Source organism: Arachis stenosperma, chromosome 1, assembly GCF_014773155.1.
Source record: "Arachis stenosperma cultivar V10309 chromosome 1, arast.V10309.gnm1.PFL2, whole genome shotgun sequence".
NCBI classification, from domain to species: Eukaryota; Viridiplantae; Streptophyta; class Magnoliopsida; order Fabales; family Fabaceae; genus Arachis; species Arachis stenosperma.
This window is the reverse complement of record NC_080377.1, coordinates 126,962,473-127,103,924: the sequence shown is the minus strand read 5'-3', so window position 1 is coordinate 127,103,924 and position 141,452 is coordinate 126,962,473. Positions and strand designations below refer to the sequence as shown.

The following is a 141,452-nucleotide window of genomic DNA, read 5'->3' as shown; positions in this document are numbered from 1 at the left end:
ACCGTCTTCATATATCTTGACTTTGAATTGACTGTGCAATTTTTGTTGGGAAGCAATTATTAATTAATTGAGAATTCCATTCTCTTGTGTCTGTCATCAATTGAGAAATCCAAATGAGGTTTGGCTGAATTCGAATGTGTGGTTTGGCTAGTAAGGTCCTTCGTTGTTAACCCAGTTTGCTTCCCAAATGTTTATTGAGCTCTGTCTCCCTACTTTCTAAATTGCTCCTTGTTCAATAATTTTTCTCCCTTACAGTAGACTTATCCACGCCAATGAAGGATTATTCCCAACACCAGCTTTCAAGAAATCACAGTGTCTGAAATACTTACTTTTAAAAACTCTTGTAACCAGTGAATAAGGTTTTATAAGAAATCGCCACCCTTGTTTTTCCAACATCGCAAGATTGAAAGCTTTGAGATCTTTAAAACTCATACCTCCTTAACATTTTGGTCTACACAATGTGTCCCAACTGATCCACTATAATTTTCGTTCATCAAGTTTTTGACCCCACCAAAACTACATTAATGGTCTTTGAATGTCTTCTATGAGTTTTTCACCCAATTGAAATAAAAGAATTCTTTTACCTTGTCTTTTCAAAATTTTAATCATTCTCAAAACTCTAGTATTATTGTTGTCCCACCAGCCTCCCACTAAATTTGCAACTAGAACAATCATTTTTTTGTAAGTAAAATGAACATTCATTTCTTTTATATGTAAAATAAAATATAATAATGAATTTGCAATAAGAATAAGCATCTCTTTTATATGTAACTAGAACAACCATCTCTTTTATATGTAAAATGAACATTCTTTTTATATGTAAAAATATAATAATGAATTTGCAATGAGAATAACCAGTCTTTTTTTTATGTAAAATGAACATCTGCATGCGAGGAATTAGGGAGTTATAGAGATAGATTTGTAAAGTATAATGGTTTTTGAAATTATTTGAATTGTAATAAATATAAAATTTTCAATAGAAAAGGAAGTTATAGAGATAAATTAAATAAGCTTCATAAAAAATTACTTTCTTTAAATTGGCTATGAGTAGTAATATGTTGTATAAGTTTGATAAAAAAATTCTCTGTTAATTTCATTATCTAGATATTGTAGGAAGAAGTGCAAAAAAGGAAAATATGATAACTTATAGTTACTCTTATCCAATTAGACGAGATTGATTCTCTTCACGGCTGCGTCTGCATGGGCTGCGGAGAGACAGCGGTGCGCGGTCAAGTTGCAGTGGTATTGGGGTGGGGTGCATCAGCTCGACAGGCTATAGGGGTTACAGTGGCGCAGGATGAGATTATTGCGGCGGCGTGCACAGGGTAGCGGCTGAACAGCATTAGGAAAAATGACAGTATTTGATGCATCGGAATGGCTGTCTCCGGTACCGACGACGAATTTTGGGAGTGGACCGAAGATTGACGACGACAAATTTTGAGCATGAACAAGAAATTGAAAGATTATGGTAAAATTGAAAGTAACCGTATGTAGTGCAAATGTGTATAATTATTAATTCTAATTTTCTAAATTTTAAAATTTATAATTAAATAATTAATTAAGAATCTAAATTTTAATTTTTAATTTATTATTTTAAATTTATTGTTCACATTATTTACTATCATTATTATTTTCTTATACTTTCACATATACTTTTAATAATTAATTTTTTAAAAATATAAAATTTATTTAATAATAATTATATAAGAACAACTTTTAACTTTTAACATAAATAAATTAAATATAATTGTTGTGCATGGATTAATATAAAATTTTAAAAAAATTTAACTATATGAGAATATATTTATTATAAAAAAATTAAACAAAATTATTAAAATAAAATTAAAACAAATAAATTTTAAAAATATTTTTAAAATTTTTGTCAAATTTTAGCGGCAACAAAGGGAACCATTTAGATAAAAATACTTAAAACGCCTTTTTTTTAAAGATATTTTTTATTAATTAAAATTTAATACTGTTATTTTTGTCAAAATTAGATCAGATAAATTAATTTGGCCGAAAAATCGATAAACCAAACCTTGAACTGATCTTAATTATTATTCTTTTTTATAGAAAATGACTAAAATAATTCTATTATAAAAAATGACTAAAATATTTTTATTATATATATAAATAAATATTAATTTTAAAAATTCTAAATCTTAACTCTATAACGACATAGAGAAAAAAAAAGAGGTTAAAATTTAGGGGTTTTCAAATTATATATATATATATATATATAAAAAATAATAATAATAATAGTATTTTAGTTTTTTTTATAATAGGAATATTGTAGTTATTTTTTATAAAAAAAATTTAATTTAGACCAATTTAAAATATAATTTATTAATTTTTTGGCCAAATCAATTTATTTAATCTAATTTTGATAAAAATAACATAATTTTATTAATTATAATATTAAATTTTAATTATTTAAAAATATTCGTTTTAAACGTATTTGAGTGACTTTCGCAACAAATATATTTTATCATTTTTTTTAATTCCTTTTTGCATGGAGCAAGAAGCTCCTATCCTCATGTGCAGGCATTTCACAGCCCTTAACTTTCCAGTGCTTTCCTAGCATTTTGCTGCCGCAGCACCACCGATCTCGTTAGATCGGAGAGAGGGATGGCGGAATTGGATGTTGCTGAGTCAAAAAAACGACAAACGGAGCAGGTTGAAATGGCGAAGGAAGCGTGCCTTTGCCTTGTGTCGTATGAAAAGTTGTTCGTGATCAAACTAAGCAATCTAAAGAAACAAGAAGTTGATGTCAAAGATTGGAATTGTTTGCCTCCACCAGAGTTCGATTTAGATTTGAAACTTCCAAATCCTTTGTCGTATCTTTTCGAGTTCGACTCCAAGATCTATATGGTGTCCGGGACGCCGGGTAGAATCGGGAGTGCGAGTGAGTCCTGGCCTATCTACGAATTCAAATTTGGGGAGGGCAGTTTTGAGCGTGCGGAATCACTGGATGATGCACCGCTCCCTTTTGACAAAGCATTCATGGCAAACACGCCAGGCTCAGGCGATGTTTATTACTTCTATATGGGATCACCGGTCAAAGGTTCACCTGACTGTTACGTTCTTTGTTCTGGATCTAGAACTTGGAAACCCTTAATCGCTCCTCCGACCGTCAGCGACCCACCTTTCCGATTTAACATGTTCCTCCTGGACAACAACATCTTTCTTTCATCGAGGAGAAATAGAGACACCTGTTTGGCCCGCTTCGACCCCATAAAAGAGAATTGGACGACTGAGCCCGCCTCTGAGAACAATCTTTCGAACTTCATAGACACCTTTGCGGGTGGTAACTACAGTAGTTTTATTTATCACCCGTACATTTCTGTGTCCCTTCCGGGTCTTGGCAGCAGCAACTACACCGTTTGCCTCACAAATGAATATGTGGTGGAACCTCCTCCTAAGACACCTTTGAACAAGGTCCTTGCCATTCTCGTTAACCACCGGAATAGCCGTGTTGCATTATATCAATACCTTGATGAGTGTTTTGAGGGTATTCAACCCAGTGTGGGAGAAGATTCCAGGTTAAATTTTGTTGACCTTGGCAACGGCAAGCTGTGTGCAATACTCTCTGGAAGTCTATATGATTTCGAATCTAATTCATTGGCGCTATGCTTCTCAGTTTTCACACTGTCAGTGGACTTTGCAGCATTGCAACTTGAGGGTGGGGCTCCTCCCATGGAGCGAGATTTCTTACAAGTGACTGTCCATAAGAAGAGTGCCTACACCATGGAGATCTCCAAGTTTGGTCATCATATGCACCACGCGTTTGTTTGGCCACCTAGTAAGGGAAGAAGATAGTAACGTTTCTTGTTATTTCTTGTGGCTTGTTATCATCCTTAGTCGTTTTCAATAAGATTATGAATGAACAATGAATTAAATATTAATGTCTTTCAGAAATATGACCTTGCTTGAATTGTGTCTATATTCTCTTTAGCCCATCATACAAAATTATCTCTTCTTTCTGTTTCAACTTTCAAAATACATGATGCATTTTAAATAATTAATTGAAGTTTCACAAAGTTAGAATGACTCTTGTTTGAAAAATTTAGTTTAAAAATTTGATTTGAGTCATATTTATAATATTATCGATTGAATACATTATTGATTTGATTAAGAAAACAAGAAAATAATAAGAATGATGATAAAGCAAAAATAATCTTCCATCCCGGTTATAAAAATTTAAATCAAGTTTTTAAGTGATTGAAGGAAAATAATGATGTTATTTTTAATTTTTTTAATGTCATTCCTGACATGATTTTTTTAACATTATCAAAATAGGTCATGTTCCTAAACAAAATAAGCTAATGTAGCGGTCAGTTTTTATCTTGGCAGAATACTTTTTTAACTTAGAAAATACTGGCCAAAATTGATGAACTATTCATAGAAAAATTTTTCAAAACAAACTCAAAATTAAGTTCACTCTCCTTGTCTTCAGAAAGATGAAGATTTTTATTTTTGTATCTCTTTCTTAGATAATGTATTGATCTCTTCTGAGTCAACTCTTCGAGCTATATACTTCTTAGACTTGTCATTTCACTTTCTTCAATTAACTCCCGAATTAAGGATTTTAAAGCTGGTCATTTTGCTTGACCGAAAACCTCAGATCAGCAAAGAGAAATGTTTCAATGGTAATCTCAAATCTGAACCCTTGAGCACGTGCTTTGTCCTCAAAAAATAATTTTAGCCTTTGATTCACAACAATAATTATCATAGAACACTTTCTCCATTTATCCCTTTCTTTCTTCTGTGGTGAGATGAAGAAGAACGAAAATCATTTGGGCCTGTATTACTTAGATTAAAACAATTAGAATTTAATTGGGTGTTTAACCCAATAACACAATATTTGTCATCATCAAATTTTGTTAGTTAATTTTTTAATCCAACAAATACGAATGTGTATAATTATCAATTCTAATTTTTTAAATTTTAAAATTTATAATTAAATAATTAATTAAAAATCTGATTTTTAATTTTTATATTTATCTTTCTTTTTAAATTCATTATTCACATTATTTGCCATCATTATTATTTTCTTATACTTTTTCATATACTTTTAATAATTAATTTTTTAACAATTTAGAATCAATTTAATAATAATTACATAAGAACAATTTTTAACATAAATAAATTAAATATAATTGTTGTGCATGGATTAATCTAAATTTTTTTAAAAATTTAATTATTTAAGAATATATTTAATACAAAAAAATTTAAAAATAAAATTAAAATAAATAAAATTAAAAAATATTTTTAAATTTTTTATCAAATTTTAGCTGAACAAATATATTTTATCCTTTTTTATAAAAAAGTATAAGTTGACAATAAGAAAATTAAACAATGTGAATAAATTTAATAGATATACAGATGATTTAGATGATTTTTTTTTATTCGATTTACTCATGCACAGTTAACAATTGCTGAATATTCAATTAAGTATATGTGCATATAATTATCCATAAAATTTAGGAAGGAATTTGAGATGGAGTAACTTTTTACTTTATTGGTCCATTCAAAAGCCCATTATTTTAAAAAAATATTGTCTCCTAGCAAAACCGTGTTTTTATTCTTTTTGCATGGATCAAGAAGCCGCCATCCTTATGTGGCAGGCATTTCACTGAGGGACCTCACAGCCTTTAACTTTCCAGTGCTTTCCTAGCTTTTTGCTGCCGCAGCACTACCGATCTCGTTCGATTGGAGAGAGTGATGGCGGAATTGGATGCTGCTGTGTCAAAAAAACGAAAAACGGAGCAGGTTAAAATGGCGAAGGAAGCGTGCATTTGCCTCATGTCGTATAAAAAGTTGTTCGTGATCAAATTAAGCAATTTAAAGAAACAAGAAGTTGATGTCAAAGATTGGACTTTTTTGCCTCCACCAGAGTTCGAGTTCGATTTGGATTTGAAACTTCCAGAGCGTGATTTGTGTCCTTTCGAGTTCGACTCCAAGATCTATATGGCGGTGTCCGGGGACCCGGGTAAAAAGGGTAGAAAGGGGATTGCGAAGGACTCCTGGCCTATCTACGAATTCAAATTTGGGGAGGGCAGTTTTGAGCGTGCGGAACCACTGGATGATGCACCGCTCCCTTTTGACGAAACATTCATCGCAAACACGCCAGGCTCCGGCGATGTTTACTTCTGTATGAAATCACAGGTCAAGGTCAAATATTCACCTGACTGTTACGTTCTTTGTTCTGGATCTAGAACTTGGAAACCCTTAATCACTCCTCCGACCGTCAGCGACCCACCTTTCCGATATAACATGTTCGTCCTCGACAACAACCTCTTTCTTTCATCGAGGAGAAATAGAGACACCTGTTTGGCCCGCTTCGACCCCATAAAAGAGAATTGGACGACTGAGCCGGCTGAGAACAATCTTTCGAATTTTATAAAGGATAGGATCATTACCGGTGATAACTACGGTCGTTTTATTTGTCACCCGTACATTTCTGTGTCCCTTCCGGGTCTTGGCAGCCGCAACTATACCGTTTGCATCACAAATGAGTATGTGGATGAATGTCCTCCTGAGGCACCTTTGCACAAGGTCTTGGCCATTCTCGTTAACCCCCAGAATGGCCGTGTTGCATTATATCAATACCTTGATGAGTGTTTTGAGGGTATTCATCCCAGTGTGGGAGAAGATTTCAGGTTCAATTTTGTTGACCTTGGCAACGGGAAGCTGTGTGCAATACTCTTTGGAGGTCTACATGGTTCCATATCTAATTTATCGGCGCTATGCTTCTCAGTTTTCACACTGTCAGTGGACTTTGCAGCATTGCAACTTGAGGGTGGGGCTCCTCCCATGGAGCGAGATTTCTTACAAGTGACTGTCCATAAGAAGAGTGCCTACACCATGAAGAGCTCCAAGCTTTCTGATCGTATACGCCACGCGTTTGTTTGGCCACCTACTAAGGGAGGAAGATTTCAGCACAGGACAACTTTGTCATAGTAACATTTCTTGTTGTTTCTTGTGGCTTGTTATCATCCTTAGTCGTTTTCAATAAGATTATGAATGAACAATGAATTAAATATTAATGTCTTTCAGAAATATGACCTTGCTTGAATTGTGTCTATATTCTCTTTAGCTCATCATACAAAATTACCTCTGCGTTCTGTTTCAACTTTCAAAATACATGATGCATTTTAAATAATTAATTGAAGTTTCACAAAGTTAGAATGACTCTTGTTTGAAAAATTTAGTTTAAAAATTTGATTTGAGTCATATTTATAATATCAATTGATTACATTATTGATTTGACTAAGAAAACAAGAAAATAATAAGAATGATGATAAAGGAAAAATAATCTTCCGTGTGGGTTATAAAAATTCAAATCAAGTTTCTAAATGATTGAAGGAAAATAATGATGTTATTTTTAATTTTTTTTAATGTCATTCCTGACATGATTTTTTAGCATCAAAATAGGTCATGTTCCTAAACAAAATAAGCTAATGTAGTGGTCAGTTTTAAACAAAGTGCTATAGAGGGGTTCTATGAGTCTATTCTTTCAAAGATGATCATTGCTACAAAATATAATGATACATACATATGGAGTAAAGAAATTTACAAGTCTCATTCATATATGATAATGTATTACTCTGTACAGAGCCCCAAACTAAAACAAAAGATAGGGAAGCAAAAAGTTAAGAACAATAAGTGGAAACCTAAAATATGATGGGTGACTTTATCAACATTTTCTTCCAACACATATTTCACATAACCAAACCATTATCTCCAGCACAAGCAACATAGTTTAGTGTAATCAGTTCTATTCAAAATCTATTATTTGTTGTACAACGGATTTCAGCTTCAAAAGGCATTTGAGTAGTCAAAGGTGAATTCCCCATGTAAGCACATCTGGTTCTGCATGTAGACATAAACATTTAAGTTCCGATTCACTTGCCCCTGGCCACGTATCTGCGAAAATGGAAATCCATTTTGCATATCTTGCTAGTCATGACTGACAGGGCCGTTTCGGTTCAGGCTGATGTTCCGACTTCTGACCTATCCACGTTATCACATCTTCTGATAAACTGGTCAAGAGTTCTCTGCCTTGAAGGGCTATGCTCAATAGTAGTATGCTTTGCAGGGCTACTCAATGGCTGATTATTTGGCACAACTAAGGTGTTCTCATGGCCATCTAACATCTGATTTTTCAATAACTAAAATTCAGAATGGTTTCTCAAAAACATCAAAAAGTAACTCTCAAATACTACTTGAGTATAAATCTTGACAAAATATGAATATAAACCAGAATGGAAACCTTGAAGCTAAGCATTATGTACATTTTGCATTACATGTGATAGTTCAAGAAGATGTAGAAATGTACCTGCCCCAAATTATCCAGTTTGAATTGCACCACATCCCTATGATGTAAAAATTTATATCATCAATGCATAATAAATGTTAAGTCAATGCTATACCAAAACCTACCATATGATGTCGTGAACAGTATCATTTGCCAACAACTAGTATATATTTACTGATGAGACCTGCAAACAAGAACTAACTAGTAAAAAAAACAGAAGAGCACATGTTGTCTTTGCTACTCAAAAATTTAGATGTGAGAGTTCTTTTCATTTGAGATTATCTGTTTTCTTAATGTTGTCATGCAACTAGTAACAACTCTCTCCTTTCTACTTAATGAGTGTGAGAATACCAGGCCAATTCTATGAGCACGATCTTTGACCTGAATCAGGTCACCTGGAGTCCAGGATTGTTCTGCAAAGCTTGCAGCAGTTAAAGTTAATCCAACTCCCCCAGCTTTAATGGATAGCTGCATGATAACGTGTCACATGAAATCATTATCTCAAGCACAAATACTAACCCATACAATAGAAAAGATGCTTATAACGGAAACACATGTAAGAAATGCACAACGAAAAATACCACCATACCACAGCCGCTTTGATATAATCCTTTTCCTAAAAATCTAACCAATTGTTGCCTTCATGCACCGGGTGTACCTCCATCAATCCGGATGCAACCCACTTTTTTCTTCTGGAAAATTTCAACAGTTTTTTAAGTGTCTATAATTTCCAATATAAAAAAAAAATGAGTAAAATTGAAATGGTCTTACAATAAGGCACTCATGTATCGCATCTATCATTGGCTGATGGTGCGCAAATATAAGAAACTTGCAACCTGCCTGCAGTGATCACAACATATTACACGTGATAACCACCACTAGCCCATATGAAATAGAAAGATGGAAGCAAGAGACAGAAAAAATTGAAGCAATCAAACTTTCAAATTAAGCATACACAATGATTTGGGGCGACAGGAAGATGGATGAAATATAAGAATTAACATATAGTCTAGTTTACAGTTCGTGTTTGTTTTGGTCACCACTCAGACCAGCCAACGTTGACACCAATAATAATTTAAGAGATTCAGACTCATCTTTTGATTTGGGAGACTTAATATTGGCTTAGAAACCAATATTGATTAGATTTTACCACCTCAGATGCAAACCAAATATGGAGAGCACATATTACCATTTCCAAGTCAAATAACTTAATTTTAGAAAGAAAACTTACCACAATCTTACCAATAAAAATTGGTGAGCAAATTTTTTAATCATTCTCAAAGTTCTAGTAGACACTTCAGCTCACTTACAACTTCCGTCTCAGCGTTTTCGATACTGGATTCTTCCAAAATCTAAGGAGACACCTCTTACATTAGAAACTATTTAACAAATCAAGAAATTAACAAATCCAGAAATTGTTTGTTGCGATTTCTATTTATGAAAGGTGCATGCTTTGTTATGATGATAAATTTAAATGTATGAATATTTTTAAAATATAGACAAATAATAATTAGCTATGTACAAATTTTTTATATAAGTATTTAATTTTTTTGTTTAAAATATATATTATATCATCATTTTTATTAAAATATTTTTTTAATTAAATAAAAATAAAAAATATTTTTTAATTCTATAAAAAAATTTAAATATTTTTTTTATGTTGGACAAAATCTATCTCTTTAAATTAATTAAATTTTAAAATTGAGATAACTTATATTTATAAATTTAAATAATTTAAAAATAAAACAACATCGGATTGATTATTCATGTATAGTCAATCATACTTATACTCCTCCATAAATCCTAATTTTTTATGTTCATTCGTACAAAAAAAAGAACACATCTAAAAAACAAAAAAAATTCAAAAGAATTGTTCTAGTTTTCTTCATCTTTCTTGGGTTTTCTTACATCTCTCTCAAAGAACGTCTCTCTCAATTCTCAGACTGAAACTCTCTCTTCTCTCTCACACAAGCCCACTATAGTCTCTTTCAGTCTCACTCGAATCTCGTCTCAGTCACACTCGCCGGCATCTCCATGTGTCGCGGCCTTCTCTGGAAACGTCATTGTTCGTAGTCTTCTGGTTTCGAGACGTCGCCGTAGACCGTAGTCCGTAGACCGTAGTCCGTTGGTGAGTCTCTGCATCGTCAGTTCTCCTGTTTTGTCTTTTTCATATTTCCTTCTCCTTGTATTTTGAGATGATGCTGAATTGTTAACTAATTCATTTATTTTGTTTCTGATCTAAATATTGCTATAAATCATTGTAATAATTCTCTTAAAATTGTTCATTTTATAATAATTGATTTAAAGAAGTTGTACCAACTTGATCTTGAAGAAGAAACAAATTATCTTTTGGAAAAGAGGAAGAAGAAGAAGAAGCCCTTTCCCAGTGTAGCTTCCACGGCACCTGCCAAATTTTTTTATGCTTTCACATAATTCAATTGTAATATCGTACCTAATGCATTTGTTTGTTGTGTTTTAGATATTTCTAGAAATTCTTTGCACAAGAGGCGCACCATTGGTAGAAAGAAGAAGGTTTGAGGTTGGGAGGAAGAAGAGAAAGTATGCTTTCACTCTCTTTTTCAATTCTCTGTTTTTCTTATTTTTTTTCGAAGTGCCTTAGTTTCAAAACCAAATTCTCCCAAATTTCAACCCAAATCCTTTGTCCATATTCAATAGTAAGATGATGGCACAGAACTTTGTAGTTGATTTAAATAAGCCCCTTATTGATCGATGATTCTAATATTTACTTGGATCACTGATTTTACGTTATTGCTTTTGTATCATATTTACAGCTGTAGTAATTTTTGGAGACTGATTTTGAATATTTTTCCCAAATTAACGTTATTGCTTGAGATCTTATATGTGTGGACATGCAGATGGCCTTCGATTTTTGTTGTGGTCAATGAGACTAAAAATTATAACAAACAAATTAATAAAATTGTGTCACTGCACGTATGTAAGAAATCATTGAAAATTTCCAAGTGCATATGCTCTATTTCCATGTGTCGGAGGTGGGTGGACGGTGTATCTAAATCTATGCCATTTAAGCAAATTACTTTGATGCTGCCCTAGACTGGCATCTTAACTTATTCTCAGTTGCTATTGTCTGGTTGTTGGTTGAATAGTGCATGTTTCATTCTCTCCCCTTGATCATCCTTTATTTCTTTCGCTTTCTTTTTGTATGATTGAAATTTTGGATTTTTTTAGAGCAGTTGTTAAGATTTGGTTCGTGGTTGCTGAATTGTACTAGCGTGTGAACATTTCAAGATTTATGGCCATCTAAACTAGGATTACCTAACAATAAACATATATAGAACTTTCTTTTGTCTAGGATGTCACATAAAATAGGGTAAAAGATTTAGGAAAAAAAGGAGTGAATCATCTCTAAACAATTTTGCAAACTTCAGCAGAATTAAATGACATTCTCTCATTTGACATGATGGAAATAAGATTGCTGGATGATTAGCATTTAGCATTATTGAGTGGATTTGTTTTGCAAATGTGATTTCCCAAGCTTATTTCTTGTTGGATTTTCCATCATAGTTGGAATTGAAGCTGCCAAGTGGTTCAAGTGGCTTCTAAACAAGCTGAATATGTGTTCAGGAAGTGGTAATAACTCTGAGAATTGTAGAGTAGATAGACCCCAACGCCAGGAAGGGCAGGGTTGATACCTTTCGTATTCCTCGAAACTAATAGCACAGTTGAGCATGTTGACAACTTTGGCGTTGAATTCTATCTTCTTTTTATCTTCATAATTTCATTTGGCCTCAGTCTTAGAAATGACTATACTATCTGCTCCTGTTTTGGTTGGGACTTGGGGACAATTCAAGATTATCTTCTAAATGTTGTAATATACTAACTAAACAAATATCTTCATTCTCTCCTTCCAATAGCTGTAGTTCTTTCCATTGAAGAACGGAGGTCTGTTGTTGGATTGCCCTTCTATCAGAGTGTATGTCACCACATTGGAACCGTTGTTGTTCGCCATCAGGATCTTTCCTCAAAACTACAAAGCTTGATCTCTTTGAGACCATGCTCTGATACCAATTGATGGTTATTAGCAGCTGAGAGAATAGGGGGTTGAATCTTAGCCTTATTTTCTGCTGAATATTACTTTTTACTTTTTCAAGGAAACTTAAGAGATGTTTTTACTTTTGTCTCATATCGAGTTGAGAGACATTTTTATTTTGTCTCTTGAGTAACAGAAACAGAAGTGAAGTAGAGAAGAAGAAGTAACACCCAGATATATCTTGGTTCAACTACTTAGTGCAATGTAGCCTACATCCAGTCTCCATCACAATTATGATGGAATTTCACTAGCCTTTTCAACACATTACATACATCAATGTCTTTCCTAGGATCTACCCAATCCTATATGGGACAAATCTAGATTCTAACTCAATCTGAATTTGACTAAGACTCAACCTAACTTTCAACAGCCAAATGCTAACCCAACTTGCAAAGAAATCACCACAGGATCATGAAACAAAATAGAAAGATGTACAAAGAAACTCTGAAATATCTTATGATTTTTTCTCCTAATTTAACTCACTGCCTTTTACCTCTCATTGGCTTTTTCTTACAAACCTCACCATATTTTCTCCTAGTTTCTTTTCTTTCTTTCTTTCTTTCTTGCTAAATGATGTGACCGAAGTGAAAAGAGAGAAGAGAGAGAAGAGACGACTTTTGGCTTTCAGTGGAAGCTTCAAGGAAATTAATTGAAATAAATTTGGGGTTCAAGTATCTGAAAGTGGGAGTAGATAACCGTATGAGGCTTGAAGGATTTTGGCCTCATTTCTTTATTTCCACATATTTGGTTCATGGACTTGTGATAGACTTTGGTTTAGTTATGATAGACCACAATGTGTGGACTTAATTATTTGTTCCTTGGGTCAAGATGTTTGATTTATTTTTTCTGCACACCAAACCAAATAAATTAAATTAACAATTTATAATTACCCTAATTCTGTAGTATGACTATTATCGCTGTTCGAATTATGGGTAACAGATATGGCAGTATAAGTAGTTTCTGAAGGGTTACTTAAAGAAGATCATTGAGATGATTGAGATATATCTGGTTCCGCAATTTGATTATAGTTTTGATATCACTATTAAAAAATAGGAAGTGTAGTGTAGGGCTTTCCACATGTGCTAACCCAGTTAGCCAAAGCATGAACAACATTAATAAATATAACAATAATTGTAATAAACCAACAAAAGAAAACATGACATTCACCTGATAGCTCCAGCTGCTGCTTTCTCAAAATAAACACGTGAGTGCAACCGGTCTTGAAATTTAAGCATTTTCACATAAGTATGCAAAGTCATTTTCCTCAAACAGTATAAGTGAAAATCAAATTGGTCTTCAGTAATATCTGCATAATGTTTTTCATTGGTATCTAATGTATCTAGACACAATTGTAACAATTTTTCATTGGTATCTAATTTAATTGTAATCCTATTATTATTATTAGGTTAGAGATTAGCAAATGCAGCAAATATTGGAGCACTGGGAGACAGAGTAGCAAAATTGAAACTTACTACTTCCTTTACGGTGGAAAGGGCAACCATCACACAAGTAGCTCATACATTGGCAATGAGAGTTCCAAATGGCATCCATTTAAGCAACCCTGCCTTTCCTGGCGTTGGGGGCTATCTACTCTATCCATTTAAACAATCCTGCCCTTCCTAGCATTCGGGGCTATCTATTCTACAGTTTTCAGAGTTATTACCTCTTTCTAAACACATATTCAACTTGTTTAGAAGCCACTTGAACCCCTTGGCAGCTTAAATTCCAACTATGATGAAAAATCCAACAAGAAATAAGCCTGGGAAACCTCATTTGCAAAACAAACCCACTCAGTGATGCTAAATGCTAATCATTCTACAATCTTATATCCATCATGTCAAATGAGAGAATGTCATTTAATTCTACTGAAGTTTGCAAAATTGTTTAGAGATATTCACTCATTTTTTTTCCTAAATCTTTACCCTATTTAATGTGACATCCTAGACAAAAGAAAGTTCTATATATGTTTATTGTTATGTAATCCTAATTCAGATGGCCATAATTTCACACGCTAGTACAATTCAGCAACCACGAACTAAATCTTAACAAATGCTCTCAAAAAATCCAAAATTTCAACCATACAAACACTACAACAAATAAGGGTTTTCGCAACGGTAAAAAACCGTTGCCATAGATCGAAAAACCATTCCTAAAACCTAGGCAACGCTAGGGGTGTACATGGGCCGGGTGAAGCCGGGTTTGATGTAACCCAGACCCGGCCCGAAATATACACCGGGTCTATTTATTAGACCCGAATCCAGCCCTAGACCCGATGAAACCAATACACTTTCAGGCCACAATTATACCGGGTGAAAACCGGGTGAAAACCGGGCCGTTAACATTACATTACGTTGATACCTTCTTGTAAACTAGCATGTAAAAATATCCAAATTTCCAAGGCTCCAACCATTAGTTAACATGGTAAAATTCACTTAGAAAAATATAACAAGAACCAACCATTCTTCAAAATTAAAGCATAACCACAATCAATACTAATATTGTCTAATAATACCAAATATTTAAATCAATACAAATAACACAATCTTATGTATTAGTCTAAAATCTAAACATAAAACATTAACTTATAGTCTTATAATGACTAATAACACAAAATATTAAAGTTTACAATACTTAAATTCCACGTAAGAATAGTCATGATCCATCACTAATAACACAAAATATTAATTGTGTATGATGACCGGGCCACCGGGCCGACTTTGGGTGACCCGAACTATGGCCCGGACCCGACCCAAAATAATGACCGGGTCTATTTTTGAGACCCGTACCCGACCTTAAACCCGATGAAATCACTCCAAATTAGTTCCTAAAGTGTTCGGGACCGGGCCGGGCCGGGTCTATGCACCCCTAGGCAACGCTTTGGCAACGATTTTTCACATGTGGTATATGCGGCCGTTACCAATGCTCAAAGGCAACGATTTTTTATCTAAGGCAACGACAACTAAAAAACCGTTGCCATAGTTACTAGCATAGAGAACGGTTTTGACAACAATTTTTAAAGAACGGTTTAGAACCGTTACTGAATAGGCAATAGTTTAAAACCGTTGTCTTTTATGATGTAACGGTTTAAAACCATAACTGAATAGTCAATGGTTTTAAGCTGTTGTAGTTTCGTTAGTCACAAAGACAATGGTTTAAAAGCGTTGCCTTTGGTGTTTCTTTTTGCAACAGTTTTAATTGCATGCCATTTTGTAGTTGTCTTTGACAACGGTTTTAACACCATTGTCTTTTGTGACTTTTCACAACAGTTTTTTGTAATTATATAAATCTTTATTTATAATAGTTTTCTCATGTTTCATTGAAATTAGTTCCAACTATTTTAATTTAGTGTCGATAAATAAGTTTTACTATTTGAATCAAATCACTAAAAAAACTAATTGAACATTTACCATTAAGTGCATGTTTGGGCGCCATTATTTTGTTAAAAAAAAGATCTTTTTTCAATGAAAAAAGATCTTTTTTATTTTTTAACGTGTTTGACAAATTTCTAGTAGTAAAAGTAAAAGCACTAGTAAAATAAAAAAAAAGATCTTTTTTGAGAAGCTATAATTTATATCTTTTTTTAAAAGATCTTTTTTCCTTAAAAAAAAGATGTTTTTCATGTAATAAATAAACAAAAAAGTACTTTTATATTGTTATACCCAAACATAATTGATAGATAAAAAGACATTTTTACATGAGATATCCAAACATAAAATTACTTTTACTTCTCTATAAGATCTTTTAAAAAAAATAACTCAAAAAAAGATCTTTTCTTAGAAGCTCACCCAAACAAGCCCTAAATTTGATTTACAGACAAATTTTTGTGTCACTGAAGTTTGATTAAAGAAAAATATACATAATAAAGAAAAGTAATATTCATTGCTTTGCATCATTTTACAACTTAAAATGCACCAAACTAAATTCAAATCCAAATTAGAATCAATTAATTCATTGTTTGCACACTCAAAAAACTTAAAAGTTTAAAATCTATACACGTTGACACTAGCTAAGCCATTACCGACTAAGAACCTGCTGCAGCAAGTAGCATTCTCAATCAACATGTAACTGTGAAAGTAATTAAAAGAACATTGATTAGCATCAAACAAAATGCAAACTACAAGAAGCAAAGAAGAGAAACATGCAACACAAAGCATACCACAACTTTGATCTTCAGCAACATCGTTTGCTCTCTCTTTATCTATTGAGGAACTCCTAAGGACTTGGCTCTTAGAAGAGTCGCAGAATTTGTTTCCAAGTCTGCTGCCACTGAGAATGTCCTCAGCCAAGTCATCAAACAAATTTTGTCCCTAAATATTTACCATGATTTAAATACTCATTTTGTGAAACACTAAGACATCCATTGAGATAATCAACCAACTAGAAATTAAACCAACTAGCAATTAAGAAACAAAATACACCAACTAGCAATTAAGAAACAACCGTTAACATTAACATTATGCTCAATAAAACAACTTAGCTTAATTTCAAACTAAATTGAATTAAAACAAAACTTCTAGCTTAACTTTTTACACAGAGAGAACATGTTCAACTAAATGACTCTTTTAATTTCAAACTAAATTGAATTAAAACAAAAGTTCTATGCTTAAATTTTTACACAGAGAACATATTCAGCTAAATGACTCTTTGATTTATAATAGAAAATAAGCTTAATCCAAACACATACCGTAACCAAACCTCAGCAGACCAAGTGGGGGGCATCGTAGCGGACGCAAGTGGAGAGGAGAGCACGGAACAGCAATGGATTACAGAGCAGTAACCAATGACGACACATAACTATTTTCTCCAAACATTGCTTAGAACAAAATCTCATTAAAGAGAAAAAATCAATCAACAAAGTAACTAATGACAAACAAGGTCTACCTGTTTTGTTCTCAATTGCAAATGACAGGATTTAACATACCTAACCTAACCCAACCCTGTTTCCATGAATTGAAAGAGATGTTGGAGACTTGGGAGTACATAATGGTTTTAATATCACATCAAGATGATTAGGTACATAGGAATTCTATAGCCACTGTAGTTCATACCAAAGACATAGGCAAACTAAAGCGAACCATCGCACAGACCAAGTTGCAAATCATAATGGTAGGAAATGTATAAAATATCCAAAATAAAATAAAGTGAACCATCAATACCAACTGCATTTTGTTTTTGGGGATAAAATAACTGGATTTTTTTGTTAACATGCTATATTCATGTATCTTATTTTCATGTAGCCATCAACATTTGACTAGAGCAGAGAAAGCATCACCTCAGCTACAAGAGTAACTTTTGTCACAGGTGAGCATAACTCCAAAGGGTCATCTTTTGATGCACAGGCCTTTGCTTTTTGAACATCAATTAATCTCTGTAAGACCTATCAGTACACGCAAATCCATATCAAAATGCCATATATCTACATGAAAGATTTAACATGATTGACTATTAAATTATCAAGTAAATGTTTCTAATTTATAACCTTTACTATGTACTTGGAAGTATCATAACAATACCTGCTCTAATTTGAAGTTTGAAACAATAGCACAGTCAAAAAATTCTCAAAGTAATTCCTTTGTAATCAGTTAAGCTAAAATCAAATAACTAGAAAAAGCTAAATGATATCCTTAAAAAGAATTGTGCATTTGGTTTCAAACAGCAGTAAAAAGCTTTTAAGAGTAAACTACAAACCAGCTTAACTTTATCAAGATGAAGCGCAGCCCTTTCATACTCTTTCATCAATGTCCTAAAAGGAGAAGATCAATTGAATATGTTCATCAATTGAATATCACGCTCCTATAATCATATTAACCAAGAGAAAAATTTGAGAAAGAACTCCATGATATTAAAATAACAGCACATTATATGCTTTGCTCAGTAGTGTGACAAACTTGTCTCTCATTGGAAATCTCGTCACATGTACGGTATGTGCTGCCAGGATCAGACATAGAGTGCCCGTGGTATCTATAGGTGTCCATTTCAAGAATCTTTACAAAATAATCAAGAATACAAGAAAGCAATCAGAGTAAAGCAAATACCAAACTTTGATAATTTAATCAAAACTACACAAATGCTAGAAAGTATTAAAGTTAATGCAATCCTATATGCAGCACTTGGGTTGAGAAAGCCCAATCTTACCTTATATACACAAGTAAGCTTTAACTAAGAGATCTATACGTACATCCATGTCTAATGGCTACAAAATTTTCATGGTTAATTCGATACCACTTATAAGTTCTTTCAGAGATCTAGTTAGCAAATCAAAATCATAACAGTATTATAACAATTTAATATTAAAATCAAAACAAAATCAAAGCAGCATTGCCAGAGAACCAGTTACATACTAAATCAATATTAAAATCAAAATAAAATCACGACAGCATTTCCAAATTACCAGTTACCAAATCAACATCAGAACAACATTATACCAAATCAACATTAAAATCAATATTAGGCGACAGCAAAGTAACTCACAGAAACAGCTTCAGTTAACATAAACACTTTAACAATAACCCTCACAGCAACAACGGGATAACTTAGGCGAGCAAAGAGATATCAGAAACAGGGTAAAGCTCACCAGTACAGTGGCGAGCTGCAGCTGAAACAGAGTGGCGATCCAAATACTAACGGCGGCGCACAGCTCAACAGCGACGGCGAACCCAACCCCGCCAGCGACGGCTTGGCAGCAACAGAGGCAACCTCCTCCTCTCTCATCGTGTTTCTCTCTCCGTGCGAACCCTTTCTTTCTCTTCGAGCTCTTTAGTGGCAGCAGTGATGGGAGGTGCGACGGCGACGACAAGCTCGACGGTCAAGACCTTCAGCGGCGGTGATGGAGTCCTCAACGATGGTGTCTACTCCTCTCTCGCGCACACTCTTCTCCATCTCCACACCCTCCGGTTCGCGCGACAATGGCGGCGGCTCCATGGAACGGTGGCGGCAGGCGGGCAGGGTGCAGTGACGGCACGCTCTTCTCCCTTTCCTTCCCTTCCTCTTCCCCGATTCCCCCTTCTCTCTTTTTCCTTTCTTTCTTTTCCCATTTTCCTTCTGTTTCCTTTTCTGTATGTGTGTCTAGGGATTTAAGATAACAAAGTTAGGAATCTTGTGAAATTGGGACTTTATTTGATAATTTTAGAATTAGGGAAAAATATATATTAGTAATATAAGAATTTTAGAAAATATTTAAAATAAAATAATAATATAGAATTTAAATTTAATATTGTAAAGATTACTTTAAAATGTATAAAATTTTATTCATTAATTTATCAATGAGCTAAAATTAATTATTTATAATTTAAATTATAAATAAATATATTAATCACATTTTATAAAATACAATTTTAAACTCAAAAATATTAATTATTTAAATTAAATGATATAACTTTTTATCATTTTCTGTCACCAAAACTTTAATTTCAAATTATATGAAATAATCAATTATAAAAATTACACAAGAATATTAATTAAATAAACTCCAAATATTAATAAAACTAATTTAATTACTCTTAATAGATTAGTTTATAAAATAAAGAGTTCAAATTAATAATAAGTCATCACTTTTTCAAAATAAAAGTTACTTAAATTAAATTGTACAATTCTTTCTTATTTTTCAATTACTAAAATTATACAAAATATTCCATTATAATAAAATTACTTAAGAATATTAATTTATTCAAAATGAATTTATCTCCGAATCTCTTTAATTATTTTCTAATAGAATAATTTTTTAAATTATAAAGTTTAAATTTAATAAGATAAAATCACAATTTATTCATATTTTAGATTTAAAAAAATATATATATTTATTATAAATTTATTTTAATTTTATTTTTTCTAAAAATAATATTTGTTATATATTTATAACAATAGTTTTTTATTATTTTATAAATTTAGTATTTATAGAAAAAATTATTTGAATTTGTATGATTATTTATAATTATTTTTATATGTATCTTTTAATTTGTATAATTATTTAAATAATATTAGAAAATTGTTGTTTCATAAACAATTGTTGTAATGGTTATAAAATTGTTCTTTAAAATAGTCAAAGAGAACGGTTTTATTTTGTTGCTATAACGTAATGAAAAATTGAACTTCAACAGCAACACTGTAAAAGCCGTTGTCTAAGACCATCTAATAGAATGGTTTTAAAGTATAGCATTTTAGCAACAGTTTTTATGCGTTCTTTTTGTACAATTATTTAAACAATAATAAAAAACCGTTGCTTAAAAATAAATCATGGTAACGGTTATAAAATTGTTCTTTAAAATAGTCAAAGATAACGGTTTTAATTTGTTGCTATAAAATAATGAAAAATTGAATTTAATAGTAACACTATAAAAAACCGTTGTCTAAAACTATTTAAGAGAACGGTTTTAAGGCGTTGCAAAATTTGGCGTTGCTAAAGGCCATATTTGTTGTAGTGAAAAAGAAAGGCAAAAGAAATAAAGGATGATCAAGGGGAGAGAATGAAACATGCACTATTCAACCAACAACCAGACAATAGCAACTGAGAATAAGTTACATGGCTAGAAAAGTAAATACCAAATGCAATTGAAGATGCCAGTCTAGGGCAGTATCAAAGCAATTTGCTTAAATAGCATAGATTTAGATACGCCATCCAACCTCCAGCACATGGAAATAGAGCATATGCACTTGAAAATTTTTTATGATTTCTTACATATGTGCAGTGACACAATTTTATTAATTTGTTTGTTATAGCCTTTAGTCTCATTGACCACAACCGAAATAGAAGGCCATCTGCATGTCCACACACATAAAATCTCAAGCAATAACGTCAATTTGAGAAAAATATTCAAAATCAGTCTCCAAAAATTACTACAGTTATAAATATGATCCAAAAGTAATAACGTGAAATCAGTGATCCAAGTAAATATTAGAATCATCCATCAACAAGGGGATTTTTCAAATCAACTACAAATTTCTATGCCATCATCTTGGTATTGAATATGGACAGAGGATTTGGGTTGAAATTCAGACGAGGGTTGAAGTTTGGGAGGATTTGGTTTTGAAACTAAGAAAAACTAAGGCACTTCGAAAAAAAATTAAGAAAAATAGAGAATTGAAAAAGATAGTGAAAGCATACTTTCTCTTCTTTCTCCAAACCTCAAACCTTCTTCTTTCCACCAGTGGTGCGCCTCTTGTGCAAAGAATTCCTAGAAATACCTGAAACACAACAAACAAACGCATTAGGTACAGTATTGCAATTGAATTCTGTGAAAGCATAAAAAAATTTGGCAAGTGCCGTGGAAGCTCCACTGGGAAAGGGCTTCTTCTTCTTTTTCCCCTTTCCCAAAAGATAATTTGTTTCTTCTTCAAGATCAAGTTGGTACAACTTCTTTGAATCAATTATTATGAAATGAACAATTTTAAGAGAATTATTACAATGATTTTATAGACAATGATTTACAACAACATTTAGATCAGAAACAAAGTGAATAATTAATTGGTTAGCAATTCAACATCATCTAAAAATCACTACAACAAATAAGAGTTTTTGCAACGGTCAAAAACCGTTACCGTAGATTAAAAAACCGTTCCTAAAACTTTAGGCAACACTTTGACAACGGTTTTTGACCTGTGGTATATGCGGCCGTTGCCAATGCTCATAGGCAACGGTTTTTTACCTAAGGCAACGACAACTAAAAAACCGTTGCCATAGTTACTGGCATAGACAACGGTTTTGAAAAAAAATTTTAAACAACGGTTTTGAACCGTTACTCGATAAGCAATGGTTTTAAACTGTTCTCTTTCATGATCCAACAATTTAAAACCATAACTAAATAGGCAACGATTTTAAACTGTTGTAGTTTTATTATTCACAAAGCCAACGGTTTTAAAGCGTTATCGTTGGTATCATTTTTTGGCAACAGTTTTAATACCATTGTCATTTTATAGTCCTCTAAGACAACAGTTTTAACACCGTTGTCTTTTGTAACTTTTAACAACGGGTTTTTATAATGATATAATTCTTTATTTACAATAGTTTTCTCATGTTGCTTTGAAATTAGTTCCAACTGTTTTTTTAATTTAGTGTCAATCAATAAGCTTAACTATTTAAATCAAATCACTAAAGAAAAATATACATAATAAAGAAAAGTAGTACTCATTGCTTTGAATCATTTTACAACTTAAAATACACCAAACAAAATTCAAATCCAAATTGGAATCAATTAATTCATTGTTTGCACACTAAAAAAACTTCAAAGTTTAAAATCTATACATGTTGACACTAGCCAAGCCATTATCGACTAAGAACCTGATGTAGCAAGTAGCATTTTCAATCAACATGTAAATGCTAAAGTAACTAAAAGAACATTGATTAGCATCTAACATAATGCAAACTACAAGAAGCATAGAAGAGAAACATGCAACACAAAGCATATCACAACTTTGATCTTAGCAACATTGTTTGCTCTCTCTTTATCGGATGAGGAACTCCTAAGGACTTGGATCTTAGACAAGCCGTGGAATTTGTTTCCAAGTCGAGAATGTCCTCAGCTGAGTCATCAAACAAATTTAATCCCTGAAAATTACCATAATTTAAACACTCATTTTGTGAAACACTAAGACATCCATTGAGAGAATAAACTTGGAATTCTCAGCCACTTTACATGCTAACAAGATAAACCAACCAGCAATTAAAAAAAACCATTAATAATAGAAAATAAGTTTAATCCAAAACTAAATTGAATTCAAACAAAACTTCTATACTTAACTTTTTACATAGAGAGAACATAATCAGCTAAATGACTCTTTGATTTATAATAGAAAATAAGTTTAATCCAAACACACACCGAACCTCAGCGGACCAAGTGGGGGACAGCGCAGTGGATGCAAGTAGAGAGGAGAGCACGGAATAGCAGTGGATGACAAAGTAGGAACCGATGATGATGCAGAACTATTTTCTCCTAACATTGCTCAGAACAAAATCTCATTAAAGAAAAAAATTCAATCAACAAAGTAACTAATGGCAGAATAAACCAACATCATCATAGCAACAATCAACAAAATTTATAATAAGCGAAACCAATTCATAAACCAAACAAAATGAAATCATGGGGTTTTTCCCAAAAGATTTTACCATAATAGAAGAATAGTCTTTATAGTTTATACCTCAAAGCAAACAGGGCAATTGTGATGCATTGTTCTTTTCAAACAGTAATGACCAGCTTCCAATAATTTAGAGTAGCAGCACCCTAAAACATATAATGATTAATTTACAAGATCAAGAAAAAAAGATATTACTATGCAGAGAAAATAGGAAAAAAAAAAGGAACAATGAATAAAAGTCACCATATTTCTCACATCAATTCACCATTCACAGCAGTATCATTAATCAATTACTCACTTAATCAAATTATAACTCAATAGCTGAATAACTAAAAAAAACTATACCTGATGTTTATTGATGTAAGCAGGCAACCCACAATCAATTTTATTTGTATTGAATAGTTCCAACCAAAACAGAATTAATATTTTTCTATTTTAAATCAATGACCAAAATAGAAAATGTATTTTCAGCCAGAGAATTAGTGACCAAAACAGAAAATGCACTTCTAGCTAGAGAACAAGTGACCAAAATAGGCAATATTATACCAAATCAATATTCAAATAAAAAGAGAAACTAAATTAAAATCATAGAACAAGAGATACTTGAGTTACTTAAACAGAGGTTGAGCCGCAATGAAGAGGCAAGGAACAAGTTAATAGATATACAGATGATTATATTTATTATTTTTAATTAGATAATTTTTTTATTCGATTTACTCATACACAATTAATAATTGCAGAATATTAAATTCAGTATATGTGCAGAATAATTATCCGATGTTAAGATTTAGTATGTAATTTGAGATGGAGTAACTTTTTACTTTATTGGTCCATTCAAAAGCCCATTATTTTAAAAAAAATATTGTCTCCTAGCAAAACCGTGTTTTTATTCTTCTTGCATGGATCAAGAAGCCGCTATCCTCATGTGCAGGCATTTCACTGAGGACCTCACAGCCTTTAACATTCCAGTGCTTTCCTAGCTTTTTGCTGCCGCAGCACTACCGATCTCGTTCGATCGGAGAGAGTGATGGCGGAATTGGATGCTGCTGTGTCAAAAAAAGGAAAAACGGAGCAGGTTAAAATGGCGAAGGAAGCGTGCATTTGCCTCGTGTCGTATAAAAAGTTGTTCGTGATCAAACTAAGCAATTTAAAGAAACAAGAAGTTGATGTCAAAGATTGGAATTGTTTGCCTCCACCAGAGTTCGAGTTCGATTTCCATTTCAAACTTCCAAAGCTTGATTTGTGTCCTTTCGAGTTCGACTCCAAGATCTATATGGCGGTGTCCGAGGACCCGGGTAGAATCGGGAGTGCGAGTGTCTCCTGGCCTATCTACGAATTCAAATTTGGGGATGGGGAGGGCAGTTTTGAGCGTGCGGAATCACTGGATGATGCACCGCTCCCTTTTGTCAAAGCATTCATCGCAAACACGCCAGGCTCCGGCGATGTTTACTTCTGTATGAAATCACAGGGCAAAGCTTCACCTGACTGTTACGTTCTTTGTTCTGGATCTAGAACTTGGAAACCCTTAATCGCTCCTCCGACCGTCAGCAACCCACCTTTCCGATATAACATGTTCGTCCTCGACAACAACCTCTTTCTTTCATCGAGGGGAAATAGAGACACCTGTTTGGCCCGCTTCGACCCCATAAAAGAGAATTGGACGACTGAGCCCGCCTCTGAGAACAATCTTTCGAACTTCATAGAGGATAGGCTCATTACCGGTGATAACTACTGTCGTTTTATTTATCTCCCGTACATTTCTGTGTCCCTTCCGGGTCTTGGCAGCCGCAACTACACCGTTTGCCTCACAAATGAGTATGTGAATGAATGTCCTCCTGAGGCACCTTTGCACAAGGTCTTGGCCATTCTCGTTAACCCCCAGAATGGCCGTGTTGCATTATATCAATACCTTGATGAGTGTTTTGAGGGTATTGATCCCAGTGTGGGAGAAGAGGCCAGGTTCAATTTTGTTGACCTTGGCAACGGGAAGCTGTGTGCAATACTCTCTGGAGGTCTATATGGTTCCAAATCTAATACATTGGCGCTATGCTTCTCAGTTTTCACACTGTCAGTGGACTTTGCAGCATTGCAACTTGAGGTTGGGGCTCCTCCCATGGAGCGAGATTTCTTACAAGTGACTGTCCATAAGAAGAGTGCCTACACCATGGGGATCTCCATGCTTTCTGATCGTATACGCCACGCGTTTGTTTGGCCACCTAGTAAGGGAAGAAGATTTTACCATAAGACAACTATGACATAGTAACATTTCTTGTTGTTTCTTGTGGCTTGTTATCATCTTTAGTCGTTTTCAATAAGATTATGAATGAACAATGAATTAAATATTAATGTCTTTCAGAAATATGACCTTGCTTGAATTGTGTCTATATTCTCTTTAGCTCATCATACAAAATTATCTCTGCATTCTGTTTCAACTTTCAAAATACACGATGCATTTTAAATAATTAATTGAAGTTTCACAAAGTTAGAATGACTCTTGTTTGAAAAATTTAGTTTAAAAATTTGATTTGAGTCATATTTATAATATTATCGATTGAATACATTATTGATTTTATTAAGAAAACAAGAAAATAATAAGAATGATGATAAAGTTAAAATAATCTTCCGTCCGGGTTATAAAAATTCAAATCAAGTTTCTAAATGATTGAAGGAAAATAATGATGTTATTTTTAATTTTTTTAATGTCATCCCTGACATGATTTTTTTAACATTATCAAAATAGGTCATGTTCCTAAACAAAATAAGCTAATGTAGTGGTCAGTTTTAAACAAAGTACTATAGAGGGGTTCTATGAGTCTATTCTTTCAAAGATGATCATTGCTACAAAATATAATGATACATACATATGGAGTAAAGAAATTTACAAGTCTCATTCATATATGATAATGTACTACTCTGTACAGAGCCCCAAACTAAAACAAACGATAGGGAAGCAAAAAGTTAAGAACAATAAGTGGAAACCTAAAATATGATGGGTGACTTTATCAACATTTTCTTCTAACACATATTTCACATAACCAAACCATTATCTCCAGCACAAGCAACATAGTTTAGTGTAGTCAGTTCTATTCAAAATCTATTATTTGTTGTACAACGGATTTCAGCTTCAAAAGGCATTTGAGTAGTCAAAGGTGAATTCCCCATGTAAGCACATCTGGTTCTGCATGTAGACATAAACATTTAAGTTCCGATTCACTTGCCCCTGGCCACGTATCTGCGAAAATGGAAATCCATTTTGCATATCTTGCAAGTCATGACTGACAGGGCCGTTTCGGTTCAGGCTGATGTTCCGACTTCTGACCTATCCACGTTATCACATCTTCTAACAAACTGGTCAAGAGTTCTCTGCCTTGAAGGGCTATGCTCAATAGTAGTATGCTTTGCAGGGCTACTCAATGGCTGATTATTTGGCACAACTAAGGTGTTCTCATGGCCATCTAACATCTGATTTTTCAATAACTAAAATTCAGAATGGTTTCTCAAAAACATCAAAAAGTAGCTCTCAAATGCTACTTGAGTATAAATCTTGACAAAATATGAATATAAACCAGAATGGAAACCTTGAAGCTAAGCATTAGTACATTTTGCATTACATATGATAGTTCAAGAAGATGTAGAAATGTACCTGCCCCAAATTATCCAGTTTGAATTGCACCACATCCGTATGATGTAAAAATTTATATCATCAATGCATAATAAATGTTATCAATGCTATACCAAACAGCGAAAGACTGCAGAAATAACAGAACCTACCATATGATGTCGTGAACCGTATCATTTGCCAACAATTAGTATATATTTACTGATGAGACCTGGAAACAAGAACTAACTAGTAAAAAAAATAGCAGAGCACATGTTGTCTTTGCTACTCAAAAATTTAGATGTGAGAGTTCTTTTCATTTGAGATTATCTGTTTTCTTAATGTTGTCATGCAACTAGTAACAACTCTCTCCTTTCTACTTAGTGAGTGTGAGAATACCAGGCCAATTCTATGAGCACAATCTTTGACCTGAATCAGGTCACCTGGAGTCCAGGATTGTTCTGCAAAGCTTGCAGCAGTTAAAGTTAATCCAACTCCCCCAGCTTTAATGGATGGCTGCATGATAACGTGTCACATGAAATCATTATCTCAAGCACAAATACTAACCCATACAACAGAAAAGATGCTTATAACGGAAACACATGGAAGAAATGCACAACGAAAAATACCACCATACCACAGCCGCTTTGATATAATCCTTTTCCTAAAAATCTAACCAATTGTTGCCTTCAAGCACCGGGTGTACCTCCATCAATTCGGATGCAACCCCCTTTTTTCTTCTGGAAAATTTCAACAGTTTTTTAAGTGTCTATAATTTCCAATATAAAAAAAAATGAGTAAAATTGAAATGGTCTTACAAGAAGGCACTCATGTATCGCATCTATCATTGGCTGATGGTGCGCAAATATAAGAAACTTGCAACCAGCCTGCAGTGATCACAACATATTACACGTGATAACCACCACTAGCCCATATGAAATAGAAAGATTCAAATTAAGCATACACAATGTAAGAATTAATATAGTCTAGTTAACAGTTCGTGTTTGTTTTGGTCACCACTCAGACCAGCCAACGTTGACACCAATAATAATTGTGGCATACGTATTAAAATGTCATATGCTGACATTTTCACTACACTGTTCGGCCAATTTAATTCATTCAACTTATGATCCTACATTAAGGGGCACCGACTGCAATAAAAGCAATAAGAAAAGACCAATTTAACCAACATTGAACATATTTTAAACTATTGGATGACAGAAAACCATGCATCATGCAAGCACACCAATCAAAGGAGATGGGTGAGAAACTAGAGAAGTTGAGACCCTAACTTGACTTTCTTATAGTACATACAGCTGCAGTCACTAATTCTTTATTGACATTTTATTGCTTTGAAGCAGTGGAGGGGAGCAATACCTCAATGACAGCTCTGAGATATTCAAGAACAGCAGGAATCTTGTCATCTGCGGAATTAGTATATATCTAGAATCGAATATATCATGATTTAGTTTTGATCATATACCAGTCAAAATGATTTAAACTACTCCAATATTGGCCAAGGCCTGAGAAAATGTTGCAGTAAAAACTATAGACCTATCATAGTTCTAGGTAATAAGAAAATCTTCCAAACAAATTGTACAAGTCAAGATTATGTTCAGGGCTTCTTCCATGCAAACCTTGCTAATCAGATTCTTTTGAGTAAATTTAAGAGATTCAGACTCATCTTTTGATTTGGAAGACTTACTTTTGGCTTTTACCACTTCCAACTGCAGTATAAAAAAAAGAAACCAATATTGATTAGATTTTATCACCTCAACGCAACCAAAGATGGAGAGCACATATTACCATTTCCAAGTCAAATAACCTAATTTTAGAAGGAAAACTTACCACAATCTTACCAATAAAAATTGGTGAGCAAATTTTCGAACCATTTTCAAAGTGAAAGTTTTCGTAAAATACTCATAATCTAAACAACAATCACATAGTTCAAATAAATGAAATCCACAATTCACTTTCTTGAATATCAATAGCCGTTAAAATGTAAATAGAAAATAATTTTATATGCCCAAAATAAGCATGTTGTCAAGACATACAAGAATTCTGTTCCATAACTAGCTCAAACATAAATAACCAGAATTGCATGATGCTATACTAGTCTCGAGATATAGATGCAAAACAAAAATATGGATGGAATAATGCCAAAGTGACAAAGCACAAGGACCATCAACATGGAAAAATATGTACTGCGAAACAAAAATTTACTTTGCTATAACAGCTACTATATGGATGGAATCCCAAACTCTTGACCAGCTTCCCCCCAAAGAAATTATATAAGCCAAGCTCAATTCTCATTAAGATATAAAATAATAACATCAGTTTCCCAATTAAAAAGAAAATGAAAATACAAGAATTATTACCTAAACTTTATAATTAGATATTTTTCCTAGAACCTTCTCTGCTTCTGACAAGGAAGAAAGCAGGAACATCCATAACCTACAGACTCAAAAATTTTCAAATAACTAAGCCCTCAAAACAGCCAATCCAGAAAACCGTGCTAGGATGAACACACGCACTTATTGCTGGAGGAGAGACAGAGATACCTTTCTTTTGCATTCCAAGAAGATCTAGGGATTCTCCGAAAAGCAGAAATTATTACCTGCCATGTGAAACATAGCCTATAAAGCATGAGTATGCAGGAACTTGTTCAAGTCCAAAGACATAGCCCCTAATTGTGGAAAATTCAAAATTTTCAATAGAAATATAATACTCTTGATGAAGTTAGCATGTGAATCCTGGTCATATTGGAATTTCGCTGCAACATGCCCGATGGAATGAAGAAAAAGTTTGACAGAAAACTTCGGCAGTTCTTTAGAAGGCTCATCTGGTTACATATAAAGCCAAAATCAAAGCAAGTGTTAATAGATCAACTAGTGATATTTCAAAAACCAGAAGAAATTACATCTAAGTTTATAACCTTTTTTTTTTCTTTGTGATGGAAGATAAATAGAATTAGAGACAAGTAATACAGCCATAAACAATTGTTCGTTCCGATTTTTATTTATGAAAACTTTTTTTTTAAAAAAAATTAGGGGTGAGCACAGATCTGTTTGGTTTGGGTTTATGGTAAAATTAGAATCGAACTGATCAAAATGTAATTGAATCGGTTTGGATTGAATTTGTATATTTTTTGTACATGTATTCGAATCAAATCAAATCGATTAAGAACGGATTGGTTCGATTCGGATAATTGGGTATTCGGTGACTTTAAAATTCATAAAAAAATCAACAAGTATAATAAGCATGTAACATCAATAGAAATAATCCAAATATGTTAAACACCAAATATATTAAAAACTAAACTTATTAAAATCCAAACATATTAATAATGAATAATCAATATCTAATGAAAAAGTCATATATATTTTTTTATTTTTTTATTTAATTAATATATGATCGGGTTCGCAGATTGGTTCGGGTTTCGCACCCCCAAAATCGATATCCGAATCAATCACTAACAAAAGTCATCAATTTAGTTTGGATTGGACTTGATTACTCGTTAATTACAGAACCAATTTAATCAGTTCAATCAGACGGATAATTAAGTACCCGCTACCATGCTCGCCCTAGAAAAGATGGTGAATCCGATTTTATATTTTCAATTTTTTTTACTTTTTAAAAGTAGAAATTAGCGTATTCGATTTGATCAAATTAAAAAATTTAGACGTCTGATTTGTTCCTTTCTTCAAATTACCAACATAAAAATTACTTTCCGCCTAATTCAACACAAGAAACCAACTTGGACCAAATTGATCCTACCATAATTGACTTGTACAGGTAATATGGGTCCCACAGTGCACCAATCAGCTTCATCCAACTCAGTTCATCGCCTATGAAAAATAAAGTTTCTTTGGCCAAAAATGAAATTACCAAAAAAAAATCCACCGTGTTACTAGTAGTCGTCTACTCTGCATCCTGTCTGAGTCTCTCGGTCTCTCCGCTGTCTTCTGCTGTCGCCGGAGCTCATCGGTGCGGCTCGCTGCTGTTCTGGTTCTGCCATTGCGTCATTTCAGGTAGGCCTCCTCTCAACTTCAATTCATTGCTATTCAACTTGAATTGCTCATGGTTGTTCTGCTTTTGCTATGATATCATATATATATACTGTTAAGTATTAAGTATTGAATTGTTTGTGGACCAGGCGAGGCAGTTATTGTTTTGAGAATTGAGATGGCGGTGGTTCAGTTTCAAGCTACTATGTGTCTGAATCGTCCCCTTGGCTGTTCTGATGGGCGTCTATGTTTTGCAAGACCTCGTCATTTCCTTCCCCAGAGGTCCTCCTTCCCAAATGCAGGCAAGTAAAAAGTCAACGCCTTTTCAATTTTCTTTCCTTGCCATTTGCCAATCAACTCATTGTTTCTTTGTGTTGTCAGCGCTTCAAATTTCCACTTCAAGGATAAATGCTTCCATTGCTAAATCAACCGTTACTCTCTGCTCTACCCAATCCCAATCCCAAACTTCCCAAGTAAGCTACTTACAAATCCTTACAATTTCATATCATATCATATCAATCCTTCAAATTCTCTCTGTCTGTTGTTGTGCAGGAGTCGTCTATTGTTAAAGAAAAAAGTGTCTCTGTTGTCCTACTCGCTGGAGGCCAGGGGAAGAGGATGGGTGTCAGTTTTCTTTCCTCTTGTTATGTATTTCAAACAATTTCCTCTCACACTCACCCATTCATCTTTCTTATGGATCCAAATAGGCTAGCATGCCCAAGCAGTATCTTCCACTTCTAGGTCAACCAATTGCACTCTATAGGTAACATCTCAGTTATAATATAGTATCGAAACTTATCCTAATCTTAATGTTGGACCACCTATTGATGTTCAGTATGATATTATTGATGCTAAGACCATGATTTCAAGAGACATAATTGGCACTCTGTTGATTTTGTTTGGCCTTTGTATCCTCTTATGCTTTATAGTCTGTTTCATTCATTCATTTATTCATTTACAATATGACTTGATATATATATGTCAATCCTTTGTAGTTTCTACACTTTCTCACGCATGGTTGAAGTGAAAGAAATCATTGTCGTTTGTGATCCTTCATACAAGGACATTTTTGAAGGTTTCTTCCCTTCCTCCTTAGCTTAAGTTCTGTAAACCATATATTTGTGTCTTGGTTACTAATAATTCTTTTCTTTTCCCTCAGATGCGAAAGTGAATGACAAAGTAGAACTTAAATTTGCACTTCCTGGAAAAGAAAGACAGGATTCTGTCTACAATGGGCTGCAGGAATGTGCAGTTTATTTTTCATTCTTCTGTTTTATTTATTTAAGGGGGGAGAGTGGGTTTAAATATTAATGATTATAATTTTCACCCTATCATGGTTTATTTCTTAGCTTTTCTTTCCAAAGAATGATAAGTAGGTCGGAGTGGAATACTAAAATTCTTAATATCTAGATATCCTTTTCCTTTTGCAGGCTGTTGATTCAAACTCGCAGCTTGTTTGCATTCATGATTCTGCAAGACCTCTGGTGTTATCAGAAGATGTGAAAAAGGTTTAGGCTGAATAAGTGTCTCTTGCACAAGATACTGCGTAAATTGCTTTTGATTTCTCTTAAAAGTATCAATTCATATAGTTAGATTAGTCTTATGAGAGTGAGATAATGAAAGAATCCCTCTCTAATAGACAACAGTAATACAGTCTGGAAAAAAGTCGACCATATTTTTATATTAATTGTTACTGTCAGAGGTTGACATGAAATAGAGCTAGAAAGCTGTGTGCTTTACTGTTTTCACTGTTAAGGCTCTTCTTCTGTAAAAATTAAATGACCTTGTTATGGGAGAGTTCTACTAAAAATGCTTGTGTTACATGGTGACATGTCTCTGCTGAGTTTGGTGCTATGTCTGTTTACAATTTAACTTAAAGGAATGCATAGACTACTCAGTACTCACTTGTAATGTGTTTTTTAGGTCCTTAAAGATGGATTGTTGAATGGGGCTGCCGTTCTTGGTGTCCCTGTGAAGGCCACAATCAAAGAGGTATTTTTTGTTGTTATTTTTTAGCAACTCAGTTTCCACAGTCATGTTTCATGTTACTTTTTGGGTCCATTTTTTTTTTATTTTCTTTTTAATTTTTTTTTAAAAAGCAAATCCTGATGGATAATTCACAAGCTTAATATTTAGTTTGCTACATTAAAATAAATTTGGTGCAAGTTGAAGTTAAGTTATTAGTGAGAGATTGAATTCAGTTATTTGTTCCCCTCAGTATTTTTTAAATGCTGCACTACTATGACATGTTTTTAGCCTCAGCTAACTGTTTATTTATACTTAATAGAAGCAGCATTATCTACAAGAAAGTGTGCATAACCGAATTTCTTCCAATTTATATTAATTTGTTTCATTATGTGATTAGGTACATAGTGCATCTATTATATTTCCTCCTCTAAAATGAATTTGGAAATACTGACGTTTGTCTGTGAATCCTTGTGCAGGCAAACAATGAATCATTTGTAATTCGAACACTGGACAGAAAAACGCTATGGGAGATGCAGACCCCTCAGGTAAAAATTGTAAACAATAATATACTGTACTTCTATTTGGAAAAAAAGTTAAGAATTGGGTAGTAGTTAATTGGTTTGATTGTTATCCATTTTTACAGATAATCAAGCCCGAGTTACTAAAGAAAGGATTTGAGCTTGTAAATAGGTAGTTTTTCATTCTTGTGCTTTATATAGTTAGTTAGTACTTGCAAACATCAGGATATGTTTGGTATGGGAGTACAACTAGGGGTAAAACTTGCTTAATGAAATGCATTTGTAAAATTAGTAAATTATAGGAGAAGATTCATGAAATTCTACCCCTTATCTATACCCACACCAAATACACCCTAAAATGTACAGTTATTAAGAAAGGAAAAGGAAAATATACTGTCATCCTATAACATGGTTTGGTAGTTGATAAGAATCATGGCTGTATATAATAGAATCTTCTAACTGGTATGATTGTGCACCACGCCACCTTGTCTACAGGGAAGGTCTTGAGGTAACAGATGATGTATCCATTGTAGAACACTTGAAACATCCTGTTTATATCACCCAAGGATCTTATACCAATATCAAGGTAGGCATTCAGTCAAACTTGTCTCGTAATTTTATGACGTTGTTAGCATTGAAGAATGAACTACAAAATGCATGAACTAATATGTAATTGGGAACTGTTGTTTTACAGGTGACAACGCCTGACGATTTGATATTAGCTGAGAGAATATTGAATTTACACTCTGCAGAAAAGTCCTCTTAAAAAGTTTTTGCCATCTGAGGAAAAATCATTCTCAAATGTATGTTGCTGAATTAGAATGCTTTTGGTCCTCCTGCAAGCAAAGAGAAATGTTGAACCGGCTTTGATTAGGCAAATTCTTTTTTAATCTGATACCAACTTCATCGTCACCCAATTAATAAAGCACTCATGAGGGCATGACTCATGATCCAAAATGCAAAGGATTAAAGTTTATTTGTTTATTTATATTTTTATCTTCCAATAAATTGCTTGATTAAATAAAATCAATTTCCCAAGTTTTAGAAGCTTTTCATTACAAGAGGATGATAATTAACATTTCTCTAACTGTTAGTGTAGTTGTTGTATTATGACTTGGAGATATCAATATTCATATATCATTTCATTCTTAGCTAAGTGGGAATACCACTGTACTAGCTTCCTAGTTCCTATTACTCTACACAATAAATTAGGCACCAGTGATGGTGACAGCTTGACAAAAGTCTTGTATACCCTCATTGGCCTCATATCTGTGTCTATCTAGTGAGATTGTAAATTAAGCATGTGATTTAGATACCCTCCTAACTAACTTTATTACTAATAGTATGGTATCCTACCAATAACGAGGATGGTTAGTGAGTTTAATTTCGACATTGGAAACATGGAGGAGTTGCAATTGGCATGTAGCATTTATATAACTGAATTAATTGTTTTACAATGGCAGATAAGATCAGATCAGATTCACATACCGGGTAGAAATGGAAGTGGTTGGTTTGTATTTGCCATATATTCCTTGAACAGTCAGTAACAATAGATGCCAGAATTTCGTGCTTATTATACATGTGAGTATAAAATCAATGAGCAAGGTTAAATTTCTTTGTTGCTAGCCTTGAAGTTGTTTATATTTGTAACAATACCTGCAAGGATCATTACACTTAAGTCTCTTAGAATGTCAGGGAAGCAGGGATTCAACTCTAAATTACTTGGTCCAATAGGCCATTGACATTTAGTATTGATACAAGTCAAAAGCTAAAATCCTTAGGTAAAGTGGTGTCTTATGATATCACCAAACTTGTTCAAAGGTACAATCATATCAGCTGAATAGAACTAATAAGTAATAACCACTAACATAAGAGTATTTTAAATAATGCTGGAAAAAGTTTAAATCGTCTCTCAAAACTTTGTTTCTTATATTTTGTGTATTAGACTTTATAGAGGGAAAAGTAATTTATGAAAGGGAGAACATTGAAAGGAAAAAAAAAAAAAAAGAAACAACTATGTAGTGAATTGACATTTGGATTAGAATGCATGGAAGCACCTTGAATCCAAGTAGAGTGCTATATGCTATTATAATTATTAATTGGTTATTGGTGGTTGTGACATCCTTGCCAAGCCAAAACAATTTCATCAAGGAAAGGCTTAAGATGGTGCTCCAAGAATGTGGTGTATTCCAATGTGTCCCCAAGTACCTTGTTGATCTCAACAACATGAAAGGAGTCTGTAACTTGAAAAATTTCTGTATCTATGCTGAGTTGGCTGGTTCCCTTTGTGTTTCTTTTTTCCAACCTAACAACTCCATTATTCCTCATCACCTTAAAACTATTATCCATCTGTCCTATCTCCTCCAGCTTTGATGCAATCACTGCCGGTGGCATTCTTGTTATAAACATTGCATGTTGTTTCTGAGTGTTATCTTTCTCAAACAAGCCAGAGAGATCAAACCCTGAGGAAAGTGCTATGATATCAAACGCATTGAAGCGATACAGCTTCATGGGAACTACTACGTCTTCATCGTCTTCTCCTGAGTAGGAGAAGGAGGAGGAGGAGGAGTAGGTAAATGCAAATGCAGCCTCAACATCGGAGCTACAGTCATCACCACCCCATCTTGGGGACAAAGGTGGGAGATGGGATAATGCATTGTGCTCATACCCCTTTTGGAACCATCTACTCTCCATGATTCTGGGAATAGTAACTCTGGTTATTGGATTAGGATCAAGAATCCTGTAGAGAAGCCTTTTAGCATCAACAGGGAACCATTGAGGGCACTTGAAATCTGCTTTGGCAATCTTTCTATACATTTCAATGAGATTCTTATCCCGGAAAGGAAGATATCCAGCCAACAGAACATAAAGAATCACGCCACAAGACCAAATATCTGCCTTGGCTCCGTCGTAGCCTTTCTTCCTAATCACCTCTGGAGCCACATAGGCCGGAGTTCCACAAGTTGTGTGAAGAAGGCCGTCACTCTTTCTGCTCTCCGTCAAGGCGCTCAAGCCGAAGTCTGTGACCTTGAGGTTCCCATTTTCGTCCAAGAGAAGGTTCTCCGGCTTGAGGTCGCGGTGATACACTCCTCTGCTGTGGCAAAGATCAATGGCATCCATCAATTGCTGGAAATATTTTCTGGCTAGGTCTTCTTTCAACCTCCCTAGGGACACCTTGTCAAAAAGCTCACCACCTTTGACATATTCCATCACAAAGTATATCTTGGTCTTGCTTGCCATCACCTCGTAGAGATGCACAATGTTGGGGTGCCTCACGAGCCGCATCACCGAGATTTCACGCTTGATTTGCTCAGCCATGCCAAACTTCATCACCATATCCTTGTTAAGGACTTTGATGGCAACACTCTGCCCGGTCTTGAGGTTCCTTGCATGGTAAACTTTTGCAAAGTTTCCTTGCCCAAGCATACGCCCCACCTCATACCTTTTCATCAGAATGGTTCCTCCTCTGTCCTCCATTTTCTATTGGACAAAAGGAACCATGCATAAGAGAAAAGGAAATTGTTCAAGGAGGGATAACATGACATGCCCGCATGCCATTTGGAATTGGCAAGGGTTGGGGTTGAGGTTCAGATTGAGCCTCGTAACGCATATAAATTTCCCCCTTTTTGCGGAGGAATCAAGATTCCAATGAGTGGAGATCTTGTGTAAAAATAGTGATGCTAAGATTGACATGATTAAGCATCTCGAAATCGGATACCCTTCACTTCTTTCTTATCCCTTTTGTTGACTCCGTCTCTAAATATAGCAAAATAAATTAGGATACGGCTATTATAGTTTATTGCTTGTCATATGATGCTGCCATCCTATGCATGCAGTTTTGAGACATGACACAATTTATTAATTTAGTAAAAGAGATCTCAGACTTGACTTTAGCATAGTTGCTCAATCAGCATAACGTATTAAGAGGGAGTTTGGAACAAAAGCTACTCACAGCACATTGGTTTCAGATTGATTGCACCTCTATGCGAAACTGTTTCTTACTGGCGTTCATCGCAGCCTATGGATCCATGTTAATAGGCGAATGGTCAGAGATTCAAAAACCAACCCACCTCCGTTTATCATATTAAACAAAGTGGCCTCCTAACTCAACCTCTCTCTCTATTAGTCTATTCCATGTCCTTTATATAATAAGCTCTAAATTAATAAAAAAGAAAAAAAAACGAAATTATTAATGTGCTCTTTGATTCATCCATCTGTTTCATTTCTATCTTTTTCCTCCCATCCCAAGTGCATCTCCTAAAGGCTGTTAAGAGCATAGTGGAGTTCTCCTTTAGATAAATAAATTATAATATATATATTTTTTTTAATGGAAAGGAAAAGAAGGCTGCCACAGAAAGAGTTAACAAGCATATACGTCCTCAAGTAAACAGACTCTGATCACAATTTCCACCAATATTTTGTCTAAACTAGAAAACTAAAGTACTAAAACGGGGGTGAAGGGTAACTGAACAATTTCCCCATCATGCCAACGCAAAAGAACACTCTAGAAATGGTTCCCCATAACTAGTTGAATCAAAGCATGCCAAATGCAAGTGCAGGTGCCACCAGTTGGAATCTCCATGCTTCAGTTCCCGAAGGACTTCTTCAAGATCCTGCTAGAAAGAACCCTCACTTTTGGGGAAGAAAAGTGTTACGAAGGTGAAAAAAAAATGGTTAGTACGCTACCTTGTTTTTCCCTTCTAAACCATGCTAGACTAGCAATAAATACTCAAATGGAGTGCACCTTGGATCCCATATACAGGGATAGCTTGGCCAAGAGCCTGTTCGAGTAGCACAGTCATTTTGGGGACTACTTATCCTGGGATCCAATCCCACTTTGGTTGCTTTACCACTTCGGCACCCACAAATATAAATGAAATATTCATTAAAATAAAAACAAGAAACTGCAGAACATATATAATATAACATCTTCTGTTGTCAATGACTACTAAAAGCCACAATTCCGAAGTAGATTAGACAGTAGGAATGAACACTAGCAAAACTTCAAATTCTGTCTGCTTAGTAATTCAAGTGCATGAACTAGAAAAGGCAACAATATTTTCACTTTCTAAACACTGGTCCAAATTTTGTGAATTCTCAAACTCTAGCCCTCTTGTTACTGCAACTTGGGCACTTGTATTGCTTGATGTGCTCAGCCTTGGCGGGAGTAATTTTAACACATTTGCCATGGAACCATCTCTCGCACATATCACAACAAATCCAGAATTCATCATTCCCATAATTATCGCCACAGGCACCACATGTCGCACCTTGTTCATCGTCATCTTCTTCCTCTTCTCCACTATCATCCTCTTCTTTCGGTGGTGCAGACATCTTCACTCCTTTGGCCTGATTCTCAGATTGACGGGACTGTTAGAAAAGCATCATTCAACAGGAAGACCTTAGTGACTTTTTCAGGCGGGCAGTGAAAAAAAATATTTAGAACACTAAATTGAAATTTACATACCATCTTTCCACTTGATTTGCTTTTGTTACCATTGTTGTGAGCAGCTGGTTGATCCTTTGATTGCTTGGCACTTCCTGTAACAATTTCAAAGATAGTTGGCAGATCATTGATCATCTGGAAAAGCCTTTTCCTGAAAATATCCATTTGAACCACAATTATAAGAGAATATCCTCCTATCTGTAATATTATTTTCAAATGTCGGAACAACATTTAGTGAACTCTACAAAACTGTATGGAAATAGCCATTTTTACATTCTCTTAACCAAAATTATCAGCATACTTTACCACCTAATCCTTCAGTATTGTATTTGATCAGACTAATGTTTTTCTACTCATTTTAGATATTCAGTTGACTCATCATCAGTTACACAGTAAAAACTAAAAAGGGATTCAATGGGTGTGATTCAGATATACCCAAGATAAATGAACTGCAACCTAACTTTCCAAGACACATATAAATAAGATTGCAAGCATAAAAGATGAGTTTCACTGGCTAATGAACAATAGTATTCATTTGATTCCTCATTTTATAAGGGTCAGAACATATATACAGAGATTCATATTCAAACAAGAAAATAATGAAAGTTAGTTCTCAGGAAATAACCAATTGTATGAGACCAAACTCCAAAGCTTTCAAGCTTCATGATGAATGAGTTCAGAAGCTCATAAAATTCCGAGTTCCATGACATGACACAGAAAAACATAAAACAGTAAGTGGAAGAAAATTAGAGCATAAGAGCAGCAAGACCAACTCGGACAAAAACATAAAAGAAATTGTTTCAGATCCATTACAAATTATACAAGTCACTGTTATGTGTTATAAACGAAGAATTACCACCACCACCACCAAACCATACACCACAAAATTTTTAAAATCCCTATAGTATGAGGAAAGAAAATAAATTAGCAAAACAGGGCACACAACATAGATATTATTTGATCATATAATTCCTCAAAGTAAACTCAATAAAAGGGATATTATCCCTAATTGATTCTTTTCATATCAATTTGGTCCGTAAAAGGACTTCAGGATGTCTAAGTTGCAGAATGATGTAACCACCCAGTGTAAATAGCTAAAATTACATGAACAAGAACACAAATTTAATGTTACACAGACACACACAAAATGTAGATTAGCTCATATTATATATTCTAAAATATTGCATTTGCAGTATGTTCTTCCTGCAGAGGTTGAAGACTAATTAATCAAAATACACATAAATATGGGCACAGGGAAACTTCACTTCTCATATGGTTCAGTTTTCAAGTAAAACAGCAGAATTACAACTGTACCATCTGTGAGCACACTGTGAACTGCTTACCTTTCATTCTTGCCAAATCCAAAGCGAGCACCAAAATAGAAAGCAACAGCAAGCAGCCATGAGTCACTGTGAACTGCAACTAGTGATAACCAATCCTTCTCTTGCATGCCATCTCTGGCAAAGTTGATACCTAATGCTGGCTCAGGAAGTTCAGGAGGCACTTCCTCAACAGGCAAATTCACTTCCCACGTTTCATTCGGAAATCCATATAGACACAAATTCTCCTTGTCTATAACAAAGCAACATAATGTTAAGAAAAACACACATTGCATATAATAAATATTTTTTGGTACATATGTAATGTTAATGTAATCGTTATTCTAGGTTCTACCTTCCTAATTGAGAAAATTGGACAACATATAGAACAGATTTATCTTTTTAACATTAGAAAATTTTAGTTTGCATTGTATGTATGCCATTTTGACATGGTTTCAAAGATCTGTTAAAATTAATGACTTTGTTCTCAAACTTGCAGTACCCTGTTCTTATTTTCAATCTTTAGTTGGTTCCCTACTAACGTCCAACATATAAGAGTCATAAAAAACTGACAATGGGGACCCTGTCAAGTTTCATGGGACAGATATCCAATCATTTGACATGAAAAGTGAATTAGTGATTACTTAAACACCATTGGACGCATCAAAATTTACTCATCATTGATTGGACATTCATGCATGAGTGTCAACACTTATGAGATTTAATGGCCCATTATATATCTGATCTGCGAGGATGAAGATTAATAGGTGTGCATAGACACACAAAAATAAAAAAGAGAACAGGTCCCTCTCTCCTTCACATTCATGCATAAACCATTCAATGCATGCATAGTCCAGTGTGTTCATACAACATGCACAAGATGAACAAGCATTCAGGCAGAATGATCAAGGTAATCTAATTCTCAAATTTGTTTGAAACATAGTACTTTTTTTACTTTTAACTTTCCCGACAAGTTTTTTTACCCCCTCCTCTTTGGCCCCTTAAGAGAAATTACCTAGCCCTACTATTTCATGAAGTGCACATGAATACGCAGTTCTTCATGGATAATAAACAGGAATATAAACAGTGCACATAAATATGCAATGCACAAGCGGCTAGCACATATGCAGTATAAGACAGGAAAATACCCCTATTCAGCTCTACCAGCAACAATCCTGAATGGTTTGAAAACGAATTATGGGTAGAGGGGGGAATCAAAAAGCGAAAACAAAGCACAGAATGCAACATAAACAAAGCGAGTAACGGTTCTTAAAACAACAAAATACAGTAGTTACAAGCCAGAAACCACAGAAGACGGCCTTCACTTGTGCTGTTCAAAGAACACTAAAAGTTGGCAAATTGAGAGGTGAAACTAGACAAAGTGTAGGAACTTATCAACATGAGAAAAAGAAAATAAGAAGGCATGAAAACAACCCACCAGGATCGCACTGCTGGTAGAACTTATCAACATCTGCAACAACAAAACAGAAAACCCCAAATTAACAATACAGTGAAACACACAATTCAATTATTTGAAAGAAGAGGAAGAAGAAGCACCAGTGGTTAGGGCTTTGATCAATCCAGCTCGCCTGCCCTTAAAGTCGCTGAAAACCTCCTCAACAGTTCTGGGTAGTGGGTGCGGTATCCCTTCCATTTTCTTCACAGCTCAACAAAAAACTAGGGATTATAATTGAATTATGTGGTACCAATTCACAAATACGGAGCTCCACCTCGATAATCCGAAATAGAGGAGAGCACGATTGCGGATTAAATAGGGTTTTTGTTGTTTAGGGTTGGGTTGGAGAGTGCGTGGCAAGGCTAGGGTTTTGTGCTTCTTTTGTCTTTGTGTGTGGTGTTTTCCCCCCTTTTTGCTAATGCTACCCTTACCCTCTCCTCTTCAATCTTCTTAAAACAGATTAAATTTAGAAATAAAAAGAGGTCGTGATTATCCAAATTAATTATTAGGGGGAAGCATAGATAGAACAATAGTGACTGAAATGGAAGAAAAGCATAAACATTGCAGACGCTGAGCCTTATATAATCTATGTGCACTTTTTTTTTTCAATTTTTATTATTACTTATTTAGACTTAGAGAGAGAGAGGAGATTAAAAAGATGGGGTTGACAAGAAAAGGAAACCCGGGTCAGGTCAGGCTTCTGTGATGATATTACCTTTCCTTCCTCCTCTTCGTAATTTATTTCAATGGATTTTAAATTCGCCATTTTCCATCTACATAAAGAAGAAAATCTTTTGTCATTTTCATTTATTAGTTTTATCAATTTAATCATTCTTCCACATCTGTAATTATAACATTCTTCAATTTTAATCTGCAATTTATTAATAATAAAAAATCTAAAATTTAACTATTTATATTTACATATATATATATATATGAGAAATTCTCCACATACAAGCGTTTTTTTATACAAGTCTTTATAAGTCCACCTTCTTCTTTTTCTTGCGTACGTTTTTCTTCCTCTTCTTCTTCCTCTTCTTTTTCTTCTTTTTCTTCTTTTCTTTCGTTTCTTGCCTTCTCTAGGGGTGAGCACGGGTCGGTTTGGTTCGGGTTCAAGGTAAAATTAGAACCGAACCGATAAAAAAATAATTGGTTTGGTTTGGTTCGGATTTGCGTTTTTTTGTGCTTGTACCCGAACCAAACCAAACCGATTAAGAGCGGATTGGTTCGGTTCGGGTAGCGGGTACCCGATGACTTTGAAATTCATAAAAAAAAAAAACTAAATTGGCAAATTTTTATCTTAAAAATTCAAGAAATACAATAAACATATAACATCAACAAAAATAATGCAAACATATTAAATACGAAATACATTAAAAACTAAATTCATCAAAATCCAAACATATTAATAGTAAATAATCTTGTCTAATGAAAATATAAAAGTGCAATAGAAATATTAGAAGTTAAATACAAAAGTCTAGTGAATAATCTTTGAAAGAAGCTAAAATCAAAACACATTAAAATCTAAACATTAGTGAGATAGGATTAGCGTTATGAGTTAGAAAACACATAAAAAGTCATATATATATATATATATATATATATATATATATATATATATATATATATATATATATATATATATATATTTATTTATTTATTTATTTATTTATTTATTTAATTATGATCGGGTATACGGGTTGGTTCGGGTTCCGCGCCCCCAAAACCGATACCCGAACCAATAATCAGTAAATGTCATTGGTTTGGTTCGGGTTGGACCCGATTACCCGTCGGTTCCAGAACCAATTTGATTGGTTTGGTTCGGGTTCGGGTGGGTAATCGGGTACCCGCTACCCGTGCTCACCCCTAGCCTTCTCTTTCTCTTTCTTCGACTATTACTGCACTTCTTCTTCTTCTTCCTCTTTCTCTTCTTCTTCTTTTTTTTCTTTCGTTTCATGCTTTCTCTTTCTCTTTTTTCAACCGTTATTGCACGTTTTCACTTCACCTTCTTCTTCTTTTTGCTGCACATTCTTCTTCTTTTCTTTCGTTTCTTGCCTTCTCTTTCTCCTTTTTCATTTACGTACTTTTCTCTCTGTTTTCTTTCTTCGTTATTCTCGATTTTCATTATTTTTTGACATCAAGCTCTGAAATCGTTTTTGGAGAAGAAAAAGCAGCAAAAGATGAGGAGGAGAAAGAGAAAGAGTTTCGAATTATGCATAAGGTGTACTTCAACTAATTTTGGGTGTATTTCTTAAATCCTTTGAGTGTAGTTTTTGTAATCCTTTAGGTGTATTTTTGTAATCGTTTGAGTGTATTTCTGTAATCGTTTGGGTGTATTTCTGAAGTTCCATTATCTTCAAATTTGGTAAGAAACTCGTTTTCATAGAGGAAGAAGAAAAAGAGTCATTTATAATGCATGGTGAGTAGCGCGCTTTGGAAACAGAAAGTGGTTGAATAACGTGTGTTTATTTATTCTTGAATGTGGGAGTGTAATGCGTGTTTTTTTGTTGGGCTTGTACCAACTTGTAAGACTTGTATGTGTAGCAGGCCTATATATACTAGCGGCTCAACAGGCACTATCGTACCTATTCAGCCGCTTTTCTATTGTTTTTAAGATATTAATTTTATTTTTTTGTTAATATATTATTTATTCTTCAAATTTATTAGATATATTTTTTATTTTAATATTGACGTGACCTTATTTATATCATATTTTATTAAAATTAAAATTATTATAAAATATCTTTAAAATTTTAAATTATAAAAACTCATAATAAAAGGTATATATATTATCAGAAAAAATATAATTTAAAAAATAATGATAATAACATTATCCTTATTCAAAAAGAGTATATATGAACCAAAATACATATTAATTATTTACAAAAAATAATTTTTACTTAAATATCATGTATATTCATATTTGTCTTCATCTTTTTTAAGTGGTAGGTCGAAATATGGATCTGAATATGAAAAAGTCTTCACTTTTTTATAAATAGTGAAAAATAGAAGTAATGAGAATGCTTATTTTTTTATTTTTAAATATCAAACTATAAGAATAATTAATAAGCAAAATAGGAAAGTATAAAAATTGTGTATTCGGAAAAAATCATTCATAATTCATCATACATCTCTTTATCGATAACTTCTCGATTCTTGAAAAACTGTCAGATTTATTGACCATATAAATAACTATATAAACGCTTCAAGATTATTAGTGAAAAATTATGTGTAACAAAATCAAAATAAAAATTTAAAAATATTATTTACAAATTAACTATTTATAAACGTTATTAAGTTTAATTATTTATTTTTAATTGTAGTTAATTTGAGGTCGAGATAAAAATTTATATTTAAAAGACTCTTTATCTTCATACATAATTTCAATTGTTAAAAAATATTTTATTTTTCTTTTTAATTTTATATTTAATTTTTTAAATTTTTTTAATTTTATTAATTTTTTAAAATTATTAATTTATATTTTTATTATATCCTCTTACTATATTAAATACTATTCTTTCTCTTACTATTATTCTCTAAACACATACTTGTCATTGTCTCATCGCCATTATTATATTTTCTTATTCTTCTTTCTCATTTTTTCCTTCTCCTTCCACCTTCTTGTCTTCCACCTTCTTGTCACCCGATCGAAATTAATTATCACCAAATATTATTATCGCAACTTTTAATCTTGTCTATTACTTTGATTTATAATCATCTATTCTGTTAATTTTTATGAGTTGTTGAAGTTTCGCTAAAAGAAATAAGACATAAAGCATTTAAAATTTTTACCCAAATTATCAAATTACTTTTAGAATGTATAAATTTATAAATTTAAAATAAATAAGATATTAAACAAATTTATTATGTTATTCTGTGTAACAAAATCAAAATTAAAATTTAAAAATATTATTTACAAATTAACTATTTATAAACGTTATTAAGTTTAGTTATTTATTTTTAATAGTATTTAATTTGAAGTTGAGATAAAAATTTATATTTAAAACACTATTTATCTTCGTGCATAATTTTAATTGATAAAAAATATTTTAATTTTTTTATTTTATCTTTAATCTTTTAAATTATCTTTAATTTTGTTATTTTTTAAAATTATTAATTTATATTTTTATTATATCCCTTTATTATATCAAACATATTCTTTCTCCTACTATTATTCTCTATACACATACTTGTTATTGTCTCATCGTCATTATTATATTACTTTGCTCTCCTTTCTCTTTTTTTCTTCTCCTTCTACCTTCTCTTAACCCGACCGTAATTAATTATCACCAATTATTATTATCGCAACTTTTAATCTTGTCTATTCTGTTAACTTTTATGAGTTATTGAAGTTTTGTTAAAAGAATTAAGACATTAATTTTTTTTAAATTATCAAAATTTGATGTCAGTAATCCCAAAAAATAATCTCAAAATATATTATTTTTAACTAAAATAATAAAAGAATATATAACTGTATATTCTTTTATTAATAATTAAAAAATTAAGTCACAATTTAATATAGTACTTTAGGATAAAAGGCAACCATTACTATTCATGTTTTACTGCTACTATCTAAGTTTCATATTTATTTTATTGTGCACATTAATTAAAATGTATTTTATTATTTTATTTTACATGTTTTGAAATAATGCCACTGTATTATAAGGATGAGATTAATTTTTATAATCTAATACGAATCTTTTTATTATTTTGTTTGTCATTTGAATACTATCCATTTAAAATAGTTACTTAAAGTGAAAACACTATATAAAGATTGATAGAAAACTTTTAGATTTATGGTTTTAGTGTGCTTCTTATTAATCCTCACATGATATACTCAAGTTTAATAGTTTTGATGGTGGTGAATTTTTATAATTAGGTAAAAAAATTTAACTTTTTCTTTCTCTCCGTCTCTCTCTACGATTTTGAACAAACTCAATTTTATTATTAAATAGTCTTTTAAGTTTAGAATATTTTTATTTAATAATTAGACTTAATAAATTACTAAAATTCAAATCTATATTCTCTTGAACTACTTCTTTATCATATAATTTGAATCGTTTAAACGAAAGATCGTTAGGCCTTAAAATTTTTAAAATAAAAGAACAATACGTCAATACAATAAAACAAATTAAAAAACCTAATAAAATAAAATAGTTAAAAAATAGAATATATATATATATATATAGGAAAAATAATAAATTAAAATTTACATGGCTCATGACATAAAAAAATAAAGAGAAGAAAATAATCATAAAGGTTGAAATAATAAAAAATGTATAACATAGTTCTTATCTTGCCACATTTAAATGTTATATGTTAATCTAATAATTAATAAAAAATAATATTATCAAATATAAAATAGATTAAAAATAAAAAAGAGATTAATAAAATCAATTAACAAAATTCTTATCTTAGGTTGCTAGATTATTTGAAAAATCAATTAACAAAGTTTTATATTACTACATTTATTGTGTTATCTGTCAAATTAATAATCAATAAAAAAATAATATTATCCAATGTAAAATATATTACAAATAAAAAAATTAACAAAATATGTGTGAGAATTTTTCATTCTACCATTGGTAGGTATAGGCTTTTTTTATCATTTATATGTTAATTATGTGACAAATAAATAATATTAAATTAATTAATTTTTTTGCAATACAATTTAGGAAATTAATAAATGTCAAACCTACTACTCTATATAATTAAATATCAAATCTAGTACTTAGATAGTTTAGGAAATTAACATATTAATGTTTTTAACGAATCCTTGATAGGTGCGAATTGTTTTGCGTCCTATATATATGCCAATCAAATAACTTAGCCAATATGCAAAACAAATAATATTGTGGTAGACAAAATTAATAATTTAATTTAGTTTCAAAGTAAATATTTATGTATTCAAATTTTGAATATAATACTCTACATAATCAATACTTTAGAAAATTAAAAAAATAACAAAATATTTATAAAATTTTTATTCAATCATTGATAGTCAAAGACATATAAAAAAACATAAAAATAGATATCAAATAAAAAGAATCAGTTTTCTTTCTGCATCAAATTGATAAGACTAAAAAAATTATTTCTTTTTACATTAAATTGATAAAAACAAAAGGTGATATAGTGCTATTTTCATATGTCAAAAGTTGGGAATAAATTAAAAAGATAGAGAAATAACTGAAAATATAGATTAGATAAATAAACTAAAGAGAAGAGATATAAGTGAATGTTACACGTAAAATTAGTAACTGCTGAAGAAAATTTACAACTGCAGTAGATGAATGCAATGGAAGAAAATGGAGGCGAGAGTGTTGAAGAAAGGAGAATAACAGAACAACAAGACAAATATAGAAAAGTAAAAACCAAACTGCAGTGGATGGAGGCAATAGAAGATGTGTTATTATAGTTATAGAAGTAACAAAACTGTTTTCATTTTAGTGGGAAGTTATTGGATTTTTCAAAACAAATTTTATGTCTATTTTGTCCTTATAATTTGCTTTATGAAATAGTCTATTGTAGGGTTAATATAGTCCAAAAAATTGGACACCAAAGTCATGGTCAACTCTCTGTATTGACTTTATATATTGTTATATATATATATATGGTGATTGGCTGATTGCTATGGTGCCTAAAAATGTTTGTGTAACTTACCAAAAAAAGTTAAAAATCAATATTTAATTTTAAAAATATAAAAATAAATAATTATTAAATGTTCAAAAATTGTCATAAAAAATAAGTTAGGTAAAAATTAAGCATCAAATTATAAATACCATAAAACTCACCTATATATATAGAAATGTTAAGTAAAATTTATTTTTAATATCAATAATTTAAATCAACGAGAAATTGCTTATAAAAATACATTTTTCTTAATTACTATTCTCAATATACAAGAATGAAAGAACTAACAGGAGTTAATTAACGAGTGAATTTATTTATTTATGTAAGTAAATATTAAAAATTTAAATTTAATTTTGTATATATAATAATTTATTAATTAAAAATAAATTTTTAAATTTATGACAGATTAATTTTTAATTTATTAATTTTTTTCGTATATATAGATATATATATATAAAATAATAGAAGAAAAAGTTACTAATGGTAAAACTGTGATTCTAATAAAAGCTACAAAGGCATGATTAGGAAATGTTTATTGTGTAGTTTGGATCGATTTTGAATTAAAAATTTATTCGATCTGAACATTAATTTTACTTATGGTGTAATTTAAATTGAATAAGATTTTTTGAAAAAATTCGATCCAATTTCAAGCAGGGATTGAATTGGATTTGCAATTTTGTAAATTAAACAAATTAAATATATAATAAATTTTAACAATATCTTAAAAAATTAATAATAACATAACAATAGAAATAAAAGTATAAAATAGTTAAAATAAATAAATAAATCTTACTTAAACATAAAATATTTATTAAATAATAATAATAATACATGAATAATATAAAAATATATAACAATTGAACATATTATAAGTAAAATTATAAATATAATACTAAAATAATAATATTATAGTATATTATGTGGTTTGATTGGATTGGATCGGTTTTGCAAAATAAATCTAAAATTTCAATCCGATCCATACAGTTTGCAAAAATAGAATCTAATTAAATATAAAATAGTACAGTTTTAATCGGTTTTCGATTTAGATTGAATTGGATAAGCAGTTTAATTTTGATCGATTTAAATTTGAACATCCATACATATGATAAGTTCTCATATGTTATATTGGCTAATGGTTGTAAACACCGAAAAATTAATAAATAATTAGTTAATAAATTAATTATTATTCAAAAAAATAAAAAAATAAAATTTTTTAATTTAGAGAAGTAAAAATATTTAAAATACGAATTTCGATACTAATTTTAAAAAACTTAGTCCAAAATCAGATCAACGAAACAAACTGATTAAACCGAATCTAAACTAAATCCAAGGCCCAACATATAAATTATGAAACTCAGCCTCCTTCCCTTATTCATTTGGAATCACGCTGAATAGAGAGAAGGGAGCTCAATGAACCCTAACTTCATCGTTTCCAAAAATTCAATTCATCGTATCTCTTAATTCGAAGTTTAGATCGCCGCACCGTTTGCGACCACGCAACCACCACGTTGAACTCTTTAAAAATCATTCGAACAAAATGGTAAGAAAGTTTCATTTTCTTGCCCAGTATTCTTCTCTTAAGTTTCGAAATTTTGGGGTTTTGGTATTGAGAAATTTAATGATTTTAATGGTTTAGGTGAACCCTAGCAGCAAGTAATCATTAGGTTTCGTCTAATACACCTATGGGTACGATAAGAAACTGTTAAACCCTTGTAAATTATTGAATTAGTGAGCCCTATGTTAATTTTTGTAATATTATATGAATTAGATTGAGTTTCATGTTGAATTGGAGTCTAATTGGTGGTTTAGAACGAAATTCTAGTGCTTGAGCTTGCAAAGTTGATATTTGGTAACTTGGAGCTTGTGGAAGGGAGAATTTTAAGGTGTTACGGGTTTAGGGGAAAATCAGCTAAGATATGATTTTGGTTTCTCGTAGTTAATGTTTAATGTCACGTGAAAACTTAGGCTAGAAAAGCTTAAGATAGGAATGAATTAAATGAATTATTGATAGATTGTGTATATGATATATGATGTATGTATAAAGGATAAATGAATTTGTATGTGTTGGATTATGCCTTTGATGAGTATAAAATAATGATGATTGTTGATGTGTTGAGGGTTAATAGTGGGTTTGTGAAATTGAATTGAATGGATTGGTTGAGAGATGTGTGGTTCGATTTTGTAAGCGATTTGCTATTAGAGTTGGTTAGTTTTAGGAAAAGATTTAATATTGGAATTGATTTGATTTTAAAATGATTTGAATGATCAAGAGGTGTTTGGTTTGGTGGTTGGGACCCTTAGAGGATGGTAGAAGTTTAAGTTTTAGAGGAGATACTGTCAAAATTTCTATAAAAATTGAAGATTTGATTTGAAGTGTTATATTAAAAAAATATAAAAGAAAAGAGATTTTTATGTGGCTTGTATATTTTGAGACTAATTGTTGATCTTCTGTCGCAAAATGTGACCGAGCACTTTAACTCTCCGAATTTTTTCATGGGCATGCCTATATATATAATTTGAGCTTGGGTTGTCTTACCTATGGAAAAATTGAACTTGAGATTTTCTCATGGATATTATTGAGTTTGGGGATACACGCACAGAGGGACTGTCCATAGTTAGCTACCAAGATATGTCGGGTTGGCTATATAACCGATAGATGAGACTCATTAGCCATAAAACATGTATACATCATATGCATTCGTATGTTTTGCTTGAATGTGCATTGTTTTGGTTTACTTAACTGCTTAACTCTGCTTATCTACTACTTGTTCTACTTGCTATAATTGTACATCTATATGTGTTTTCTTTGTTTGATTTGTGTGTGTATACTTCTGAGAGACCCTCTTGTGGCGGATGAGGGAATGAGAATTATTCCACTAGTGATTCGAAGGGTTAGAGGAGACAGAAAGTGAAATGTTAAGGTTAGATTAGAATCAGATTGACAAAAGGTGCAAAGTTAGACTAGGACTGAGATCCTTTAGTTAGTTTACATATATTATTGGTTTAGAATAAATTTTAAGATTAATACGAATGTCGAAGTTCTAGAAATGCCTCTGACTTTTTCGAGACCTATATTATCTATGCTGACACCTTTACCATGCTGAGAACTCCCGATTCTCATTCTATACATATATTGTTGTTTTTTAGATGCAGGTTGAGAAATACCTCGTTGAGCGTCTGGAGACCCTCCATGCAAACAAAGAACTATCTTATGAGCCTTTACTTTTGTGTTTATATTGTATATATATGTAATTTTGTTCTCCTCTATATATAACTTGTATTTTATCCTTCTTAGAGGTTGCTTTCGGAGAAACAAGTGTTTTGTTTATGTTTTGGAAAAATTTTTGGGTTTTGTATATATATGTATGTATACTCTAGCCGGCCTTAGTGTCGCAGGTCGAGTTTGGAGCTTGCTATCTGTATTTTTGGAATTCCAATCTATATATATGAGTTATCTTTCTTTTTGATCTCGTTTATCCAGCTTACACATAACTTTGCGAGTGTGATATGATTCCCTGTTTTTGCTTTTGTTTAGCTTATTCTTTAAGACTCCTAAATATGAATTCTTTCAATTATATTTATGTACGTATTTTACTTTTAAAGGTCGTAATACCTCGCAACTTCTACATTACTATTTAAGCGTAAGGCTCTGTGTGATAGAGTGTTACAATGGCTATATATTTTGTTTGACATAAACAAAAGGGAAAGTTATAAACATAAAAAATACATAGATAGATACAAAGTATTTCGAGCTACATCTTAAAATAATTTATGAATTTTCACTTGAGTTTTAAATTTATCTTAAATTTTTAATTGTCTCAATTCAAATATCATATTTTCACTTTGTAACTTATTTTAGTCCATCAAATATTTTCTATTAATAATATATTAACATGACACACTAACATGTAAGGGGATGATGATATGTCAATTAGTGACATAAAATATGTCGATATAAATTACAGTGTCATGTGCCATAAAACGATTTGTCCACGTATCACTATTATGTCATTATTACAAGCAATTCAAATTGGTCAATAAGTTATATTAACTTAGTCAATTTAATTCATAAAATTAAATATCGTCAATTAAATTAATTTTTTAAGTAAAAATGACAAATAGGTCAAAATTTGTCAAATGAACCTGTTTAACTTTTAAAAAAAGGCAACTCAAACATAATATTTGAGACCAAAAATAAAATACTAGCTATTTTTTAAAATCTTTTGACTTTTTTCTAACACAACACACTCACACACACTACACTACATACACTCTAATCTATAGGTTCATTTTTTTACAAGTGAGATTTGAATTCAAATGTAGATATTTGGAATGCATATAAAGTGCCACTTACACCAAGCTTTCAACCACAAAAGGACTAGTTTAAAACCCATATCACTTGGCTCGTGGGCATTGGTAGGACTAGATTCTTACTTTTTCTTTTTTATTATAAGCCCAAAACAGACCAAATCCAAAATTAACCTAATTTAACCATAAAAACATTCACTCACTTCTCTTTTCAAAGAGTTGCGACACATCCAGCCACCCACACTTTCTAATCGTAGTCTTTCACTCCTCCTTTTTAGTCGTCTTCTATATTTTTCCACCCTCCGATTCAGTCATCCCTCTAAATTAGTTGTTGCATTGCGTAGTCGCATTACAGTTGTTGCTTTTTTTTTTGTCTTCTAATAATGTCACTCAGCTCTCTTGCCTCAATTTTACATCTTACGTTGTTTCTATTCTTCCTTGAGGTTGTCTCCTGGCTTTGCCTCTCAACTTGCGTCGCTACTGTTCTATCTCAGAAGCATGTAGCTGCTCCATTACCTCTCAGACTCTACCTCTCACTTCCCCTACCTATCACCCTATTCGTTGTTTTTCTGCATCAGACAATGCTGCTTTCATACATTTGCATCCTTCCTAAGTTTTGATCTTTTTTTTTTAAATGCTAAAGGATTAGTTCGCTATCCCATCAGACAATACAAAAAGCAGAGAAGCCTTAAGAATTTTGTTATAAAATAAATAAATAAAGAAAAAATAAATATAAACAAATGTAAATAGATAACTTTAATATTAATATTAACCAATATAATTATCTCAATATAATAGAGATAATTTATAATATCTATTAATATATATAGGGATTTATTTGTAAAAGAGAGAAAGAGAGGAACAGTATATGAAAAAGAGAGAAGTGATTTTTTTGTTACGGATGTGTGTCGTATGTCTCAAACTCTACCTTTATTTAATATTTATACTTGTACAAAATCTTCTTTTTTAAACTTTGAAAAAATGGCACAGTCTATATTAAAGTTTTGTACCATCTAAGTAAACTTAATTAAAAAAAAAAAGGTTGGTAGTCATTCATATTGTAACAAATTTTTAAGTTGTTTTATTTGACAAAACGGATATACTACTCTATTCTAGATCAATCATATTTTTTTATTTAGTAAATTTAAAATTCTTAAGATTTTAAAATTTATTTATTTGTTTTTTATTTTTCACATATTGTTTAAATACAAATTTTTTTTAAAGTTTTAAATTTTGATTATACATTTTTTATAATAAATTAATATTAATAACTTTGACGATATATAAATTTATTATTTCAATTATTATAAAATACTCGTTCTTTTCTATTTTGATCCAAAACACGCATATTTTATAAAAAAAAATTTAAAAACTAAGTCTAGTCTTATTTAACTTATTAAGAATTATTATCATTAATTAATTAAAAAATACTACTTATATAAAAATTATCAATCTTTTTAAAAAATAAATAAAGAGAAAAACTAAATTTATCTTTTATATAACATTAATATTGTTTTACTCCTCTTATCTTTCATATCTTTTAAATTCATGGTAAAAATTAAACCTTCGCACTTGAATCCATATACCTTTTGTATTGTTGGAATTTGAAAAAGAATATTGGATATGAAATACATACATTTTTCTGAATTGTCATGTCTACATATAGAATATATTTTGAACACGATACTCATTAATATTTATTTGATATGCATGTCTGTTGTGTCTTACAGTATCTTAAAAAAAATAAAAAATTATTCTTTGGATATGCTTGGACACATCTAACTACCATTAGTATCAGCGTATACAGTCTTATTCTTAACATATATTCTTAAAATAAATTTAGATGTAGTATATATTATTATTTATTAAAATAAAAAAATATTTTAAATATTTTATATAATTAAAATAAGACATTAAAAATAATTAAAAATTTTAATTTATATTTTAATATTAATAAAATATCAAAATATTATTACGATTTATCTAAAAAATACTTTATATTTCATATATATATGTGTCTCTATATCATATAAAATTTTAAAATTCGCGTGTTAGCGTATCCTATAGCCATACATCATAGATTATTAGCCTTCTTCAGAAAAAAACCAAATAAATGAAATAAAAAAACGTTACACTGTCTTTCGGCTTTCATCATCACCATTAGGTTATACAAAATTTGAGATCAGATTGTGCATTAAATAAAAAAATGTCTTTTATCTTAAATAAATGTGAAGCCAAAATTTGCTAATTAATTTGCACATGTGGAACAAAAGATGAATTGAAAAAAAAAATGGTGCAATTTCGTGATTCACTGAATTATGATGTACTAACAATTCATCGAAAAGAATATTTTTTTCACAATATATCTCGTATTTTTACAATTCATCCCGGCAAATTTTTTCTTCAGAAATTTTTAGAAAAGAAAAAGTATGAATTGCTTTTTAATTTAAAAAAAAATACAATTCGTCGAGCAAATCATCTTTCCAAAAATTAAAAAATTACAATTTGTCCATGACATTTTGTTAATTTTGAATTCGGCCATGTCTTATTAAAACGAAAAGCTCCATTTTTTGAAATTATAGGATTGAAAGTGAGTTAAGCTAGCTTATAAGCTAATTTAAGTTTGACTTTTTAATAGTTCGATAAGGTGAGCTCGTGAACTGATGAGTCGAGCTTGAGTCTGAAATTGAGCTCATAAATTAAATGGGCCGAACTTGAGTTTAAATAAGTTCAGCTCATTCATTAACTCGTGAGCTGGCTTGATTATATATATATATATATATATATATATATATATATATATATTAAATAATTAATACACATATCCTATATATACTTAGTTTATACTTTTAATATTATATGTGTTCATATAAAATAATAAAATATAATTTTACATATATTAACGTTCTTATTTAAAATTTTATAATTAATTTTTATATGATTTTAATGTAGGACAAAAATAAAAAATTCATAATTAATAAAAACACAATATATAAATTAATTTTTTTCAATACATATAAGTTATAATTTATTGATATAGAATTATAGGTTATATTTCTGTTATTTAAGCCAGCTCGTGAGCTCGAATCGACTCATGAGTTTTCGGTGAGCTAAACTTGAGTTTAAGAAATATGCTTGATTGTTAATAAGTTGAGCTGTGAGCTAAGCTCAATTTTCGTGAGTCGAGTTTGAATTTAGTCTAACTCGCCTCAACTCGACTCACTTCCAATCCTAATTTTATACCACAAAAAATATTTAACGCCAAATTTGTGTATAAAGTAAAAAATAGTCATATATATGATGAATGCTACCGTGATTAAAATGTGGTGTTTATTTAGCAAAAAAAATTAAAAATTAATATTTAATTTAAAAGATATAAAAATAAATAATTTTTAAAATATCAAAATTTATTATAAAAGATAAATTAGACAAAGTTTAAACAACTTATAGGCATTATAGAATTCACATATATAAAAGCATCAATAGTTATCTGGTTTAAGGGCTCAATAGTACGTCTTTCATTAAGCTGAATTGCATAATCATAAACAGCATATGTAACTATAACTGAAAGAGCAACATTCTTAAACAAGGATTTCAGCTAGCATGGCATAAATAAAAGAATGAATCAATCAAGTGAGAAGTGAAAGACAAAATCTTAATGGTTGCCTTGGTAACCCCATGGATTGTTACTGACCCAGTTCCATTGATCCCTGCACATCTCCTCTATACCGTATTTTGCCCTGTCACAAAAGACAGCAACACTCATTCATGTACTCGCAATGCAAATTAAAGAAGGATTGAGTGAACGAATGAGAATTGCTTACTTCCAACCAAGTTCTTTCTCAGCCTTCTCTGTAGATGCATAAACAGCGGTAGCATCCCCTGACCTCCTAGGACACATTTTAATTGGAATCTTCTGAAAAACATTCCCAAAATTCAGAGATGATGATGATGAAATACATGTGAGGAAGATGGAAAACTTAAATAATGACGACCTTGCCGGAAGCTTTTTCAAACGCTGCAACCATTTCAAGCACAGATGTCCCACGACCCGTTCCCAAGTTGTAGGCAGTACAGCCTGAGCAGTGAATTAATTTCCAAATTTGTTATTTAAAAAATATATGTAAAACTAATTAAATTGGAGAGAGAGCGGACCGATGGTGTCATTTGCAAAAAGCTTTCGTAGGGCAGCAACATGACCATGTGCTAAGTCCATGACATGGATATAGTCCCGAACCGCGGTGCCATCGATGGTGGGATAATCATGACCGTACACGTTGAGGTGAGGGAGCCTTCCAACGGCAACTTGTTGGATGTAAGGCATGAGGTTGTTAGGGATTCCCCTCGGATCCTCCCCTAACTTGCCACTCTCGTGGGCCCCAACTGGGTTAAAGTATCTCAGAAATATCATCCTCCACTCTCCCTCTCCCCCTGCCTTCTCTATATCCCTCCCCATCTCCTCCGCAAACAACTTGCTTCTCCCGTAAGGATTCATCGCATGCAGCTTCGACTCCTCCGCACACGGCACTTCCTCTGGTTGTCCGTACACCGTCGCCGACGATGAAAATACCATCTGTCCGATCCACTATGTCTATTAATACACAAATACATAATAACTGATTTATTAAATCTACCTACCTTTTTACAATTGAATTTAGCCATGGCTTGGAAGAGGTTGACGGTGCCAACAATGTTGTTGTGGTAGTAGTGGAGGGGATTGACAACACTGTCTCCAACGCCTTTGAGACCGGCAAAGTGGATGACGGCGTCAAATGAGGAGGAGGCATTGAAGAGGCGGTCCAAGTCAGCGGGGTTGCAGAGATCGCCGTGGTGGAATTGGAGGTTGGGAGAGAGGCGTGGACCAACCAAATGGCAAACTCTATGGAGGGCTTCCACGCACGAGTTTTGGAGATTGTCCATGACCCACACCTTGTAGCCTTGCCTCAGAAGCTCTACCACCGTGTGGGATCCGATGAAGCCTGCCCCTCCCGTCACCAGAATCCTCTCCCCTCTCCCTTTCCCTGACACCATTATTATTCTTCTCCCCTCGACTCCCCTTTGCTTGTAACAAGATATCAATATAATGAATCAATCAAGTGAAGGCAGGGTTAGTGAGTTTACTTCAATTATTCAAGGGAAAGCAAAAGCAAACCCTGTATCACCGGGTTAGCTAACATGCACTTGTCTTTACTTTTCATGTTATGTTCGATGGCATAATGAATTGATTGAATTCTCTTAATATTTTTCTTTCATTATTTGTAAAACAATAACAAAATAATTTAGTTAAATATATTAAATTAATTAATTATTTTTAATTATTAATTTCATATAAAAATAATTGGAATTTTATTATCTTAAAAAAATTAAGAGGATATATTTTTTTATTGGCTACCTCACAACTCACTAGTACATTATTGAGTTAATACTCAATTTGACTCCTGAATTTATACGCTAATATTAATTTAGTCTTTAAAATTTCAGTTGTCACTTTTTAATCCCTAAACTTTGTAAATATCACTTACATTTGTCCTTAGATAATTTTTAGCACAAAAAGTTAATGAAGCTCTAAGGTGAACAATAAAATGTCACACTAGAACTTGTAAAACAATGCCATTTTAATTTTGATGCTCAAATAACTAAAAAACGACATCGAATCACTTGCTTTACGAGAAAAATTTTTAATAAATATCACTTAAATTTTTTTTTATTATTTGAATGTCAAAATAAAAATGATATAGTTTTACAGAATCTAACGTGATATATGCCTCGGTGTTCTATTAATGTTTGTACATAAAAAATTATTCTAAAAATTAACATAAATCACATTCACAAAAATTTAAAAACTAAATAGAGACTATTAAAATTTTAAAGACTAAATTAAAGATTCGCATACAAATTGATAATCATCTCTACATTATTATGCTGTAAATAAAAATTACATACTAAAAAAATATAAAATCTTAATAAATGAAAAAGGTGAATAAAGAAATTAATTAAAATTTACTATAGAAAACTGAGTTTCTATATGCATTTTAATAAATAAATATTACTGCGTTTGTACTTTGTACATGAACGCACCATCTTTCCGTGGGGTCTTGGAGTTGCGAACATCGTGGTGTAACCTCAAAACAATGTCAGCTTTGTACTTGATTGCTCAGTAGATTCGTAGATAAGTTAGTTAGGTGGATATTTTGATGAAGTACGTTTAATTTTTGGACGGGGTACTAAGAGGAAATATTCAGAATATGTATTCCGATTTCCGAATATCACATACATGTACACATGTATATGTAGTACCATTTTTATCGGTTTATTTTTAAATAAATAAAATAAAATAATTCATATTGATTAAAAGTATTTTTATTATCAATTATCTTATTTTTAAAAATTCGTTGATTTAATTATTTTGTATTCAACAATTTTTTTATTCAATAAAAAAAATAAATTTGACAATAATAAAACCATCTCGCATATTATATTCCTATTACTTAGTGATCTTTTACATCATCCAAATAATATATATATATTGTATCCGCTTTCTTTCAATATTTGTTTATTAATTTATTTATTTTGGGGTTCTCTAACTAAGGTTTTGGAGGAGTGATACTGTGATAGGTAGAGCTGACTTAACACCCATAACTTTACTCACTTGGCTATCAACAAAGAAAGATTGAGCAGTTTAAACTGATGATGCATCTTTTTAGTTGAATAAATTAAATGATGTTGCTTTTTCTTGTAAGAAACTGTTGGCTGTTAACTTGCTTGATGCATTTTCATGACCTTTAAATTATGAACCTTGAATTTTTGTGGTTGTTAGATTGGATACACAGTGGGATTGTTAATTTTATTTATAACAAAGATGCTTTAATTTCATATTCATATTGCAAATGAATCTGAGTATGTGAACTGTGACGTGCTTGATTGGTTAACATTTTAACAATAAGAAATTAAGAATGTAACATGGTAGAAGCCCACTTACTTTAATAATGCTGGGCTCTATCAACTTTATACTCCGTTTGTTAAAAAAGAACCAGCATTATATTGTAACGGCCCAATCTATTCTTTTATTATGACAAAAATGTAAGGTAATAAAAAAAATATTTTCTCATGGAAAGAGGAGACTGGCCAGCTGCAAAGAAGTAAAAAGAAAGTCAGAAAAAGAACTCATATTTGTTAACTGACAAGGAAAAAGTAGATCTTTTGCTCAGACAGTCAAGAACGGACCGCCTGAGATTCTTATAGAAGATAAGCATGATATGGAAGATGATGGTTCTGAGACAGAAGAGTCTGAAGAAGCAGAAGATTTTGGAGAGGACACAGAACAAGATATCAAGGTTGAAAAACTAGAAGACGGTCTCTTTAATATCATCTTCAATGATGCAACAGAAAGGAGACTATGAAAACCATGGTGGAACTCTATGATAGTAAAGCTGTTCGGAAGAAGAGTAGGCTATGCAGCCATGAAGAGAAGAGAACGGTGAAGGTAGACGACAACACAACTGGGCTTTGTAGGGGCAAGTTTGCAAGACTCTGCGTGGAAGTGGACATCACAAAACCACTCATGGGAAGGTATCTCATTAATGGAAGGGAGTACAAAGTGGAATATGAAGGAATTCACCAAATCTGTTTTCATTGTGGAAAAATTGTCCATGATAAAAGAGACCAAGCCAATAAAGGAGAGACACAAAATCAGCAAATTTATGGAGGATAAGAAAATCCGAATAGGGAAGGTGAAGGTGTAAATAATTAAATATGCAATTTCAAAATAATGTGAAGGGACACAGGGATGAAACAGATAAGGAAAAAAAAGTGGAAGCTGAAGGGTAGAAGAAATATGGGGAATGAATGATGGTACAAAGATGGCCAAAGGAGGATAACTCAAAAAATATATCAGAGACATGTAAAGCCAGAGAGAAGAAAGACCATATTGTAACAAACTCCAGATATGGAGCGCTCACAATAGAGGAACCACAACAAAACACTAACAGCGACGAAATGGAAGCAATAGACAACAACGGGAGGGAACAAGAACTAGAACAACAAAGGAGTGACACACAAGCAACCAAAAGCAACAGTCAACAAGGAGAACCCCAATGCCACAAAAATCAAGGCCAGCTAAAAAGTGGAGCAACAAATTCGTACAGCAGCAGGGCAGAAATTCAAAGGATAGAGGGAAGAGAGGAGGAAGTTAGAGTAAATAATAGAGAAGCTTATAAGACCCATCATGAAGAGAACTGGACGGAGGGAGTTGAAGCAACACCCACACTGATGGAGGAATGTGTTAAGCCTACATATCGGGAAGATCACCAGACCCCAAACACAATGAAGGAACCTCAGGAATGCAAGTTATGCCTATGAAGATAGAGGAGGCAAACAAAGACTTAGTCAAGAACCTTATAGAGGGAGTGGAATTCACCACTTCAAAGACCAGTGCCTTTGAGGACACTGAAATGCACATGAATTAACACCTAATGTATTTTCGTTCTATATGTTTTTTTTTCTCTTTATCTATATATTTTAAAATGATTTGTTTGGAATGTCAGGAGGGCAGCTTGCAGTGCTTTTAGAAGAACTTTAGTGAGATGATGAGGCTATACAAGCCAGACATAGCGATTCTTCTAGAAACAAAATGCAGCAGAGATAAAGCAAAAAGAACTATACAACAACTTGGTTTCGAGTACTCTTTAGTAGAAGTCGCTCAAGGCTTTGTTGGGCGTATATGGATCAGTTTGGTAGAATCTCACAACCAATACATTCATGTCAAGATCAAAGAAACTGGCACGAGAGAATTTAACAGCTATATATTTATGCCAACCCTCACTATCAGAGAAAAAAAATCATCTGGCCGAAGTTGTTGAACATTGCAAATTCTATGGATGAAGAATGGCTCATAGCGGGAGACTTCAACGAAACTAAGGACTCATCGAAAAAGAAAGGAGGAGCTGATATTGATATAAGGGCTTGCAACGCTTTACAAACTGGAATAATAGCTATGGGCTTATTGACCTTGGATCCATAGGGCCGGGATATACTTGGCGATGACCTAATTAAATGGGAAGGCTATGATAGAATGTTCAAAAGGCTCGATAGAACTCTTGCAAATCAAAAGTGGAGGACCAGTTTCCATGAAGCCATGATGAGTGTAACACTCAATTTTCGGTATGTCATAATTATATTAAAAATTAAATATTACATTAACTTGTTTACCTAAAATTTTAATTATTTATTATTAAGTCTGTAATCATATTAGTATACTATCGAATTTTCGAAATTTTTTTTATAAACAAATTTGCGAGAACAACTAATTAAACATATAGAAGTCGTATAAAAAAATTAAGTAAAACATACACCATTATATATAAACATAACATATATCATAAATCATACATACATATAAAGGTACTGTCATATATATTATAAGTTAGCGTATAACCCTTCACATCTTACTACTATATACATAATTAACACTCCGAGTCCTGATCCATATGAAAAGTTCTTAAACTGGCGCCCGAAACTAGCCTAGTCAACTATTTACATCCTATCCTCTTAGTGAGTCTAATCAAAAGTGAGAGATTAAAACACAAAAGTTAGACTAACACAAAAAAAATCCTCCTATAAGCCACATTCTCAGCTCCCAAGTATCAACTGTCGTCGTCAGAAAAAATCACAATCACATCTGAACACTTTTCACGATCCTCCTCCTCGTCATAAGAAATTTCAACAATCTCAGGAGGGGTCCTAGCATTCGAACTACTGGTCTGGTCAACACTCGTCGATCCATTAATGGAGATGGTGTGCGACTCCTAAGATGACGGTTCAGACGAAAATATTGAGATCTGCTCTACAGGAATATCCTCCTCAGATATAGGCTCTGATATATGTTCTTTCATAGGCTCAGACTCAGGATCCACCTGATCTTTAGGCTGATTGGAGTGCTAATGAGGTACATGTCCGTCATGGAACGGATGAAACGGAACATCCGGATGGAGCCAATGTAACAAAAACTCGTAAGGCATATCGAAATTAAAGTGCACAGTATTAATCGGATGCCGGAAGGAGTGGTTGCACAGAACGTACATACGGGTCCTAATCTCTGCAGTTACTATGTAAAATCTATGCTATACAAGATCCTCATATATGTAAGGAGGGTCCATCTCATAAAACAGGACTTCGGTCTCCATCTGAAGAGGAGGAAGGAAAGGGGTGAGAACGGAGAGATTCTTAGTAGGGTCAGGGGTAGTTAGTTAAGTCGAAATTACCACAGTTCAATTTAATTCCTAGCCAATTATACAAGATTCACAGAAAAGCAACCAGTCACAATAATTCAGTATACAATTAAAGAATGCACAAACACAAGAAGACAATACAATCAATTCTATATCATCAAGTAAAATGCAAATACGCAGCAAGGATGATGCATGTCTATTCCTATCGCAAGCCATGAGCTCATGTGTCGGTTGCCTACCCGCTTCCCACATTACCCGGGTACAAGTCCCAAATATGACTTTCCAGATGCATACAGTGTGTATATAAGTCTTACGACCAAGCCGCATACAATGTGACTTTTAAATGTATTTCAATATGCTTACATTTGAAAAACAGTTCTCAGTGTGTGGGCGTCCCCACTATACATTTGGTATTAAGTCCCAAACAAGGTCGCATCCGTTCTCCTGTGATAGACAATCTTTTAAAACTTTTTCTTTATCTTTACCCTCTGCTCTCTTGTGGCAGAGATCCCTTTAGTTAATACATTCTTTTCTTTTCTGTGCTCTGTTTTTCTATGGCAGAGATTTGTTTGATCTTTTTAATCTTTGTTTTTTGTTTTCGTGTGACAGAGATTCTTTTAATTAATACATTTTTTTCTCTTATGTTCTCTGCTCTCCTGTGGCAGAGGTTCTTTAGATTCTTTTATTTTTTGCTCTCTACTCCAATGTGGTAGAGATTTCTTTGGTCTTTTAATTTTTTTCTTTTCTTTTTTCTTCTTCTTTTCTTTTTTATCATTCCACAATATAAATTATTTTCGCATTATTCTTTTGCCTTTTTCTAAGTGTCTTATAGAAAAAGAATCAAAGATTATTAATTTAGATTTATCTTTCTAAAACTTTTAGAACAATTTTCTACTTACTCTTTTATTATATCATAAATAAAATAATATATTTAAAATATAATACTAATATATTATATTGACACAAATAATACTAGTATTAATAATAAAAAAGTATTAACATTATTATTTTTATATCAAAACCTACTTATTAGTATTCTATTCTTTAAGCTTTCAAGAATTATATTCCAATGTCAAGTTTTTAAATATTTTACCTTTTAACCCATCAATATTTTATAAAGGTACCAATTTTAATTTCATATTTAATAAAATTATTAATTTAATTTTATGTTTCTAAAAATAATTCTGATTTTTTTATAAAATATCTGAATTACTCCAAAAATTTTATTTTTTACTTAAAGTATCTCCAAAACTTATATAATTACTATCTTTTAATTATAATCTTTTATCAAATTATATTTTCATATTCAAAAATAATATTTATGTTGGTGACAAATACTCTTTTAAAATTAAAATCTTTTCTTGTGATCTTTTAAAATATATACTTGATTTTAAATTCACTTTCAAACTTTTTGGTTAGTGATTTTTCACAACTTTCAATTTAATTCTTGGGCCATTAAACTTTACCCATTTTATTTAAAAACTAACATAATAATAGTCCTAAATCAGTCTCATTATCATAGTTTGGACAGTACAAACATGACCGTATCACAAGCTTAATCACATATAACAATATATTAACAAAATTCAATATATATAAAGTCAACCAAACTCCATCAATAATCAATCACAACAACCATTCATTTATCCAACACAAATTTAATCAATGAAAATTTGTAGAAATTCTACTTTCATACGAAATTAAAATACTCAAAATTCTAAAAAAAAAATTTTTTTGATTAAATTGGCGAAGAAAAAAATATCAGAAATCGATTTTTCTGCTAAAAATATAAAAAAATCGAACTTTAAGAAGAAAAAAAGTTATGTTACCATCAATTTTTATCGAACAAAAATGATATTAACACAAAGAAAAAAGATACAAATATTTTAATTTGATTAAATTTTTTATTGGAGTTGTAAATTGCAACGAAAGATTGGAGTTTTCACCGTTTCTCTCTTTCTCTCTCGGTCACTTCTTTCTATTAGTTTCTTTCTTTTGGTTCGTTGAAGAAAAAAAAACAAAATGAAATAAGGATGATGATTAGTGGTGATTAATGAGATAAGGATATGTGTCATGTTATATATATATATATATATATATATATATATATATATATATATGCACACATTAACCACGTTTCGCTTTCTTTCTTTTATTTCTTTATATTGGTTCGGTCACTTGAACAGGAAACAAGATATATGATGATGATATTAGATGGTAATGATTAACATGATAGGAAATGATTAGATGTATATCCACGGTTATATATGTAAGTATGTATACATAGAAGCCATTTTCTTTTATTTCTTTGGCTTCGGTTCTTTCTTTTCCTTATGACATTCGGGCAAACGGAAATAAATGGGAGCAAGAAAATAATATTAGATCATGATTAAGAATAATGTTAATTGAGGTGTCAGTTTAATAAATTGATGAATCAGCAGTTTAAGTTATATTATCTCAAATAGATATTTATAAAAATAGAATATATTAAAATATAAATAATAATATAAATAGAGTTAAATATATATGAGTTATTAATATAAATGACATTAGTAATTTGAAGTTGAAATATATTTAATAAAGTATTAGCAACTTTTAACTCATTAAAAAATACTGATAATTACGGTAAAAGTCAGACCTGATAATAATATTAATATTATTATCTAGACTCTATTATAATTAAAGCAAATAAAATAAATAAATAACATAATAATATAATTATATTATCATTTATTTTATTTTAGAGTTTTAAATTAACTTGTCAAAATAAAATTAATCACTTTAAAATATTATTTTAAAAAAAATTGCGTTAGTGCAAAAATTAGAATTATTATAGTGAAAGTATTAAGCAGAACAAATTCTAATCATCAGCCCATTCTCATAACCACGGAAAGAAACACTAGCATTATTAAGAATAGATCTTTTCACTTTGAAGCAATGTGAGCTCTTCACCCAGATTTCCTAAACATTCTAAGGAGTAGTTGGAATAACTACAACCAACTCTTAACGACACTTAACAGTCTGGAAAAAGATCTGACTAGATAGAATAAAAATTGCTTTGGAAATATTTTTAGAAAAAAAAAAAAGAAAAATTCTAAATAGTTTACAAGGAATACAGAAAAATCAAACATATGGAAGGAACCTTTCTTAGAAGAATTAAAGCATAAGCTAACTAAGGAGTCAGGTGTTATTCTAGACAAAGAGAAAGTATATTAGATGCAAAAATCAAGAGAGATGTGAATTTTGGTTGGAAATAGAAATACAAGATATTATCATGCAAAAGTCGTCATAAGAAGAAGGAAAAACAGAATCCTAAAGCTCAAATATAGTAATGGAAGTTGGATATGATTGAGAATGAAAAAATTCTTGAAAAGCACATTATCATTTCAAGAACCTCTACCAAGAAAAGGTAAGTATAGCTTCTCTTGAATTTAGCCATTATGATAGTCCTAATTTTAATTTTAGTGATTACACGAGAATGGTGAAAAACCCAAATACAGTATTCTTTAACATTGGATCCTTAAAGGTCCAGGGAATGATGCATTTCCTGCACTTCTCTACAAAAGCAATTAAGATGTTATAAAGGAGAAAGTCTGTAACTTTATTGCTTTTTGTTGGAATGAACCAAAGCTCATCCAACAAGCCAACTCTACACTTATAGCCCTGGTTCCAAAAATCAACAATTCGGACTACATAAGTCAATTCAGACTGATCACCTTGTGTAATGTGAACTATAAGATCATCACTAAAATTTTTGTTGAAAGGATCAAGCCTCACTTGGAAAGCAGAATTGCAGTTTATCAATCCAACTTTATACCAGGAAAAAAATTCAGGATAACATCATTATTGCAAAGGAGTTGATGCACACGATGAAAAGAATGACGGAAAAAATGCTTCATGGCTATAAAGATAGATCTTGAAAAGAAGTATAATAGATTAAGCTGGGAGTTTATCAATACTAGATTGAAGGAATTTAAACTACTAAATAAGGTGATTGAGATAGTGATGAATTGTGTAACTAATAGTGTAGTTTACAATGTCTTATGGAATGGGAACAAGACGAAAGATTTTTTGTCTAACAGAGTTTAGACAAGGGGATCTAATATCTCTTTATCTCTTTATTATATGCATGGATAAGTTGTCCCATCTAATAGAAAAAAAAATGTGTTTCAAGGATTGTGAAACCCAATTGGAGTTGGAAGATTAGGGTAAAAAATCTCACATCTAATGTTTGTCGACAACTTACTCCTTTTCGCAGAAGCTTCAGTTGAATAGATGGGAATCATTAAAAAAACCTTAGAGATATTTTGCAAGGCACCAGACCTAAAGATCAATGAAAACAAAACCTGAATAGTGTTCTCCAGGAGCACATGTGAGTACTCGAAAGGAAATTGTGGCATTAGCCAATTACAAGGAACAAATGAAACTCGGAAGATACCTAAGATCGTCAATCATCAATTACATAAAAGGCAAGGAGAAATTCAAGGCAATGCTCGGAAGAGTATAGAGCAAGTTGAAAGAATGAAAAGCCAAATGCTTATCATTAGCTGGAAGACTGACTCTGGCCCAATCCTTTATCAATCCAGTTCAAAATTACCATATTCAGCACGACATAATGCTGAAAGGAATATGCTAGGAATTAGAGAAAATTTGGAGTAGTTTCATTTAGGGAGATGAATCCAACCACAAAAAGATGCATCTTATAAGTTGGAAGACCTTATGCCAACCTAAACATGAAGGAGGAATGGGGTTTAGGAAGTTATCATCCATGAATAATTGAAAGAGCAAAATTGTCGGTTAAGAATTTCTTCTCAGTTAGGAGAAATAACTTCGTTGCAAGTATAGTTCTCAACCAACAAGTAATGCTCAAATCAAAGTTTTAATATTGGTTGTCACAAGTACAAACTCCAATGAAAATTAACCGAAATATTCAAACCTCGGGTCGTCTCACAAGGAATTGCAATGAAGTGATCAATTATTGGCTCTAAAGGAACAAGGGGGTTTGATTTATTAAAAGAGAAGAAAATAAATGACAAGAAAAGTAAAGCAAACAACTAAAGAAGCAATTAATAAAGAGAGACATTCATGGCAAGGATTGAGAATCTAGACTTTCTATCCTAGTCACTAATCATATTACAATAATTATCAAGAGCTTATCTTATTTCGCCATTTCTAACAATGGAAGAAGATACAATATTATCTTCACACGCGAGAAAGTCAAATAAGACTAGTTAATCCTAATCCAAAAGTCTTAATCAACTTACTAATTAAATTAGCAAAAGATTAACGTTAATGAAAATAATATTAACTAACAACTCTAGATCACCAATGTATGTTGGGTGTTCATGACTCAAGATTATCTAATTTCTCTTTCCAAGCTAAGAATGCTAAAAAATCTACTCTAACATCCAACCAAGTATTTTGTCAAACACTTAGAAGGCATAAAAAGAAAGCATCATAAAAGTGCAAGAATAATAAATCTACCAACTACCAATTGCAAAAAAATAACAATGACAGCTCAAATCAACAATAAAAGAACATCAAACATAAATTACATTAAAAGGAAATAGTAATTAACAAGAGTGCTCATAAACATAAAAGAGGCTCAAAGGAGAAATTAACAAGAAAACTAAGAAGAACAACGATATAAGAACAAGAAATTATAAAGAAAACAAGATGAAAACAAGAATTAAACTCTAGATCTAAGATGCAATTAACCTAAAACCCTAATTCTAGAGAGAAGAGGGAGCTTCTCTCTCTAGAAACTAACCTACATGATGCTAACCTAAAACTAATTGCTCCCCCTTGTCCAATCCTCAATTCTACATGAAATAGCCTCAGAAACAAGTTGAATTTGGGCCTGGAAAGTTCAGAAATTGCCCTAAGCGAATTCACTTTAATGAGGTCACGTGATCAGCGTCACGCGTGCGCGTGGGTGATGCGTGTGCGTCGCTGACCAAAATCCCTCCTCACGTGTATGCGTGGGTGACGCGTGCGCGTGGCTTGCAAATCTCTTCTCACGCGTACGCATGAGTGACGCGTGCGCGTGGCCATGAATTCTCCAAATGCTCATTTCTTCATAAATTCTCCATTTTGCATACTTTTCTCTTCACTTATTTCATCTAATACTTGCCTTATGAATCTGAAATCACTCAACAAATATATCAAAGCATTGAATGGGATTAAAGTGAATTAAATTTATCTATTTTAAGGCCTAAAAAGCATGTTTTCACACTTAAGCACAAATTTAGGGAGAATTACAAAATCATGCTATTTCATTGAATAAATATAAGAAAAGTTGATAAAATTTCCTAAATTAAGCACAAGATAAACCACAAAATTGGGGTTTATCAATAATTCTTTCCTAGCCAAAGTCTTATGGCAAATCTATGAGGACTCTAATCAACTTTGGACAAAAGTGCTACTACACAAATATTGTGATGGCAATAAAGAGGACAGGGAGGTGCAGGTTAGAAACACTGACTCAACTCTATGGAGAGAAATAATGAAACTGAGACCTTTAATCCAGTTAAATTCTTTTAAAAGCATCAGAAATGGGCTATCTAACAGGTTCTGGAATGATCACTGGTTGATGGAGAAGGTATTATGGAAGCACATGCAATTATACAAAACATTGACACAAATTATTTTGTTTGGGAGTGGACAAATAAAAAAGAGAATTGAAATCTAGAATGGCATCAGAACAACCTACCTATTACAATAGTTCAAAAAAATATTGCTACATCTCCACCGCATCAGGATGACGAAGATGACAGGAGAGGATGGAAACCTTCAGAAGATAAAGAATTTTCAGTGGAATCTACTTACAGGGCTATCAATAGTTAGACTAAACTAACAAGGAACAATTGGAGCAAAATATGAAAATGGAAGAGACCTCAGAAGGCAAAAGTTTTCATGTGAATTGCAATGCATAAAAAAATTTAACTAATCAGAGAAAAGCCAAGATTTTTGGGGATGATGGAAGCTGCAACTACGGTCACGAAGTGCAGGAAGACCTAATACGTTTTTTCAGAGATTGTCAGAAGGCTTCAACAGTTTGGATTGGACTCTTAAATTCCATTAATTTACAGAATTTCTTTCACCTAGGATGAAAAGAATGGACTGATTTTAATCTGAATCAACAATTAGGGAACATATAGGGGATGGATTGGACTGATTTGTTCATCACAACATGTTGAAAGCTATGGATTTGGAGGAACAAAGAAGCAAATGAAAAAGCATATAGCAGACTCAGGCAAGTACATTCAGAGATTATAAAGTAAGTAAAGCAAATTAACAACGCTTTTGAAAAAGCTAACCTACCTATTGGGGAGAGTGAAGAAAAGGGTTGAAATAAGAGTTAGGTGGTAGCCTCCACCTGAAGGGTGGTTGAAATTGAACACTGATGGGTCAGTGTAGGGCAGTCCGGGCATGGAAGGATGCAGTGGGCTTCTCCAGAATAAAGAGGGCAGATGGATCATGAGCTTCACACAGAACATTGGTTGCTGCTCGGTCTTCACTGCGAAACTTTGGGGAGTGTTGGAAAGGTTGAAACTTGCGTGAAGAATGGGGCTCATGAGGATCATAGTGGAGTGTGACTCAGCAGTAGTGGTGAAATTAATGAATGGGAAAAAAATCTTGCTAGGCACCCCAATTCTCTTATCAATATAATTTTTGGATTCAAAAAATACAATTAGAGAATCTATTTTGTACAAGTATACGTGGAGGACAATAGATGTACAGATTCACTAGTTAGAAAGAATTTAGAGCATAAAGTAAGTTTTTTCTTCTGGGACTCTCCTTTCCAAGAACTTATTAGAATCCTCCATGAGAATGAGAGAGAGGTGACATTACTCCACTTAATTTGTGTCTAGTCTTTCTTTTATTTTTTTGGGCTTTATGTCCCTTCTAATACAAAAAAAGTGTTAAAATTGGGCATTGTTACCCCCCAAAATATAAAAATAAAAGCGGAAGTTGAAAGATTACCAACCAAAAATAAAATTGGAAAGGTAACCAAATTAGATTGGTTTAGTAACTAGCTCATTAGTATGTTTAAGTAAGTGTTAAGAGTTTTAAATTCTGCCTTATATATGTAGCAACTAATTAGCCATGTTAAGGGAGAAGAAGTCAAAACTTAAGTAACAAATTGTGTGAAGTCAGTAAAGTTCTGTTATGAGAAGAGTTCAGTTAGAATGGCTGTTAGAGGTAGTTAGAGGGTATTAGTGCAACTTCTATTAGGTTATAAATAGGAGCTAGGTTCCTTTGTATATCAAGACTCTCTAATAAATATTTTTCTCATTCAACTCTTAATCATTCTTGATCATTACTTTCTCTACATCATTTTCTCTTCTCTGGTCATCAGTATTCTTTCTCAATAGGTGCAAGATCCTTCACAGGATATCAAGATCAGGTTGAAAATGATCACGGCTCTACCCCTTGCAACTTCATTAACAAATCTCAAAAATGCACTGGTTCCTCTGGCAAACAAACTTGAAGAAAATAATTTCTCAACATAGAGGCCCACCATCCTTCTAACAATCTAAACACTTGAGTTTAAGGATCATCTCGATCCATAAAAATCCGATCACATCAAGAATCAGTTTCAATTGTTGAAGAAAGTGAAAGCTCAGATTCTTCAAAACAAACTGTAACCCCTCTACTACAAAAGATGACAAAATCCACACCTACATCAACAATTCAGAAAGACGCATTTAAATACAAAGAATGGAGGCAAAATGATCTTGCACTCATGACTTGGACTGTGTCCTCCATGAATGGTACATACAAGAACAAGATGATACACTGCGTTACTTTTGCTAAAATGTGAAAAAAAATTAATCACATCTTTACGGTTTCTTCAAGAACACGTATTCAAAGTTTAAAGACTCAGCGTAGAGCTAGCAAGAAAACCACAACAATTGCTGATATCTCTCTACAATTCGTAAGATTGCAGACTCTCTCATTGCTATAGGCTACCCATTTCAAAAAAATGATCACATTCAAACTATCTTAGATGGTCTCACAAAAGAATATCAAGGCTACATCGTATCAATGATGTCTCGAATGACGAATTTCACAATTCATGAAGCAGAATCATTTTTTCTTGTCGCCTATAAAGATATGCTCAAGAGGTTTAGCAAATTTAGCTCAAGCTTCTCCATTTTCAACACCAAACTTTGGAAGAGGAAATAATGGAAGAAGGGACCATGTTGGGAGATCTATGAGAGGGGGTGCTAGATTTATGAATTCAATGCCTCAATACCAATTATGTGGTAGAGTGGGTCATGTAGTTCAAAATTGTTATCACAGGTTTAATTCTCAATTTCAGAATCGATCATCTTCACCATCTATTCGGACTGCAGTTTCATATGCAAATTCACTTCCACCACCTCCTCCAGCATCCTTTCATCAACCTCAAGCATATATGACCACCTATTTCACCTTGAATGACAGTGCATGATACCTAGATTCTGGTGCTTTATATCATATTACTGCTGAATATTATGCCAATTTTTTAAATTCTATCGATTCATCACATGGTTCTGAGAAACTCTTTGTTGGTAATGGTCAGAAAATACCTATTTTATATCATGGATTTACAATTTTTTATGGTAAATATTAAAATATTTTATGTAAATTAAATAACCTACTGCATGTCTCTTCTATTATACAATCTTTTGAGTGTGTCAAAATTTGTTGAGGATAATAAAGTGTATTTTAAATTTTAACCTAAATTTTGTATGGTTCGTATCAGATTTCGTAATCATTCTTGATCATTACTTCCTCTACATTATTCTCTCTTCTTTTATCATCAGTGTTCTTTCTCAATAGATGTAAGATTTTTCACAAACTAAAAATAAACATTTAAATAGAGTTCACATTCGATCCGTAATAAATTAGTTCTTATTTTATTAGGTTGAAAAATATCATAAAAAAGTTTAAAAAGATTAAACTTATTTACTTATTTTACTGTTCACTTATTTGGATAATAATGATTGTATTTTAGAATTTACTATGTACTCAATTACATAAAATTTAGTTATGTTCGGATAGTTTAGTTGAAAAGTTAATTTTAGAATTGTTTGAGTTAAAATGTTAAATCAAAGCTCTTAATTTTGTGTGATCAATGTATAATTAATTAAGAAACTAAATAATAATTGTTACTAGTTGAAATAATCAGTTCTTCTTTAAGATTATAAACTTTAATAAGATAATTATATATTATGCTTGCAAGCTATTCTTTTATATAATTTATAAGCTAAATATATCTTACCTAGATAATTTAAAATCCTAGTATAATAAATATTTCGTTAAAATAATTTTAATTTATTAACATGATAATATATTATTATATATATGTCTACATAAAATATGCTTACAGCACTGATAATTTAGTATATAAACAAACGAATTAATCTATTTGTGACATCGATATTTCTTTGAATAAGAATTTAGCAAAAGAAGACACACATGAGTTTTTTCCTTCTTTCGTTGGTTTATCATTGCAATGGGTTTATCCTAACTAGCAGTTTGGCAGGCACAGAGCCAAATCACCTTTTTTGGTACTATCATAATCCAATAATCAGATGTTTACTTCAAAATTCTACTGGATAACTGAATTAAAATATTTTTTATATGATAATATATAATTAAATACTTGTGTGTGTGTATTTATATACATATGTATTAAATCCATTTCAAAATTTATCATTTAATTTCCTATCAAGTTTTGTAAAATTATATAAAATGAAGAAAGATCAAAACTAAAATAAATGGGAGTTACAAGTGGATTGAAAAAAGTTATTAAAATTGTTAAAAGTCTCCCCTCTCTCTTCCCTTTACGGAGCACTATATATTAGACTCTAATTAAACCTACTATGGTGAAGGCTATCCTTTAGAGTTCAGCTACTTTTACTTAGACCAGATCCCAATGTGGATGCTAATTAATTAATTAAAACGTATTTAATTTATCTATACACATTGTGCATAATGCCCAGCCTATGCGCATAGGAATAGAAAGGGTATAATATATGGTAGTGACCAAGGATATCACATTACAAAGTAAATAGCAGAAATTAAATTAAGTAGTTTCAAGAATTTTGACATGGTCCATCATCATCATATGAAAATTGGGTGAACTTAAGAAAAGCAAACAAAGAATTTTTTGTTTAAAGTGTTGGTTAGTTAGTTAGTCTCCCCCACACAACATACATTATACACAAGATATATAATATAATATGGTAAATATATAGGATAATCTGGAATTCTGGATGATTCATGCCTAGCTAATCATATGGCCCCACTTCGATTCTTCTCAAGTAATCTAGGTCTCTTCTGATCTCTATTATATCTATTACATTTGCATGCATGCCATAAAATGATGCCCAACTCATCATCAATTCCTTTGTTTAATTATTAATTAATTTACACTTTAATTTGCAAGATTCGCATACACTTATTATTGGCTAATTCAACAGAGAACGGCGTCATATGATACACGAGAGAGTGAGGGGCATGTGTCCTAGACTTTAGAAACAAAATCACATCCACCTTTTGTCATCTTACTTAATTGGTTGAAAATTGGAGTTGGAATCTCCTCTAACCATTTGGCATCCAATGGCTACAGAGAGAGATATTTCTTTCAATCAAAATAAGTAAATTACATGCAAATAAAACATTAATAACCTTAGCTTATATCATCAATCAAGATATTTGCTCTTATATATCCAACAAAATAAAAAAGCTTTTGAAAAAAAAACAAGCAATATATATTTATCATACGTTAATTTTTATATAAACTACTCAATCTTACAAAAATTTAATCTTAAATATAATAATAAAATTTAGTGACACACACAATAGTAACGAATATTTTATTTGTGGATATATATGCTAGCTAGCTAGTAGAAAATGGCAAAACCCAATTTGTAAAAGTGCTTAGAAAGTTAGTTAATTACTAACCAATAAATTAGAGAAACAAGTCAAAAAATAAGGAGAATAACTAAGAATTCCACTACTATATATAATCCTGGGTGGATAATTAACCAATCATGGGTAATGGTAAGACTAATACCAATTTATTCGTTTTCCTACTACTCTTTAGCATTTTCCTTTCTCTCTATCTCTAAATATTTCTTTTAATTCTCAAATCAGAACATGCAGACATATATTATGATGTCTGAATTCTTAAAAAAACACAAATTAAATGAAGCTATAGCCCCCATTTTAGATGAAATTAAACTACAAGCTAAGCAAATTACAAAATAAAAGATGCCGTACCCTTTCTATCCCAACTCGATTCAAATGGAGAATTGAAATTGTGTAAACAATAATAGAAACTGGCGTACTTAAAACTAATTAATTAAAACCCTAACATATACAGTACTAGTAGCAGGCACTACAATCATCAACATAATATCCATAGATAGATATATTGAAATGTGATGAATAAGAGTCATACAATGATTATGTTATTGGAATCAATCTAAGAGATAGCTAGCATGCATCGCAGCAGAAGATGAATTACTGCTGGGAACATATATAGAGAGTTGATAGCAGGATGGAAATTAGGACAGATAATTGTCTCTATATGTATGTGCAGTTCATAATATATAAATAAATATAATAATAATATTGCATGATGATTATTATTATTACTTGAAGGACATGTTGCTGTACTGCCGCTGGTTGGCCTCCGGGAGTGGATTCCACTCCCACAGGCGGTCAGAGAAGGCGGTTGCAAGCGGAGAAGGAGTGTTATTCAGAGACATTATTGCAGGAGGAGTTTGCTGCTGCTGCTGCTGTTGTTGTTGTTGTTGTTGATGCATTAAGAGGTGATGATGATGATTGGGATTATTATTGTTACTACTGCTACTGCTGCTGTTGTAGTACTGGTGTTGATAGCTTACAAGTCTGTTGAGATCATCCATCATGGTGGTGGTTCCTGAAGAAGGGCCAGCATGGTGCTGCTGCTGCTGCATGAGGACGAAGGCGGCTTCGTCGTCCAAGGGAAGAAGCAGCGGTGGGAGTCCCATGGAAGGAGCACGATAAGCATTTGTGTTGTGTTTGGAGAGGGCGAGAGCGGTGGTTACATCATCACCACGATTATCAGAAGCTCCGTCGGCAAATCCCATGTTGAGTTGATCGTTGTGGTGCTGCTGCTTGTTCTTCTGATGATCAACAGTTCTTGAAGATGGAGCCCTCGTTGGCAGACACCGCGGCAACGATGGATGATCTTCAACTCCAGCTCTTTTGTAAACCCGGCACAGCGATATCTCCGCCTGCAAAAATTTAATTCAAATTTCAAATTTGATGCATGGAGATGGTGTAGTCGTCATAATTACTAGCGGTGCTAACTTTAATATTCTGCCAACTCTCGTATTTATTCCTACCACCATTTAATTAATAACCATGATTCCATTCCCTACTTGCTATAGCTTCGTTCATTTCTTGGATCTTTGAAGAACATATAGATATATAAAGATAGGATGGATCGAAAAGGAAGTACCTTTTGGTATCGTTCAGTTTCGTGTTGGGGCAAACGGTACTCGTTCATAATCCAACTTGTACGGATGCCTTTAGGAGCTTTCCCAGAGTAGAAAACTAGGGTTTTCTTCAGCCCGATGGACCTGAAATTCTCCGTCCTTATCATCCTATCTGCTCCCGTTGCCTTCCAATAACCCGACGTCGTCACTCGATTCGGACGATCTCCGTTTCTGTATTTTCTGTCTCGAGGCACATAGAAATACCATTCCTTCTCTCCTATCGCCGCCAAAGCTGCCAATTAAGGCAAAATTGTAAAGAAAGAACATATTTATAAAGAATTGAATTGAATTGCGTGAAGAAAAGGGAAGCTAGGTATACCAGGAAGCTCCCAAGGGTCATAGCGATAAAGATCAAGGAAAGTAATGAGCTCAACGTTGAAACGTTTGCCCTCCACCTTACGGCGAAGGTAGAACTCCACCAGCTCTTCTTCTGTCGGGTGAAAACGAAACCCCGGCATCACCATGTCATGCTCGTGATCATCATCCTCTTGCTTCCCGTTCCCGTTCAGGTTGTCGTTCGTGGTGGAGGCCGCCGTCGTCGTCCCCCCGTCCTCGTGGCTGTGGCTGTGACTCAGACTCATCGTCGGAGATGAATTCGGCGCTGCAATTGCCATCCAACACTGATAATAATACTATATCTAGCTATCGTAGTAGTAACTAGTGCTTCGAGTTTGGACCCCCTTTAATTTCTCTCTCTGTCTTTATACTTAGAGAGTGTAATAGTTGTACGAATTGGGTGGTGCAGTGGTGTTAGGCAGAGATAAGAGATTGATGGTTAAAATGTAGAAATTGAAGAAATTAAACTGAGGGTTTGAGGCAGAGTAGTTAATATATAAAAAAGAGGAGAAAATGGGGCGTGTGTTTTAAATAGGTGTTGAGAAAAAAAAGAGGAGAGAGAGGATGGGAGTTAATAGAAAGATCTACATAGCTTTCAGGCCCTACATGGGGATGAGGGTAGTATGCTTGCCCTAAGAGTGTTTTTAAGATCAGAAAATGACATCTCAAGAACAAGACAGGGTGGCTACAGCCCCAGAGCGGTGCCGTTGGACCTTTCTTCCACCATACATACATATTCAACTATTTTCACTATTTTTATTTTTCTTATTCACCTAAACCATACACTCGTGCCTCTTTTACCCCACACAAAAATTATACCTTTTTATTACATATTCAAACACTCGTGTGCTCTTTCTTAGCTTCCTTAGCTTCCTCTCCCTTTTTATTTTTCAATTTCACTAACACTATATATAAATACTACTCTTTTTATTTATTTTTCTATTTTGTAAGGTTAGGCCTAGCTAGTTTAGCATTATTTTAACCAAAACTAACTTCTAATGAAATATTAATTAATTCTTAGCTCACGAAGTTGACATTAGATATAAATGCCACACATACATGAGGTAAACATTGAGGAAAAAAAAGTAAAATTGGTGAATTCGTGATTTCTCCCTATGCGACTGTTTTGTTCTTTTATATATTAATCGTATCATTAGGTTCATAAACTTGTTGGACTTTTGTATGATCCAGGAAAATTGTTTTAGTATCGTTAGTGTGTCAATTAGGTTTAACCTTTAAATCTTTAATTTTGTATGTATATGTATGTACTCCACCAGTTCACATGCAGTACATGAATCTTTTTTAATCCGAGACTCATTCCATGTCATATATTTACCAATGCTTCAAATTATTGGACTTCTTATTTTATTATTTTCATCAAATTAATCCAATAGTGACTTATGAGAGAGCTAATATATACTGTGTCGATGGCTTTATTTTTTTACTTAAGTATCATAAACATTATTTTATATATTAATCTTATAATTAGTCTCATCAATCATGCCGAACTATCACAATGTTCGCATCGGTACTAATTTGTTTAGTTGCTTATTCTGTCTTATTATTCTTTCTCAAGTTTTATTTTTTCTACCAGCTACCAGAGTTAGAGAGTGCAATTTTTCTACTTTAATTAGTAGACATTAACGGCCTGATATTTATGAAAATGGCGCAATATGCATTATAGGTGTCTATTAATGAACGCGCTAATAACTACAATCTACGAGATTTATAAGGTTAATTACTTGTTGAAAACTAAATATAGTTAATTTCATTTAAAATTGATAGTTGAAGAATTATTAAATGATAATTTAGTTAAATTTATCTATCTCATTTAAGGATCATCATTTATCAACTTCATATAAAATTAACTGCATTTGAATTTCTATCTAATTACTGAAAGTTTAATATCAAAATTCCTCTAAAAGATATCAAGTATTATCTTCTGTTTTCGTTGTCATTTTTTATTTTTATTTATAATTGTAAGGACATCACATTATTTTCACTTTGTGTTATAATTTGTAAAGCATAATAATAATAATACACTAAAAATATTTTCTATTGGTAAACAAAAAAGTAAACCCTAAGATTAATTTACATCCTAATTACTCCCCTTTTTTTCACAATTTCTCTTAAGCTTTGGCCCCTTAAGAAGTCTTGGATGTGACGGTTTTGGGAATATGTGCAAGCTAGTTGTAAGTTGTAACAACAAAACAAATAGCAAAAGATAAGCTAGCGTTGACAATTTGACATCTTCTTGGTACAATGTATGCTATAACCAGCTCTAATGTAACGGAAGATAAAAAGTAAAGTATGTAATTAATCTAGCTTAGTGACTCCAGCTCAGTTATGTGGTCACCAATTAGGATAGGTTAATTAAACTGTTAAGTACTCTTAAAGTTGTGAGATAGATTCTTTTTCACCTTAATTTCTGATGTTAGATTAAATCCCTTCAAATGTAGAAAAAAACAATTCTCTTTTAAATCTAATCTTTGCCTAAACATAAAAATACGTGTCAGTTTATTTATTATGGTTATTTTGGTCTAATAACTAACTTTTTGCTTGTTAGTTTGAAATACTGAATTATACGTAATATCAATTTTGACATGTGAATAAATTAAAAACTCCTTATATATATATATATATATATATATATATATATATATATATAGGAATTCAGTTTTCTTTTTTTATTTAAAGCATGTCTCTCATTAAAATTAACATTTTCTTTGAGAAAATTGAAGATTTGATTGATTATTTTCTTTTCTTTTCTTTTAACGCTTGATATATTAAATGTATTAAAAAGATAAAAGAGAAAAAAAATCATTTTTTAATTAAAATAGTAGCACCGGTTACTTGTTGGTACCTTGATCCTTCTTCTAAATATATACCCTAATTAATCTCATGTAATTTAAATTGATCTCTTTACATACAATTTTTAATAGAAATCATCACGACTGATTGGTGTTATAAATTAATAAGCATAGTATTTTTATTTCTTTATTTATTTCGGCAGATGCATAGAGAATAAAGAGATATATGTGCTTAATTCCCCGGATAAGAATTGTGTAATAATAATTAAAGCTTCTTAATTATTTGGAAATTAAATTATATATCTATAATTAAATAATACAAAAAGAAAAAAAAATAAAAACTTTAATATCTAATTGGTTTTACTTATGTTCATTAAATATCAGAGCAAGTTTAAAATATATATATATATATATATATATATATATATATATATATATATATAAAGATTAAAAAATATTTGGGTTCAAAGTTTAGAAACTATAAGTAGTTATAACTTACTTTTTTAAATTTATATTTGTATTTTTTAATTATGAATGAAATAAATACATAATATTAAATATAATAAGCCGTAATGATAAATATTACATATATAAAATTATAGATATTAAATTAAATAAAATAATTATAAATAATTGGTTTTTAGTATTATTCTATAAAATAGTGTTTTTTTTTTTAATTATATACATTCCAACAAAATTTGGTTTGTGTGGTAAAAGTAAAACAATAATGGAAAAGCGAAGTGACTTAATTTAAGTCAAATAAAGCAAGAATTTTAGTTATTATTAATTTTTTTTATTATATGCTGCCAAACAACAAAGCATGTGTGTAATAAAATAAATAAATGAATAAAAAGGCATAAACATATATATAGAGGAAGATAGAGAGGAAAATGAGGCATCCAGATGTAATAAGAAAAATAGAAGGGAGGTGAGTGGGGCTGGCGGGAAAGAGAGTTTCTGGCAGATATATGGATATATGTTGGGAATGGATTGGTTACTCCCATCCATCGTACAGCTGAATATAATCTTAATATTTTTGTCTCTCTCTCTCTCAACATAAATATATAAATAAATAAAATTTGTGTATTTTTGTGGATGAGTACAGTCAAGAGAAACCCGTGACCACTATCTTCTCTTCTGCTCATGACAATAACGACTCACTTTCTTGTCATTTTTTTTTTATTTTTTCCTTCATATCATTTTCAAAATTTTCTTTACTATCATCTATGCTATACAGAATGTCATTACTTGATGGTCATGAAAATTAATTTAATTTCCAATCTTATCATTATTCAAGTTTTTATATTTCGTTCTCTATGTAATATTAACTTGTACTTTTATTATGTTAAAATACGGTAATTTTGATATTTACGTATAAATATGAGACACGTGTCTTTAAAATTGATACTATATACTAAATTTAGACTCGTTATTATTCATATACTTAATTAATGTTAGTGTGTCAATAAGTTATAACTCAAATAGTGTAATCTCTTTATACTTAATTAAGAAGTTGTGAGTTTGAGTCTCCTATCTTTAGTAAAAAAAAAAAAATTAACGCTACAGCATTAGAATTGCAAATTTAAAGCTAACTAAAAAAATAATTTTATAATTAATAAATTAATTAACGTTAACTAATTTAAACCTAATTTCATATACTTAATTATACTAAAAAAATGCTATAATATCATAATAGTGTTGCGTTATTAGAATTGCCATATAGTGGCACAATTCTTTTTCAAATTATGTTAAATATATATTAAAATTGATTATTATTATAAAATACATATTGAAATATAAAATAAAAAATAATTTTTTTTAAAAAATGCTAAAATAATATTTTTATTTATAAAATATATATATTTTTTATAATTTTAAAAAAAAAATTTCTTTAATCTATTTTAAATTTTTTATATTAACTAATAATATCAAATTTATCCATTTTTAAGAAAAATAATTTTTTTACAAAATTATCCTTAGCAAAAATTTGTTTTGTGATTAAGTTTTGTTTATCAAAATTTTCTTTAACAAATTATTTTTTAAATTATATTTTTATCAAAATATCCTTCAAAAATTTTTTAATGATTAAATTTTTTTTACTAAAATACCCTTCAATAATATTTTAGTTATTAAATTATGTTTTTATCAAAAAAAAATTTAATAATTTTTTTGTATCTTACTATTAATTTTATGATATTAATACAAATTATTTTAATATTAAATTAAAAAATATTTTCTATGATATTAATAATAAAATATAAAAAAATTTTAAACCAAACTTGTAAAATAATGTTAATAATATGCATTGATAATTTGATATCGTAAGATTAACCATAAAATATAAAAATAAAATTGTTAAAAATATTTTGGTAAAATTACAATTTAATAATTAAAAAATTATTTAAGAGTATCTGATCTTAGTAAAATAATAATTTAATTATTAAAAAAATATTTTGATGGATATTTTGATAAGAATATAATTTATTCACTAAAAAAATAATTTATTAAAAGATATTTTAATAAATAAAATTTAATTACAAAAAAAAATAAATATTTTTTTTAAAAATAGATAAAAATAATATTAGTTAACACAAAAATTTTAAAATATATTAAAAATAAATTTTTTAAAAATTATAAAAAAGTGTATATTTTATAAATAAAAAAATATTATTTTAATATTTAAAAAAAAGTAAAATTTTTTTTATAGAATAATGTAAACTATTCATATATTTATAAATATATGATGACTGATTTTAATATACGAATAATATTTTTTATTTTTTTCTTTTTTTTCTACCTTTTTTATTTGATTTTTTAATTTAATTTTTTTCCTTATTTTTTTTTCTCTTTTTCCTTTTACTCCCTCTTCTCTATATATATATATATATATATATATATATATATATATATATATATATATATATATATATATATATATATATATATATATATATATATACTTCTTTCTTCTTTTTCTTCTATATACTTTTATTTTCTTCCTCTTTTCCACTCCAACCCTATATCATCATTTCTTTTACCTTTTTTGTTATACTTTTAGGATTCTATTATTTTAATTTTCTTATTTGCTTTTAATAACGGCTTAGTTTTATTATTAATTCTAAATGTATAATTTGGGGAATCTTAATGTGTAATTTTGAAAATATAGATGTGTAGTTGTCAAAATTTTGGACATGTATTTTTAAAATTTTAGATGTGTAGTTTAAGAATTTGGAGGTGTCAATTTTGGTTTTGATTGTGTAATTTTGAAAATTTGCATGCTCAAGTTTTGAGATATAGATGTATAGTTTTGTGAATTTTCATATGTAACTTCTAATTTCAAATATGTAATCTTTGGATATCAAATGTGTATGTAGCTTTGGATTGTTCGTGGAATTTTTGAATTTTAAAAGTAAATTTTCGAATTCTGAATGTATATAATTTTTTGATAAAAATTCTGTAACTTGAAGTCACAACACCATAACAATTGGCAAATTTTTATTATTCGACCATTACTACTATAATACACCAAAAAAAATATTTACCTCCATCGATTATTTTGTACTACTACATGATTTTTTTTTGTCTTCTAATGGAGTTTATAGCAATAATAATAACAGTTCCAAAAACTTCATTATTTTTTTCAAAACATGATTTTTTTTAGAAAATATGGATAACTAATTTTTAATTAGCTAATGTTGCTCATTTTTTTAAATTCTAAAATACTTATTTTTGGATAATTTAAAATTTATAATTTAATAATTTTAAAAAATTAATTGATATTGACTGAAAAAGGTTATCTTTTTAATATTATTTTTTATTAAATTATAATTATAAAACGTATATAAAACCAACTACTAGTCAATTAATATTAATTAATTTTTTATTACAATTTTTTTAGTCCTACTTTTTAGAATGCTCAGGATTAAAATGTAGAGGTTAAAATTTAATATTTAAAATTTAAATAAAATTAATTTAAAAAAAGCTGTTGTTATTAGCTGAAATAAAAACTAATTATCTAATTTAACTCTAAATTAAAATTAAATAAAATTGGAGGTGCATATATATATATATGACGGAGATAATGGTCAATTGGTCATGGTGAGATATACATACTCATGTCATGATCGAGCAGTATATATGTATGTATGTGAATGGCTGTATCTGGTATCCGTCCAAATACACATGAATCTACGTACGGCTGAAATTTCTTGTCTTGTAAAAGCCAATGCGTGTCGTATTATAATGACAAATACATCCATCTCCAACCTCTAATTTCTTAGATATATATGTATGTTTCCAAACCTAAGATAGGGTTAAAACTAGTAATAAAAAGAAAACTATAATGTATTCCAGACCCATCTTTATTTTGACTTAACTAAAGCGCCAGCAAATTAAAGAATCTCCCTAGCTATCTAGACGATTCAAATAATAATCAATTATTAATTAATTCAATAAAATTAACAAAAAAGGAGAATTTTCAAAGTATATGACAAATTAAACCACTCTGCTTTGTTTTTCAATAGAGTTGGCTAAGCTAGCGCGTTTTAGAAGTAGCTTAGCGCCAGCAATGTTCTAATTGTGGAGCTTTAAATTAAGTGAAATATATAGGAGACTATTTCGATAAAAATATTAAAAATGTCTTTTGTTTTTAAAGATGTTTGTATGTGTTATGATATTATTGGACATTTTTATTAAACTGGTTAATAATTTATTTTTTAATTAATCAGAACAAAATCAGTTTATTATAGTAACAATAATAAACCCAATTATTCGCACTATAATTATTAGACCCGATTTGATCCGATCGATTTACACAATCTAAACAATCTAAACCGAATCGTTTAAAGTTTTTGATAAAAAGACAAATATATTCTAGATTTTTATTTAAAAAAACAAAAATAAATTATGATACAGTAGGTTATGTAAATTGGTCAGTTCGACCGGATTTGATAACAATTGAATTTATTGTTATTGTTATAAAAAATTGATTTTATTTTAGTTTGTTAAGAAATTCAAAAATAATCGGTTCATTAATATTTCCAATAATAATGTGACACATAAGTGTCTTTAAAAAAGGACGCGTCTTTATGGAAGTATCCTCCAAATATATATGGTACGCGTACTTTTATCATCTAAATATTTAAAATTCAATTATTGTTATTTTTAAAAGAAAAGAATAATTTAACCAATTTTGGTTGATTATCATATTTAGGTATATATTTCAGTTAGCTGTTGTACTCAAACAAGATTGGATGACGCAACTTAGAAACTTCAATTCAACCAATTATTGTTTATATAATAATGAATATATTTGAATAAATCACGCCACCAGATATATATATTGACTTCTCTAATTGTAAATGTATTTTTTTAATGAGGTAATAATTTAAAAAGATTAATTAAGCATATTGTATTATTCTCTGGAAAGTTAGAAAGGAGCTATCATTTTCAATATGGACGACCATTTCTTCTGTATGACTAATTCTGGACTTCATTTCGAGTACAAACGATTCTTTGGTACATATCAAACAGTAGTTGTAGTTATAAAAATGCATATAGATACAATGCAGTCGTAATATTATATTGTCTTCAGAGGTAATAATTTAAAAAGATTAATTAAGCATATTGTATTATTCTCTGGAAAGTTAGAAAGGAGCTATCATTTTCAATATGGACCGACCATTTCTTCTGTATATGACTAATTCTGACTTCATTTTCGAGTTACAAACGATTCTTTGGTACATATCAAACAGTAGTTGTAGTTATAAAAATGCATATAGATACATATGCAGTCGTAAATATTATATTGTCTTCAACCGCATGATGGACGGAAATATACTTGTTCTCATTCTAAAGATTTTTCAATTGACAACTAGCAGTAGTGATGATCCTTTATTTGGATTTATAAGCAATGCATGAATTTGAAATATTAATTACTCAATATTAAGGGAAAAATGTTCGAGGACTAACAAAATTTGTTTTTAGCCTGTATTTTTAGTTATTAATTCAATTTTTTTAGTCTAATAATTTAATAACATATTTTTTTAAATATTAATAATTTATTACTGACAAAAAATAATAATTTTTGTTAGTTCTCTATATTTTTTATATTAAAATATTACTCTATATATATATATATATATATATATATATATGGTGGTTATGAGATAAATGAAATGTGTGGCTTGTTAACAATGACGTTATTGATATCTAAGTCATTTTTCTCTCTAATAAATTAACACTCAAGTGGATGATTCCAATCGTTTCCTTCCGTGCAATAATAGATTTGATATTGTGTTTTCCAGAAAATGTTTGTCTACCTTCCAAGAAATGTTTCAACTTCCAAAACACCGTAGAAAAGGAGATGTAAAAACCAAAAAATTAATAAAAAATAAAAAAATTAACGGAAAAGAAATAAAAAGATTTGAGTAATGTTGTAGAGATATAACTATTTTTTATTTATGTTGTCTTTTTTTTTATCAGTTTAAACTTTTAAGAAAAATGGATATCATAATATAATATTAAAATTTTATATTTGAAAAATCTAAAATTTAATCATTAATAAAAAAAAAACATGCAACAAATCAAGTAAATTTAAAACAGAGTTTGAGGGAGAATATAGAGATATAATTATTTATGGTATCTTTTTTTATTAATTTAAATTTTTAAAAGAGATAATATTATGAGTTATAACTAATAATTTTGTAATTAACATGTAGTTAAACGTAAGTGAAAAAAACTAATTAACCAATTTTTTAAAATAATTTTTTTGGCTAAGAATGATTAAATTTTAAATATCTTACTAATTTCCTTTTAAAAACTAATTGAACTAAAAATATATATTGTTAATGTTTTAAAATTTTAGGATATGAATATTATTTTCTTTGTTTATTTATTAGTAATTAAAAGAGTGTTTTAAAAGGGATATATCATTCAAAAATAAAATAGTGTTAGTTCTTAACATAGTATTAAAATAAAAAAATTAAAATTGAATAAAAAATTGAACTAATTGTTTTTTGAAAGAAAAGTTCAACACACAACAAATGGAATAAAGAAGATAATAGCATGTGAATAACAAAACAAACTACTGAAAAACAAGCCAACAATCAAACATAGATAACCTTTGTCATCTCTGGTATTGCCATCAACAATAGAAGGGGTCCGCACCTAACTATTCTTTGTAGCTCAGAAAGGATTTGTTGATAATCTCTTCAACTCCTTTTTCTTTGTTTTGAAAGATCTTCCGATTTTGTTCCAACTATATGTTCCAAATTATTGGACAAAAACACACCATCCATCTCTTGCGTTCCTCCTTTCTATTTGAGATCTCAGTTCAATTTTGAAAGTACTCCTTTACTATACCTGGACAAGTCCATTGCATACCAACATATGATATCCAAGCACACCAAACCTGCAAAAAAGAAAAATTACAGCAAAAAAATAAGCGGTGGTCACATTCAACATCATTGTTATATAAAACACATAAAGTATCTTCTTGGTAAATAATTCCAAACCGACTTGGTCTCTCTTTCGTATTGACCCTGCCAGTCAAGACAAATCAGACAAACAGCTACACTCTAGGTGGGACAAGTCCTTTTCAGATATTCCTCGTAAAGTTATAGCTTGATATATCTTCCGAGGCCATTTTCACCTGCAACACCTGTATAAATAAGTTAGTAGAAAAAATTCATTACTTATTATATTTCTACACAACTCTATTCTCTCTCCCATATGCAAGTTTGACTAGTTTCAAAGTGTGGTAAAACTGGTTCACTAGATCTAATTTCTATTGGAATAATTCTCTATCTCATTGAAAGTTTCATATCAAAATTAACCCACCCAAAATTCACAATTCCCTATCAGTTTATCACTGACCCTCTTTGATTTGAAACTGAGAAGAATTTTGGGAAGTGATCTTTTAAGAAACCTCCAAAAATTTAGACATTCTCCTAAAATCGAGTTCGTTTTTCATCACCCATCTTCATAAATAATCCAATAATCATCTTTTGACTGACTTCTTGATTTTTGAACTGTAGTTGACAAATATTCTTTCACAGACCTTCTCAAACTGATAAATAATAAGAATTCGCTTGATTTTTGTTAAAAAGAAAGCAATTATCCGATCCCTACTTTTTAAGAAAAACGTCATTTGTAGACTATAATTAGCTAGCTAGCATACAAATATTTAAGTATAATTTGTTATGACCATTAATTGTATATTATTAAGTCATCATATAAATTGGTGTTCGCTTTGTAGTTTGTATAAATACTTGTTAAATGTAATGATGGAGAAATAAAAGAGGTAAAAAATGTGCAAAAATTATATTCAAATTAATGGATAGATTAGGCTACGTAAAAGTGATAAACCTATATATTCAGATATTACAACATATATATATATATATATATATATATATATATATATATATACTTTTTTTTTATTTTAAAATTCAATAAGTATCTTAAAAAATAGGATTTAATTTTGTTTAGCATAAATTGAACTGGGAGGGAAACATTAATATAATAAAAACTCATATATAGTTTGATAATAATTTAATTAAATATATTTAATTATTTAATTTTTTTAATTATCAAGTTGCATAATAGTTTTTATAATATATATATATAGTTAGAAAAATATTAAGAACTATTAGAATTTACTTTTTTTATCCTTACTTAACGATTAATTTAATTTTTTTAGACTAATATTTTTAGTTTAATAATTTAATAATATATTTTGTTTTATATTTTTATGATTAAATGATGTAATTATGCACTAATTAATTATAGTTCAAATAACATAATTTTTATATACTCATCTAAAAGGTTGTGGTTTCGAATCTCTCTATCTTTGGTAATAAAAAAAAAAAAAATAGTGATGTAGTTATGCACGCAAGGACGATGAATGTGAGGGATTTATTAATTTCCAAATAGGCATTGGCACGTAAATTTCCGTAAATTTCATTCGGATACGAACAGAACTTAGAAATTAGAATAGACAATAGAGCAAACTAAATTATTTGTGCACAAGAAGGAAAGGGCAGGGTATGGTTCACCTCGTTATCTGCTAAAATATCTTATTGTGAGAATGATAAGATGAGAAAAATATAAATAATAATAATAAGCGTGATGTAATTGATGATGACAATAATAATAATCCATACAAAAATGCCCTTTTGGAGGATATTTTGGAAGAGAATTGAATATGCATTTGTGATGGATGAATGGAATGGAAGTGAATATGTATGTGGCATTGCAATGTTTGTAAATAAATTTCAATTTGCATGCATGGGAATGGGAATGGGAATGGGACCCAGCAATTTGAGACAGTTGTGAGAGACTCATTAAATGACTTGGCAAACCCCTCATATGAATCTCGTGGTTTGGACCATTTTGGCGGTCGTTAATTGATGCTATTATTTGCTATGCTTTCATGGAATATATATATAGGACAAATTAAATTAACATGTATATGCATGCATGTGACCCATGATTCATGAGGCATAGCATGATCTAAATATATATACATGCAAACAAGTTGACTCTCTGCGAATGGATAATGCCAAAATGAAATTAAATGTATGAAATCCACACACAGGTAGAATAGTGATGATGATGAAGTGGTGAGTGATAGTAATATCGTAACAATAACATCAATATCATGCGTTGGAGAATGACAAGTTCGTTAGCCTTTGCTTTGCCCAATCACCGACCATAAAAAAGCATTCTTTGTCCATATATATATCATTCACAATATATGGCTATGCTGTTTCTTTAATTTCGTGATTAGTCTAATTATTTAATTAAACCGCCCAACCAATCCCCTTGTGGAAGAAAAATCTATATCCTTCCTTCTTCTACTCATTAAACAAATATTTGTACGAGTGCCTCTCCATCTAAATTTTCAATGACAAAAAGGGATTATATTTTATTTTCTAAAATAATCTAACAGTATATAGAGCGATCAAACAACACCAACATTGCATTCATAGCATTATTTGGTGGCACCATAAGAGAAGTTATTTCTAGAAAGGATTTGGTAGCAAGTTTCTTTGGCTGTTCAGAAAGGGTATTTATTTTAAACAGAACTTTTTCAATGCTTATTATAATATTATTATACAATAAATATATAGTTTAAAAATTACTTTGTTTTCATTTAGCATTAACTCATGCTTTGTGACATGTCTGTGTTATCTTAGCCAAAGAAAATTTTCGCATTTTAGGCGTACTAATAAATATACGTATCTGTAGTCAAGCAAAGATAGAGGGAAATATGGAGTAGTCAGGACCCCCCAATTTTAATTCCGTTTTGATTATGATGATGTATATTATCCTTATATGAAGTTGATCATTCTTATATTATCATCCAGTAAAGCAAATTTTTTAATTTATCTATATTAAAATCAATTTAATATTCCTTTTGTATAAATTAAATCACTTATTTAATTAACTTGAAAAATTTTGGATACAAAAGGGAACTGATTCTAAATCTTTGCCCGCTCAATAGAATGTCTAGGCAACCTCAAGAACAACACAATGATTGTTTTTTGATAGCAAATTATAAGATACGATTAATTTGTCTCTTAATATCTTCAAATAAAGGAGTTTTGTGACCATACTATTTTTTTTCCCCACGAGAGTATCTGTATTTTCTAATGCTAGCACTTTGAGGAAAATAGAGTGTGTGTGCAATATTTTTTAAGAAAATGATATTTTATTAGAAATATTAAATAAATTAAAAAATTGAGTTTTACTTTTTTAAGAGTTGAACTAGAAAGTTAATTATTTAATTATTTTTCAGTCAATATGATGAGTTAATTTTTTTTAAAATTATATTTTTATCTTAAATTTTAAATTCTAAATATTAAAAATCTAAATTAATATTATCAGATGTGAATTATTTGCTGTTTGGAGGAGATTAGTTTTAGTTTGAAATTGCGATTTGAGGGATATTATATGTGAAACGGATTGTCTTGACATTTTGCGCCTCGCGCATGATTTTATGAATGAGTATTCATTTGAAGTAACAGATTTGATTCACAAGATTCAGGAGTTTCTATCTCGTACTTAGTTTATTCACGTTGAGTGAGTGTCTTAGGAAGCTAATAGAACTGCGGATTAGATGACTAGATATAAAGTCAAAAGTAATTCTAATCATGTTATTTAGTCTAAGTATTGTGTTGATCTCTAACAAATTATCTATGTAGGATAGTATTTACTTTATTTCTTTGCATGTTTAGACCAAAATTTTTTTTTCTTAAACCTAAAATCTTAAAAAGCTAAGATAGAAAATGTAATTTAACAATACAAAGGAAGAGGGTTGATGTTCGCTAATTAAAAATTAGCTCTTTATATTTATTCATTTTTTTATAATTTTATTAAAAGGTGGTTGGCCTCATTAATTAGCAAGTTACTCTTCTAAATTTAAACTATTAATATAAAGTATAACAAATAAAAAATTAAAATTTATTTAAAATAAAAAACTCAAATTGTTCTTTTCGATGAATTTTAGATTGAATATTTTGATCCAAATAATTTTTTATTCTCTAAAAATCTTGAAAATTACTTTTATCTAGTTCATTTTCAATCAAATTTTTATGCATGTGGGATAAATAAATTTTTAACAAAATTTATTTTAATAAAATAATTATATCATAAAAATATCATTATAAAATAAATTAACTTTTGTTTTAAAATGATAAAAGGACCAAATTATTTTTATGGGAGTAATTATCAAATATTTTTAAATTTTGGAGAAAAGTGTCAAATCTAAAATGTTTTGAAAAACAAGGAATGTAATACTCTTTATTTAGCAAAAAACATTATCAATGAGGCATATTTTCTTATATCTAAAAACTATGATTTAATTATAAATTTAAAATGTAATTACAATTTTTTTAAAAAATTTAGATTAGTATGGTAATGGATAGCAGTATTTTAATTTTATGAAGGTAGTGTAGGAGTCTCGAAATTGAGAGGAAGAATGAAGAAGAAAGAAATATGAGATTGATGGTTTGGCATTTAGCAAAAGGACAATGGTCATTTATTAGAGTAGTAAAAGAGAATTTTGTTACTATGAATAGTAGGAACTAAAAAGGAACAAGGTAAGGTGGTTATTGAAGAAGAAGAAGAAGAATATGAGTTAGATGGGTGCAGAGATCAGTGACCATCACCATCCAAAGTCCAAACCACCTTATCTCAAGTCATGTCAGCTTCACCACTCTCATGGACCTGTCAGAATTATTCACACAACAACGCTGCACCTACAACATGAGTAGTCCTCACTGCATTGTATTTTTGTTTTTGAATTTCGAAATGAAATAATCCAAGAATGAAGATGAGAAATTCGTAGTTGGGAATAATAAATGAAGATGATTATTCATGAGACAAGGAGGGGTCCACTCTTAAATGGGTCTTTTGGATCCGAATGAAGGCACTGACCAGTCAACCCTTTGACCATCTGACTCTCACTCATCCTGACCATTCTTTGACTCTCTGACTCCGCATTTATTCTTCCTTCACAATTACTTTTTGGATATATATATAACTAACCTCTTGTTGGTTTGGTTCAACCACCATTTCGATATTATACTTGTTTCCAGAAAATCAATCATTATATTTCTTCTTCTTCATCATCTTTTTGTATCTATGTAGGGCCTTTAATTTCTTACTAGTATGGCGGCAAGCATCCCGTGATCTTATTCTTAAAGCCCCATACAAACATGTCAGGCCTACTGCTATGTATGACATTCTTCTGTTCATATTTTAACTCTATCTGGCTATGTCAGGGTAATTACTTAATAACCTCATTCTTTATACAGTAATGATAATATTATTTTGTAATCAACAAATAAATGCAACTCAAATTAATTAATAAGAATAATGTAGTGTAGTGAGTTAGTAGTGATGCATGTGAGGCAGAAGACTAGAATTATGATGTTGCAGTACACATTGTAGCGGTGGCAATCAATTCGTATTTAATGGTTGCGTTGTTCTATCTTAAGTTTCTGTCTAAATACCTCCCTCCCTCCCTCTTTGTCATGTTCCTTCCAACTAACTCATCACCCCCTCATTCAACACTAAACATAATAATAAAATATTCAGTAAACAAAATATTTGACATGCCTTGTAATGATTTTGTATTATATTTCACATCATCAAAATGTAAAATAAATTAAACAAAAACCAATTGTCTTGTGACACCATACAAGTTAGAGACTTGAAAGTCTTGTCAATGGAAATTTTCTAGTTTTCCTTGTCATTTGTCGATGTGAAATGACATGAATCCACCGAGCGGTAAGTAAAACTTTTTAAGAGTGCTTGGTTAATTTTTTGCTTCCATTGATATCATAAGAAATTAAATTAGAGTGTATTTTATTTTTGGACGTTGCAGGGTGTTTGTATTTGGGTTCCACGTTACTTTTTGGGCTTGAACGTGACCTTTGAGTCCTGAATTATTGACCCAACCGAGAAAACAAAGCAAGGGCCTGGAGTCCTCCTTATTAGAGTGACTGATTGATTTTTCAAATGTTGTAAATGTTTTAGGAAAATATTTTATTTGTATTTTGTATGTAAAATTGTCTTCACATTAATTCAATAATAAAGATATTCATTTGTATCCATTCAATGTAAGAAAGAATAAATTTTGGGGCAAAATGGTTTTCTATGCCTATGGTGCCATCATGACAAAATTGAAATATCAGATATATATCTCGTACCATAATTGTGAGACCGCTATGAAGAGAACACAACTTTGGTTTTTAAGTTAAAAAATGGGATAACATTGTGTTCACAGTGATCTTTCCCAACTTATCAGTTATCCATCCTCAACTGTTATCACTAGCTGCATTCCACCTTAGTGATTGCAACAATGCACTGTGAAAGCGAGAAAAAAAAAGCGATAAAATTAAGTTGCTAACATCACTTTCAAGACATCACTTATGATGCAGAGATTACTATCAAGCCATCACCAATTTCGAGAAATCTACCATGACAAGTCAAAGCTAACTTAACATTTCGTTTACTGAATTAATATAAGAAAGCGATCCAAATATAACATTAACACTTTGGGACCAATTTAAAAAACTTTGAATTTGGGAGATTAAAATAGTAAATGCGGGGGATCATGACAAGCTTTTGGTCTGATTAAGCACTTCGGGAAATAATTACAAATTAAATTCGGTAGCAAAAGGGAAGAATCAATAATACATTAATACATATTTGATTTTGCAATTTTTTTTTTCTAAGAAAAAGCCTATCTAAAATGTATCTGTACATATGTTGTTATGGGTACATTTTTAACATGGTTCATAAGAATGTTGTCTTGATGTTACATGTACCGGTGAGACAGTGAATCTGGCATCTTGATTCTGTTGATACCTAGTCGTCGTTGTGCCAAAAGAAAATTCTCAACAAAAATGTGAAGGCCTCCAGTATTAATGTTATATAATAAGTGCATCCTCATATGCCTAAAAAATGGAAAACATCTAGCGTCTGTTAGCCCACTAAAACATATTTTGGAGATAGTTGAATACAGATATAAAACTAAACTGTGGGTCTTTGACTAGAATTTTAACCTGCATTCTACTTCAACTCATTTTCAGATAGCTTTTGCCTCAGGTTCTTAAGAGCATCCACAACTTCTGAATCAAGATTATGCTTCAATAATCTACCTTGAAAAGAAGTGGATCTACAAATAGTATCAATAAATAAAACCAATCATCAAAAACTGTCACTATCATAGAAAGTGGTCATATTCACAACACCAACTTAAGTTACACAATAAACATGTTTTTATATACATTTTTTTTTAATTTCCTTCTTTAGGTGAAGGATAAACAAGTTGATTTGTGCGTGTAATGTTGTATGGATCTTAAGGACACACAAACCTAGATGTAGATGTCCATGAAGGATTCTTGTCTAACAAACAATAAAAATAACTATAAATAGTTTTTTAGTTCATTAGTTTTCATATGCAACACATTATCCATACTGCAAAATATAACAAAAGACATTACCAAAGCATATTTAAGATAGAAAATATTTTTCCAATCTTATTGCAGACAGGGCACACCTTTGCTCTTGAAGCATCCTTTCAACCTCCTTATTTGATGCCTTGATCTTTATTCGTGCAGTTAATAAACAAGATCGAGTAAGATATCATTAAAGAAGAAAAAATCATCCAATGGGTTGTAAAGCTAATAAAAAATGTTATTAATGAACCTCTTTACTTGCACGCCCATTTTCCTTATGCAAACAAAGGTTTGATACTCTTTTTTGGTGGGGATATCTTTAAGACAAGGACGAGAGTAACACAAGAAGAGGGGGAGGATAATAGATCCTCCTTTCAAGAGCAAAAATTAAACAAAAGAAAAAGCTGGCATTGAAGATCATGAGTTTTAACACCAAACCACAATTTAAAACAAACCTCTGAAGAGCTTTTAACCATCTTCCTTTGTAAATTTAGATTAGACAAAATAAGAGCAAGTATTACTCATTATTGAATGTCGTCATCAATATCCTGCCTCAAGTTAGTGTTTTACCTCAGTAACCAATGCCTTGCAACTCCAAACAAAGGCTCCCTGAAAGGTATATGAAATATAAATAAATAGCATAAGAAAGACACCATTTCATGATACTTTGGTGACGTATGCATCAGCATTTAAAAAAAGGAAAAGGAAATAATGTAAAGATAAGAGAATTATTTCTATTTCTGAAGAAATTAAGTAGTTTCCCTGGTTGATATTAAGGAGAGGGCAACAATAATAACTGAAAAATAAAAGCAAAGAATGCATACTGCTCCATGTGCTGCTTCTTGTTGACAGCGGTCAGAAGTGACAACCCAGACTTTGGGGCATCCATCCTCTTTCAAAGCTGAAACCTAAACAATCAAAGGATATTGTCGTTAAAGTTCTATTAGTTGGACCATGTGGAAATTCATTCCAATAATCATTGATGTAATATTTCAAAGTGATAATAAATGTATATTCCAAAATCCTTTGACAAATGATGGTAAATCTCTATGAAGCCATGATCAAAGTAAAAGTCCACTTAAAACTGTGTCCATCTGAAGTTATATCTAACCTCTTTTTCAATCCATGTATCAGCACTTGATTCGGCCGAGAAAATGACATCAACACTGGAAAACGGCCAAAGTACAAGATCAGAACTTAGGATCACTATAAGAATTCAAATAAGATATTGAAAAAATATGTCAATTCGAAACAACATCATTACCTCCCCTCCCTAAAGATTCCATTCATTGGAACCATTGTTTTAATAGGCTCATTAAATGTTCATAATGTAACAACTAAACTAGCTGTAAGAAAAAGAGTACCCAGCAAAGTTTTCCTTGTGAGTAGGGAATCCAGACATCATGGCATCAAATACGGCAACCACTTTGACCTCTGTAGTGTACAAGTCAACAAATAATGAAAATGTGAGAGAGATGAAGAAAGACAAGTGGGAATGAAGCACTAACAACACCTCGTAGCATACTAAAGGTTACAAGCTCATCAATAAGCTTTTGTCGAGCAATATCAAGTCTTCCTTTCATGAAATGCTTCTTGAGCTTCATCCAGTAGCCACACACATTATAACCATCAACAAGCAACACAGGGACTGCACTGTCTATACCCTGGTTTGTGCTGCACACACAAAAGAAGCAAACTTGACAAAAATGGAAGTGGAGGATTGGAAAAGGGGCATTAGTGTTCACCCATAGAGGGAGGTGGTGGGATCACGATAGAGGTCGATGGAATCTTGAACGAGTTCCTCCTTCTCCACCTTCTTTTTGCGATAACTGGTAGATGGTCTGGGACTGCTGGAGTTTCGTTTTTGGAACTCCTATATTCGCAGCATTATATTATTATTAAATTAAATAGAGAGAATTGAATAACAAGCGGTAACTGTAAGTGGTTACCTTCCATAAGCGTAGGAATTGGAGGTTTTGCTTGACATTGGATGTAATTCTGGGAGGAGTTGGTTCAGAATCAGAACCCTAGCGAACAGATAGGAAGCTTGATTTGAATCGAATATGCATAAGAAAGAGATATAAAAGGTGTTCGAGGGAGGAACCTGAGAGTGCCTCTTGCTTTTGGCGACTGTGATGGTATTCCGTGGATTATGAGTGTGATTGGAAAACAGTGCTGTTAAGGAACAAGATGATGGAGGTGTTTTCAGTTTCATTTCATAGTCTTGGAGCTCCAATGTCCAATCAGCACTGATTCTACTCTCAACTCTCTAGTCTCTCCACAGTTGCAGGTTCCGGCAACTGGTTGGTTCATAATTGGACAAGTAAGCCACCGCAGCACCGTATCCTCTTTCCCATTTTCACTTGGGCTTGCTTGCATTCTCGTTTTATTTGGGTTTTTTATTTTTTGGTTGTCCTCATTTTATTTGGGCTGAACCTTCCTTAATTTCTATTGGGCCTTATTCTCATCTTTTAAAAATGATTCTAGACCCTGACCAAAATGGCTTCTGCTTCCGCTATTTATTAAATGGTTTATATGTCTTCATACATGGGCTTACAAATATAGCACAGTCCAAGAAATCACTTGCCAGCAAGTGGATATGGGCCATTTTGAACAACTAGGCCCAATAGTAGTCAAGTCCAATTCATGTGGCATCAGCATCACACATGCCACATTGACTAAGGTACAAGTTTCATGTCCAAAAAAAAAAAAAAGATACAAGTTTCCATAGCTTGTATCCAACTAACTTGGGGAGCAAGTTAAATGTTCCTCCACTATTTACAGAAATAATCATTCATGATCATTTATAAATATTTCAATATTCAGGTATTTTCTTATTCTCATTTACAGTTACTTAAATTCTTATTAACTTAGACATTAAAATTATTTGCAAATACTTTTATCATTGTTCAAATAAGGACATTGAAAAAACTATGTTCTAATATATCAATTGAAATTTTTATCTAAAAGAATTTAAACCTTATGTTCAGGCTCAGAAACTTCATCTAATTTTAGTTAATATGTCAGAACAATATACATCATAAAAGTTTAAAAGTTTGACAATAAACTCATGAATGAACAAAATTAATTTTTTATAAATAAAAAATTAATGTATAAATATTTTTACTACATCGAAGATTATCTTTCGTGAATAAAAATAAGAATATTAAAATATGTTTAATCTTTAAACGTTCTTAAACACACTGAAATTTGTCTTGTTGTTCATGAAAATTGAACCTTTACCGTTAAATTTTATGAAGCGCGCAATATTTTTGTTTTTGAATTTTAAAGCATGGTGATGATTGATGAGCAAAATCATTATATGGTCTCTTTACCTTGCGTCTGTATATGTATGGCCTTTTTATGGAGAGTTATCGCAGACATGTCCCTTTATGTATGAATAATTGTTTTAAGAGCTCAATATTCGAAATCTCCCCCCTTCCCCTTTCCCATTTTTTGGTTGGACATATGTGCAATCATTGGTTTAGAGAAAAGCGGTCCGATGATATGTGCCTTATCATAAATGCCTTCAAAAATATTTCTATGCAATTTAGAGTAGGATCAGTTGGCATTGTATGCAACGTAGGAAACAGGACAACGTGGATTTTATAGATTTATTTAAATAATCAAGCAAGCTGGAACACATTATTGGGATTGCATACCATTTTGAATTTACTACAATATATATGGGGTTGTGAAATGTACACAAAATTTCATGCTCTGACGATTTATATCGAAGTGCCAGAATAAGCAGAGAGCAAATTAAGGGCTTCATGCAGCGAACTTGTTTTATTTATCTTATTCTTAATGTCTCCGGAGGCAGAAGAGCAATTATTGTTTTGTTTTATTTAATTTGTGATAAGGTTTGTGGGAGTAATAATATTTTGTTGCTTTCATTATACTTGTAGGTGTCTTTTAGAAAGCCACTTTCTTAAATGTGTATTGGTAAATATAGGAATAAAAAAAGTGCAAAGTGGATGGGCATTTTGGTATTGAACTAACTACTCCCTCGGTCCACACTAGCGAAGAGGCATGTGGAATTGAAGAGAGAAGTGTAGTAGTGATAATTGATAAAGAAAGAAATAGGAATGGGAAGTATTACATTTACATACATAACCATACCTAACGTTACGCTAAGGACAATCCCAATTCCCAAATAACAAGTCCAATTGGGACCGCCTCCTCTCTGCCTGCTCTATCATGGCACGTGACTGGGGCCTCCCTCCATTACAGAAAGTTGTATGGTAGGGTTTGGTTTTTTGATTGCAGAGGAACCATCACACGCCAATAAAAGAAAGAATACGTTACACCTTTACACTAATGTGATGTATGTATAAGGTTCCAAAGTTGAGAGTTCCAAGTCCATCTCCGCAGTTCGGTTTAATTAATTAATTAATTAATTATCAATCTTGTAATTTAATTCCCCCAACAGTCCATGTGCATCATATTTTCCATTCTTGTTGGTGCTGCTTTTGGAGAAGGAAAGAATCTATCTATTTACTTTTATTTATACACAAAGAATGAAGAGAGAGGGGTTATTGTTATTGATCTAATCATGTAAGTGTTCTTCTGTTCTGGCACTGCATGTGCTGCAATCACCGCTCCACACTTTCTCTTTAATTACTTCTTTTCTTTATATATATTGATACATACATCTATCCTTAGTTTATAGATCGAGATGAGCAACAGTCCAAGTCCCACACCGTGCAGTCGATCCTGGTGAGTATGTATTTCAAACTTAAAGGCTCTCTCCTCGTTTCTCATAGAGCTAATTGAATTGAATTCTGGTCATCAGGTCAATAAGCGAGGAGTCACTTAGAAGGTATGTGAAGTTCGCGAGTGAGAGCTGCATTCAGGAGCTTCTGGCTGCTTCAGACACAAATAATAATAACAAAGGGAACAACAATATTAACATTATTAATAGTAATTATGATAATGATGGTGGTTGGAAGCTCCTGACTCTCGACAACGGTGTAGAGATTTCCAAACGGAGGTCAGGCTCGCTCCACACTTTCCGCAGCCGCTGGGTTCTTCCCTCTGTCTCTCCCCAACAATTCATCACTGTCGCCAACGCCATTGACGCTGCAAAGGTATTACAGTTTACAGCACGAGACAACTTTTGTCTTTATCTACTCTACTCTTTAATCCTATCCCTTCTTCGTTTTAATTTCTGCCTCACATCCATACCAAATATACATGCTTCCTTGTCTTTTACTATTTTCGTTTTCCACTTTTTATTCCTTTTTTCTCCTTACACATGCTTCTCATTAGTTAGCTAATTCAGCTTGTGTAGGCTTTATTTGTACACAGACAACACGACAAAACATTCACACACTGTATTTACATCAACCATTCTATCTCTATAGGCATATTAAAAATTAGTTACTAAATTAGTCGAGATAAATATGTGTATAGTTTAACTCGTTTTTAATATATATTTTATATTTTAATGTGTATTCTATACTGCTGATTGATTTTAGTGTATATCTCACATAGTTAAAATCGATTATTTTTCATTTTTAAAATACATTTTGGTTGGGTTAATTTTTTTTTAAATTTTATGATGAATTATTAATTAAGCCAGCAATGGGACTCGGATCTGGTGGAAGCTCGGTACATAAAAGATCTGGAAGAGAACCTGAGCATAATTCGGCTAAGGTTTGGAGAAAACTCGAAGCCTCTGTTCAGGAATAGAGAATTCATAGTGTACGAGCGGCGTGAGACCATGCAAGATGGGACCTTGGTGGTGGCGGTTGCTTCACTGCCAAAAGAAATTGCTGCTGGCTTACATCCCAAGCAAAGTAATGCCATCAGAGCCCTCTTGCTACAATCTGGATGGGTCGTTGACAAGCTTGAAGATAATTCATGTGTCGTTACTTATGTTGTTCAGGTACATAATATCTATATATAATATATCTACGTAATTATTCTTTCATTATGGACCAACTAATCATGTTTAATTTCTTTTAATTATTTGATTTGATTTGATGATCAGCTGGATCCTGCTGGATGGTTGCCCAAGTGCTTTGTCAACCGGTTTAACACAAAACTGGTCATGATTATTGAGAACCTTAAAAAATTGGCCCAGCAAGCTTGTCCGCCAATTGAACCTCAAAAATAATTCCTACTTCTATATATTTGTAAAGTTTGGAGGGAACAGATTGGAGGAGAGTAACACCAACTATATATATATATATATATATACTATAATCAAGTGAGCCAATTTTGGCACTGCAACTGCAATATATATAAAAAAATGTTTAATTAATTATTAGTGATAACCAATAAGCCTTTGCTTTATGTTGTCAATTTAATGAGTGTGTGTGTATCAGTTATTTAGTTTAAAGTTTGAAGCAAGGACAAGTAGTGGGAGGAACTAAGTACGTAACAGAAAACGGCATCTTACTTTTAAGTTTTAATTTGGAATTAGATGCCGCCGTTGACGTTATTATTTGTCGTTTCTCGATCATCTTTTGAGAAGAAGATAGGCAGGAAGAACGTGAAGGAACTTAAAGAAACTTTATTGCTGGGACTGCCTCCAATTGATTTCCACCTTTATTTGCTTTTCAAATTCCTGTGGGGACTACTGTGGCTGAATAATAATGCATTTCAGCTACTTAATATTTAGGAAGTGCTTCCACTTCAAAATTTAAAATAGCTAGGAGTTGATACTTGATAGTCACGCTTCAACGCTTCACAATTCATTCTCATTAATTACAATAAATATTAGGTAAACTGATCAATAGTTACAAAAAAAAAAAGGATTATACTACGTGTACACTAAAATCAGCCTCTAAAGTCAACCATCAGTATAAAATACATGCTGAAATACAAATACACTATGAAAATAAATTAAATCACACATGTATTTATACAGAAATACATTAATGGCTGATTTTGGTGTACAAATAGCATTTCTAAAAAAAAAAGTAATTTTGGCGTGCACGTAGTATTTTTTGTAGTAGTATGGAACAAAATTAAAGAAGTCAATAACGTATGCCAGCAAATCCTCTTCCTCTCCGTCTGATGAAACAAAAAGAAAATCCATTTACGAACAAGAAGCTAAGTTTAACTTTATCATTACAAGATGAAGTTATTGTTTTAGGGTGACTCATAATTATTATATTGTACTTGTACAGCTATATGTCTATATATTATTTTCTATATAGTTTATCAATAGTTGCTTGCACTTATTAAGTTCATTCACATATGATTTTATTGTTACAAATCCCGGCCTGCTAATCCTAACTTGTACTTCATTAATAATATTACATATCTTTTGTTTCACGAAAGAATGGGACAGAAGAAAATGGCAAAGGTGGAGAATCAGGGAGTTGATGGATGTACATATCTGTGTTCAAGTTAAGTGAGACGTAACTAAAAGTTGAAAATTTCACATGCTATCTTAGAAACATGTGCATGTGACTATAATTAGTGCACATGTTAAAGGTGCCCTTTTCCTATATGAAGATATGAGCAGTATAATGGAGAGTGGGTAAGGTTGAAAGGATTGGAAGCAGCTCCACAAGGCAAGAATTGAATGCATGTGGTGATTTATATGAGAATATTGAACCCTTATCCTGAGGTATAGCTAACTTGATGATGATAAATGAATTAGTTAGAAATTATGTACTTACTCTGATTAGATTATTCTTCTGTAGTAAAGTTGGCCTTTTCATAGCTGCAATCTACTCACTCTTGGAATATGAATATATGTTTTCTTTTTATAACACAACAATAATATCTATCATAATTAGCTAACAGCTATATTATGTTATATACACTTAGATGATAAACAAGTTGACTTGGAAGTGAAGAGTGACTTAGTTACTTGGGTTCCACTTTTGGATATGAAAGTGCAGCTTTCAAATCAAAGGACTCACTGCTGTAAGGATGGCAACTAGAACTACCTCTGCTAACTTCTTCATAACTGGAAGAAATCATGGAACCTGATTCATCATTTGAACCACCAGCTGCTAATGAATGATGCAATATATTCTCTAGTTCTCTCACAACCTCACTCATCTTTGGCCTCTCAACACCTGAATCTGAAACACATTTCATAGCCAAATCCACAAACTTGTCCAGACCAACAAGCCCAATGTTGCTAGAGGCCCCTAGACCAATGCTGGGGTCAATAATTTCATGCAGACCACAAAGCACTTTTGTCATGTCCATTGCATTTCTGACCTCTTTCACAATGTACTTCCCTCTTTCTATTGGTCTTCTTGCAGATATAATCTCCAACATCAGCACTCCAAAGCTATATACATCACTCTTCTCTGTCAGTTGTTGACTCATATAGTATTCTGGATCCAGGTAACCCTGCCACAACACCATTTCTTACTGTTAAGTACTAACATTTTTATAAAGTGAACATGGTAGTGTACAAGTAGAAGATAGTATATACCCACCATTGTTCCTTTAACTTGAGTGGTAACGTGATCTTTTTCGGGATCAACAATAGACTTGGAGAGACCAAAATCACCAACTTTGGCGTTTAGGCACTCATCCAGCAAAACATTGTTTGATTTGATATCCCTATGTATGATGGGAGGATCAGCAAGTTCATGAAGATAAGTCAAACCCTGTGCAGCTCCAAGTGCAACTTTTAGCCTTCTAACCCAATCCAATCTAATCCCTGATTTCCCTGTGAGAGTGTCCTTTAATGTTCCATTTGGAACAAACTCATAAACCAGCATTTGTTCTTCATGCTCAAAGCAGAATCCTATAAGGGTAACAAGATTCTTGTGGTGGACCCTTGATAGGAGCTCAATCTCAGCTTTGAACTCAAGCCTTCCCTGCTTGGACTCTCTTTGAGCTCTTTTTATTGCTAGCAATTGTCCATTGGGGAGGGTTCCCTTGTAAACCTGTGAAGTAGTGTCAACATTTTCATTATCATGAAGAAATATGAACTTATTATGTTGTAGACATTGTATCTTTCAAAGTGAAATAAAAATGAAGACCTTCCCATAACCCCCAGATCCAATATCATTGGCTTGAGAAAAATTTCTCGTGTATCTTTTAAGCTCTTCAAAAGAAAACCGACGTGCTTCTTTCAACTGAGGCATGTCACCCTTACTCTCAGCTGTATCCCATCGTCCTGCATTTTGTTAAATTTAAATATGTAAGAAAATTCATAGATGGATGCTTGATCCACCACAATGCTGCAACTCAATGCTAACTTACTAAAAGGATTGCTTTGTCCAATTGCCCTTTCGGCTCTTTTCTTTTGGCAGAAAGCATAAACACCTGCTACCACTAATAACACTACCAGCACACAACCACCAACTGCTGCTCCAGCTATGATTCCAATGTTAACTGATTTGCTTGACTCCATAGTACCTTGTGCATCAAGAGAAAGTAAGAGACCGAGCTTTCTGGGTAATTATATTCGCTATATTACTAATAAGTTAACCATGTTGGAAGGAAACAGACTTACCTGAGTTCCCAAAGTGTTCATATTTATCTGCATCAAAGTAAAATGGTCCAAAAACTTTAGGAGGCTTAAAAGTCTGGTTACTTAGCAGAAAACCAATGGTATAAACCCCTGTTCGATTGAAACGATCCTGCCCTGCTGGGAAGACTTGTAAACTCAATTCAAGATAGTGATCTGGATCCTCAGTTGGATGACTCAACAAAACAGAATCAACAGGTAGATGATGAGACTCAAAAGATTGCATTAGACCCTTCTCAAGCTGTTGGAAGTAAGACTTGTTTCCAAGGTCTGAAAAGGAAGGTGCTCTGAAAGTTAAAGTTCCTGTATATGGATAAGCACATTCACAGTTGGGGCTAGCAACCTGTCCCAAACTGCAGGTACTAGGCTGACAGTTATTCCATGGAGTTCTATATGACAGTTGATTAGCCTGATTATCGGAGCAGTAGGGAGTAGCTATCCCCTCTACAGTTTCATAGCAAACTGGGTTACCCTTAAGTCTGCAGGTAAGTCAACCCATAGTTAGGTCTACTACTGCATACAGCAATAATGAATCTCAAACAATAGTATGCAATGGCAGATACAAAAGTTTTGGCTTACATTATCCTGACACTTAAATGGTCATGTTTTTGCTCAAAATTGTCAATTGCATTATTTTCAAGATCAATAAGTTGCAGATGCTTGCTGTAGGTGGAGCCAACATTCAAGGTTCCATTTATTTTGTTGTCTTTTAACACCCTGCAATCATATTTTAGTGTGTAACTACTTGTATGGAAAACTATACTAGTCAAGATAGGTGTGCTTACACAGTCTGCAAACTGACTAAACTAAACAAAGAATCAGGAATCTCTCCTTGAAGTTGTGTGTTCTCCATATTTCTGCCATGAAAACAAGAGCTGATTCATAGCAGGAAAACACATACAGTACTGAGAGATCAAAGAAGTGCACAAGGAAAGACATACAATGTTGTTAAAGAAGTAAGAGTCAAAATCCACGACGGGAAATCCAGTGGCTCAAAAGTGTTGTTGCTCAAATCCCTTCAAAAACAGAATTGAAGTTACTTGGGATTGGTGTCATGAAGTAAAAGATATATCTCAATGATAACAACAGTAAAAATCCAATTACAAAAGATGTATGTTATGCAAAATTACAGGTAGTTGAGGGCACTCATATCACTAAGGCTGGGCAGGGTGCCTGAAAGTTTATTGTTCGACAAGTACCTGACCGGCATAAAGTTCAAAGTTAAGACTTAAAACTAACAAAGCTCACTTTCTCAGAAACAGTATAAAAAGGAAAAAAAAAAGTGTTAGCATGTTTGATTTGTCTGCTTACAGCTCTTGAACATTGGTAAGATTGTTGATGTTTGAAGGCACAGGTCCACTTAACGAATTACCATCCAAGCGCCTGTACCCGCGAAGCACATTAATGACAAAAGCAAAAGGCATTGAATCTTTTTTTTTTTTTTAAACAAAAGAAAAAATTGACACTCACAAGACCTCCAGGTTCTTAGCCAATCCAAGTGTAGATGGAATCTTGCCTATGAGATTATTGCTTTCCAAAAGCCTGACCAAAAAGTTCTTCATGTAGATAAGTACATAATTTTACTTGGAAAACCAAAACAATGGAATAGTGTCACTATAATGGCAGACACTATATGAAAATAAATTAGAAGAATTCTTACAGATGAATCAGAGCCATTTCCGAGCTAAAAAGTTGAGGAGGAATATTGCCTGAGAGATTATTCTTCCCAAGATGACTGCATCTAACATGTATTAGATGGATTTTTCTACATAAAAGTAGTAAGCCATTTATTGCAGAAAATAAAAGAGTTGACTCACAAATGTTTGGCATGGTGCAACTTATCAAGACCAGGTACACTGCCACTAGAAATTGGTATAGGTCCTTGAAGCTCATTGTCAGCTAAATCTAACCAATATAGGTTCGATAGATTACCAATAGAATGTGGAATCCTCCCAGTGAAGCTATTGGAATTTAAGGATCTGCAATTCAAAGTAACTGATTTAGACCATGATCCAAGAAATCATTAAGTTACAAAAGATAAAGATACTAAGGAAAAGGCCTCTGATAGAAAATATAAACAAGTTTCTTAAACATGAAGCAACCGTTCAGTGACTTTTCAGTCAGACCAACCAGAATATATTTCTAGATACTTTCACCAGATAACAAAGTTGACAATCCTTACATAAAGCGAAGCTCCTGCAGAAATCCGATTTCATCTGGAATAGGACCATTGAAACTACAGCCAACAAGAATTCTGAAGATAAACGAGAAACATCTTTCTTTGTTAAGAATTGTTTCATCAAATTCAATTCAGATATGTGATACTAATTGAACAACCAGTACTGTCTTACAAGGTTGACAGTTTCCTCAACTCTCCAATGGCTCTTGGAAGTGACCCAGTCAAGTCCTTGTTGTAAGAAAGATCCCTAGTTGGAAAAAAAAAATACAGATTCAAATAGAGTGGAAATTGCACACAAACTGCTAGCAAGAAAACACTGAAATGAAATGTATACAAGCAACGAAAACAAAATACTTACAAAGTCTCCAATTCGGATAGTGATCCGATATCTCCAGAAAGTTCACCTTCCAAACCCATGCTTGACAATGTTCTGAAATGATAGCAGGTTAATCTCTTAACAGTAAATCCAGGAGAAGGAAGCAACTGAGTGTGATCATTGAAAGAGAACCTACATGGATGTAACACGTGAATTCTCACACTTAATTCCATCCCAAGCATCACAAGGATCCGAACCCTCCCAATTAGGAGGGGTTTTCTTCAAGGTATCCATAAGAGACTTTAGAGTGACCACTGCATTAGAAAGTACAGAGACAAGGTCATGATGTTCTGCAGAAATGTTTAATACTAACAGTAACAGACTCTTCCTAGAACTTGAGGACACAGTTTTAGTTTCCTAACAATTAAAATAGCTCTGGTGCTTCTGGTTTTGAAATGACTAAGTTCTATGAATGACAAATATTTAATAAAAGAACCTTATACTAAAGATTACATTCAAAAATTATGAAGGGCATATGATACATAGGATGTTATATAGCTAGTAAACTGAACTCACAATCCTCATCAGCAGTTTCTCCTTTTGCAAGATAATTAAAAACAAGCAGCAGAAGAACTAGTATTCTTTCTCTCATTATCAACTTCAAAGAGCTAGCTCTCTAAAACCTTCAACTCTGATAACTCTTCCTTGGTATCCGTCTTTCATATCCAAATTCACTCGCCACCTCATTCAATAATACAGGAGAAGTCAAGAATTAGCTGCCAAAAGAGTAGAAAGAAAAGTCAAGAAATGCTTAACTGGATGTTGAAATTGTTTTTGTTCTTATTTTCTCATTTTCTGTCACATTGAATCTAGAAATGCTGAAGTAATGTTTTTGTTTTGGAATCTCGGAGTATCAGCTACATAATGAACAACTTGACTATAAATACCCAATAGTAATACAGTTAGGACCAGCAAAGACAGACAAATTCTTGCATTTTCCTGCAGTGGTCCTAGTACGTGTTCTATGTACAATTAAAAACACTTATTTTCATTTTCAAAAGTTAAAAAATATATATAAAACTCAAGAATAAAAATGTTTCTAGAGCACGCGTTAAATAAGTCGCCTTTGGAATATATTAAAAAGAAGACAATACAGTATATAATACAGTTAATTATGCAGCATTGACATGTTGTCTTATTAGAAGACCAAGAAATATTACTCAGATAAGAACAATGAGACACTGAATTGAATAGTGAAGTTTATAAGTAGTACAAAAAGGTTTGGTCCACCATCGACCTAGGAGTGCTACTTAGCTAGCTATGTAGATCACCTTTGAATGTCATGGCATCAATTCAACCAACTATTCCATTTTAATGCTTAGCATTTATTGCACCATTATTTCAGTCCCTAAAAGCTTATTTGAGTTTATTGCAGTTGTTCTTCTTTTTCTTTTTCGTCTGCTGATATTTACATATACATGCTGCTGCTTATTTCTGGTACTTATATTTACATATATGTTATTGCCTCTTGTTTTCCTTCACAGTGTACATCAGTTGTAACTGGTATTATATTCAAACAAATAATTGAAGATAGAGAGTAGTATACTAATCTACTTTGACACCCTTCCTCACTTGTCTATTCCAAAAGTCAGTCAACTATAACAAGTTCCACTTCATGTTTTTTATTTATTCATTATTGAAATCTGAAACATTTAAATGAAAAACAATAGTGGCCAATAAGACTTAAGTACTATCACCGACTTGGTACTATCTCACATTCATATTAAATTAGAAAAGGGCTAAATTTATATATCCTTTGTAGGAAGTTGTTCTCTATGCATAGGAGAGAAAAAGTGTGTTCTATCTTTGTCTTTGAACGTTTCAGCGCAAATCTTTGGCCAATAATATTCAGCCACATGGTTGATTTTCGACGACATTGAGCATGTCTCACTGGATTCCCAACGTTGACGGTAACTTGCTCAAGACTCAAGAGTCAAGCCTTTACATTTTAAGGAGTCGTCAAAGTTATCCATCAAATGATATGATGATCTGTGTTCATTGTATAGCATGAATCAATTCAATCAGAGTTTACAGCATCTGGCTGCTTCTCTGGAAAAGCCTCCTGGAATGCCGAGATGCCATTGTATGCCTCATGTAATCTTGATAGAATAGGGAACTCATTCTGATTGTCCAATAAAAGAGATAAGAAAGTTGTCAGCTATTTTTGGAATTTATAAAAGATATCATATCATGTCAAACATGGATAACATATTTCTTATGGGGTAATTAATACACAGAATACTACCATGGAAATGTTGAACCTCTTATATGCTGAATACAGTTGAGGTGCTAAAAACAAATCTGCCTGCAAAGGATAATCAACATGTCATATTAATTGAAAGTAGCACTGGTGTGAAACTAGCATTAACCAGCAGCCTATAAAGATATACCAAGAAGCTTGTTGACACAGCTAGCTTATTTATTTAACAAAGCCTTTTCCCATCAAGTGGGGTAGGCTAAATGGATCAAGACGTCATTGCGTCGTGTCCATGCTTTGAGATGCGACCTTGTTTTACGTTGGCTGTCGCAGGCCTAACACAACCCAACATGGCTTCAAGGACATCATTGTGTCGTGGGCTCGTGGCCATGTATTGGGATGCGACATTGTTTTACATTGGCAGTAGCACACCAAACAACCCTCCTAGTTTTTTCGGCTTGGGACTGTGCCGAGTTCTTGTTGACATAGCTAATCCTATTAATTTTTAAAAGCTTGTGATAACTGAATTTGTAGTCGGTCACATACCAGGAAAATTTCATCTCCAGTGGCATATCTCCCTGCCTGATCTTTCAGTAGCTTTTCAAGTGCTGAAAATAATGCAAAATATGCAGCATTTAATTAAGGCAAGAAAAAAAACCGCTCAAATGAATAATTGGCTTGGAAGTAAGAAACCAGAATATATCTTAATGGTATTCAGTGAAGTGTCACCTGTGAAGCCCTTTCTAATGACACTTTGTGCCCAAGGAAGTTTTTCATGAGGGCCAACCTTTTTCTCGATGAAGTTATTCTGCAAAACATAAAATTAAGCTGTTTGATCAATGATGCTACATGTGCATTAAAAATCAACCATCAATATAGAATACATATTGAAAGACAAAATGGACATTGAAAATGAGTTAAACAACATAAATATCTATACACAAATACATAGTAATTGATTTGGTGACTGATTGTTTGATGTGCACATAACATTTTTGCTGTTTGATACACACTGTTGCATAAAAAAACAGGTTGCATGAATATGATAGGTACCAGAAACCCCATGTTTTGAAAAGGCTGTATGGATGAGGCAACAATATGTGCAACCTGTGGAGAGTGGATAACACGATTAGAAAACCGAGTAACCAAAAGGACTAGAGCTTAAGATTATGCAGCAGGTGTACCTGAAAATTGAGTGCTCTTTTGGGAATGTCATGAGGCAGCAAAGGGTATTGAGGATACTTATCGTCCAAATACTGCATACATAGAGAACATGAATAATTGAATATATAAGAGAAACAGGGGAATTAAATCATGAGTTGGAGGACCAACCATAATAATGGCTAAGGATTCAGCAAGAACAAAATTGCCATCCACCAGAACGGGAATTAAAGCAAGAGGGTTCAACTTGAGGAACTCTGATGATTGTTTAAACAAGGCAATTTAACAATACATGTAACAGAAATAAATACATACATAGCATAGGTTTAGAACAAACCGGGGTCAGATTTGGAGGAGGCGGTGACAGCTACATAGTGGTATTTTAAGCCTGAAAGAATGAGAATTGATTAGGAATGTGAATGTAGAAGTAGAATTGAATATAAATATCATACCTTTGAGGTTGAGAGCAATTGGAACTCGGAAGGAGCAGGAGCTCATCCAGTGTGAATACAGCTTCAGATTCACAGCTTCACTCTCCTGAATCACCAAACCATGTCGTTTTCAATTCAATTTAGATCAAAACAATCAGTAATATAATACAAGACTGTGGAATTGCTTGCATAAGGATACCATATTGAGATGGAGATGCAGCAAAACTACTTTCTCTTTCTGCACACTTCATTCAACTCTTATCCAGACATCACCGCTTTATATTTTTTTTTTTCTTTTCCTTCTTCACTTTCAACGGTCAAACAAATCAACTGTTTTGTTTTATCCGTTCATCCTTTGGAAGAGGTAAGAAAGATTCTGAATTTTCAGCACATGAAGTTTCTTTCACTCTCACACAGTCACACTTAGATATCATCCATACACTCTTATAGGTATTGATACTGCTATAGTGCTAAGTAGTTTGAGTTAGTTACATCACTAACTAATATTCTAACTAACGTCATTCCTCTGTTTTGGAAGTTATACACTGATTATTTTTCGCAATGCTATCTTATTTATTTTTGCGTATCTTTCCAATGCTATTTTCAAATTCGTGCTTCCATTACAAAAGAAAAAACGATCAAGTTCTATTTTCTCATTACAACAACATGGTCAAATATTAGGTAACTTTTGTTTCGAGGTATCATGTTTGTTCGTCCAGAAATTAGTATTAAAATTTCAGTTTCTGTCTCCGGTACCTCTAAACTGAAATTTTTAAAGATAGAAACTAAATTTTAATAACATTTTATATCTAAAATAACCCTATTTTAATTAATTAATTCCAACTTTATTCTTTGTGCAATTAAATTAGAGTTTTATTTTTATTTCAATCTCTATCTCTTCCAAACGCTACCTTAGAGCTTTTCATGCAAAATATTTTTTTAAAAGAAAATAAAAACTTATCGGATTGTTTCGCATAAAAAATAAAAAACAATTATATATATGTCCTGGTTTTTAGAGATCAAAGAACCCATCATTTCTATTGGCACTATTTAAAATAATTTTTCCATGTGTATAATTCAAATCTAAAAATCTCTAAATAAGAATTAAAGCACGATATTATGTACCAGTTCTTTTGCTCTTGTTTTTCGGACAAAATATTATGTTTTAGTTCAGCTGTTCAAGTTTCTGATATTATAAGAGTTAAAGGCAGAAAGCCCATAGCCATAGGTTACATTTTACAAGAGAGATATGGAAGGCAAACATTATTTCCTTTTTCTTTTTCTTTTTTTTTAAAAGAATAATATTTTCATCTTCGGTCCAAGAATAACAATATGCAATGGTTATCTATCAGAACTTCCCTGCCAGATGAGTTCACCAGAGTTGCACTTTGCTTGATTGAATTAAATTATCACTGCTTCAATTGAAACAAGCTCAGAATCATTTTGCAAATAAAAAACATAAGCTCTCACCCTTCCAGGGTAGTTTATAATAACTCATTTTGTTACTTTCTACACATTGCATATCCATTGTCCATGGTGCCATGTGCAATATCCCTATCAACCTTATTTATACATTAATTACCTTACATGCATATCCATTTTACAAATCAACCAAAGTGCGTACTGCTCCCAGATTGTTGGCTTGACTAGTGTACTGCATCTGGTTGGTTCTGCGGCAAAGCTTCCTGGAATGCTGGGGTAGCATTATACGTCTCATGCAATCTTGACATAATGGGGAATTCATTCTGTGTGGGAGACAGAGATAAGTAACTTGACATCTAATAAATTTCGAAACTTTAGAATTTATAACATAGATGATTTCACTATTAACTACACCTACTTATGATTGAATAACCAGTTACACTTTCCAAACATTGGTTGCAATGCAAGTGGTGCACAAACCTTTGGAAAGTGGTGCAATTCTGTGGAATCCTACTATCAGATTATTAGTCTTTTATAAAAGTAAAGCACTATCAAAGAGATATTAACCAACTCTAAATCAATGTTGCATCTTACACATTCAGATTATTAGCTTGAAAGACACCTTTATAAATGGTTTGGCACTTGATCATTATAATTTAAATGTACCGAATCTTAAAGTTCAAGGCAATAGCCTAAGTTTAGAGGGTGGACAAAACAAAAGACTAAAAATCACATGCGTAAAAATCATTGCCTTTATTAGATGCTACAGTAATGGTACCATAGAAATACAAGTGAAATTGCTATCCTTTATATTCCACACTAAAGATAAACAAACGAGGAGGACAGAATACTACCATGGGAATGTTGAACCTTGTAAATGCTGCATGAAGCTGAGGCGCTAAAAACACATCAGCCTGAAAAGGATAATAGTCAACATGTTTTATAAGAATCTAAGATGTGTAACACTAAGTTGAAAAGCATATTCCAAAAAATATTTAGCAAGAACTTGTTTCTAAGGCTAATCCTATTAAATTTTGGATGAACAATCAAATGAGTTCTTTGTTGAATAACAACCAATTTAAACTCCAAAGTTCAGAGCAAAAGTATGTTGATTAATTATCTCCTGTGGTAATACATAGGAAAGTTTGATAGTGTGAAAAGGAATCATCTGCCCCCTTAAAATACCAACATACCAGGAGAATTTCATCTCCCATTGCATATCTTCCCGTGTGGTCCTTCAAGAGTTTTTCAAGTGCTGAAACAAAAGTGGTAATAGTAAGATAGCATTAGAATATGCCCTAAAAACACAGAAATGCATATTTGAAGCCTTTAGTGTATAAGCACGTTAATCAAACATCACCTGTGAAGCCCTTTCTAAGGACACTTTGTACCCAAGGAAGCTTTTCGTCAGGGCCGACTTTTTCCCCGATGTAATTCTGCAAATAACAGTGGACATAGTGTGTAAAGTATAAGCTGAAACATCCAGGAAGAGCGGCTTCATTCGTAATAGAAAATCAGTAACCGAATGCACACCAGAAAGCTTATGTTTTGAAGAGGCTGTATGGAGGAAGAAACGATGTGGGTAGCCTGTGGATGAGATGACATGATTAGAACTTAGAAGGCAACGCATTCATTAGAGTTTGCAACCACTAACTGACAGAGAGCAGGTGTACCTGGAAATTGATTGCTCTTTTGTGAATATCACTAGGCAGCAAAGGGTGCTGAGGATACTTATCATCCAAATACTGCGTACATAGAAAACAACAATATGAATGAGGGAAACAAAGGGGGAAAGGGGTACAGAAAGAAAGCATTTAGATATGAAGTTGGAGGGATGACCATAATAATGGCTAAGGAGTCAGCAAGCACAAGATCGCCATCCACCAGAACCGGCACGAAACCAACAGGGTTGAGCTTGAGGAATTCTGAACATGATCAAATAAATATCGAGTAAACACCAATCATACTGCACAAGATAACCATTTTGACCCCTATTAAATAAAACCCCCATGTTTCCAAAAATAAAAGGAAGGGAACAAACCTGGATGAGATTGCTCTCCCTTCAAGAGATTGACGGGTATATAGTCATATTTTAGGCCTGAAAAGAATGAAAATAAGAATCATTTTAAGAGGAAGAAAGAAGCAAGTGTAGGTAGGGTACCTTTGAGGTTGAGAGCAATTCGGACTCGGAAGGAACAAGAGCTCCTCCAATATGAATACAACTTGAGCTTCTTATTATCACTTGCCTGACCAAACCATTTACAGTTCACAAGTTCAATTAAGCAAATCAGGAAAATAACAAGAAGCAAAAATTATGGAACCGGTTGCATACCATGGCGACCAAGATGCACCAAATAACTCAAAGGGACGAACACTACGCCGCTTCCGTCTTTCTCTGCACTTCTCACTTCTCACTTCTCACTTCTCACTTCTCAATGCTCATCTACAACAACTAAACGACACTTCTCACCTTTCACTCTAAAAAAGATGGCAATTACAAGTTTGATTTCAATTTCTAAATACCGTACTATGAGTTATGACTGAATAGATTTGAAACAAAAAATATAGGTAAACAATAAAAATATTATTAAAATTTAGATGAGTAATTTAGAGTGTAGTGTATTTTTATGTTATTGGATCAATTTAATTATTATCTACATAATATTTATTTTAAAAATGATGATATTGGGCTACCCAGTTTCCCCAAGTATACATTTTAGTATTGGGCCCAAAATATGATGGAGCAAAAATTCAAAAAAAAAACACAGTACATTAAGCCGAGTGATAAGAAAACGAAGGATGAAAACGAAATAGATAGAAAAATTAATAGCGAAAATAGAATTTGATAGAAAAAGAATTTTTCTATTAAACTTTTTTTTTTGTAGTGAATTGGACAACTCCAATTCTAGATATACAACACATTCACACATTTCTCACACATTTTATCATATTTTTTTTCAATTACATTTTCTAGGGTTTGAATCTTAGACTTTTAAAGTGAGAAAAAAGAAATATGCCATTAGAACCAAGGTTCATTGGCCTATTAAACTTTTTAAACACCTGTTTTTATCTTTTTTTTTTATCCTTAGTAACCTGGGTTTCCCAAAGGGGCTTTCAAAGAACTTATCAATGAGAACCTAAATTAAAAGGTGAAAATCGAAAGAATTGATATGTAGAATTATTTTAGGTTGAATCTTTTAATTTTTTTTATGCATCAAGTACAGTAGATTATTCATCTAATTTGATCATACATAAAAAAAAATATATGTATCTCCTTTTACATTAAATAGTTCTTAAAATTTTTTATCTATAAATATTTTTAATATTAATTATGATACTAGTTATTTTGATTTTACTTGTGTTATCAGATATTGTAATAAAAATTGACAACAAAAATATTTGAAAATAATTAAGAGTAATAATATTTTTTCAAGTAGAATTATTTATTATTTAGAGAGGATATTCTTAGCACGAGATATAAATCAACAAGATGTTATTTGTAAAACAGATTTTGTGAAGACGTTTAATCTTGTTTCTAATTATCAAGACGATTTTGGATTTATTGATTTCTTAGTGTTTAAAATAAAGAATATCATGTATTGAAATCGATGTATAAACTTTCGTTTGATCATAAAAATTACAAAAACACAGTGACAGATACTATAACAAAAATAACAATAAAATTATATCATCATCAAATAGAATTTTCTTTTTTTCAAAAGAAATTTGAGAATAATCTTAAATGTGATTCTATTTCTATTTAAATAAAAATTTTTTATTTTTCTTTTTGCTCTTCGTTTAATTTCTTTTAAATTACAAAAAAAAAATAGCAAAAACTTAGACTAATGGCAAATGAAATTGTTTCTTAAACAAACTGCACCAGGTTTAACTTCGCACTAAGAATGAGATTAGGTCCAAGGGTCTCAAAATATAAATGCGTCATGCGTGAGTAGTAATGAAAAAAAAACCACAATACATTAAAGATATAAATTACATTTAATTAATATCCTTTAATAAAAATTTTTTTTTTTTTTTGCTCTTCGTTTAATTTCTTTTAAATTACAAAAAAAAATAGCAAAAACTTAGACTAATGGCAAATGAAATTGTTTCTTATATAAATTACATTTAATTAATATCCTTTCCACCAATATTAGCAAAAATAAAATAGATAAAAACAAAAATCTAGACTGGAAGCAAATGCTTATTGAGTCTGTTTGCTTACAATTAGTGGAAGCGTAGAGAGGAAATGTTGAATTGTGGGAAATAGATCCTATTTGAAGGATGTGTTGGAGTTAAAGAAAAGTTTTCATCATGAGTTTTTTATGGGTGAATCGAGAGATAAATTGTGTGGCACATAAAATTACTAACCTGCAATAAAACCAACGAGTAATTACCCAAATCAGTCCCTGAGGATTTTATAATCGGACATTTTAGTTTTTTAAAAAAATTAATACCCAGATTAATCTTTAAGATTTTATTTCAGTAGACAAATTAGTTCCTAGTTTATTTTCTGGCAGTGTATATCCAGATCAGTCCCCAAAGATTTTTAAAACGGATATTTTAGTCCCCAAAAAAACTAATGTACAAATCAATCTTCAACGTTTCTCTCTGTTAGACATAATAGTTCCCCATCCAAAAATAAAATAAAATAAAATTATTATTATTATTAATTACACAATAATATTGTACTATATTTTTTGTATTTTTTAGACAAAAATAATGATAAATTTATTCATTAAATTCTTTTATATATATATATATATATATATATATATATATATAGTCACTCAATAATAATAATAATAATAATAAAATTATTAGAGATTATTTTACAAGAAATTTAAAATTAAAATTATTTGATATTTTTGTATTTAATATAATCAAAAGATGTCTTAGATAAAAAAATATATATATGTTTGTATTAAAAAATATGTATTAAAAGAAAATATTTTAATTTGGATTTATATTAAATACATATTTTTTTAATACAAACATTTTTTTTTAAAATAGTACATCTTTTGATTATATTAAATATAAAAATATCAAATGGTTTTAATTTTAAATTTCTTGTAAAATAATCTCTAATAATTTTATTGATTATTATTATTATTATTATTATTATTATTATTATTAATTACATAATAATATTATACCATGATTTTTTGTATTTTCTAGATAAAAATAATGATAAATTTATTCATTAGATTTTTATATATATATAGTCACTCAATAATAATAAATAATAATAATAATAATAATAATAATAATAAATAAATAAATAAAACTATTAGAGATTATTTTACAAGAAATTCAAGATTAAAATCATTTGATATTTTGTATTTAATATAATCAAAAGATGTACTATTTTAAAAAAATATTTGTATTAAAAAATATATTTAATATAAATCCAAATTAAATATTTTCTTTTTAATACATATTTTTTAATACAAACATATATTTTTTTTACATAGGACATCTTTTGATTATATTAAATACAAAAATATCAAATGATTTTAACTTTAAATTTCTTGTAAAATAATCTCTATTATTATTATTATTATTATTATTATTATTATTATTATTATTATTATTATTATTATTATTATTGAGTGACTATATATATAAAAGAATTTAATGAATAAATTTATCATTATTTTTGTCTAAAAAATACAAAAAATATAGTACAATATTATTGTGCAATTAATAATAATAATTATTTTATTTTATTTTATTTTTGGACGGGAGACTATTATGTCTAACAGAGAGAAATGTTGGAGATTAATTTGTACATTAGTTTTTCTTGGGGACTAAAATATACATTTTTAAAATCTTTGGGGACTGATTTGGATAATTACACTGCCGGAAAATGAACTGGAGACTGATTTGTCTGCCAGAGTAAAATCTTGGAGATTAATCTGTGTATTAATTTTCTTTGGGGACTAAAATATCCGATTCTAAAATCCTCAGGGACTGATTTGGGTAATTACTCTAAAACCAACCTTTCCACTTAATTGGGTCTTCAGTCTACCATGGGATATCAGTCTCGTGTTTAAAGATTCTTAAAGTTATAGAATTATAGCAAGGACACTCAAAAATTTTTCAATGGTAGAAATTGTTTTATTCATGTGTCAATCACAATTAATTATGTGTGTAAATTTTTTTTGGATAAGAATGATGAAAAGGATGAGTGGTAACTTTTTTGTCTAAGAAGAATAATTTCACTTTCTGATACGATTTTTTGTTGGAGGTGAGATCTAAAAACAAATCAAAAACTCTTTGTATTACGGTGGCGTGGCAGCGGCTGAAGAAATGATTAGAGATGCAAGAGAGCCACCGCTTGGAGACACATTTGAAGGTTATGATATTTTTGAGAGGCACACGAATAAGGATTTGAACGAGTAAGTAATCGTTTCCTTTAATTGTTTCCACTAAAAAAGAAATTAACTCTTTGTTGTTATTCATGGTTGTTCTTCACTTTGCTTTCAATCTTCCACAAATGTGTTACTATTTATATATATATATATATCTCACTTTTAATTATGATAGGGAGCTAAGCAAGATAACTTTTGAATTTGAGAAAAAATAAGGAAGAACGTTTTTTTTAAACAACGTAAAGTAAAAAAAGAAAAATCAATTTTAATTTTAAAAATTAAATTTTGAATTAAAGAGATACTATTAGGGTATAATAAGAATCAATTTATGTCAATTAGTATTATTTATATGGGTTTAGCTAGACAATAAAAAATATGAACAACATATTTTTTTAGTTCTAATTAGACTTCCCCCAAATCAAGTTAAAAAAATTCTTTTAACTCTACTATTGGAAATTTTAACTATCCCCCTCCCTTTTAGTTCTAATTATACTTCCTTCTAATCTCTCGACTGTTGAATGAAGAACAAACATTTCATTTACATGAAGAATAAACATCCCATTTATATTAAAAATAAATATCTTATATACATGCAAAATAAACACGCACGTGCGTATATAAAATTTCTGCTGCATACCTTCTCGCAGCACGTCCAGCATGTTACTGTAGACGTAGCCTTTTACATCCATATTATGCAGCGTTGTGAGATTCATGGTGAAGATGGCAGAGAAAGAAGGGAAGAAAAAAGTGAGAACCAACAGAAAATCATGCGGTCGAAACCGTGAGAGGCGAGAACGGAGTGGACATGGCTTTGAACAATACATTGATGTCGAGGTGGTTGTCGTTGTTGTCAACGGTGGTGATGAGCTGCAACAATAAAGACGGCTTGGTGTACGGTCGGCATGCAGATGGCCAACGCAAAAAATAACGCACGGCACGATCAGACATTCACGGAGATGTTTAGCTAGGCAACGTCAACGAACGAATGGGGGTGTCATCTGGGTGGAGTCAGATCGAACAGAGAGAAAGTGAAGCCACACTTGAGGATGTGTCTGGAGATCGGTAGAACAACAACTTTGTCCGGTAGGTGTATCAACAAACCCATGTCATCCTCATTATCTTCAATGAAATGTATTATACTGTAAACGTATTCGTACCTTACAGAGAACAAGTCATCCGTTCTATAAGTATAAGGGCATCTAATTCTATTAAAAGCAGTTTGAAAAATTAAAGATCAAAGAATAATGTTGTGCATGTGAACCCACCTTGGTGAAGAATAATTTTCCTTCAACCGAAAGACGCATACAAAGAACTCACCAGATTCAAATTCAGCCAAATTCATGTAATAACCGCATGCAGGCGCAAGAAGGTATCCATAATGACAAGTTTCCCGCGGCAACGGAGGCATGTCATCCTTCATGCACTCTTCCTTCAGATCAAAACGCAGTGTCATTTTGCTTCTGATCCAATAAATTGAGTCCTTCAAATAGGTCGCCCTATGGAAATCAACGGGGAAGGTAGGCGGAAAGGAACACCCGCGCTTCCACACACCGGATTCCGAAGAGTAAATCATGGTTTGGAAGCATTCATTCTTTGAATTCACGCAATAAAAAATGCAGATAGCCTTATAACCGAGAAAACGCATAGGATCAAAAACTAGAGAGTACTGCAAATTTAATGGATCAAACGATGGAAAGCAAGAGGGCAAGGTTTTCATGTCATTGGCGGCAGGATTATAGATAAACACGGGGTCTTCCGATTCGAGCAGCATCAAGCCGTTGCAAGATTGTGTTGTCAGCAAAGAACGTAGATTGGGATTTTTGGAGAAGAATGATGAAAAGGATGAGCAGTAGGTTTTCTTGTCTAAGTAGAAGAATTTCACTTCCTGATACAATCCGGTGTCGGGGGCGAGATCTAAGAATAAACCGGAAACTCTTTGTTTTACGGTGGCGTGGCAGCGGCTGAAGAAAGGATCGGAGATGAGAGAGAGCCACCACTTGGAGACACATTTGAAGGTTATGATATCTTTGAGAGGCACACGAATAAGGATTTGAATGAGTAAGTAATCGTTCCCTTCAATTGTTTTCACTAAAAAAGAGATTAACTCTTTGTTGTCACTCATGGTTGTTCTTCACTTTGCTTTCAACCTTTCACGAGTGTGTTACTATTTATATATATCTCACTTTCATTTAGGATAGGGAGCTAAGCAAGATAACTTTTGAATTTGAGAAAAGATAGGGAAGAACATTTTTTTTAACAATGTAAAGAAAAAAAAGAAAAATTAATTTTAATTTTAAGAATTAAATTTTGAATTAATGAGCTATTATTAGGGTATAATTAGAATTAATTTATGTCAAATAGTATTATTTATATGGGTTTCGCTAGACAATTAAAAATATGAACAACATAAATAATGAGCTGATTTGTAGGCTACAGAGGGTTAAAAAAACAACACAAATCAAGTTAAAAAAAATTCTTTTAACTCTACTATTAAAAATTTTAACTATCTCCCTCCCTTTTAATTCTAATTATACTTCCTTTTAATCCCTCAACTGTTGTATGAAGAACAAACATTTCATTTACACGAAGAATAAACATCCCATTTATATTAAAAATAAATATCTCATTTACATGCAAAATAAAACACCTACGTGCGTATATAAAACTTCCGCTGCATACCTTCTCGTAGCACGTCCAGCATGTTGCTGTAGACGTATCCTTTTACAACCATATCATGCGGCGTTGTGAGGTTCGTGGTGAAGATGGCAGAGGAATAAGGGAAAAAAAAGCGAGAACCACCATGAAATCTTGCGGTCGAAACCGTGAAAGGCGAGAACGGAGTGGACATGGCTTTGAACAATGCGTTGGCATCGAGGTGGCTGTCGTTGTTGTCAACGGTGGTGTTGAGCTGCAACAATAAAGACGGGCTTGGTGTACGGTCGGCACGCAGATGGGCAGCACAAAAAATAACGCACGGCATGATCGGACATTCGCGGAGATGTTTAGGCAACGTCAACGAACGAATGGGGGTGTCAGCTGGGTGGAGTCAGATCGAAGAGAGAGAAAGTGAAGCCACACTTGAGGATGCCTCTGGAGACCGGTAGAACAACAACTTTGTCCAGTAGGTGTATCAACGAACCCATGTCATCCTCATTATCTTCAATGAGATGTATTATACTGTAAACGTATTCGTACCTTACAGAGAACAAGTCGTCGCATTTATAAGTATAAGGGTATCCAATTCTATCAAAAGCAGCTTGAAAAATTAAAGATCGAAGAATAATGTTGTGCATGTGAACCCACCTTGGTGAAGAATAATCTTCCTTTAACCAAAAGACGCAAACAGAGAACTCACCAGATTCAAATCCAGCCAAATTCATGTAACCGCATACAGGCGTAAGAAGGTATCCATAATGACAAGATTCCGGTGGCAACGGAGGCATGTCATCCTTCATGCACTCTTCCTTCAGATCAAAACGCCGTGTCGTTTTGCTTCCGATCCAATAAATTGAGTCCTTGAAATAGGTCGCCCTATGGAAATCAACGGGGAAGGTAGGCGGGAAGGAACAACCGCGCTTCCACACACTGGATTTCGAAGAGTAAATCATGCTTTGGAAGCATTCATTCTTTGAATTCACGCCATAAAAAATGCAGATAGCCTTATAACCGAGAAAATGCATTGGATCAAAAGCTAGAGAGTAATGCAAATTTAATGGATCAAACAATGGAAAGCAAGAGGGCAAGGTTTTCATATCTTCGGTGGTTGGGTTATAGATAAACACGGGATCTTCCGATTCGAGCAGCATCAAACCATTGCAAGATTGTGTTGTCAGTGAAGAACGTAGATTGGGGTTTTTGGAGAAGAATGATGAAAAGGATGAGCGATAGGTTTTCTTATCTAAGTAGAAGAATTTCACTTCCTGATACAATCCAATGTCGGGGGCGAGATCTAGGAACAAACCGAAAACTCTTTGTTTTACGGTGGCGTGGTAGTGGCTGAAGAAAGGATCGGAGATGAGAGAGAGCCACCACTTGGAGACACATTTGAAGGTTATGATATCTCTGAGAGGCACACTAATAAGAATTTGAATGAGTAAGTAATCGTTCCCTTCAATTGTTTCCACTAAAAAAGAGATTAACTCTTTGTTGTCACTCATGGTTGTTCTTCACTTTGCTTTCAATCTTTCACGAGTGTGTTACTATTTATATATATCTCACTTTCAATTAGGATAGGGAGTTAAGCAAGACAACTTTTGAATTTGAGAAAAGATAGGGAAGAACGTTTTTTTTTAACAATGTAAAGTAAAAAAGAAAAATTAATTTTAATTTTAAGAATTAAATTTTGAATTAATGAGATATTATTAGGGTATAATTAGAATCAATTTATGTTAATTAGTATTATTTATATGGGTTTCGCTAGACAATTAAAAATATGAACAACATAAACAATGAGCTTTTTGTAGGCTACTGAGGATTAAAAAAAAAACCACCACAAATCAAGTTAAAAAAAATTCTTTTAACTCTACTATTTGAAATTTTAACTATCCCCATCCCTTTTAGTTCTAATTTTACTTCCTTCTAATCCCTTGACTATTGTATGAAGAACAAACATTCCATTTACATGAAGAATAAACATTTCATTTACAAGAAGAATAAACATCCCATTTATATTAAAAATAAATATCTCATTTACATGCAAAATAAACACCCACGTGCGTATATAAAACTTCTGCTGCATACCTTCTCGCAGCACGTCCAGCATATTATTGTAGACGTAGCCTTTTACATCCATATTATGCAGCGTTGTGAGATTCATGGTGAAAATGGCAGAGGAAGAAGGGAAGGAAAAAGCGAGAACCGACAGAAAATCTTGCGGTCGAAGCCATGAGAGACGAGAATGGAGTGGACATGGCTTTGAACAATACATTGGCGTCGAGGTGGTTGTTGTTGTTGTCAACGGTGATGGTGAGCTGCAACAATAAAGACGGCTTGGTGTACGGTCGGCACACAGATGGGCAGTGCAAAAAATAAAGCACGGCACGATCGAACATTCACGGAGATGTTTAGGCAACGTCAACGAACGAATAGGGGTGTCATATGGGTGGAGTCAGATCGAACAGAGGGAAAGTGAAGCCACACTTGAGGATGTGTCTGGAGACCGGTAGAACAACAACTTTGTTCGGTAGGTGTATCAACAAACCCATGTCATCCTCATTATCTTCAATGAAATGTATTATACTGTAAACGTATTCGTACCTTACAGAGAACAAGTCGTCCGTTCTATAAGTATAAGGGCATCTAATTCTATTAAAAGCAGTTTGAAAAATTAAAGATCAAAGAATAATGTTGTGCATGTGAACCCACCTTGGTGAAGAATAATTTTCCTTCAACTGAAAGACGCATACAAACAACTCACCAGATTCAAATTCAGCTAAATTCATGTAATAACCGCATGCAGGCGCAAGAAGGTATCCATAATGACAAGGTTCCCGCGGCAACGGAGGCATGTCATCCTTCATGCACTCTTCCTTCAGATCAAAACGCAGTGTCATTTTGCTTCTGATCCAATAAATTGATTCCTTCAAATAGGTCGCCCTATGGAAATCAACGGGGAAGGTAGGCGGAAAGGAACACCCGCGCTTCCACACACCGGATTCCGAAGAGTAAATCATGGTTTGGAAGCATTCATTCTTTGAATTCACGCAATAAAAAATGCAGATAGCTTTATAACCGAGAAAACGCATAGGATCAAAAGCTAGACAGTAATGCAAATTTAATGGATCAAACGATGGAAAGCAAGAGGGCAAGGTTTTCTTGTCATTGGTGGTAAGGTTATAGATAAACACGGGATCTTCCGATTCGAGCAGCATCAAGCCGTTGCAAGATTGTGTTGTCAGCGAAAAACGTAGATTGGGATTTTTGGAGAAGAATGATGAAAAGGATGAGCAGTAGGTTTTCTTGTCTAAGTAGAAGAATTTCACTTCCTGATACAATCTGGTGTCGGGGGCAAGATCTAAGAATAAACCAGAAACTCTTTGTTTTACAGTCGTGGCAGTGGCTGAAGAAAGGATCGGAGATGAGAGAGAGCCACCACTTGGAGACACATTTGAAGGTTATGATATCTCTGAAAGGCACACAAATAAGAATTTGAATGAGTAAGTAATCGTTCCCTTCAATTGTTTCCACTAAAAAAGAGATTAACCCTTTGTTGTTCTTCACTTTGCTTTCAACCTTTCACGAGTGTGTTACTATTTATATATACTTCACGTTCAATTAGGATAGGGAGCTAAGCAAGATAATTTTTGAATTTGAGAAAAGATAGGGAAGAACATTTTTTTTAACAATGTAAAGAAAAAAAGAAAAATTAATTTTAATTTTAAGAATTAAATTTTGAATTAATGAGATATTATTAGGGTATAATTAGAATCAATTTATGTCAAATAGTATTATTTATATGGGTTTCGCTAGACAATTAAAAATATGAACAACATAAATAATGAGCTGATTTGTAGGCTACAGAGGGTTAAAAAAAACCACAAATCAAGTTAAAAAAAAATCTTTTAACTCTACTATTGAAAATTTTAACTATCCCTCTCCCTTTTAGTTCTAATTATACTTCCTATTAATCCCTCAACTGTTGTATGAAGAACAAACATTTCATTTACACGAAGAATAAACATTCCATTTATATTAAAAATAAATATCTCATTTACATGCAAAAGAAAACACCCACGTGCGTATATAAAATTTCCGCTGCATACCTTCTCGTAGCACGTCCAGCATGTTAATGTAGACGTATCCTTTTACAACCATATCGTGCGGCGTTGTGAGGTTCGTGGTGAAGATGGCAGAGGAATAAGGAAAGGAAAAAGCGAGAACCACCATGAAATCTTGCGGTCGAAGCCGTGAGAGGCGAGAACGGAGTGGACTTGGCTTTGAACAATGCGTTGGCATCGAGGTGGCTGTCGTTGTTGTCAACGGTGGTGTTGAGCTTCAACAATAAAGACGGGCTTGGTGTACGGTCGGCACGTAGATGGGCGGCACAAAAAATAACGCACGGCATGATCGGACATTCGCGGGAGATGTTTAGGCAACGTCAACGGACGAATGGGGGTGTCAGCTGGGTGGAGTCAGATCGAAGAGAGAGAAAGTGAAGCCACACTTGAGGATGCCTCTGGAGACCGGTAGAACAACAACTTTGTCCAGTAGGTGTATCAACGAACCCATGTCATCCTCATTATCTTTAATGAGATGTATTATACTGTAAACGTATTCGTATCTTACAGAGCACAAATCGTCGCATTTATAAGTATAAGGGTATCCAATTCTATCAAAAGCAGTTTGAAAAATTAAAGATCGAAGAATAATGTTGTGCATGTGAACCCACCTTGGTGAAGAATAATCTACCTTCAACCAAAAGACGCAAACAGAGAACTCACCAGATTCAAATCCAGCCAAATTCATGTAACCGCATACAGGCGTAAGAAGGTATCCATAATGACAAGGTTCCGGTGGCAACGGAGGCATGTCATCCTTCATGCACTCTTCCTTCAGATCAAAACGCCGTGTCGTTTTGCTTCCGATCCAATAAATTGAGTCCTTGAAATAGGTCGCCCTATGGAAATCAACGGGGAAGGTAGGCGGGAAGGAACAACCGCGCTTCCACACACCGGATTTCGAAGAGTAAATCATGCTTTGGAAGCATTCATTCTTTGAATTCACGCCATAAAAAATGCAGATAGCCTTATAACCGAGAAAACGCATTAGATCAAAAGCTAGAGAGTAATGCAAATTTAATGAATCAAACAATGGAAAGCAAGAGGGTAAGGTTTTCTTATCTTCGGTGGTTGGGTTATAGATAAACACGGGATCTTTCGATTCAAGTAGCATCAAACCATTGCAAGATTGTGTTGTCAGTGAAGAACGTAGATTGGGGTTTTTGGAAAAGAATGATGAAAAGGATGAGCGATAGGTTTTCTTGTCTAAGTAGAAGAATTTCACTTCCTGATACAATCCAGTGTCGGAGGCGAGATCTAAGAACAAACCGGAAACTCTTTGTTTTACGGTGGCGTGGCAGTGGCTGAAGAAAGGATCAGAGATGAGAGAGAGCCACCACTTGGAGACATATTTGAAGGTTATGATATCTCTGAGAGGCACACGAATAAGGATTTGAGTGAGTAAGTAATCGTTTCCTTCAATTGTTTCCACTAAAGAAGAGATTAACTCTTTGTTGTCACTCATGGTTGTTCTTCACTTTGCTTTCAATCTTTCACGAGTGTGTTACTGTTTATATATATCTCACTTTCAATTAGGATGGGTAGCTAAGCAAGATAACTTTTGAATTTGAGAAAGGATAGGAAAGAACCTTTTTTTTTTAACAACGTAAAGTAAAAAAAGAAAAATTCATTGATTGCGGCTGATGGTCTGGATCAGGAAATTGCTGATGCTGTATGGTGCAGAGGAGCAGCCGTGCACCATGATCAACTGGGACCTTTCATGGTTGTTCTTCACTTTGCTTTCAATCTTTCACGAGTGTATTGCTGTTTATATATATCTCACTTTCAATTAGGATGGGGAGCTAAGAAGATAACTTTTGAATTCGAGAAAGGATAGGGAAGAACATTTTTTTTAACAACGTAAAGTAAAAAAAGAAAAATTCATTGATTGCGGCTGATGGTCTGGATCGGGAAATTGCTGAAGTTGTATGGTGCAGAGAAGCAGCCGTGCACCATGATCAACTGGGACCTGGTCAGGTAATCCTTTGTGAATAGGGTGGAGGTAGTAGGGCTGTTGGGCAGGCTGGGGAAGGCATTGGAGGTGCTGGGTCTTGGCAGGATAACAGGGAGCAAGCGAAAGGGGCGAGTGACACGCAGGGATTAGAGGAACAGATGTTGGAAAACAAACTGACTTTGGCACTGGCGTTGGAATCAGGGGCAGTGTTGTATGAGGAGGAGGACAACATAATGGCCATTCTTTAGGCGCAGAATGAGGAAATTGCTCAGAAGAGAAAGCTGGCAAAATAGAAGGCGAAGATGAGACAGTGCAGACCCAAAAATAAAACCCAGGTGTGTCATAATAGTGCTAAATAAATTTCAGTTCTTGGAATGTTAGGGGGTTATGGGGTGATGGGAAGATGAGAATGGTGAAGGACTTAAAGAATAAACAGAACTTGAGCATGATGGGTTTGATTGAGACTAAAAGAACAGTAGTGACGAGATTTGACGTGGCACAGATTTGGGGGAATGATGGGGCAGGATGGGAATGTGTAGGCTCGACTGGTGCTTTTGGGGGTCTGTTGTTGATATGGGATGAAATAGTTTTTAAAATGAATAATTGCTACAACGAGGATAGGTGGTTGTCTGTTGAATGAGTCTTGTCAAAGAATAATTTCAACTGTGCATTTTTCTTAGTCTATGGTGCACATAGTAGAGAAGAGAAGAGTCAGGTGTGGGAGGAGTTGAGCTACATAGCTGGCTTATGTCAGGTTCCTTCCTGCTTTATAGGAGATTTCAATGAGATTGTGAATGTGGAGGAACGAAAAGATACTACTAGTCTATCCCTGTCTGCAGAAAAGTTCAGGAGTTGGATACAGGATATGCACCTTGTGGATCTACCGCTCACTGATCGCAGGTATACTTGGTTTCGTGGCCGTTCGTGTAGTCAAATTGATAGAGCTATGGTTAGTATGGATTGGCTGGAAGAGTTTCCGGAGACTCGATTAAGGGGCGGCCCAAGGGGTTTGTCAGATCACTGCCCTATAATAGTGGAAGATAAAATGATGCGTCGAGGTCCCAGGCCTTTCTGTAGCCTTGATTCTTGGTTTACACACGAAGGTTTTCTTGGTATGGTAAAGGAGGAATGGAGATACTTAGGGGAGATGTAGTTCACAGATAAATTGAGGGCATTGACGGGTCCTTTGGGGAGATGGCATAAGGTCAATTTTGGGGAGATGGACAAGAAGATTCTGAAGTTGGAGGAAGAAATCAAGAAGGTGGATGATTTGGTAGGTAATGGAGTGCATGATAGAACTATGGAGGCTAGAAGACGGGCGTTAGTTACTTGCTGTGAGAGGTGGTATGTGAGGAAGGAAATTCACTGGAAGCAGATGTCTCGATCTCGACATGCGAAGGATATGGACAAGAACACAAGATATTTCCACAATATAGCGTCAGCAAGAAGAAGAAATAATAGGATTGATTCTTTGGTCGTTAATGACAGACTGGCAAGGAACCAAGCTATAATAAAATTAGCTATTAGAGAGTTCTACAAAGATCTATATCATCAGGAAGATTCTCCTGTGTTGGGGTTCAGAGATGGGCTGGTAGAGAGGATAGCGGAGGTAGACTCTGTGACCTTGGAGACATTGCCTTCGATTGAAGAGATTAGGGAGTCCGTATGGGATTATGAGTCATCTAAGGTGCCAGGTTATGATGGATACAACATGAATTTTATCAAGAGATGTTGGGATGAGATTGGATGTGAATTCACTACAGCGGTGATGGGGTTCTTTCAGACGTCTAGGTTACCGGCGGAGTCAAATATAACTTGGGTGGCATTGGCACCTAAGTTTATTGGTGCAGAGGAGATTAAAGACCTAAGACCCATTAGTATGGTTAGGTGTGTGTACAAGGTCATCTCGAAGGTGTTAGTTAGGAGGATGAGATCAGTAATGCCGGGGTTAGTAGGGGAGAATCAAAGTGCTTTTGTGCAGGGCAGGAAAATTCATGATGGGGCTCTCATAGCGTGCGAAACGGTCCACTGGCTTTAAAGGAGGAATAAAGAGGCAGCCATATTCAAGCTAGATTTTCAAAAAGCTTATGATAGAGTTAAGTGGAGCTTTGTGATATAGTGTTGGAAAAGATGGGGTTTGGGTGTAGGTGGAGAAAATGGGTTATGGAGTGTGTCACCACAACTTCTATGTCGGTTTTGATTAATGGCTCACCGAATAAACCATTCAAAATGGGAAGGGGTTTGAGACAAGGAGACCCCCTTTCTCCTTTCTTGTTTGTGTTGGTGGTGGATGTGCTGCATAGGATGGTTAGAGAGGCAGTCAGAAACAGGCGTATCTCTCCATTGCTGGTTGGTAGAGACAAGGTGGAGCTTTCACATCTTCAGTTTGCTGACGATACTATTCTGTTCTGCCCACCGGAAGAAGAGACCATGAAGAACTACAAGCGGCTGCTATGGTGGTTTGAGTTGATGTCCGGGCTCAGTATTAATTTTGATAAGTCCAGTCTAATTCCGATCAACTGCGAAGAGTGGTGGGTTCAACGTATGAGTAGCTTGTGGGGTTGTAAGGTAGGTAACCTCCCAGTTAGATATCTTGGAGTCCCCCCTAGGAGCGAACCCGAGGCTGGTAAAGACTTGGAAGCCTATAATCGATAAGGTAGAAGAGAAACTAAGTCTTTGGAAAGCTAAGGTGCTGAACAAAGCTGGAAAGTTGGTGCTTATTAAATCAGTTTTAAATAGCCTGCCGGTGTATTATTTGAGCTTGTATAAGATGTCGAAGGCTGTTGCTGAGAAATTGATCTCATTACAGAGAAGATTTATTTGGAGCAAGGAGGATGGGAGGCATGGTATGCCTTTGGTCAGATGGGATTTGGTGTAAGCCCCTAAGAAGCTAGGTGGGTTGGGAGTTGGAGACGCTGTGGTTCGAAACATTGCTCTTTTGTTTAAGTGGTGGTGGCGCTTTGCGAAGGAAGAATGCCCATTGTGAAAAAAAGTTGTCTGTTCTTGTAATAACCTGAAGCCGAATGAGCTACTTTCTACACAAGTGCTTCCTACTAGAGGAGGACCTTGAAAGGATATCTGCCAGTTACAGATAAAGGAGAAACATATAAGGGATAAGATAATTACAGGTCTGTCAATGGAGATTGGTGACGGTCGTCGGAGTAGGTTTTGGGAGGATGTATGGTTACATTGTGGACCCCTGAAAGATAGGTTCCCCAAGCTCTTCTCTGTTTCAATCTAGTGTGGTTCGGTTATTGGGGATTGTGGGTTTTGGGACGGGTTAGAATTGGTGTGGAATTTTCTTTGGAGGCGGCAACTGTTTCAGTGGGAGTTGTATCTTTTGGGTCAGTTGCATGAGGCTTTGAGACCTGTGAGGCTAGTATATAATAGTGAGGATAGGGTGGTGTGAAAATATGATAGACTTGGTATTTTTTTACTAACTCTTTTGTGCAGGTGCTACAAGAAGGAGTGCTATCACAGGATATCACCAGTTACAGCTTCACTAAGACCATTTGGAAAGGTGTAGTTCTACCAAGAGTGGAGCTGTTTGCTTGGTTTGTCTTGACAGACATGGTGAATACTAAGGAGAGGCTAAGTCGACTTGGGATACTCAACCAGGATGATCAGAGTTGTGTTTTATGTAACAAGGAGATTGAGCAGATCCATCACTTATTTCTTGGCTGTGATTTTGCTTGGCAGGTGTGGAGTGCTTGGTTATATGTGTTTGGCCGGCTGTGGTCTCTTCCGGGTTTGATGAAGGACCACTTTCTAAGTTGGACAGAAGAGCCTCGTAGGAAGGAGGACCGGAAGCAGCAGTTAAGGTGCTTCTGTGCGATCATTTGGAACATTTGGTTGGAAAGGAATAGGAGGATATTTCAGAATAGAAGCAGAGGTGTAGAGGAAATAATCAACATGTCCATGTTTAACTGCGATGAGTGGCGAGGTGTCTCTTCATGTTGTAGATGGCTATGTCGGATATGACATGGAGAGTTTCTTTATTTTGTGTTTTTCTAGGAGTTGTTTGTCAGCCTTGGATGTCTTTTTCTATTTGCTCCACTCTGCTGTGTTGAGCTCTTTTGTTTTCAAAAAAAATTTAAAAATTAAATTTTGAATTAATGAGATATTATTAGAGTATAATTAGAATCAATTTATGTCAATTAGTATTATTTATATGGGTTTCGCTAGACAATAAAAAATTTGAACAACATAAACAATAAGCTGATTTGTAGGCTACAGAGGATTAAAAAAAACCCACCCCAAATCAAGTTAAAAAAAATTCTTTTAACTCTACTATTGGAAATTTTAACTATCCCCCTCCTTTTTAACTCTAATTATACTTTCTTCTAATCCCTCGACTGTTGTATGAAGAACAAACATTTCATTTACATGAAGAATAAACATCCCATTTATATTAAAAATAAATATCTCATTTACATGAAAAATAAACATCCACGTGCGTATATAAAACTTCTGCTGCATACCTTCTCGCAGCACGTCCAGCATATTGCTGTAGACGTAGCATTTTACATCCATATCGTGCGGTGTTGTTAGGTTCATGACAAAGATGGCAAAGGAAGAAGGGAAGGAAAAAGTGAGAACTGCCCTGAAGTCTTGCGGTCGAAGCCGTGAGAGGCAACAACGGAGTGGACATGGCTTTGAACAATACGTTGGCATCAAGGTGGTTGTCGTTGTTGTCAATGGTGGTAATGAGCTGCAACAATAAAGACGGGCTTGGTGTACGGTCAGCACGCAGATGGGCTGCACCGAAAATAATGCACGGCACGATTGGACATTCGCGGAAATGTTTAGGCGACGTGAAGGACGAATGGGGGGTGTCAGCTAAGTGGAGTCAGATCGAAGAGAGAGAAAGTGATGCCACACTTGAGGATGCGTCTGGAGACCGGTAGAATAACAACTTTGTCCGGTAGGTGTATCAACAAACCCATGTCATCCTCATTATCTTCAATGAGATGTATTATACTTTAAACGTATCCATACCTTACAGAAAACAAGTCGTCGCTTCTACAAGTATAAGGGCATCCAATTCTATCAAAAACAGTTTGAAAAATTAAAGATCAAAGATCAATGCTGTGCATGTGAGCCCACCTTGGTGAAGAATAGTCTTCCTTCAACCGAAAGACGTATACAGAGAACTCACCATACTCAAATCCAACCAAATTCATGTAACCGCATGCAGGCGCAAGAACGTATCCATAATGACAAGGTTCCGGCGGCAACGGAGGCATGTCATCCTTCATGCACTCTTCTTTCAGATAAAAACGCAGTGTTGTTTTGCTTTCGATCCAATAAATTGAGTCCTTGAAATAGGTTGCCCTATGGAAATCAACGGGGAAGGTAGGCGGGAAGGAACACTCGCGCTTCCACACTCTGGATTCCGAAGAGTAAATCTTGGTTTGGAAGAAGAAGGAGGAGAAGAAGACATAGCATTCGAAGTGAAGAAGAAGAAAAAGAAGTGAATTTGAAACAAGAAGAAGAAAAAGAGGAAGCTCAAGGGGAGAAAACGGAAAAAAGACGCGTAACTCAAATCACTTGGATGAACTTGAATGTAAAATTGCTTGGATGTGGGAACTCATATACATAACTTGGGAATTATATATCCAAACTACTTAAATTGATACGATTAGGACCTAAAAGATTCTTAAAATTGAGATTTTTTGTGTGGTGATTTATTGATTCAACTGGAAAACTCCCAAAGCATAACAATGTATTGTGGAGGGGTAACTCGTGTGTTGAAGACGGAAAGGGCCCTAGTGTATCTGGCGCCATAAAGGATCTGGTGGGTAGGTACTATAACCACGGAGATGTCACAAAGTTGCACTTCCCTCAATCATTTGCCATGACCATGCTCTCCTGGAGCGTCATTGAATATAGCGCCAAATACAAAGCTGCTGAGAAGCTTTCCCATGTCAAGGACATCATCAAATGGGGCACTGACTACCTTTTCAAGACCTTCAACAATACAGCTGACACCATCGACACTCTTGTTTCACAAGTAAGTCTGAAAAAGTTAAAACTCAAATACAGTTAACTTCATGTGAAGTTGATAATTGAGAGTCGTTAGATGAAAATTTAGTCAAATTAGTCAAATCATTTAACGTTTTTGAACTATCAACTTCATGTGAGTTGACTGCACATGAATTTTTACCTTCTGTTATTTTTAAATTAATACATGGTTACTTAATTAATTATTTATATAGTTAGGTTGGATAAGCGGGAAAAATAGTAATAGTACTCCGAATGAGTAATACTGTTGGATGCGTCCGAAGGACATCAATTATTCGCGAGCTGTGACGGAATACCATCAAGGGTGCTCGGATGTTGCAGCAGAGATGGATACGGCCTTAGCGGCGGCCTCCATTGTGTTCAAGGACTACAAAAGCTATGCAGAAAAACTCGTTCATGGGGCTACAACACTGTCCAAGTTTTCGAGGGATGGGAAAGGGAAATTCAGTGCAGGTGGTTCGAAGGTTGGGAGGCTGTACAACTCGACAAGTTATTGGGATGAATTTATTTGGGAAGGGGCATGGATGTACTATGCAACCGGCAACTCGTTGTACCTGAAGCTTGCCACTACACCCGGCATTGCCAAACATGCCGGTGCATTTCGTGGAAGCCCCAACTATGGTGTTCTCAGCTGGGATAACAAGTTTTTTGCTGTCCAGGTAAATAATTAAATTTATAAATCAGACTGTTTTCAATTTAGCAATGTAATATATTATTTATTTTATTAATCATTAGGTTCTTTTGAGTCGTTTGAGATTGTTCTCGAGTTGTAGATATCCATACGAGGAAGTGTTAACGTTCATTTCACAATTAGACCAACATAATTATGTGCTCTTACCTATAGTGGCGGAGCCACGTTATAGAAAAGGGGGACATTTGTCCCCCAAAATAAATAATATGTATGTATAAGTCTCAATTTTTTAGTTTAGTTCCTTTTTAATTTTTAATTTTTCTTTCTTCTTAACTTATATTTTTCATGTTGTCCCTCCCAAAAAAATTTCTAGCTCCGCCCCTGTTTACCTACCAATTTTACAAGCTTTAACAGAACAAGAGGTAAGTAATAAAATGCATACATCTATGATCCATCCACTACATAATCTTTCAATAATTAATGTTAGAGAAAATTCTACTCCCGTCTTCTATAAAATACTAAAATAACACTCTCATTCTCTCTATTTTATAAATGTACATTCTCCTCTTCACTAAGACCGAGGTATAGGTGATCGTTATTAATAAATCAAGGTGATAATTAAATAAATAATGATAATGAATTCGTCTATTGTAGATTGATTACATACTGGGGAAGAACCCTCGGAGGATGAGCTACGTTGTAGGGTTTTGGTAGCCATTACCCAAAACATGTGCATCACAGAGGTGCTTCCATACCAAAGAACAACGTTAAGTACAGCTGTAAAGGAGGATGGAAATGGCGGAAGACATCTAACCCAAACCCAAATACAATTGTTGGAGCAATGGTTGCCGGTCCGGACAAGTTCCATGGCTTCCATGATGTCCGTACTAACTACAACTACACAAGGCCACTCTTGCTGGAAATGCAGGTTTAGTCGCTGCACTTGTCGCCCTTTCTGCCCATCATGATGCTAAAACCACGTCCGCCACCGTTATTGACAAAAATACCATCTTCTCCGCCACTCCTCCACCGCCTCCAGCACCCTGGAAACCATAACAAGCTGCTGTATATATCCACCCCGGTCCGGTCAGTCGGTCACCACTCATAATAAGCGTCTTTCTTCAAATATGCACATGGATACATGGACATTAATTCTTGTATTCTTTAGATTTTAAATGTGAAATCAATTGCATGTGGATATTAATAAACGAATTAAAAATAATTCATCAACCGGCTGTTTAGGTTGTGTATCCTGAAATAATTTTTCTGAATGTAACAATGTATTCAATTAACATGACAACTCGTGTAGAATAAAATAAGAGGGAAAAAAATATGCTAAGGAAGGTTGGGTTGGGCTAGGGTCATTGTCCATGAGTGAGCTGTATTCCCAGTGTCTCCAACGGTTCAAATAATATAATATTATTTAAAAGGCATAGTTGGAATGAAGTCCTTCTCTCAATTCACATGACAATATGACATTATTGACTTTAGACCACCTGTCCGCGTTCACCAACACCAGCCAGGCACCACCGCCACTATGTGATTTCCTAATATCCATCCCTTTGCATATTTTCATTTCTGTTAAAAACTTTAATTGAACTAAACAATAGAAAATTATTTATTTTTGTCGGGAGCTATCTACATTATAAAATAAGACAAGGAGATTAGCTGTGAAGGAAAATAAATAAAGTGAACGAGAGAGAAGAAAGTAAGAAACGGAGAGAAACAGAATGGAATATTAGCTCATCATTCGATAGTTAGCAAGTCCACTCATTATTTAGTCTTCTTTAGTCGGCGATCGGAGAATCCCATTTTTTTATTTATATGCCTATGATTTATGATTGTAAGTAAGCAAGTTAGTAGCGAGTAGATTGGAGACTGTCTTCTTCTTCCATTGGAGATTTGGAATTGAACTGAATAATAAGAAGAGGAGGAGGAAGAGGAGTAGATGAGTATGTACGGTAGGGATCCGTGGGGGGGACCACTGGAGATCCATGGGACAGACTCCGCCACGGACGACGACCGGAGCCGCAACCTGCAGGACTTGGACAGGGCGGCGCTGTCACGGCAGCTCGACGAGACACAGCAGAGCTGGCTGCTGGGCCCCACTGAGACCAAGAAGAAGAAGAAGTATGTCGATCTCGGCTGCATCATCGTCAGCCGAAAGATCTTCGTCTGGACCGTCGGCACCATCGCCGTCGCCGCCTTCCTCGCCGGATTCATCACTCTCATCGTCAAGACCGTCCCCCGCCACCACCACAAGGCCCCTCCTCCCGACAACTACACCCTCGCCCTCCACAAGGCTCTCATGTTCTTCAACGCTCAACGCTGTATGTAGCCCCACCCTTTCTCTTTCTTTCCTTAATTAGATCTCACTTTATCCTAATTCAGTAATTTCATTTTCACCTACCTTCATGTTGATTGATGGCACCACGCTAAATCAATTAGGATTAGGATTAGGGTTAGATTATCAACATCAATCAGAGTCAGTCACTGAAGATTGAACATTTTTTCTTGTTGATATTGATTTGTTGTGTGGCTGTTGTTGCGTGTAGCTGGAAAACTCCCAAAGCATAACAATGTTTCTTGGAGAGGAAACTCTGGTCTGCAAGATGGGAAGGGCCCTGGGGTATCTGCCGCCATCAAGGATCTGGTGGGTGGCTACTATGATGCCGGAGACGCCATCAAGTTCCACTTCCCTAAATCCTTTGCCCTGACCATGCTCAGCTGGAGTGTTATTGAATACAGTGCCAAATACGAAGCTGCCGGCGAGCTCGCCCATGTTAAGGACATCATTAAATGGGGGACTGATTACCTTCTCAAGACCTTCAACAGTACTGCTGACACCATTGACACTCTTGCTGCACAGGTAGATTTATTCGCCTTGAACTAACTAACTGACTTTGAACTATGCATCTCATATGTGATTATTTTCAATCTTGGCAGGTTGGATCTGGGGATACTTCTGGAGGGAGCACCACTCCAAATGATCATTATTGCTGGACTCGTCCGGAGGACATTGATTATACACGACCTGTCACCGAATGCTCGAGTTGCTCGGATCTTGCAGCAGAGATGGCTGCTGCGTTAGCTTCTGCCTCCATTGTGTTTAAGGACAATAAAGTCTATTCGCAGAAACTTGTTCATGGTGCCACAACACTCTATAAGTTCTCGAGAGACCGCAGAGGAAGATACAGTCCACGTGGTACTGAGGCTTCAACATTCTACAATTCAACCAGCTATTGGGATGAGTTTGTCTGGGGAGGAGCTTGGATGTATTTTGCCACTGGTAATTCTTCCTACCTTAATCTGGCCACCAAACCTGGCATTGCCAAGCATGCTGGTGCTTTCTGGGGAGGCCCTGATTATGGTGTAATGAGCTGGGATAACAAGCTTCCTGGTGCTCAGGTAATTTTTAGTGCTCCTTCAGTTATAACCTGTAAGGTGTTCGAAGCTTACTCAAGTTGTTTGTAAATCAATGGAGAAATCTCTACTGCAGGAAGTTTATTAAATTTGCATTTCAAGCTAAGTTCTGAGCTGAATAATGTGATGGATTTTACTCTGGCATCTGTTTTTCTGATCTTAACTTCATTTTGGCATAAGACATATTCATGTTCACTGGCTTATCTATTTGGTTTCCATAATTACACCTTAGGCAGAAATGAAATCTGTTTTCGTTTTACTTTTGGACTGAATTGCTGCAAAATATGTAGGATGTTCCCTTGTTTTTAATCATGCTGTAGTTCATAAGCATTTTGACCAAATACTTTGGATTGCTTTGCTCGACTTTCTGAAGCTATGAGTTCTAGTCATATGAACAGGAGTTAGTAATTTAATCTTGTCATCCTGCATATAGGTTCTTCTGAGCCGGTTGAGGTTGTTCTTGAGTCCTGGTTATCCATATGAAGAAATTTTAAGTACATTTCACAATCAGACCAAGATTTTTATGTGCTCCTTCCTACCAGTTTTCTCAAGCTTTAACAGAACAAGAGGTAAAAAAAAGAAAAATAAAATTATACTTCAACACTTGTATCTGGGCTCCTTCTCTGTAAGTTCCTCCAATTATTACTCTAATGTGAATATTGGGTATTTTTTTCTTGGCACTCAGGGGGCTTGATTCAATTAAACCATGGTAGGCCTCAGCCTCTCCAATATGTTGTAAATGCAGCCTTTTTGGCTACGCTATTCAGTGATTATCTTGAAGCTGCTGATGCACCTGGATGGTATTGCGGGCCCAATTTCTTTTCGGCTGATACTCTTCGAGACTTTGCAAGGACCCAGGTATGTATGTGATATTCTGCTTTCAAATTTTGTCAACATTAACTCTGTGCTAACTTCCTTTGCCAATTTCCTGGGGTGATTTTGTAGATAAATTACATCCTTGGGAAGAACCCTCGGAAAATGAGCTATGTTGTTGGTTTTGGTAACCACTATCCAAAACATGTCCATCACAGAGGTGCTTCTATACCGAAGAACCACATTAAGTATAGCTGTAAAGGAGGCTGGAAATGGAGGGATACATCTAAGGCAAACCCAAATACAATTGTTGGAGCTATGGCTGCTGGTCCTGACAAGTTTGATGGTTTCCATGATGTCCGTAAAAACTACAACTACACGGAGCCGACTCTTGCAGGAAATGCAGGTTTAGTTGCTGCACTTGTAGCATTGTCAGGTGATAAAAACATAGGAATTGACAAAAATACAATTTTCTCTGCGGTACCCCCAATGTTTCCTACAGCACCACCACCTCCAGCACCATGGAAACCATAAGGTGCTATGCCGTTCATTATATCACTTTCCACCAAGTACCGTAGCGACGTCAGTTCATTGGTTGGCATGGACAAATTGGAAGTTGTGGGATAAGGCCTTTGAGAACATTTTCGACTTGAGATTAGCCTTAAGAATTTATAGAGGTACTTGTGAGTGTTTCTTCATTTAAACATTATTGTTATATACTTAGTACATATGTATCAAATCTTGTATTCTTTAAACTTGCAAAATGAACATGATGGAAGTCTGACACTTACAATTTACAATCTTACAGTTACCTATCTCAGACTCTCTTTACCTTTTTTATATTATAAATAACTCATGGTTTGCGTAATTTATTTGTTTTAAATTTCTTGCCTGTGGTTCTCTTCTGCACGGGGACAGTCCAGTCCCTGCAGCTAGAAACCAATTTGGCCTTTTATAATTTCACTTTGAGCAGTATTGGAAACAAGAAACCCTCGTCATATATAGAAAGGAGTCAGAATCGATTTTAGCCTGAAATAACCAACAAAAAACATGCAGAGTCTATACATGACCAAATAGATTAGAACAGATTTTAGGAACCCTTTCCCTCATAGGAGACAAGAGATAACTAGTTATTTTTGCATAGCATACGTCCGACAAGATGGCCAGTGGCAAGCGTGTCTTCTGCAATGAGTCAGTAACTTACTCTTACAACAATTCAAAATCAGCGGAATGCATTAGCTGATTTACTTCTCGATTCCTCAAACTATTTACAGTGATCAGCTGATCAATCATGGGACGTAAAAAGAAAGCCTGGAGTTCAAAAAGAATGTATCCTATAGCAACTTGTTATATATACAATCATGAAAATTGAGGAGAGCTATTGGACTTCACAAGAGGACGTGACCTCATTTCACAACTACCTCCCTCAGATACTAAGGGAACTTCACCATTCAAGGAAACTTCATCATTCAACTCTATCATTTTGAGTTCACGTAAGGTCCTCTTTGCATAAACGGTGAAGGCAACAATCGCAACAATTGAAATGATGAAAGAAATAAGGCTGTATATAATTTCCACAGTGTTTAGGTGACGCTTCCCTAACCCTACTTCTGCCAATGTCTTCATTAATCGACCACTGCAGGAAACAAATACACATACATATGTAAGTCTATTTCAAAGAGATAAATTAAAGAAACCAGTTCGAAGCTGTCACATTGAGATCCATGAAAACTCACAAGGTTCTCATATTTTTCATACAAATGGAAATATAAAAAAAAAATACTCCAGTTTTGATCTAAAGAAGTAACACGAGTTCTTTACCACGATAGCTCCTTTTATTTTTCTTCAGAACATTTTATATTCAATAAAATGGTGAAACTGGTAGAAGTTTACTACAGTACACACTAAGCCATTAAAGGGCCAAAGGCCAACCTGTATATGTAGAGGAAAGCTTCTGGCACCATTCCAGCAACTGATCCGCATAAGTAGGGCCAAAACTTCACATTAGTCACCACAACAGCATAATTGAATATAGTATAGGGAAAAGGTGAGAGCCTAAACAAAGCAACCACTTGAAATTGATAGAGCCAGTTTCCCTCCCCAGCAAGCCTAATCATTGCTGCATTACGAGGCCATCTTTTTAACCATTGCTGCACAATACAGAACCAAAGATCACAAAAAAAATGTAAAACCTACTTTGAGAAAACACAACCCAAAATTTTAGAGGATTTGTTAATCATATAAGAAACAGAGAGACTTACATGAATGCGGTCACGGAACTGTAGTCCAATTTGGTAAGGCAGGACCATCCCAATGGTTGTTCCACCCATTATTATAGCAAAGCCAAGGCCATAACCAAAAATCATCCCTGCCAGCCACATAGAGGGGCCCGAAGGAAGCAAGAATACTGGCAGCAAAGCCAGAGAAGCAACAAGTATAAGGGCAAGAACAGGATGGCCAAAGGAAGTAGCTTCCCACTCCATGATTGGGTAAAGAACCTGCAATGAGAAACCTCAACGCTTCAAAGTATGAATATTATCATAGTTTTCCAATCATCCATCTTGAATGCATGACGATACACAGGGCCAAGAATATCCACAGGTCCATACTAAGCTGCTTGCTCATATACAAATGATAGAATAGTAGTAAAGATAACGGTGTTATTGAGTATTTTTCTCACGCCCTTCAAGTTAATTACCAGAAAAAGTTTCCTAGTGACATGTTGAAAAAAGTTCCTTATTAGTTATTACACTGCTCCTTTGAATTTCATCCATGCCACAACATATTAATTAGCATATGAAATCAAATGCTAATGGTATTATATCATTCTAAGACCCGAGTAATAGTCATAATATGAAATGTTGAAATAGCAAAGTTGGCGATAACTCACTGCAAGCGACTGTAGTACCAGAACAGAATCATTGTAAGAAGAGGAAGTACCTTTCCAAAAGCAAATGGTACTCCCCATTTCACAAGAACAGTAGCAAGTATAACAGCGAGACAGCACCATAAAAATGTTTTCATCCACCAACACAAAGATTTAACTTTTGATTTTGCTTGAGGGTGCAACATCTCGGCTTCTTCAGCCCTTGGTGTATCAGGTAAGACCAATTTATCATACTCGCTATCAATATTTTCCAACATCTTTGACGATTCTTCTGTGATCATTGTGATTCCAGAATGCTATACAGGGAAACAAAAGCAGAACATCAGCAAATTGCAGAGAGTCTAATAATTCTATGCTTCGAAATTCAAATTACATATCTAGTTTACATTTTCAACGTTCTGAAAGGAGAATCACAAAATACCGGGAATTGTGTAGTCTTATTGTTGCTGGCAGATGAGATCCACATTACATTACAACAGGAACAAGAGTGCACCGAACGAAGATGTTGTGCATGCCTTGTAACTGCATGCAGATGCAGAATTACGTACAAAGATTGAAGAATGGAGTTTCAGAAATTCATCAGCATGGGATCCTCTGCATGAACATTTATAATTATAACTAAAAAAACAATGAAATAGGCAAGCTTATATAATAAATAAAATTTAATTCTAAGCCTGAAGTTTTTTTTTCTGCATTTAGGGTTTATGAGCTAAAAAAAAGTGAATGCAGAGAGAAATCTTTCACCGCTTTTGTTTT

The 141,452-nt window shown here is 33.0% G+C and overlaps 15 protein-coding genes, 3 long non-coding RNA genes and 1 pseudogene across 38 annotated transcripts; 6 read left to right on the top strand and 13 right to left on the bottom strand.

The window, feature by feature from the left end:
• Positions 1-7,649: 7,649 nt before the first annotated feature.
• LOC130945512 (uncharacterized) lies at positions 7,650-9,276 on the bottom strand. The gene is made up of 5 exons (XR_009072199.1): positions 9,092-9,276; positions 8,910-9,012; positions 8,672-8,788; positions 8,342-8,504; positions 7,650-8,159 (listed from the first exon to the last, which is right to left on the bottom strand). It is a non-coding gene; the product is annotated as an uncharacterized LOC130945512 (long non-coding RNA).
• A 942-nt stretch (positions 9,277-10,218) lies between these two features.
• LOC130945745 (uncharacterized) lies at positions 10,219-14,484 on the top strand. The gene is made up of 3 exons (XR_009072212.1): positions 10,219-10,448; positions 10,800-10,879; positions 13,795-14,484. It is a non-coding gene; the product is annotated as an uncharacterized LOC130945745 (long non-coding RNA).
• A 1,729-nt stretch (positions 14,485-16,213) lies between these two features.
• LOC130946662 (uncharacterized) lies at positions 16,214-19,452 on the bottom strand. Of its 12 annotated transcripts, none has more exons than XR_009072332.1 (6): positions 18,964-19,452; positions 18,278-18,373; positions 18,078-18,182; positions 17,074-17,766; positions 16,546-16,696; positions 16,214-16,454 (listed from the first exon to the last, which is right to left on the bottom strand). XR_009072332.1 is itself a non-coding variant. In XM_057875494.1 (3 exons), the coding sequence occupies exons 1-3, from the start codon at positions 19,098-19,100 to the stop codon at positions 17,641-17,643; spliced, it is 318 nt and encodes a 105-aa protein (XP_057731477.1). In that variant the 5' UTR covers positions 19,101-19,452; the 3' UTR covers positions 17,622-17,640. The 12 variants fall into 12 exon arrangements, 1 of the variants encoding a protein (XP_057731477.1); XR_009072336.1 differs by having other exon boundaries at positions 18,078-18,132; XR_009072331.1 differs by having other exon boundaries at positions 18,278-19,452.
• A 6,808-nt stretch (positions 19,453-26,260) lies between these two features.
• LOC130971923 (uncharacterized) lies at positions 26,261-30,039 on the bottom strand. 8 transcript variants are annotated; one of them, XR_009083147.1, is made up of 9 exons: positions 29,783-29,980; positions 29,616-29,671; positions 29,433-29,508; positions 28,432-28,781; positions 27,873-27,941; positions 27,692-27,794; positions 27,454-27,570; positions 27,228-27,286; positions 26,261-26,918 (listed from the first exon to the last, which is right to left on the bottom strand). It is a non-coding gene; the product is annotated as an uncharacterized LOC130971923 (long non-coding RNA). The 8 variants fall into 8 exon arrangements; XR_009083171.1 differs by adding an exon at positions 29,990-30,039 and having other exon boundaries at positions 26,261-27,570; positions 29,616-29,690; positions 29,783-29,896; XR_009083135.1 differs by adding an exon at positions 29,990-30,039 and having other exon boundaries at positions 26,261-27,570; positions 29,783-29,896.
• An 865-nt stretch (positions 30,040-30,904) lies between these two features.
• On the top strand, positions 30,905-35,361 carry LOC130934408 (2-C-methyl-D-erythritol 4-phosphate cytidylyltransferase, chloroplastic). The gene is made up of 13 exons (XM_057863989.1): positions 30,905-31,085; positions 31,211-31,363; positions 31,443-31,534; positions 31,614-31,685; positions 31,769-31,824; positions 32,057-32,136; positions 32,221-32,304; positions 32,493-32,569; positions 32,985-33,053; positions 33,506-33,574; positions 33,673-33,719; positions 34,043-34,133; positions 34,242-35,361. Exons 1-13 carry the CDS (start codon positions 30,905-30,907, stop codon positions 34,311-34,313), a joined length of 1,143 nt encoding a protein of 380 aa, XP_057719972.1. The 3' UTR covers positions 34,314-35,361.
• Positions 35,362-35,650: 289 nt separating this feature from the next.
• LOC130934402 (CBL-interacting serine/threonine-protein kinase 20-like) lies at positions 35,651-37,024 on the bottom strand. Its single transcript, XM_057863980.1, has one exon. It carries the CDS (start codon positions 37,022-37,024, stop codon positions 35,651-35,653), a length of 1,374 nt encoding a protein of 457 aa, XP_057719963.1.
• Positions 37,025-38,438: 1,414 nt separating this feature from the next.
• On the bottom strand, positions 38,439-42,463 carry LOC130971907 (PHD finger protein Alfin1). The gene is made up of 5 exons (XM_057897142.1): positions 41,870-42,463; positions 41,751-41,783; positions 40,337-40,565; positions 39,015-39,144; positions 38,439-38,917 (listed from the first exon to the last, which is right to left on the bottom strand). Exons 1-5 carry the CDS (start codon positions 41,964-41,966, stop codon positions 38,645-38,647), a joined length of 762 nt encoding a protein of 253 aa, XP_057753125.1. The 5' UTR covers positions 41,967-42,463; the 3' UTR covers positions 38,439-38,644.
• A 13,714-nt stretch (positions 42,464-56,177) lies between these two features.
• LOC130971790 (UDP-glucose 4-epimerase GEPI42-like) lies at positions 56,178-57,892 on the bottom strand. Its single transcript, XM_057897133.1, has 5 exons — positions 57,345-57,892; positions 56,862-57,279; positions 56,702-56,784; positions 56,531-56,622; positions 56,178-56,446 (listed from the first exon to the last, which is right to left on the bottom strand). Exons 1-5 carry the CDS (start codon positions 57,735-57,737, stop codon positions 56,362-56,364), a joined length of 1,071 nt encoding a protein of 356 aa, XP_057753116.1. The 5' UTR covers positions 57,738-57,892; the 3' UTR covers positions 56,178-56,361.
• Positions 57,893-75,244: 17,352 nt separating this feature from the next.
• Positions 75,245-77,370, bottom strand: LOC130941039 (NAC domain-containing protein 35). Its single transcript, XM_057869398.1, has 3 exons — positions 76,796-77,370; positions 76,440-76,708; positions 75,245-76,212 (listed from the first exon to the last, which is right to left on the bottom strand). The coding sequence occupies exons 1-3, from the start codon at positions 77,088-77,090 to the stop codon at positions 75,586-75,588; spliced, it is 1,191 nt and encodes a 396-aa protein (XP_057725381.1). The 5' UTR covers positions 77,091-77,370; the 3' UTR covers positions 75,245-75,585.
• A 16,270-nt stretch (positions 77,371-93,640) lies between these two features.
• LOC130969392 (uncharacterized) lies at positions 93,641-96,936 on the bottom strand. 3 transcript variants are annotated; one of them, XR_009081862.1, is made up of 11 exons: positions 96,699-96,934; positions 96,544-96,621; positions 96,340-96,467; positions 96,108-96,268; positions 95,959-96,028; positions 95,706-95,760; positions 95,419-95,502; positions 95,165-95,203; positions 94,640-94,742; positions 94,199-94,311; positions 93,641-94,090 (listed from the first exon to the last, which is right to left on the bottom strand). XR_009081862.1 is itself a non-coding variant. In XM_057895205.1 (11 exons), the coding sequence occupies exons 1-10, from the start codon at positions 96,807-96,809 to the stop codon at positions 94,206-94,208; spliced, it is 867 nt and encodes a 288-aa protein (XP_057751188.1). In that variant the 5' UTR covers positions 96,810-96,935; the 3' UTR covers positions 93,650-94,090; positions 94,199-94,205. The 3 variants fall into 3 exon arrangements, 2 of the variants coding, with proteins under 2 accessions (XP_057751188.1, XP_057751106.1); XM_057895205.1 differs by having other exon boundaries at positions 93,650-94,090; positions 94,696-94,742; positions 96,120-96,268; positions 96,699-96,935; XM_057895123.1 differs by having other exon boundaries at positions 93,708-94,090; positions 94,696-94,742; positions 96,699-96,936.
• A 1,793-nt stretch (positions 96,937-98,729) lies between these two features.
• LOC130940607 (uncharacterized) lies at positions 98,730-101,118 on the top strand. Its single transcript, XM_057868809.1, has 5 exons — positions 98,730-99,151; positions 99,260-99,313; positions 99,390-99,684; positions 100,179-100,484; positions 100,590-101,118. The coding sequence occupies exons 2-5, from the start codon at positions 99,273-99,275 to the stop codon at positions 100,713-100,715; spliced, it is 768 nt and encodes a 255-aa protein (XP_057724792.1). The 5' UTR covers positions 98,730-99,151; positions 99,260-99,272; the 3' UTR covers positions 100,716-101,118.
• Positions 101,119-102,241: 1,123 nt separating this feature from the next.
• Positions 102,242-107,613, bottom strand: LOC130971891 (leucine-rich repeat receptor protein kinase HPCA1-like). The gene is made up of 18 exons (XM_057897141.1): positions 107,123-107,613; positions 106,743-106,860; positions 106,589-106,660; positions 106,403-106,477; positions 106,234-106,305; positions 105,869-106,030; positions 105,712-105,786; positions 105,522-105,593; positions 105,363-105,434; positions 105,182-105,250; positions 104,993-105,067; positions 104,837-104,908; positions 104,631-104,768; positions 104,037-104,530; positions 103,784-103,939; positions 103,561-103,697; positions 103,009-103,464; positions 102,242-102,919 (listed from the first exon to the last, which is right to left on the bottom strand). The coding sequence occupies exons 1-18, from the start codon at positions 107,196-107,198 to the stop codon at positions 102,422-102,424; spliced, it is 2,889 nt and encodes a 962-aa protein (XP_057753124.1). The 5' UTR covers positions 107,199-107,613; the 3' UTR covers positions 102,242-102,421.
• A 590-nt stretch (positions 107,614-108,203) lies between these two features.
• On the bottom strand, positions 108,204-114,381 carry LOC130934393 (uncharacterized). Its single transcript, XM_057863972.1, has 20 exons — positions 114,150-114,381; positions 113,979-114,063; positions 113,859-113,915; positions 113,657-113,742; positions 113,491-113,562; positions 113,351-113,404; positions 113,178-113,253; positions 113,011-113,072; positions 112,672-112,731; positions 112,043-112,140; positions 110,595-110,640; positions 110,417-110,501; positions 110,302-110,352; positions 110,136-110,221; positions 109,988-110,059; positions 109,857-109,910; positions 109,533-109,611; positions 109,350-109,411; positions 108,852-108,911; positions 108,204-108,728 (listed from the first exon to the last, which is right to left on the bottom strand). Exons 1-20 carry the CDS (start codon positions 114,150-114,152, stop codon positions 108,624-108,626), a joined length of 1,353 nt encoding a protein of 450 aa, XP_057719955.1. The 5' UTR covers positions 114,153-114,381; the 3' UTR covers positions 108,204-108,623.
• Positions 114,382-121,220: 6,839 nt separating this feature from the next.
• Positions 121,221-122,345, bottom strand: LOC130934387 (F-box protein At5g07610-like). The gene has a single exon (XM_057863965.1). The coding sequence runs from the start codon at positions 122,343-122,345 to the stop codon at positions 121,221-121,223; it is 1,125 nt and encodes a 374-aa protein (XP_057719948.1).
• A 2,959-nt stretch (positions 122,346-125,304) lies between these two features.
• Positions 125,305-126,429, bottom strand: LOC130934377 (F-box protein At5g07610-like). Its single transcript, XM_057863955.1, has one exon. It carries the CDS (start codon positions 126,427-126,429, stop codon positions 125,305-125,307), a length of 1,125 nt encoding a protein of 374 aa, XP_057719938.1.
• A 3,259-nt stretch (positions 126,430-129,688) lies between these two features.
• On the top strand, positions 129,689-130,899 carry LOC130934359 (uncharacterized). Its single transcript, XM_057863938.1, has 2 exons — positions 129,689-129,775; positions 130,372-130,899. Exons 1-2 carry the CDS (start codon positions 129,689-129,691, stop codon positions 130,897-130,899), a joined length of 615 nt encoding a protein of 204 aa, XP_057719921.1.
• A 1,708-nt stretch (positions 130,900-132,607) lies between these two features.
• LOC130934349 (endoglucanase 25-like) lies at positions 132,608-134,687 on the top strand (annotated as a pseudogene).
• Positions 134,688-135,169: 482 nt separating this feature from the next.
• On the top strand, positions 135,170-138,629 carry LOC130971875 (endoglucanase 25-like). The gene is made up of 6 exons (XM_057897139.1): positions 135,170-135,903; positions 136,129-136,442; positions 136,520-136,981; positions 137,430-137,565; positions 137,682-137,854; positions 137,942-138,629. The coding sequence occupies exons 1-6, from the start codon at positions 135,522-135,524 to the stop codon at positions 138,341-138,343; spliced, it is 1,869 nt and encodes a 622-aa protein (XP_057753122.1). The 5' UTR covers positions 135,170-135,521; the 3' UTR covers positions 138,344-138,629.
• A 204-nt stretch (positions 138,630-138,833) lies between these two features.
• Positions 138,834-141,162, bottom strand: LOC130934343 (uncharacterized). The gene is made up of 6 exons (XM_057863924.1): positions 141,118-141,162; positions 140,750-140,992; positions 140,071-140,307; positions 139,742-139,959; positions 139,231-139,445; positions 138,834-138,838 (listed from the first exon to the last, which is right to left on the bottom strand). The coding sequence occupies exons 1-6, from the start codon at positions 141,160-141,162 to the stop codon at positions 138,834-138,836; spliced, it is 963 nt and encodes a 320-aa protein (XP_057719907.1).
• Between the last annotated feature and the right edge of the window lie 290 nt (positions 141,163-141,452).

What these genes read in the sequence shown, in the direction of transcription:
- LOC130946662 (XM_057875494.1), bottom strand. Translation starts at nt 19,100, where the DNA reads ATGAGAGAGGAGGAGGTTGCCTCTGTTGCTGCCAAGCCGTCGCTGGCG. An exon ending in TGCAGCTCGCCACTGTACTG is followed by an intron (nt 18,133 to 18,963) that starts GTGAGCTTTACC and finishes TTCTCCTTTTAG; the next exon opens with GACATTGATGAAAGAGTATG. An exon ending in ATCTTGATAAAGTTAAGCTG is followed by an intron (nt 17,767 to 18,077) that starts GTTTGTAGTTTA and finishes GTGTACTGATAG; the next exon opens with GTCTTACAGAGATTAATTGA.
- LOC130934408 (XM_057863989.1), top strand. Translation starts at nt 30,905, where the DNA reads ATGAAAAATAAAGTTTCTTTGGCCAAAAATGAAATTACCAAAAAAAAA. An exon ending in TATCAGAAGATGTGAAAAAG is followed by an intron (nt 32,570 to 32,984) that starts GTTTAGGCTGAA and finishes TGTGTTTTTTAG; the next exon opens with GTCCTTAAAGATGGATTGTT. An exon ending in TGAAGGCCACAATCAAAGAG is followed by an intron (nt 33,054 to 33,505) that starts GTATTTTTTGTT and finishes ATCCTTGTGCAG; the next exon opens with GCAAACAATGAATCATTTGT.
- LOC130934402 (XM_057863980.1), bottom strand. Translation starts at nt 37,024, where the DNA reads ATGGAGGACAGAGGAGGAACCATTCTGATGAAAAGGTATGAGGTGGGG.
- LOC130971907 (XM_057897142.1), bottom strand. Translation starts at nt 41,966, where the DNA reads ATGGAAGGGATACCGCACCCACTACCCAGAACTGTTGAGGAGGTTTTC. An exon ending in CTACCAGCAGTGCGATCCTG is followed by an intron (nt 40,566 to 41,750) that starts GTGGGTTGTTTT and finishes GCTTTGTTATAG; the next exon opens with ACAAGGAGAATTTGTGTCTA. An exon ending in GCAAATCAAGTGGAAAGATG is followed by an intron (nt 38,918 to 39,014) that starts GTATGTAAATTT and finishes CTTTTCTAACAG; the next exon opens with TCCCGTCAATCTGAGAATCA.
- LOC130971790 (XM_057897133.1), bottom strand. Translation starts at nt 57,737, where the DNA reads ATGGTGTCAGGGAAAGGGAGAGGGGAGAGGATTCTGGTGACGGGAGGG. An exon ending in CTAAATTCAATTGTAAAAAG is followed by an intron (nt 57,280 to 57,344) that starts GTAGGTAGATTT and finishes TGGATCGGACAG; the next exon opens with ATGGTATTTTCATCGTCGGC. An exon ending in GAGAAAGAACTTGGTTGGAA is followed by an intron (nt 56,447 to 56,530) that starts GTAAGCAATTCT and finishes CTTTTGTGACAG; the next exon opens with GGCAAAATACGGTATAGAGG.
- LOC130941039 (XM_057869398.1), bottom strand. Translation starts at nt 77,090, where the DNA reads ATGGCAATTGCAGCGCCGAATTCATCTCCGACGATGAGTCTGAGTCAC. An exon ending in TGACCCTTGGGAGCTTCCTG is followed by an intron (nt 76,709 to 76,795) that starts GTATACCTAGCT and finishes CTTAATTGGCAG; the next exon opens with CTTTGGCGGCGATAGGAGAG. An exon ending in AAACTGAACGATACCAAAAG is followed by an intron (nt 76,213 to 76,439) that starts GTACTTCCTTTT and finishes AAATTTTTGCAG; the next exon opens with GCGGAGATATCGCTGTGCCG.
- LOC130969392 (XM_057895123.1), bottom strand. Translation starts at nt 96,809, where the DNA reads ATGAAACTGAAAACACCTCCATCATCTTGTTCCTTAACAGCACTGTTT. An exon ending in CACAAGGAAAACTTTGCTGG is followed by an intron (nt 95,761 to 95,958) that starts GTACTCTTTTTC and finishes GCCGTTTTCCAG; the next exon opens with TGTTGATGTCATTTTCTCGG. An exon ending in AAGAAGCAGCACATGGAGCA is followed by an intron (nt 95,204 to 95,418) that starts GTATGCATTCTT and finishes TATACCTTTCAG; the next exon opens with GGAGCCTTTGTTTGGAGTTG.
- LOC130940607 (XM_057868809.1), top strand. Translation starts at nt 99,273, where the DNA reads ATGAGCAACAGTCCAAGTCCCACACCGTGCAGTCGATCCTG. An exon ending in ACACCGTGCAGTCGATCCTG is followed by an intron (nt 99,314 to 99,389) that starts GTGAGTATGTAT and finishes TCTGGTCATCAG; the next exon opens with GTCAATAAGCGAGGAGTCAC. An exon ending in ACGCCATTGACGCTGCAAAG is followed by an intron (nt 99,685 to 100,178) that starts GTATTACAGTTT and finishes TAATTAAGCCAG; the next exon opens with CAATGGGACTCGGATCTGGT.
- LOC130971891 (XM_057897141.1), bottom strand. Translation starts at nt 107,198, where the DNA reads ATGAGAGAAAGAATACTAGTTCTTCTGCTGCTTGTTTTTAATTATCTT. An exon ending in CATTTAAGTGTCAGGATAAT is followed by an intron (nt 104,531 to 104,630) that starts GTAAGCCAAAAC and finishes ACTTACCTGCAG; the next exon opens with ACTTAAGGGTAACCCAGTTT. An exon ending in CTCAAGTTAAAGGAACAATG is followed by an intron (nt 102,920 to 103,008) that starts GTGGGTATATAC and finishes GTGTTGTGGCAG; the next exon opens with GGTTACCTGGATCCAGAATA.
- LOC130934393 (XM_057863972.1), bottom strand. An exon ending in AAAGAGCACTCAATTTTCAG is followed by an intron (nt 109,911 to 109,987) that starts GTACACCTGCTG and finishes CACTCTCCACAG; the next exon opens with GTTGCACATATTGTTGCCTC. An exon ending in TTCAAAACATGGGGTTTCTG is followed by an intron (nt 109,612 to 109,856) that starts GTACCTATCATA and finishes TATGTTTTGCAG; the next exon opens with AATAACTTCATCGAGAAAAA.
- LOC130934387 (XM_057863965.1), bottom strand. Translation starts at nt 122,345, where the DNA reads ATGAGTGACAACAAAGAGTTAATCTCTTTTTTAGTGGAAACAATTGAA.
- LOC130934377 (XM_057863955.1), bottom strand. Translation starts at nt 126,429, where the DNA reads ATGAGTGACAACAAAGAGTTAATCTCTTCTTTAGTGGAAACAATTGAA.
- LOC130934359 (XM_057863938.1), top strand. Translation starts at nt 129,689, where the DNA reads ATGTCGAAGGCTGTTGCTGAGAAATTGATCTCATTACAGAGAAGATTT. An exon ending in GGAGGCATGGTATGCCTTTG is followed by an intron (nt 129,776 to 130,371) that starts GTCAGATGGGAT and finishes TCTTTTGTGCAG; the next exon opens with GTGCTACAAGAAGGAGTGCT.
- LOC130971875 (XM_057897139.1), top strand. Translation starts at nt 135,522, where the DNA reads ATGAGTATGTACGGTAGGGATCCGTGGGGGGGACCACTGGAGATCCAT. An exon ending in GTTCTTCAACGCTCAACGCT is followed by an intron (nt 135,904 to 136,128) that starts GTATGTAGCCCC and finishes TGTTGCGTGTAG; the next exon opens with CTGGAAAACTCCCAAAGCAT. An exon ending in TTGACACTCTTGCTGCACAG is followed by an intron (nt 136,443 to 136,519) that starts GTAGATTTATTC and finishes CAATCTTGGCAG; the next exon opens with GTTGGATCTGGGGATACTTC.
- LOC130934343 (XM_057863924.1), bottom strand. Translation starts at nt 141,162, where the DNA reads ATGTGGATCTCATCTGCCAGCAACAATAAGACTACACAATTCCCG. An exon ending in TACCATTTGCTTTTGGAAAG is followed by an intron (nt 140,308 to 140,749) that starts GTACTTCCTCTT and finishes TTCTCATTGCAG; the next exon opens with GTTCTTTACCCAATCATGGA. An exon ending in AGTTCCGTGACCGCATTCAT is followed by an intron (nt 139,960 to 140,070) that starts GTAAGTCTCTCT and finishes TGTATTGTGCAG; the next exon opens with CAATGGTTAAAAAGATGGCC.